The sequence below is a fragment of the Oncorhynchus kisutch genome, linkage group LG9 (genome assembly GCF_002021735.2).
Source record: "Oncorhynchus kisutch isolate 150728-3 linkage group LG9, Okis_V2, whole genome shotgun sequence".
Classification (NCBI taxonomy): Eukaryota; Metazoa; Chordata; class Actinopteri; order Salmoniformes; family Salmonidae; genus Oncorhynchus; species Oncorhynchus kisutch.
Genome location: NC_034182.2, coordinates 15,369,274 through 15,513,452, shown reverse-complemented (window position 1 = coordinate 15,513,452; position 144,179 = coordinate 15,369,274). Strand labels below are relative to the sequence as shown.

The 144,179-nt window shown below is 42.8% G+C and overlaps 2 protein-coding genes across 8 annotated transcripts in view; both read right to left on the bottom strand.

Annotated features, from left to right (window-relative positions):
- Positions 1–30,912: 30,912 nt before the first annotated feature.
- Positions 30,913–134,700, bottom strand: LOC109896819 (copine-8). Of its 4 annotated transcripts, XM_031832018.1 has the most exons (22): positions 134,471–134,700; positions 109,163–109,203; positions 102,776–102,822; positions 102,133–102,236; positions 97,054–97,093; positions 89,003–89,079; positions 59,906–59,969; positions 58,014–58,117; positions 56,286–56,390; positions 54,235–54,276; positions 54,126–54,128; positions 52,064–52,139; positions 48,761–48,814; positions 48,578–48,639; positions 43,976–43,990; positions 38,691–38,737; positions 37,644–37,825; positions 36,708–36,835; positions 34,903–35,005; positions 33,868–33,925; positions 33,641–33,714; positions 30,913–31,695 (listed from the first exon to the last, which is right to left on the bottom strand). In XM_031832018.1, the coding sequence occupies exons 1-22, from the start codon at positions 134,572–134,574 to the stop codon at positions 31,459–31,461; spliced, it is 1,767 nt and encodes a 588-aa protein (XP_031687878.1). In that variant the 5' UTR covers positions 134,575–134,700; the 3' UTR covers positions 30,913–31,458. The 4 variants fall into 4 exon arrangements, with proteins under 4 accessions (XP_031687878.1, XP_031687880.1, XP_031687879.1 ...); XM_031832020.1 differs by lacking the exon at positions 43,976–43,990 and having other exon boundaries at positions 134,471–134,698; XM_031832019.1 differs by lacking the exon at positions 54,126–54,128 and having other exon boundaries at positions 134,471–134,698.
- A 7,009-nt stretch (positions 134,701–141,709) lies between these two features.
- Positions 141,710–144,179, bottom strand: part of LOC109896328 (kinesin-like protein KIF21A) — a 43,022-nt gene continuing 40,552 nt past the window's right edge. For all 4 annotated transcript variants that reach the window (XM_031832014.1, XM_031832015.1, XM_031832016.1 and 1 more), the window contains 3 exons: positions 143,916–144,179; positions 143,435–143,634; positions 141,710–143,187 (listed from right to left, as the gene is read on the bottom strand). The exon at positions 143,916–144,179 is cut by the window's right edge and continues 22 nt beyond it. In XM_031832014.1, the coding sequence (XP_031687874.1) occupies positions 143,130–143,187; positions 143,435–143,634; positions 143,916–144,179 (522 nt within the window). In that variant the 3' untranslated portion in view covers positions 141,710–143,129. The remainder of the gene's footprint in view (positions 143,188–143,434; positions 143,635–143,915) is intronic.

Sequence of the window (144,179 nt, the reverse complement as noted above, 5' to 3'; positions counted from 1 at the left end):
CAGTGTATATAGCAAAACATTAATGCAGGAAGTATCCTATTACTGCAGAAATTTATCGTAAAATGACAATAATTCACCACAAAATTAACAGCAATGTAGTTTCATGTTATGACATGTTGAACCACATTCATTCACATATAAAATATGAAATTCACATGTGAAATGTATTTTTGGAACACTTTACGTGACATTTGACATGTGAAATCATGTGAAAATGTGTTTTTGGAACACTTCCAATGTGACATTTCACATGTAAAATCATGTGAAACCATGTGGTTTTGGAACTCTTCACATGTAGCATTTCATATTTGAAAATATGAAATTTCATGTGTTATTGCTATTCAGCTACATGCTGTTCAGCATACATGCTGATTCCTTTCAGCAAGGTTGTTTCCCCCTCTCTAAGGAGTGATAAATCCCCAAATCCCCAATGTGAATGTTATAGACCGATTTCTCTTCTGAACTCAGACTCAATAAATATTGCTAAAGCCTTAGCCAGGATATTTGATATAGTGTTCCCATATCTAATACAGGAAGATCAGAATGGCTTTGTTCTTACATTGCTACAGAGAGTGTGATCACACAGTCATCCGGAACAGCTGGTGGTCTCATGCATGCTTCAGTGTTGCTTGCCTCGAAGCGAGCATAAAAGCCTGTCTGGTAGGCTCGCGTCACTGGGCAACTTGCGGCTGGGTTTCCCTTTGTAGTCCATAATAGTTTGCAAGCCCTGCCACATCCGACAAGCATCAGAGCCAGTGTAGTAGGATTCAATCTTAGTGCTGTATTGCCGCTTTGCCTGTTTGATGGTTCGTCTGGGGGCATAGTGGGATTTCTTAGTGTCCAGATTAGTGTCCCGCTCCTTGAAAATGGCAGCTATAGCCTTTTGCTCGGTACTGATGTTGCCTGTAATCCATGGCTTCTGGTTAGGATATGTATGCACAGTACTGTGGGAATGACTTTGTCGATGCAATTATTGATGTTGCCGGTGACTGAGGTGGTATACCCCTCAATGCCATTGGATGAATCCCGGAACATATTCCAGTCTGTGCTAGCAAAACAGTCCTGTAGTTTAGCATACACTCCATCTGACCACTTCCGTATTGATTGAGTCACTGGTACTTCCTGCTTTAGTTTTTTCTTGTAGGCAGGAACCAGGAGGATAGAATTATGGTCAGATTTGGCAAATGGAGGGCGAGGGAGTGTTGCACGGAGTGGAACAGGGAAACCTAAGAGCAGACTCAGACGAGGGGACTGGGAAGCTCGGGAAAACAGGCACAACAGGATAACAGGATCTAAATAGTAACAAATGGCTAGACCAGTAGACTGACTGAGCAGAGATTAGGATCTGGCAGTGGAAATGGCAGGTTGCAGCTGGAACAGGTTGCAGCTGGTGGGGATCTGCTCTGACTCCAGCATACCTGTCTCCGCCCACACAATCACACACAGAGAGCACTGGGGGAGTGGTGGCAGGTCAAGGAGACACAGGATGAGCAGTAGAGGGCGTAACAGGGAGAGCTTTGTACGCGTCTCTGTGTGTGGAGTGAAGGTGGTCTAGAGGTTTTTTTCCTCTGGTTGCACATGACATGCTGGTAGAAATGAGGTAAAATGGATTTAAGTTTGCCTGCATTAAAGGCATCGGCCTCTGGATGAGCAGTTTCTTGTTTGCTTATGGCCTTATACAGCTCGTTGAGTGCGGTCTTAGTGCCAGCTTCGGTTTGTGATGGTTAATAGACGGCTAGAAAAAATAGATGAAAACTCTGTGTTTTTGTGTTGTCTACAGCTTATCATGAGGTACTCTATCTCAGACGAGCAATACCTTGAGACTACCTTAATATTATACATTGTGAAATAGATACACACCCCCACCCCTCGTCTTACCGGAAGTAGATGTTCTGTTCTGCCGATGCAATGATCCGTGTTGTCATTAAGCCACGACTCGGTGAAACATAAGATATTATAGTTTTTAATGTCCCATTGGTAGGAGAGTCTCGAACGGAGCTCATCCAGTTTATTCTCCAGTGATTGCATGCTTGCCAGTAGAACGAATCGTAAAGGCGGGTTACCCACTCACCGTCAAATTCTCATAAGGCAACCTGATCTGCGCCCCCTGTATTTCCTCATTTTCTTCATGCGAATGAAAGGGATTTGGTCCTTGTCCGGGAGCAACATTATATCCTTTGCGCTAGACTCAAAGAAAAAATCTTTGTCCAGTTCGAGGTGAGTAATCGCGGTTCTAATTTCCAGAAGCAGTTTTCGGTCATAAGAGACAAGTATCAACATTATGTACAGTACAAAATAAGTTACACACAATGTGAAAAAACACACAAAATAGCACAATTGTTTAGGAACCCGTAAAACGGCAGCCTCCAGTGCCATTTTTCATAATCTCCTCTGTCTATTATTGGTAGAATAAATATCATTATGATTGTAACGAGTACGCTGAGAGTCAGGAAGCAAGTACAGGGAGTGAGTGTTTTAGTAAATAAACAAAACAATAAACACGAAATTACAAACAACGCACTGACATGAAACAGAGTCAATAACACCCGAGGAAAGAACTAAGGGGAGTGACAGCAATAGGGAAGATAATCAAGGAAGTGATGGAGTCCAGGTGAGTGTCATGAGGCGCAGGTGCGGGAGACGATGGTGACAGGTGTGCGGGACAATCAGCAGCCTGATGACCTAGAGGCCTGAGAGGGAGAATACGAGACAAAGATTAATATTCTGGCCAAATTTCTGTATCTATTTCAATAAATTGCTCTGGCTCCACCAAATAATTTTCCCCCACAGATCAAAAAGATACTCTCAAATTGTATCTGGAGTAACAGAAATCCAAGGCGTAGACTTTCTCTACTTTATTTGCCCTATGACAGAGGAGGGTTGCAACTTCCAAATCTACAGTGGTATTACTGGGCTCCACAACTTAGGGCTACAATGTTTTGGTTCTCCAGAAAGCAATACTTACCCTAGGTGCAGGCTGAAATGCTGTCCACAAAAGGCTTAACTTTGGATGGATATTTGTACTCTGCTTCATTTAAGAAACTAAAGAAGGATACTACATCATCTCCAGTGGTGTAAAGACTTACGTAAAAATACTTTAATGTACTACTTAAGTCGTTTTTTGGGGGATATCTGTAACGGTTCTCTTGTGGTGAAGGAGAGTCGGACCAAAATGCAGCGTTGTGATGATTCATGTTATTTTAATAAAGAAAAACTATACATGAATAAACTACCAAAATAATGAACATGTGAAAACCGAAACAGTCCTATCTGGTGCAAACACAGAGACAGGAACAATCACCCACAAACACACAGTGAAACCCAGGCTACCTAAATATGGTTCCCAATCAGAGACAATGACTAACACCTGCCTCTGATTGAGAACCATATCAGGCCAGACATAGAAATAGACAAACAAGACATCCAACATAGAATGCCCACACAGATCACACTGACCAACCAAAACATAGAAACATACAAAGTAAACTATGGTCAGGGTGTGACAGTATCTGTATTTTACTACTTATATTTTTGGCAACTTTTACTTTTACTTCACTACATTCCTAAAGAAAACAATGTATTTTTTTTTCATACATTTCCCTGACACCCAAAAGTACTCGTTACAGTTTGACAGGAAAATGGTCAGAGAGATTAAAGTAGATGTCACGTGTCAAAATTTTGATTGATGACCCTATGTGAACCTATGTGAACTCTATGTGAACCCTATGTAGTGATGACGTGTGCATGTCTTCTGGTCAGGCAAGCCTGGTTAGGTGGGGGCTATGGGGTGAGTAAGGGTCCATTTGACAGGCCGTTAATGATTGATGACCCAAGCCTGATTTATGACCCTATGTAATGATTTATGACCCTATGTCATGTAGAAGGGTGCATGCCCAGGGGGGTTGGTGGGGGTTGAGTAAGTGACCATGTGTCAGGTCAACCTGTTACTGTTTCTCACGGTTTGGGTTGGTTAATGCCCCTTATAAAGTGCCTGAACAATACCGGTTTAAGACTGTACATGATAACCCCCCTGAATATTAAACAAAAATGACACCTATGCCAATTTTAGGGATGTTATGCTCGGCTTGTCATGAACCCAGTGACCAAAGCCTTGAAGAAGTTCTGTGTGAAGCTCCAGAATGTTTTAAAGGATTTTTGGGTACGAGTGAGGGCCACATGTCTTACATATTCCACCCGGAGGATTCTACGGTAAAGATATTCACAGACCGTGGACCCAAACCCCTTTATCCTGCAAAACCTGGGAGTTTTCCCCCGGCTCTGGGGATGAGAGAATGGCTAAACATCAGGCTGGCTCTTTGTAAAATTGAACAGGTCCTGAGTGGTACAAATGTGCCAGGATATGCGTTGGAAGAACAGGTCTGCGGCCGCAGTGATCTCAAGGCTCTAAGAATTGCTTCAATGGACTATAGCCCTGACAACAAAGTGACAATTTTAGCCTGTGACCTTTATGATAAGTCTAATGCTACAAAGTCTGTCAATTCTCCTGTAGCTTCCAGAGCACGCAAACATGTAAACTTTTTTATTCCTGTGTTTAGTTTTAAATGGGTGGATTATCCAATTTTCATAACACTTATGAATAAGCTGGACATTCTCTTCCAAAATGGGGAACAGTTAAAGCGCTGGGCGAGGCTTTCCTTGAGACAGAGTCAAGACCAAAAGGCCCGACGGAGGATCTACCCCTGGAGTGAAAACTTACCAAGTGTTGATGGACCTAGCAAGAGAGCCTTGCCTTTTGAGGGCGAACTCGACACGGACAATGGCGGTTGGTTGCATAAGCTCCCAGGATCTGTAAGAAAGGCATCGTAAAATACCTTAAGAATGTAAGGATATAAAATGTATGTACTAAATATTTTGAATGAAATAAATGGTTTTAAAATCAGAATCTCACCACGTTATGAACTCTCGCGTTTGTTCACTCTTAGCGCAGTCTGTCCCTGAGAAAAAACTTGCGGAAAAAGCCATGTGCGCGCGTATGTGCGTGAGGGAGTTTTCTGTAGTGGCTGTGTGTGTGTGTGTGTGTGTGTGTGTGTGTGTGTGTGTGTGTGTGTGTGTGTTTCAAAAACAGAAAAAGGGGGGGCGGGTTGTTTGTTAAAAAAATACCCTTGCATGCCTGGTGGGTCGTTTGAAACCAAGGTTTACACTAGCCTGCAAAACAGATGCCTACCCCCCAACAATAATATTGTGTCTTACGACTCCTAATCTTAAAGGCCTTTCATAAAACAATTTTTTAGGTGGGCTAAAAAGTCATTCATCCCAGCGATGTCGAGACCAACCCACCCCCATGCATCTAGGTGCTAGCACCCCGGAGATTTTAGAAGATCCAAAAGGATCCTAATGTTTAGACACACCCAATACCATGTGTTTGAAATGTGTCAAATATACCATGGGCGGGGGTATAGCCCGAAAAAAACGACAAACCCCAAATGCTATGTAAAAAATCATTCAGGGGTTTTTCTCTAGGTCGTAGGGTACAAAAGCGCTAGAAACCAGGCGCAATGTTAGCAGCGTTTTAGTTCCGATGCAAACAGCACCTCCAGAAACTCCAAGAATCGTTATCGGACTGAAGCGTTAAAAAAGATAATCGGGGAAAACAGTCTAATGGATCTATCGCAAGGTGAGTTCTTGAAATAAATCTTTATTAGATTTGGTTGTTGTGGGGAATTGTTTGAAAAGCGTGGGATGTTATAGAAATATTAAACAATCATTAGGATCAGTATGCTTACCGTATAACAAGGCAATATTAGCTAAAGTGATTATAGCTTTAATATTGTCGAATGTTTTATAGATTCTGAAGCATTCACGCAGATACTCCGAGGTATAACTGAGCTCGAACCATCCAATGGGGCTCCAGAACAAAGTGCAGACAAACAAACGCCTACCCTGAATTGTAAACGTAAGTAAGCTCCAAGAATTCCATACATAAAAATATTTATACCTTAAAAACAAAAAGTGTGGGCATCTTATATTAAAAGTTATTTTATATGTTTACAGAGGACCTAAAGCCTAGAAGGTTAAACGAGGCCCTATGGAGCCTGAACGGTTTCTGCGAAGCATATGACTACGAGACAATTCTGCCCTACTCCCAGGATGTATTTACACAAAAGCAGCGAACAGAGACTTTAAACGGCAGGTCAACTCCCCTTGGCCAGGACAACGTTGTCCCCCATATTTCTAAACACCAAAGGATAATTAGTGCTCAGATCCACAGTTCCGCTTCACCCGAACAATTCTACTTGGCCGATATTCACGAGACGTCGTTCCAAGGACAAGGTATGAATCAATTATATATTATTATTTATATATATTATTATTTTAATATTTATATATATATTTTTTTATGCCGGAATATGTTAAAACAAGGCCTAATGCTGTTTTTTTTCAGGCTCACCATCTACCGAACCTGCAGATGCTGTAATACAGGTTGAACAAAGACATCAGCCCCGGGTTTCAGAGCTTCTTCAGAACAGCCCTCGTCAAAAAAGCCGAGGTATTTAATTAATGTATTGTTAATATATAGGCTTATATCTGAAATGTATTTGGCATTTTTAACATATTTTAGGGTTAATAACCTATTTTTGTATGTATTATTTTTATTTCAGACTCCTCACCGGCTTATAAAGACAACGCACAAACATCGGAGGATGCCCAGACAAGCATCCCCGAGGAGGCTCCAAAGACACCAGTCAAGAAAACAGCGAAACCTGATGATTTCAAAGATTTAAATGACATTTCTGAGGTAGACGATTTGATGTTCTGTGAAGCTGCCAACCTTCTTGAATCGGCCAATTCTGTGGGGGAAACAGCAGATTCTGAAATAGACCAAGAACGTTTTTTCAAAGCGTTTACCCTGGGTTTAAAATCACGAAAGGCTCTACTCCAGAGGCGCATGTGTATTCTACTCGAGCATCAATACAATCAGGATGTGTCATTCTGGCGTAGCGAGCTACCCCGTATGTTAAAAAACATTAGGGCTAAAACAAGCAAATACCGCCGTTAAAAAACACACATGTAAACACACACACACACACATCCTTAATTAGACAGATGGCGCCCCCTATAGACCAAAGTGAGACAATTGAAACCCTCTTAGCCATGATCCCTACAGAGCTCCAAGATATAGTTAACCATATGAATGATTCGGGGGTAATTGACATAATGACAATAGATGAAAATCTATTATCACAGATTCCCTCCGAACTCATAGACATTATTACACGTATGAATGAGTCAGGGCCTTCCGAGGAAAACATGTTAACACAGATTCCCGAAACCATCATATCTCTAATTACCCAGCTTAACGCGAGCCCTAGGTTTAATTCGGCCCCACAGACACCTCTAAGACAGCCTTTAACAACATTGTCCGAAGAGTCTGAAAGTCAATATGATGTTTTTGAACAGTTGGACAAATGTCTAGCAAATCTGGAGGGGGGCGGTCTTGAGATCAGTGTACAGAACGAGAGCGCTAGGTTTAATTCGGCACCCCAGACACCTATAAATCAGCCTTTAACACCAATGTCCGAAGAGTCTGAAACCCAATACGATGTTTTTGAACAGTTGGACAATTGCCTAGCAAATCTGGAGGGGGGAGGTCTTGATCGAAGTGTACATGTTTTGCGTCGAAATAAATTCAGCAATATTGAGGTTCGCCAGTTTTTCAATTTCGCATGGGGGGGTCAGATTCGGGAATATGCTGTGTTTTACGTAATGCTTATGGACACTTTGAATGAACTGTTAGCTAGGATCAGAGATTATAGCGAACCTAGGGATCTCTTACAGTTGGAAATTTGTGGAGACAGTCTACAGAGCAAGGTATCGCTTATTTTACAGAATGGTGAAGCAGAGCTTGAACAATTTGTTAAACTGCTAGAACGCCTTGTTCAGTCAAATTTAAACGTGCTAGCAGATAGGACCCTCGAACTTGTAGTACAATTAGTACGACAACCACAAGGGGGCGGGGGTCAGAGACGAAAGCTCGAGAGTTTAATGCAGTCCGAAATCATAAGCAATAAAAGGGCCTATCTCATAAACGTTCACAATCCAGGTAATAAGCTATGTTTTGCCATAGGTTTGGCCCACTTACTCAGCCCAGGATGTACTGATCAAGCCGCGTTACAAAAAGCTCGAGAGCTACAAACTGCGGTGGGTCTCGGTATACAGGATGCTGTGGCTTTCTCAGACATAGTCAAATTTGAAAACTTTCTGAACATCAAGATTGTGGTTTTGTACCACAGTAGGGCTAATGACGCTCTCCTCAAGTTCCAAAATATACCCGAACCACATCCTAAGACTATGTACTTTTATGTGCAAAATGAGCATTACTATGCCGTAACTAACATCACAGCCTTTTTAGGCGCTCCATATGTCTGTCCAGCCTGTCATACCGGCTACACACGCAATGGGGGGGCACTCGTGCCGTTACAACTGTTCAGTATGTCTGGATAAACATTGCCCTATGCAGCCGCTAAACTTGACCCCCTGTGCGGATTGTCACCGCACATGTCGTTCGGCCTACTGTTACGAAAAACACAAAACTGAAACATGGCATCCCAAGGCATGTAAATCTGTAAGCAGTTGTGACATTAACAAGAAATGTCCAAAATGTCATTGCAATTACAACCTTAAAATAGATAGCCCTAAACCTCATGTTTGTGGAATTATACACTGCCCAATCTGTAAAGGTCCTTTGAAAAGCAGAGACGCGGAAGCGGTTCAAGAAGTAACACATGAGTGTTACATTCAGCCCTTGGCTGAAGATGAACATACAGAGAAATATGTGTTTTATGATTTTGAGACAAATCAGCAATCAGGGGTTCATTTGCCTATTTTTGTGTCAACCATGACTTTCAAGGGTGAAAAATGGTCGGCCGAGGGACCCAATTGTGCCCGGCTCTTTCTAAAACATTTTAGAAAAGCCCAGTACAGAAACTTCACGTTTATAGCTCACAATGCTAGGGCCTATGACGCCTATCTGCTTCTGAACCCTTTGATACAGCAAGGCGTGGCCCCCAGTGTCATAGCTCAAGGGAGTAAAATATTATGCTTTGTTGACCCCACCTTCAAACAGAGATACATTGACAGCTTAAGCTTCTTACCCATGAGATTGGCTCAAATGCCAGAGGCCTTGGGTTTTGAAAACTCTGTCAAAGGCTATTTCCCTCATTTCTTCACATCTGAGGAGAATCTACATTATATAGGATCTTATCCAGCCCCCGAAATGTACGGGTGTGATCAAATGTCTCCCAAAGAGCGTGAGAGATTCATGACATGGTACGAGACCGTAAGACATGGCACTTTTGATTTCCATAAAGAGATGGAATCATACTGTGACAATGACGTTGTTATACTTCGTGAAGGATGCCTCAGATTCAGAGAAGAGGTAATCAAAGATGCGGGCATTGACCCCTGGAGCTGTACAACTATTGCATCAGCGTGCATGAAAACCTATCGTACACACTATCTAACTCCTGAATCTATAGCTATCCCATCGCCAGACAACTACCGACGCCAATTCAAGGCCTACTCTAGTGGTTCCATTCAATGGTTGGAGTACTTGGCCCAGGATAAAGATATTTTTATCCAACATGCTTTGAATCGGGGGGAGAAGGCTTTTGGGCCTTACCATGTAGATGGATACACACAGATTGACGGGGTTGAGACAGTGTATGAGTACAACGGTTGTTTCTTCCACGGTTGTAAATTATGCTTTGTCCCCCAGACCTTGTGTGTCCTAACCCAAAAGACTTTTGGGGAAATGTACCAAGAGTTTCAAGACAAACTGAATTCTTTAAAGGCTACTTACGGGTTAAAAGTTGTGGTTTTGTGGGAGCACGAATGGACAGCCCTCAAAAAGGCAGATCCTAGTGTTAAGGCCTTCCTTACCCATTATGACCCTCCAGAGCCCCTGGAACCGCGACAGGCCTTGTTTGGAGGCCGGACCAATGCTTTGACATTGCGTTATGTAGCTCAACCCGACGAGACAATAGGCTATGTAGATTTTACATCCCTATATCCTCATGTAATGAGTTCCTCATTCTATCCTATAGGGCATCCTGAAATTATTCACAGCGACTTTGACGAACCCCAAAATTATTTTGGTTTAATCAAAGCGACTGTCTACCCTCCTAGGGGGCTGTTTATACCTGTGTTGCCTTACAAGGGTCCTAAAGGAAAACTTTTCTTTCCCCTTTGTCGCACATGCTGTGAAAACCACAACCAGGAAAACCCCTGTGATCACACAGATCAAGAAAGAGCCCTGACCGGTGTATGGGTCACTGTAGAATTCTCTAAGGCTTTAGAGAAGGGGTATCGTGTGGCCAAAATCTTTGAAGTGTGGAACTTTTCCAGGAAATCAGACACACTTTTTTAAAGAGTACATCAAAACCTTCTTGAGATGCAAGCAGATGGCTTCAGGCTATCCTGCATCGGTCACAGATCAAGAAAGTAAAGACCAGTACATTCAAGACTACCATGACAGAGAAGGCATACTTCTTGACCCTGACAGAATAGAGGTCAACAAAACCAAAAGAAATGTGTCGAAATTGTACTTGAACTCCCTTTGGGGGAAATTAGCGCAGAGATGCAATATGCTAACAACTTCGATCATTAAAGACCCCGAAGAATTTTTGGAATTTGTTTTTTCGGACCAATACGAAATTTCACATTTTTCCTTCTTGAGTCAAGACATTGCCTTGGTGCAATGGAGGCGCCACCAAAAGTGGGTTCTACCCCCGGGTAATGTAAATGTGTTTCTTGCAGCATTTACCACAGCCTATGGCCGCCTTGAACTGTACACCCTCATGGAACAGCTTCAGAGGCGGGTTCTTTACCACGACACAGACTCTGTGGTCTATGTAAGCAAACCGGGGGATTGGACCCCCCCACTTAGCAACTATCTTGGGGGTTTAACGAGTGAACTCGAAGAGGGTGACCATATTACAGAATGGTCCTCATGTGGTCCAAAAAGCTATGCTTTTAGGACTAAAGCCAATCACGTGGTGTTGAAAGCCAAAGGCGTGACTCAAAACTATGAAAATGCACCGCGTGTAAACTTGGAATCAATCACGCGCTTGGTCGAGGGGTTCGTAAAGGACAAGAATAGTGACTTGGAGATTTTGAGGTCCTACAACAAAATAGTGAGGGATAAAAAGGGGTTCCATCTAAGAAACGCACCACTCACTAAAAGATTCAGGGTAGTCTATGACAAGAGACAGCTATTGCCTGACGGTACCACATTGCCCTTTGGCTACTGACTTATGCTACAAGCCCCAGTGTGTCTTAAAGCTTAAGATATTATGACTGCTGTCGAGGGTTTTGACCCCCGTCTACAATTGCCTTTTTCAGCATTAATTGCAGGCCCTTCAAACAGTGGTAAAACTTTTTTTGTAAAAAGTATTTTAGAGAATTCTGAACATGTGTTATCTCAAAAGCCTGACAATATTGTATGGTGTTATTCATGTTACCAACCTCTGTATGATGAATTATTGAAGACAATAAAAATCAAGTTTGTTGAAGGAATACCCGATTCTCTGTCTGATGATGAACTTCTCCCCCCACATGTAAATAATCTGCTGGTTTTGGACGATATGCTATTTGCTGGTAGCGAACACCCTGAAATTGCACGAGCTTTTACCCAATATACTCATCATAGAAACCTGTCCGTGCTTTACTTGGTCCAGAATGTGTTTCACCAAGGTAAAAATAGTCGGACCATTAGCTTGAATGCCAACTACATGGTATTGTTTAAAAATCCTAGAGACAAACTGCAAATTAGCACTCTAGCTCAGCAGATGTACCCTGGACGGAAATCATACTTTATGGAGAGCTATGAGGACGCTACCAAAGAGCCATTTTCTTATTTAATCGTGGATTTAAAAGCAAATACTCCAGAACACCTTAGGCTACGTACAGGGCTGTTTCCGGGGGAGAGGCCTGCTGCATACCTTCCTAAAAAGTAAACGCTATGTCTCTGCGTTTAAAAAGAAACCTCCCCCTCTTGAGAAGGCTAGTAGGTTCTACAGCTAAAGAACGGAAGGCCATCTTGGGTCGCTGTTCTTCAGATCTCATATTAGCCCTATGTGAGATTGCTTTGAATCTTCTCAAAGGACGCATTCCACTCACCCTGAACCAATTGAAAAAATTAAGGAGACAAAAGACAGCGATCAAACTCTTTGCCAATAAAAGGGCCAGTCTTCAAAAGAAAAGACATAGTATACAACAGTCTGGGGGTTTTCTTCTACCTTTACTCAGTATAGCCGTGCCCTTCATCACCAGCCTTATTGCGGCCAGACGTGGGGGTTGAACACGTGGTGTGATGGCCACTAAAATGTACTTGGTGCCTCAACAAGAGTTGGATAGACTTAAAAAACAAATGCAGGGTCCTGAAGATATCAGACAAACAGCGGAAAATGATTTGGATACGGCCATGAAGGATGTTTTGAACCGAAAAGGATTGAACCCCTATGATAAGATTCAAAAATACACAAACCTAATGCAAAGGTATTTGACTCGGGTAAAGCAAGGGGAGAGAGAGACTAACCATTTAACCCTTTCCCTACCGGACCCTTTAACAGATGTCGAACCTAACGATAGCCATGCCCCTGTAAGGCCTGTACCGTCGATCTTACCTAGTGGAGATAATATGTCGGGTGAAGCTCAAATGCCATTTGAAGATAAAGTTATGCATGACCTACTGACACATGTGCCTTTACGTAACAGGAAGAATGTTAAATACATTATGAACAAGATAAAAGACTCAAAGGGGATAGCTGCCTGGAACGACTCTGGAGAGTTTATCCTTCAGGGCTCTGTGGTTAGGGGGTCCCATATGCAGGACTTGCTTAAAAGTACCACGGCTGCCCACAAGGTTGCTGATGACCGAAGGCCTCGTCAACAGATTCAAGCTTTAAAACAAAAGCCTTCAACGAGATACAGCACCCCTAAAGATGCCCCAACGACACCGTCCCCCTATGAAAGCGATGATGCTAACTCATTTACTCCCATGAACGTCTCAGGACCTTTTCCTAAACCCGATCTCTCGGCGTGGTTAGACTTTTCAAAATGACTTTTGAATGACTATGATTAAATTCAATAAAATTTTTATTTGAAAAATAAGCAAGTTAACATTTGTGGCATTCTTGAAACATATGACGTGAGCATACGCCTTGATTACGCGTTCTTAAAGGACACACATTTGAACACTTTTGATATTTTCTAACAAAACAAGATACAAGGTTATCATTACTTCTTAAATCATCCTTATAAAGAGACATAACATCTTCAAAAGAAACTCCCCGGGCTCTTTGGCACAGGTAAAATACACAGTGGTGACCGCATGTAGTGGAAAGGTTATCTTGCACTTGTTTGATGTTGTAGTAGATCTTTGTACCGTTTAGGGTCAAAAAATCTTTAATAGATTTAGGGAAATGTGAAAAACCGGGGGGAAAGCCATAGGAGGTTGAGAGGAGGTTGAGATTTCCAGCCTGAGGTTACCTTGGGACACCACAGACAGATTTCCTGAGGTGTCATCATCAGGTGATAAATTGAAAGCATACAATGTGTAACCCTCTGCAAAATCATTTCTGTCAATAGGTAAAGAGAGATCTTTTAGATGTCGCCCTGTAGCCAGGAATAGATTGTAAAATTCTCGCACAGATATGTTGTTATTAAATTGTGGTTGGAAAGCCTTCGCCGGAACCTGACGTCCGTCCTGACAGAGCGCTACATACTCTGCATTGAAGTGCTGAAAATTAAAGGGTTTTTTATCTAAACTGCCCGTATTAGAGGCGTGATCAACCAGACCTATAACCACATATCTAGGTAAAGGGCCTAGAAATAGGTTTTCTTGACTGCAGATTCTACTGCCCACAGGTATGCTAAAGGTTTTCATGGTAATTCTTTGGAGAGGGTAAAGGGCATTTCCTTTCATCAAAGCATGTGAGTGACCCAGGCGCACGGCCGGAGATACAGATACTTTTTTAATAAAAAGGGTTGCCCCCAACACTTTCAAACTAAAATCCCCGTCTTGGGGAGACATCAGGCAAAAATCATCCTTGGCCCTGGTTAATTTTAATCTTAAATCAACCGAATTTAAGAGTAACCGTTCTTGAAAGAAAATGTCAGAGTGTATAGGGCCTAGCAAATGAAACTCTCGAGATTCGGCGCAGTAGCGAGCTCGTGCCGCTAGTCCTTTGTTTGCACCGGTGGAAGGGTCTGTCGATTCCATAGAGGCTCCTGCAGTATCCTTGCTAAACAGCCCGGCGCTAAATTGGGTTTTGAGAGTGTCTTCGGAGTAGTTTAGTAAACACTCCATGATGGCTCTATAAGGGTATGTAGCGCTGCTTTGACTGATTAGGCGTTCACCCAAAGTCACATCAACTTGGGAGAAAATGGTGGCCAAGGGGTAATTAATGAGACTCACTTTGGCATCGTCTGCAATATTAGACCCATCTCTTTTGGTCACTTTTAGACGTAAATGCACCAAGGTGTTGTTGAGGTCCAGATAGTTGTCACCATGGCCTGGTATGAAAAATTCGATAGGCCCGTTATCGGTAATAGCAGAGAGAGGGGCTATCTCCACATAACTGGATCTATCTATTGAATGCTGCGTTAACGGTGCCGTGAAAAGATCAAGTTCTGTCTTTATAGCTTCAGAGGACATTCGATGTAAAAGAGCCATGTCACTTATTCTTTTAGAAAATACTTCCTAGTATTCTTTTAGCCTGTTTTGGTACAGACCTCCTCACTTTACCCCGTCTTTGACTTACTGAGGTTCTTTTAACAGTTAACCGCCGCTTTTTAGGTGCCGGCCTACGCCTTAAACCAGGGGGTCTCTTTTTTGGCCTTCGAGACAATATCATAAGCCCCGAGCCTTCTTGATGCTCCACCTCTGGTGACGCCCTTCGGGTCATAGCATTGGCTACAACCTCACTTACTATATTTTTAGCCGCTGATTTTAAATGTGGTTTGGCTATGCTGAAGCCTCTCTTCATAAACGGTAAAACCATCCTGAAGAGGTTACGGAATATACCTCCTATCCCCGAACCATACATTGTCGGCGCTCCATGATATCCTGGTAGTCCATTACCCACTTGATCCACATAGTATGAAACATAACGGTTAGGGTCGAGCTGATGGTGCTCCATAACACTTTTATTTGTATTATGTTTATAAATATAATACAGCTATTATATATGTAGAGAGGTTTTGGTGGGTCTAAAGTGGAGTTTTACAATCGTTTTACCATAAGTAAATTCAATGTTTTCGTTCTGATCCGTTTTAAGCTCAACCAGAATGTTTTCAATATAGTTCTTGCTGACATGTACGTAGTGCGGCTTGTCATAATTGACAGTGACGATGTCCCCATCCTTGCCGTCTATATGAACTGTTCGCAGGAGGGGCACACAGCTGTCTCCGACCCTTTGATAGGTTATGATGTCGGTATAGACAAATATGTTGTAAAAGCCTGCATGTATATCCGCAGGGAATGGGAATAATTTATCGTTCACATACGTCCATTTATTGGGACCCATCCCCAACATGTAGGATAAATTACCGCTGGTCTTTATACCTCCGTTAGCAGGCCCTGAGATTTGTATCCTTTTATGGATTGGATTGTAGAATAGGAATATTTCCATCTTGTTCAGGGTTAGGTGTTCATTCAACTCTGAGACGATCCTGTCGACGGTTCTATAGAAACCTTTTTTAAGCTTAATAAGTATCGCAGGTTCCGAGAACCTTTTGCAATAAAAATCACGGTCCTTAGCTTTGATATTATACCAACTATGGGGGTATGTAATCTCGCTGAGACCTACTTCCCAAGCCTCTGATAACTCTATAGGCTTTGGAAAATTGGTTGTATACTTCGAACTCTGATTATTACGATATATCTGTGCCGACGCATTACTGGGGAGAGTCAGGTAGAAGCCGCTGTGTTCCATGATGCCCAACTGTGTACACGCGAATGATGCGCTAGTTATCATGACTAGGGGTTTAAATTAAGCCCCGTTGCCTCCACCACATCCTGCTCCAATACCCAACTGTTGAACTTTTGAGGCCAGTTTTTCCAGCGGACCAGTAACCATTTTTTACCCTTTTCTCTCTTCTGATCTAGAATCTCCTCCACGCGAAAGACTTTGTCTTTACCCAACTGGACCTTCTGTAATTCCTTCTCATAAAAAGATCCCTCTATAAGATCCCCGTCATAATCTTTTAATTTGTAGACCGGCGGAATGCGTGGCAGACATTCGGTAACGGTAAACAACTCCGAGCTAAAGCCTTGTTCGTATTTTTTGCCGAAAACACCCCTCAACTTTGATATACGCACCAAGTCACCCACTAGGAATTTAAAAGTCATTTTTTTCTTACGGCGAAGTGGGAACAAACCATACATATTTTTAAAGACTTGAAAAGAGTTTTCCGAAGAGACCTCCGAGGGCTTCATACGTATAGTCTTATGGTAGCTGTGGTTGTACCCGTTTACTAAATCCTGAACTATGTCTGTATATCGGTTGGTGTTGTGAGCTGTAAAATAGCGCCACATCCGCTCTTTCAAAGTCCTATTAAAGCGTTCCACAACCGAAGCTTTCAAATCAGAGCCTGTAGCAAAATGTACTATATTATACTTATTCATTAGCTTCTGAAATGTTTTATTAAAAAATTCTTTTCCGCCATCCGTCTGCACTTTCTTGGGTGCGCCTCCTGCCTTCAAGATCGATTCAAAGGCCCTGGTCACCTCTGCCCCGCTCTTATTTTTTAACACCCTTACATAGGCTAATTTAGAGAAAATATCTATAACCGTTAGCATGTAGCGATTTCCATCATTTTTATCGGCAAGGGACTGCATGTCACATAGATCCGCCTGAAATTGGGATAATGGATGCGTAGAAAAAACTCTATTTCTTGGAAAATGTTTTCTTACAGGTTTATGTAGAGTGTAGGCATCTTGCTCTGATAACCATTCATTCACTTTAGCATCGCTTAACAGACTACCTGTTTCTTCGACTATAGCTCTCTGTAAACGCTCTTTACCCCCATAAGACCCGGGGTTAGAGGGATTATAATATATGTTTTTCAACAGCTGCTCAGCCATCCTTCTTGCCTCTCTGAGGTACAATAACTGTAATGAGCCACTTTCATATAACGACAACATTTCAGTTTGTGAATTTTTATTTTAAGAATGCAACAATTATTACGTATACAGACAATTCAGGATTTGTTGCAAGATACAAGTCCCCGTTTTCTCAACAATCACAGCATGCAACACCCTGTATATATTGTTTAGATTTACAGGTTTGTTTCGTGAATTTTTAAAACACACACGTCTGATATATAAGTATATAAACAACAAATATGATACACATTCACATTAAAGGGTGGTTCAAACAAATAATGTAAAATCTTAGCCAAAGTTATTTCTAGTTCTTCAGAATCCTCAACAAGCCTTGATACCATATGTGACCATTGTAAACTCTCGCCCGTATGTCGGACATGTTTCATGATTTGCTCCATTTTTAACACACGCTCTACAATAACCCCTGTATTGTGGGTTGTGTAGAACTTTACATTGTTCACTTTATTTTCAATAATCTGATGCATAACATTTGTAAGGTCTCTCAAAAGAAAAAATGTATTTATTCGCTCAAACATCGTAGACACATAGTTACCCATAGCTCTAAATAAACAAAATGTCACTCGGTCTCTTGGGATTTATTGAGCCAGAAAAGCATCACATCAGCCACCACAGCTTCCCTGTATTTGTTGTCGTCCACCAGGGTGTGTCGGATTTCTTTGAGTTTCTCATGGATGAAGATGGCCTCCTTCAGTTCATGTAGGAAGGCTTCGGTTACCCCGTAAACTCTAGGGATAGACGGCGCAATACCCATAGACTCCAGGGCGATGACCAGCGCTGGTATAAAACGGCAGGACCACAGTCTTTTCACCAGCTCCTCAAAATGATTGAAAAAGTAGTATCTAGGAGGGTCGTAGAGGCAAGGATGACGACGCTGGCTGGGATGATTGATCTCACAGCCGATGCATTTTTCTCGTATATATTCGCCAATCACCACGTTTAAAAGTGTAGCTACAGAGGCCTTGATTGTATCCACAAAAATAGTACTGGCCACCCCATCAAACACATCCTCAGGCTGGGTAAATGTCGGGGGTGTCACGGGTCTTGCCAGGGGTGCGTAGAGTGTAGGGCTTCGTGGCATAGAGTCTTTAGTGTCGGGCCCCCATGACGTAGTGGCTTCCTCGTAGATGGTCTGGAGATCCATGGTGTATGCTGAAATGAAGAACTGGCTGCTTTTTTCTTTTTATTGTAGAACAAGGCCATTGGGTATCTGGGGGGCGGGGTTAAAGCATCCGCTTACTTAGTTTTCTTCTGACGCTGTATCTTCTTGAGGCTCTTTTGCATCGTAATCTTTACGATTCGTATATATTATGCACTTCTTTAAATGAACAAGGCTCTGACGCTGTTGGCTCTGTACAAAGAGAGCATCCAACGGTTGCAACATTTTCAATTCCAGTACATCCCAACTCTTAAAAGGAATAAGCAGACGCAGTCGGGTATCCCCAGTCAGGCCACCACCCCTAAGTTTGTGGTTTCGGATTGCCTCGGTGCCGATATAGAACTCCACGCTGCCGCACGGTCGGCCATTCTTTCTTTGTATTTTCACCCTGTGAAATATTTGTCCTGAGGAGTCAGGGGTACCTTCCCAACGGGTCTCGTGGCCCGTGAACACACTATACCCCTTGGTGATAAGGCTCAGTTCAGGACACACAACCTTGCGAAAAACCGACCAGTCTTCAACACCATATTCCAAGCCTACAGTCTGGTCTGTATATTCTTCTCCTTCATCTACCGTATAGAGGGTCACTCTACAGGCCAGGTAATCAAACCGATACCCCCACTGCTGGCCATTAGACATCAACACTTGATCTGTCAGAGCATTTGCTGGCGGTATTTGGGTTCTATACACATTTAAAAAACGTTTTTTTGGCGCATCATATATTGCTGGTTGATACTTTGCCCTTGCTCTATGGGCAACCCGAAGGCCTGTTTCAGTTGTTACCGTCATCACTGCTTTGGTACCGATCCCAAATTCCATGGTTATTCTTAAGATCTTGTGCACTCTTAAACAGGTATTGTTCAGCGGCTTTATAAGGGGCCTTAACCAACCCAAACCGTGAGAAACAGTAACAGGTTGACCTGACACATGGTCACTTACTCAACCCCACCAACCCCCCTGGGCATGCACCCTTCTACATGACATAGGGTCATAAATCATTACATAGGGTCATAAATCAGGCTTGGGTCATCAATCATTAACGGCCTGTCAAATGGACCCTTACTCACCCCATAGCCCCCACCTAACCAGGCTTGCCTGACCAGAAGACATGCACACGTCATCACTACATAGGGTTCACATAGAGTTCACATAGGTTCACATAGGGTCATCAATCAAAATTTTGACACGTGACATCTACTTTAATCTCTCTATGGTCCAATTCACACACATCAAGAGAACATCACTGCTCATCCCTACTGCCTCTGATCTGGCGGACTCACTGAACACAAATGCTTTGTTGGTTGACCTCTGTCTATTTCAAGCTAGACGTTCAATTGCTCTCCATTGGAAGTGTGTCAGTTCCCCCTCACTTGGTCATTGGTTATTTCTGTAATTGTTGATTGTCCTATTTGGAACTAATAAATATATATGTAAACAAAAACAAAACATATATATATATATATATATATATATATATATATATATATATATATATATATATACAGTACAAGTCAAAAGTTTGGACACACCTACTCGTTCAAGGGTTTTTCTTTATTTTTACTCTTTTCTACATTGTAGAATAATAGTGAAGACATCAAAACTGACTCATTTCCACAAGTGTAATTTCACAATATTCACTCCAACCAATATTTTTTTGATGTGTCTTTTAAATGTGGATTGATAGTATATTTATTAAGTCTATTTAAATGAACACCCAGGATCAGATGTTACTGGTGTATTTTCTATGAATTTCTTTTGAGATCATTTCTGCTGTAAATACAATGTTTAATAAGCCTAATTTATTGTAAAACTTTATATTTCCCAATGGAGTCAAAACAGATTGATATACTGTCATCTAACTGACACCCAAACAAGATTTGTGGACAATTCGATTGTGCCATCTGTCGTAGTTATAGCCCTGTGTGTGCGCAAACACGTGTGTTCAAGCACTCTTGCACCTATGCATGTACAGTATGTATGCCATAAATGTACCAGACAGACAGCTCTATCATGACAAGACTAGCACGTTTCCTCATCATAAATAAATTTTAAAAAACATGAATATCCAGTTCTATTGACTTTTGGAACATCCTGGCTTTATGAGATCTGCTAGCCGAAGTCAAACCACTTCCTGCTTCTCCTCTCATTCAGTTAAGGTTTCCATTAATCTCTTCTGCTCTTTTAAAAGAATAAAGGAGAGAGAAAGAGAGAGAGAGAGAGAGAGAGAGTAGAGACATAGGGGAAGAGGCGAAGCAAGAACATTTACTCCACCCAAAATCTGTTCACGTGAGATAAGTGGTGATTTTCTTTGTATGAAGGTCTATGAGAGTGTTTCAAATTATGTGAACCTTATTTGATCGAATTGAAGTTTGATAATGTTTAGGCTGTTACAAATGTACTGATATGCATGTGGCATTCTAGCAACTTTGATTAAAACAACTTATTTGTGCCTGTTGTTCACGCAACTATCTCATTGGCTATAATGGTCCCACCTGATCTCGCCTCCACCCGCCTGCCTCCCATCTTTGAGGACATGTATTTCCATTGTTAGAGCGGTCACTTGACTGTCTTCTCAATATAATAGATCACCTTTGGTAGAGACAGTGACCTGTGAGAAAGGCCTGTAGCTTCTGTCTCATTAGTTGACTGCCACACTGTGACACTGTGCCTCCCTGCCTGACACCCTCTAGTCCAGGTGTAGGCAACTTGATTCAGCCAAAAAGACGGAGTGGAGCTGGTCGTTTTGGGTTTTATTTGGTTAGTGTTTTATTTCACTGCTAAAGGTATCTGAGCACAGACAATAACAGCATACAGAGTGACCCCAACCCTGACCTGAGTTACCCTCTGACTTATGAGGAAGTAGAAAGCCCCTCCCTGCTTGACATGGTGCGTGGTTTCTACCGCTACACTGGTAGGACAAACCTGACCTCTGAATTCAGGAAGTACAAACAACCTTAATCACTGACAGGGGGTGTGGTTTGTTTTGCTACACCAGCAGCTCAACCCTGACTCTGTCCAGACATTGCTCACTCAGACCCAGCCCTTACACACACACAGCAACCGAGGTGATAGTTGTTACTTGACAACTTGGATGTGTTTTAATTTGTGTAATTACTATGAATCTCCCACAGCCAACATCCATTACATTACTTAATCTACTCACTCCTGGCTGTAAATAAGTTTACACCAGAGAAGGTACTATCACATGAAGTGATTTATTGAATACGTAGGTATAGTACTCAACAAATTAGTTGAGTTAGTTGAGTTAAATCACAAACACTGTGAAAAGAAACTTCACATGAAAATGTTCAAGTACAATTCCGTCTTCATGACAGGGAATAGCAGCATCCTGTAAATAATGAACGCAGCTCGCAGGGTATCCTATAATGAGAATATATTTTCTAGCTGTTGACTTCATTAAACATACCGCTTTTCATCATAAGTTAATTAACATGCTGGGATCTGTTGAGTCCTCTAATTAACGAGAAGATACTCCATGCTGACGCTTTACTGTTCAACTACTCAAAAACCATATTACAGATACATGCTGTGTGTGACAATAACATACTCTCTGTTAGCGCTAATTGGCTAAAGCGCTGTGTGTTTGTGTGTATGTCTCTCTCTCTGTGTGTGTGTGTGTGTGTGTATGTCTCTCTGTGTGTGTGTGTGTGTGTTTGGCTGCATTTACACAGGCAGCCCAATTCAGATTTTTTACCATTAATTGGTATTTTGACCAATCAGATCAGCTGGTCAAAAGAACAATTAGTGGAATGTCACATTCTGACCTTAGTTCCTTTGTTATGTCTTTGTTTTAGTTTGGTCAGGGTGTGAGTTGGGGTGGGTAGTCTATGTTCTTTTCTCTATGTTGTGTTTATGTGTTTGGCCTGGTATGGTTCTCAATCAGAGGCAGGTGTCGTTCGTTGTCTCCGATTGAGTATCATACTTCGGTAGCCTTTTCCCACCTGTGTTTTATGGGTGATTATTTTCTGTTTAGTGTTTTTCTTCACCTTAGAGGACTGTTCGTTTTTTTTGTTTATTCACATTGTTATTTTGTATTTCAGTGTTCCATAATCAAATCATGAACACGTACCACGCTGCGCTTTGATCCACACCTTCTTCAACCTACGAAAACCATTACATGGAAAAAATCTGAATTGAGCTGCCTGTGTAAACACTTTGGATTTGAGGTCAAAGGTGAATATTTAGAATGGGCGAAGATCTTCGGGTCAAAAATGTTGCACAATAAAACTACGGAAGCAATCAACAGTGTGTAGATACATGTACAGTGCCTTGCGAAAGTATTCGACCCCCTTGAACTTTGCGACCTTTTGCCACATTTCAGGCTTCAAACATAAAGATATAAAACTGTATTTTTTTGTGAAGAATCAACAACAAGTGGGACACAATCATGAAGTGGAACGACATTTATTGGATATTTCAAACTTTTTTAACAAATCAAAAACTGAAAAATTGGGCGTGCAAAATTATTCAGCCCCCTTAAGTTAATACTTTGTAGCACCACCTTTTGCTGCGATTACAGCTGTAAGTCGCTTGGGGTATGTCTCTATCAGTTTTGCACATCGGGAGACTGAAATGTTTTCCCATTCCTCCTTGCAAAACAGCTCGAGCTCAGTGAGGTTGGATGGAGAGCATTTGTGAACAGCAGTTTTCAGTTCTTTCCACAGATTCTCGATTGGATTCAGGTCTGGACTTTGACTTGGCCATTCTTATTTTTGAAACATTCCATTGTAGATTTTGCTTTATGTTTTGGATCATTGTCTTGTTGGAAGACAAATCTCCGTCCCAGTCTCAGGTCTTTTGCAGACTCCATCAGGTTTTCTTCCAGAATGGTCCTGTATTTGGCTCCATCCATCTTCCCATCAATTTTAACCATCTTCCCTGTCCCTGCTGAAGAAAAGCAGGCCCAAACCATGATGCTGCCACCACCATGTTTGACAGTGGGGATGGTGTGGTCAGGGTGATGAGCTGTGTTGCTTTTACGCCAAACAAAACGTTTTGCATTGTTGCCAAAAAGTTCAATTTTGGTTTCATCTGACCAGAGCACATTCTTCCACATGTTTGGTGTGTCTCCCAGGTGGCTTGTGGCAAACTTTAAACAACACTTTTTATGGATATCTTTAAGAAATGGCTTTCTTCTTGCCACTCTTCCATAAAGGCCAGATTTGTGCAATATACGACTGATTGTTGTCCTATGGACAGAGTCTCCCACCTCAGCTGTAGATCTTTGCAGTTCATCCAGAGTGATCATGGGCCTTTTGGCTGCATCTCTGATCAGTCTTCTCCTTGTATGAGCTGAAAGTTTAGAGGGACGGCCAGGTCTTGGTAGATTTGCAGTGGTCTGATACTCCTTCCATTTCAATATTATCGCTTGCACAGTGCTCCTTGGGATGTTTAAAGCTTGGGAAATCTTTTTGTATCCAAATCCGGCTTTAAACTTCTTCACAACAGTATCTCGGACCTGCCTGGTGTGTTCCTTGTTCTTCATGATGCTCTCTGCGCTTTTAACGGACCTCTGAGACTATCACAGTGCAGGTGCATTTATACGGAGGTCAACATTGGATCATTCAGAGATCCTCACTGAACTTCTGGAGAGAGTTTGCTGCACTGAAAGTAAAGGGGCTGAATAATTTTGCACGCCCAATTTTTCAGTTTTTGATTTGTTAAAAAAGTTTGAAATATCCAATAAATGTTGTTCCACTTCATGATTGTGTCCCACTTGTTGTTGATTCTTCACAAAAAAATACAGTTTTATATCTTTATTTTTGAAGCCTGAAATGTGGCAAAAGGTCGCAAAGTTCAAGGGGGCCCGAATACTTTCGCAAGGCACTGTACCTATCTGTCCATCAACAGTTCACTCTACTCTGCACCTGCATGTTACTGGATGTGCGTACACTACTTCAAACGAGAACATTTAGGACGGACCAAAAACATGTTGGTGGAGACACGCTATGTGTCCATGTGAACAGATTGAAAGATTATAATGAGTGGAAGTTTCAAGGTATAGAGCTAATTAGTAGTGAGTGGCATTGAAAACATAATTAAAAGGTTTTCAACAAGATGGTTCTTTATTTAAGATAACAATTTTGCTCCGACTTGTGAACGCATACGTGTCGCATTTAAGCATCTAGACCAGTGGTCACCAACCGGTCGAGCACGATCGACTGGTCGATCTCCAAGCCATTCCTAGTCGCTCACCAAACATTTCTGTAAAAAAAACAACGATAAAGCCTTGCGTTTCTATTTTTTAACATTAGTTCTGAGCTGTTGGCGGTAGGTGCATTTGAATTAGTAGACCTTCAGCAGCCCGCAGATGAGCTTCCCTGAGACGATTTCTGTAGAAATTCTTCGGTTGTACAAACACACAGTTTCATCAGATGTCCGAGTTGCTGGTCTCAGCCGATGCCACAGGTGAAGAAGCCGGATGTGGAGTTCCTGGGCTGGCGTGGTTACACATGATCTGCGGTTGTGAGGCCAGCTGGACGTACTTCCAAATTCTCTAAAACGACGGCGGCTTATGGTAGAGAAATTAAAATTAAATTATCTGGCAACAGCTCTGGTGGACATTCCTGACAATGCATGCTCCCTCAAAACGTGAGACATCTATGGCAATGTGCTGTGTGACAAAACTGCACATTTTAGAGTGGACTTTTATTGTCCCCAACACAATGTGCACCTGTGTAATGATCATGCTGTTTAATCCGCTTCTTGATATGCCACACCTGTCAGGTGGATGGATTGTCCTGGCAAAGGAGAAATGCTGACTAACAGGGATGTAAACAAATTTGTGCACAACATTTTAGCTCATGAAACATGGGACCAACACTTAAGATGTTATGTTTATAATTTTATTCATGATTACTTGCCACCCAGACAGATGGTTTTCTTAGTTATTTATTTATTTGATCTCTGTGTCCAAACTCTCTGTGATCCTTTGTCCCTGTTCAGGACCTCAGCCTCCCGAATCCTCTGCCAAGGGTAATAATTATTTGCCAGTCGGCCAACAAACCATATTCTCCTTCTGCAATTAGAACGTCACACCAACACACAAAACAGTCATTGGAAGCCAGACTGTTGGAAGCCAGGAGGAGAAGAGAAGGCTGGAGGAGAAGAGAAGGCTGGAGGAGAAGAGAAGCCAGGAGGAGAAGAGAAGCCAGGAGGAGAAGAGAAGGCTGGAGGAGAAGAGAAGCCAGGAGGAGAAGAGGCTGGAGAAGAGAAGGCTGGAGGAGAAGAGAAGGCTGGAGGAGAAGAGAAGGCTGGAGGAGAAGAGAAGCCAGGAGGAGAAGAGAAGGCTGGAGGAGAAGAGAATGCTGGAGGAGAAGAGAAGGCTGGAGGAGAAGAGAAGGCTGGAGGAGAAGAGAAGGCTGGAGGAGAAGGCTGGAGGAGAAGAGAAGGCTGGAGGAGTGATCTATTGAGAAGTATTTTCTGTCAAATGTTGAGAAAGTAATGCATGCAAAGAAAAGCACTTCAGCAGAAAGTTAGTGTTTAGTAAGAATATTTATTTAAAAATCAGTAGTTTAATACAGAAATAGTCATCTATAATATGGAGAACCAGACAATCAGAACTTCAGTCAGGCTTTCATCTGATTTACCACCGATTCCAAAAATACAATATATTTTTTCCCCCCATAAATGAAGTTATGCAAAGAAAATATACACTAGAAAAGCAAATATTGTACACTGACACAAAATAGAGAACAAGTCAATATCTGAAGGCATCGCACAAATTCCAAGAAATCAGTGAACGTTTTTAAGGCAATTTTGTACAGTTATTTTCATAAATTTTCTTTTTCCAAAACACCCAATTATAACAAAAAGAACTGGTGCATCTCATGTAAAACTGTACATGCAAACATAGTGCACGTTATAAGTAGATATGATGAGCATACAATATATTATTTGTATATCTCTAGTAAACAAAGATCACGTGTGTCAACTCACATGGTCTGTTAAACTCTGGCGGCAAGTACACACACACACACACACACACACACACACACACACACACACACACACACACACACACACACACACACACACACACACACACACACACACACACACACACACCAAGCAGATGGCAAGAGTTGTGGCACTTGCAAAGCAGTGAAAGAAAAGAATGATCCTTTCCATAGTAGTGTGAACTGAGAAAGCACTAAGAAATGACAATGTCAGTAGTCCACGATGGTGACCATGGTCTCAGCGGTATGTGTGTCTGTGTGTGAGCGGTGTGCGTGTGCCTGTGTATATGCACGCGCACACGTGTGTATCCACACTGTGTCAGTAGCCTGTGGGTGGTTAATGGGAGCCTATAACGATCTCTAGACTGTGACCCAAAGTCCTAATGATACCTCCTGCTCTGCTCTGCTACAAGCCCAGTGGGAGACTGCAGCACAGACTCAGACAAGCTGGGTTTCAAATAACACACTAGCTGTTCCCCACATAATGCATTTATTTTGACAAGAGCCACGTGGTGCACTATATGGATTTCGCTAGGGTTTCATGTGATACACAGACTCAAGGCTAGGCTACAACTACAGATGCAGAGCGCCAATTATGGAAGGCTTTCAAATTTGTGAGAAAAACACGACAAAAGAAGACATTAGTGAAAGTCGTGAGAAAATAAAAATGCAGTGTGCGTCTACTGTATGTATTTTTTAAAACAAGGCAGAGGTTTCTTATCAAATATATGTTGTGTAAAATGTATGGGTTAAAATGACAGACTGTCATGTTGAATATACCGAGTGAGGTTATTCTCTTTCTAGGCTAGCCAACATCTCTCTGTATAGGTTTGGCACTGTGTTGACTCAGGCATGTAGCACTAATGCCTGTACTCTTCTGACTACATCAGAGGGTTGACCTGTTTGTCTACTTCTGTCCAGGGTCGTTCCACCTCAAAACACACAAGAAAGAGGATATATATTGGCATTTTCACACGTCGTGTTCAAATCAATTACGTTATCAAAGATGATTTGGATATGAAGCACGAAAATGCTAATATAGGTACTATTGACTTGCATTGGATTTGTGCGACAAATGCTAAAAAGTTAGAATTCAAAACAGTGGCCAGGTGAAAAAATCCAAAGAATGGGATGCTGTCGTACTTTGTCCATAGACTGCCTACAGGGTACGGAAACCAATATGTAATTTTGTAATTTGGGTGAACTATTCCTTTAACATGGACATAGAATGATGAAGTGACATGGAACGACCCTCCAATGACATAACCCACTGGGCTGTATCCCCCTCTCCTCACCCCTCTCTCATCCCCCTCTCCTCCTGCCATGCCAAATATTATTGGCTTGGAGTCGATCCTATTTAAGCATTGAAACACAGTCTATTGCACTTTGTGAGGCAGCGTCCACAGAGCTGCAGTGAGGCAGGAGGAGGAATTACACAGAGAGAGAAACAGAGGTGTTGCTATGTGGTTGAAGTGTGGCAAAGGGCATCGGTCTATCAGTAATGATATGGCAACAGACAGACAGGTAACAGACCGACAGCGGCACACACATGAAAATGGCAACAAATGGCAACAACTGCGAAACACATAAATGGTGTTGCAATGTCTGTTAATTTGATAAGGAATATTGATTGATATGCAACCAATCAAGTTATCAATTACAAACTACCTCCATACAAGCACTAGCTAATAGTTATTATGATAATAATTATTAGTATTATTAATAATTAAAAGGCAGATGATATAAACTCTAAGCCCATTAAGACAGCAGATTGAAGACGATACCCTGGCTGTATGAAGTAAGAGAGGGTTGACTGTGTATAATGGTTATGGGCCAGGAGTTTTTCCTCTGTGAGGAAAAACTCCTGGGCCTCAGTGGGTATTTGTTAATTGGTATTATGGGATGAGATTTACAATATTTAGGAAGAACACGTTGTCATGACAACCACCAGACACCATCATCTAGGGCCAACACATTCAGGGCTTAACATTATAACAATTAAATAATATTACATATTTATTGGCACAACTCAAAACAATAAAATTACCTTAACAAGGCAACTTAAAACAATATACTTAAGAATATCAGCTTCCAAGGCAAACAAGCGGTTAAGAGCGTTGGGTCAGTAACCGAAAGGTCGCTGGTTCGAATCTCTGAGCCGACTCGGTGAAAAATCTGTCGACGTGCCCTTGAGCAAGGCACTTAACCCTAATTGCTCCTGTAAGTCGCTCTGGATAAGAGCGTCTGATAAATGACTCAAATGTAAATGTAATAATAACACAAAAGAACAAGAACCAAAGAGAAGGAAAGCATTTGTGTTACTGTTTTTGACCACTGGGCTTCTGCTGTTGTCTCAAACTGGATCTGAGAGCAGGTGTTGTTATTTAAATGGATTGGAAGGGAATATGCTGTTGGTTGAGTCACTGTTGTTCTCGACACAGTGAGAAAACCCGTGGGCACTCGCAGTGTGGCTGGCATGGGCACCCTATCGCCAAGGCAGTTTAAAAAGGAGCAGAATGCGCTTCAACAACAGAGTTAAAAGTTAAAAACATGGAACCCCAAAGCCTGAGAGCAGTGACAGGCAGGGAAGTGTAGGACCACAATGCATGCTCTGACGATACACTCATGCAAACGGACACATAGTATAGTACAGTACAATACAGTGGCTACTTGGACCTGCACTGTTGCAACCTCAACCTGACTCCCGTGGCAAAGACAACACGCTGCGAGATAGAGAGAATATCGATTGATATTCCAAAGTTTCATACTGAAAGAAGTACGAATATTATATAAAAGTGTCCAATGATAAAAATCATTATCATTAACATGTACTGTAAACATTGAGTGAGAGTTGGAAGAATAGAGAGACAGAGTAGAGAGAGATAGAAAGAGACCAGAGATAGAGGGAGAGAGCTAAAAAGAGATCAGAGATAGAGTAGAGAGAGATAGAAAGAGACCAGAGATAGAAGGAGAGAGATAGAAAGAGACCAGAGTAGAGTAGAGAGAGATAGAAAGAGACCAGAGATAGAGGGAGAGAGATAGATAGAAAGAGACCAGAGATAGAGTAGAGAGAGATAGAAAGAGACCAGAGATAGAAGGAGAGAGATAGAAAGAGACCAGAGATAGAGTAGAGAGAGATAGAAAGAGACCAGAGATAGAGGGAGAGAGATAGAAAGAGACCAGAGATAGAGGGAGAGAGATAGAAAGAGACCAGAGATAGAGGGAGAGAGATAGAAAGAGACCAGAGATAGAGGGAGAGAGATAGAAAGAGACCAGAGATAGAGGGAGAGAGATAGAAAGAGACCAGAGATAGAGGGAGAGAGATAGAAAGAGACCAGAGATAGAGGGAGAGAGATAGAAAGAGACCAGAGATAGAGGGAGAGAGATAGAAAGAGACCAGAGATAGAGGGAGAGAGATAGAAAGAGACCAGAGATAGAGGGAGAGAGATAGAAAGAGACCAGAGATAGAGGGAGAGAGATAGAAAGAGACCAGAGATAGAGGGAGAGAGATAGAAAGAGACCAGAGATAGAGGGAGAGAGATAGAAAGAGACCAGAGATAGAGGGAGAGAGATAGAAAGAGACCAGAGATAGAGGGAGAGAGATAGAAAGAGACCAGAGATAGAGGGAGAGAGATAGAAAGAGACCAGAGATAGAGGGAGAGAGATAGAAAGAGACCAGAGATAGAGGGAGAGAGATAGAAAGAGACCAGAGATAGAGGGAGAGAGATAGAAAGAGACCAGAGATAGGAGAGAGATAGAAAGAGACCAGAGATAGAGTAGAGAGAGATAGAAAGAGACCAGAGATAGAGGGAGAGAGATAGAAAGAGACCAGAGATAGAGGGAGAGAGATAGAAAGAGACCAGAGATAGAGTAGAGAGAGATAGAAAGAGACCAGAGATAGAGGGAGAGAGATAGAAAGAGACCAGAGATAGAGGGAGAGAGATAGAAAGAGACCAGAGATAGAGGGAGAGAGATAGAAAGAGACCAGAGATAGAGGGAGAGAGATAGAAAGAGACCAGAGATAGAGGGAGAGAGATAGAAAGAGACCAGAGATAGAGGGAGAGAGATAGAAAGAGACCAGAGATAGAGGGAGAGAGATAGAAAGAGACCAGAGATAGAGGGAGAGAGATAGAAAGAGACCAGAGATAGAGGGAGAGAGATAGAAAGAGACCAGAGATAGAGGGAGAGAGATAGAAAGAGACCAGAGATAGAGGGAGAGAGATAGAAAGAGACCAGAGATAGAGGGAGAGAGATAGAAAGAGACCAGAGATAGGAGAGAGATAGAAAGAGACCAGAGATAGAGTAGAGAGAGATAGAAAGAGACCAGAGATAGAGGGAGAGAGATAGAAAGAGACCAGAGATAGAGGGAGAGAGATAGAAAGAGACCAGAGATAGAGTAGAGAGAGATAGAAAGAGACCAGAGATAGAGGGAGAGAGATAGAAAGAGACCAGAGATAGAGGGAGAGAGATAGAAAGAGACCAGAGATAGAGGGAGAGAGATAGAAAGAGACCAGAGATAGAGGGAGAGAGATAGAAAGAGACCAGAGATAGAGGGAGAGAGATAGAAAGAGACCAGAGATAGAGTAGAGAGAGATAGAAAGAGACCAGAGATAGAGTAGAGAGAGATAGAAAGAGACCAGAGATAGAGTAGAGAGAGATAGAAAGAGACCAGAGATAGAGTAGAGAGAGATAGAAAGAGACCAGAGATAGAGGGAGAGAGAAGGAAATACATTTCCAGTACAACAGTCAAGTGATTCCACATCCAGAGATAATAGAACCTTTTCGCCACTCTGCTCCTGAAAAGGCCAGTCCCCATTCTTCCTTCCACCATTCATCCTTTCCTTAACTCTGCTATTCCATGCCAGGTGAGCTGGGAAGACCAGACTCTGTCTATCTGTGTCCCAGAGAGTGTCTCCATTTGCCGATATACAGAAAGTCCAGACAGAGGAATGCTTGACAATGAAAGTAAACATGCCCTTATTGACTCCATCTGTTCCAAAGTAGAACCGCTCAGTAAAAACATTCTGCCAGTCAGTCAGTCTCCATTAGTGCAATGAGAGAGAGAGTGAGAAAGCCAAGAAGGCCTCTCCTATCACTGAGTGATGCAGAGAGGAGAGAGACAAAGAAATATTTGAAGAGGTGTTGTTTGAGACCATGGGGCATCTCCGCACCCTTCAGATCTGCGTCTGCAGGGGGTGTCCTGGGGGGGTATTTAATGGGTGTCCATCAGGGCTCTGGACAGGGTACCCTGGGGGTGTGTAGGGAGGGGGTGTGGGCAAGGGCTTGATGCCTCTGGTCCTCATGTAGGAGAGGAACTGGTCAGGGATCTCAGCCAGGACATCCTTGGCTAGACGGGCCATACTCAGGATGTGGTTCCCTGTCCGGTCAATGTAGTCTCTGAACGGGACAAACTGGACGACAAGAGAAAGACAAAGACAGGGCTGGAATTAGTGACAGTACAGTTAATATATAGGTTTGTTTAGCTACTAAATGCTGAATCCTAACTGGAAAACCGACAGAGAGAAGAAATGGAGCTGAAGAAATATACTCTAATATATACTGAAAATGTACAAAAATAAAAGTATCGGCAATATATAGTAGGTGTTAGGCCATTATGTGTGAATTCTGCAAAATACTTCCAAAGACCTTTGAAAAACCTATGTTGAGACTTTTTGGACCCACAGTACAAGTAAAACATTAATTTATTCATAACAGTTGGCAAATTCAGAGCGAGGTGAAAGAGGCCTAGCTAATCAGCTATCAAAAAAAGCCTTTAGTTTCCCTCGTCTCTTGTTGCTATGTACAGTGCATTGCTAGCGAACGCTCAGTCGCTTTCATATCTGAACTAATGAGGCTGGGGGCAGAGACAGTTTTATCACAGAAGTGTCTTTCATAGGGGTCCTGCCTGTCTGTGTGTAGAGGCAGCTAACTATCCAGACTGACAGATTGTGAGGGTGTGAGTGGGCTAGAAAGAGCAGAACGGACCTCTTTCTAGCCCACTCACACCCTGTGTGTGTGTGTGTGTGTGTGTGTGTGTGTGTGTGTGTGTGTGTGTGTAGACCTCCTAGCCAGGTCCACAGCAGAGCAGCCTTGATGTTCTCTCTGTGTTAACAAGGCTCACTAATGAGCAGGGGGATCGTAATGATCTAGCCCTCTATCATATCATCCACACAGAGGGAGGGAGGTGAGGGAAGAGGGAAGAGGGAAAGAGGAGGTTGAGAAGGAGGAGGAGGAGGAGGAGGGAGGGAAGTAAAGAGGGAGGAAGAGAGGAGCCCCTTCTGTTGTCCAACAGAGCAGGGGAAGACCTGATAGGAAACGGTGCCTAATAGGCTATTATCATATAATGGTGGCTAACCATTTGGAATAGCATGGAGGCTAGCCACATCAGGGCTCATGTAGCATGGAGGCTAGCCATTTGGCACAATAGCATAGCATGGAGGCTAGCCACATCAGGGCTAATGTAGCCTGGAGGCTAGCCACATCAGGGCTAATGTAGAATGGAGGCAAGCCACATCAGGGCTAATGTAGAATGGAGGCAAGCCACATCAGGGCTGGGGTAATGTCCTGTGGGCAGATTCTGTGTGTAGACAGGACTGAATGGGATGCGTCACAGGTTATTTGGATGTATCAGGATTTGGGCGAAGGCTGTGCTTAAACTTCTTCGCCTCGAGTGCTTCGTGCATGTGCCCACACGGATAGGAAGGGGGGGCCTTTGGCTGATAATTTCCTTTTGCGAGGGTGGAGACTTCGATTATCCCGAAACTCTCAATTTCTAACACGTATGATCACAGAAGTTAATCAAGCAGCTGACCAAATTATGCAAGATTTGACCTCTTGGTTAACAGAGATTAGGAAAACCCTCTGCGGGGTTTCTGTCCATCTGGCCTGATGAAGGAGAGCAGAGCAGGTGGGAAGGATCTGAACTCAGACCAGATGTCTGTCTGTCTAACGACACAGATGTTAACTCTAATGTACAAGCACTACTATCTGTGTAAAGGTCTTTTTTTGTGCTTTTTATGTACGATTCTGTTGATTCCCCCGTTCGGATTTCCTTCCCAATTTGTTTTCTAGTACTTCTAGTTTCTAGATTCTACTACCATTGATCATCATTCTGTGCATATAAACAGTATGTTGTAGCCTCTGTCCGTAGCCCTGACTGTTCTGTGCTATGCTATGCAATCAAGTGTATTTTGATAAAGCCCTTTGTACAATAGCAGTTGTCACAAACTGGGGCCAGATGGATGCAGACAGTTTCTTTGTTTGTGAGGCGTATTCTAATGCTCCCAAAACCCTACCTATTGGACTCCATGCATCTGGCAGCCTAGCAGTGGAACAAACAGAAGGAACACGGCGTACCTGAACAATGTCCCTCTCCGCATATCTTCCTCTCGACGAGATCCTCACTTCATCCCCGTCCAACTCGATCATCGCTGAGGAGAAACATGATACTGTAGTCATCATCTGCTCAGTGGAGTGTGTGTGTGTGTGTGTGTGTGTGTGTGTGTGTGTGTGTGTGTGTGATGCGTGTGCGCATACGCAGGTACGTGCATTTGTGCATCTGTGTGTGTTTGTGTGTTTCTTACCATCAAATTCTGCTGGTCCCACCCCTACGATGATAATCGACATGGGAAGACACGATGCCTGGATAGGACACGAGGAAACAAAGTTGAGTCCCATATTCTCCCCATTATGTCTGTGACATAACGTTGAGTCTGTCACACAGTATAAATATTCATAGGATTCTGTCAGACAGTCTGAGAAATGAGTTTTATGAGTGATGTTGACTGAGAACCTATACAGCCTACAGCCTATACAATAAAGTTGATTCACCCCAAGCTGTGTCTGTGTGTGTAAATATTCATGGCGTGTGTCTGTGAGATGTAGCATCTTCCTGAGGGCTGCGTGGGACAGGAACACCTCTCGGAAGTTGGGGATGAGAAAATAAATAAATAAAAGTCCCTCAACTCACACTCCCCCAACACTTGTGTGTGTGTATGTGTGTCTTTGTGTGTGTGTGTGTGTGTGTTTGTGCCATAACCCCGCCCCTGCTCTCTCCATCTTTATGAGTGATGAGTTAGTTTGACTGAGGTGTTACCCCAGGGCTGTAGAATGATGAGTTAGTTTGACTGAGGTGTTACCCCAGGGCTGTAGAATGATGAGTTAGTTTGACTGAGGTGTTACCCCAAGGCTGTAGAATGATGAGTTAGTTTGACTGAGGTGTTACACCAGGGCTGTAGAATGATGAGTTAGTTTGACTGAGGTGTAACCCCAGGGCTGTAGAATGATGAGTTAGTTTGACTGAGGTGTTACCCCAGGGCTGTAGAATGATGAGCTAGTTTGACTGATGTGTTACCCCAGGGCTGTAGAATGATGAGTTTTTCAGAATGTCTTGTTTACTTGTTTATCTAGGAACTGATCCCAAGTCAGCCTTTACCTCTCCCTATATATATATCTAGTGACTAGGGCCGGGATTCAATCAGATCGTGGAAAATTCAGATCAGATTTGGAAAATTGTCCATTTAAAGGTCATTCCGATTGAGCCGACATATGCAGGGTTTATCGTGAATGTGGTCTTCGCGAAAGTGGGAACATTGCTTAGCAGTTGTTGTTGTTCTTACGTTGACAATGGACTCCTTGGTCTGGGCCATGTCTGAGATGACTCCATCTGTGATGATGAGAAGGACGAAGTACTGAGAGCCATCATTCACCGACGCAGCATACCTACAGACAGGAGAGATAAACACAGAGTACATAGGAGAGCCACACAAGTGTTTATATTATCCATAAAACCCTACATTATACAATTGTCTTTATTTCCTACAGATGTAACCTTTCAAACCCGGCATGAACTGGCTGGGTAGTGATATTATTTCCGGCACCTACTTTACACAACATGGGCCCTTGGCTTCTGACTGCTTCCTGTGCTTCTCAAACACACGTAAGGTGTGAGGAGAGACAGAACATCAGATGCTTGCAGCGTCGGATACAGAGACGAAGACAGAGAAGTCAATTGAACAGTTATTAGACTGCGAGGAGCGTGAGGCAAGGCAGAGAAGGAACGGAGTGGTTATTATTAAAACGTGGGGGCGAGTGGCACACGGCGAAACGAGGAGATGAGACAGAGTAGATGAGAGGAAAGGAGGGAGGGGTAAGGTAGTGTTCTAGGATGGCACTAATGATTGCGGATTCTGAAAGCCACACACAAATTTTGCACTGGGTTGTCACCCCTCAACTGAATATTTCTACCGTGGCTTCTGAGCAACAACAAATAGGCACACACACACACACACACACACACACACACACACACACACACACACACACACACACACACACACACACACACACACACAAATCTGTTAATCTCAAGTCTTCTGACAGCACCTTTACTTCATTAAGCAAAACTCATTAAGGCTTAAGGACTGTGTGTGTGTGTGTGTGTGTGTGTGTGTGTGTGTGTGTGTGTGTGTGTGTGTGTGTGTGTGTGTGTGTGTGTGTGTGTGTGTGTGTGTGTGTGTGTGTGTGTGTGTGTGTGTGTGCCCACACATATATGTGTGTGGGAAGGACTGTGTAGTCATTGTTCACTGTTCACTCACACAAACAACATGTTTACAGGTTAACTAAAGAACAGAACGTGACAAAAGTTTATTTTTTTAAAATACTGTTTTATGTAACAGCTCAGAAGCACCTTTTATGGGACTCAATTAACGTTGAAGTTCTACAGTGGAATGTTGTCACACTGATTATTTGTGAGAATATCTCTGTGAGCTGAGTAGCATAGTCACACTTAAGAATTGTAGAATCTCGGTTAAGTGTCCGTTAGTCTGACCGTGTGGCCGAAACACTGTCACCAACTTATACTCAGCATAATACTCTGTGAGTTATGTACCGAAACATCTACTTGCACTTATAAAAGTTGATACATCTCAGTTAACTCTCTGTTAGTCAGCAGACTTCCTCTCTCGTCCTTTCTGCTCCCAGGGAAACGACTCAATCGCAACACACAGCCTGCGTCGCGAATGGCTTATTGGAACGCAGAGGACAGTGAATCGATACACACGTTCAGGCCATCTTAGTTAGTATTGATCTACTCAGGACTCAGGAATCATGACATATGGCTCTATATAGACATATGGCTCTCTCATGCCTGGGAGATTTAGGTGTGCATTGGTAGGAATGTGATCTGAAATGTAATGAAGGAAGACCTGTAGATGTCACCCTCTGTTTTTATCACCCTGCTATGTGTATCCAGTCAGTTCAGGGAGTGAATCTAAAGACTCCACAATAGAAAACCGTGGGTAATATCATTTTCAAATCACAAATTGAATTTCAATTTGGTTCACAGATTCACTGAAATGAATCGAAAACTGAAGTGACCTTAAAGCTGTTTCAAGTCCAGCTGTGTTCCTCATAGCCTCCTTACCTGGCCACATGGTTGATGACAGGAGAAAAGTTGGTTGGGCCGTAGAGGCAGACAGACTTCAGGCTCTGGTAATATGCCTCCATCACTCCATCTATACCTGCACAGTATGGGTTTTGGGGGTTGCCATTCTGGAAGACACAAAAAGAGAAGGAGGGTAGTTAAACATCTTTCATCAATCCCAGTCAAGCAGGAGAATAACATTTAAAAAAAGAGAAGAATCTAAAAAGAAAAATGTAAGATATTTCTAATTAAATTCTGAAGCAGGGGAATGAAGTAGGAGAACTAGGAAAGAAGAGACGGAGAGGAGGATAAATACACAGCTTTCATCAATACAACTTTAGGCCCAGTCAGAGATATGGAAAATCCCTGCTGTCATTGCTGGAGGCATGTTCCTGTCTGAGTGGTATCCTACTGTTTACAGTACTCTGTAGAGCTGAAGACGGAAAGAGAGAGAGGGGGAGGGAGGGCATGGGAGGGAGGGCTGTCTGTGATCAATGTTTTTCTTTACAGAGAGGACAGTTACTGTTCTCCTTGGCAGTCATAGAGCTCAGTGGTAGTATTTTTTTTTAGGACTTGGCATCCTAAGCCTCTACAATACAGCCACTAAGTAGACATTGAAACTTTGAGCCTGCCTGAAGTGCCAGATAGGTGGAGTTTGCTTAGGGTTTTGTCGCTCTTTCACTTGTCTAATTGCTTACATTTCGATTGGTGCATCTGCAGCTTTTAACCAGGTATAAATAAAACAAGCCCGTAACCACGGCAAACGCATTAAGTACATGTGCTCCATGCAGGGAGCAAACCCACAATTTAACCAACCCGAGCCAGGACTGAACAACTCTGGTGTTGGGGTACCCGTCCAACCTCTCTGAAGCCAAGAGCAGGGATTATCTTATCAGGGTTTAGGGGGTTAGAGGTCAGGGGTTAGAGGTCACTCACCAGGGCGAACTCATGTGAGACCCGTCCGTCGGGGGGCAGCTTGGCTCCGAAGCCCAAAGCAGGGAACATCTTATCACTGTCGTAGTCCTGGATGATCTCCCCTACAGCCTTCAGGGCCATGGCGTAGGCATTCATCTGGTAGGGACTCATGTAGTGGAGGGAGGTGGGCTGGGCTGGGTTGCCTGGGAAACAGGTACAGTAATGGTAAATAATGGGACAGTAATAACAAGGTACAATAATGGAACAACAGAGCCAGATATAGAAAGGAACGGCTGTGTCTCAAATCTAACTCCATTCCCCATTTAGTGCACTGCTAGCCCATGCCGTTTATGGTAGAAAGTGGTGCATTATATGTGGAATACAGTGTTATCTGAATTTTGCCCATACTTTTGCCCAGAAAGGTAGTTGAGTGTTCAACCAAAAGGCTGATATTTTTAGACAGCATAATACACCATTTCACCTTAGACCGTGTTAGATCTCTTTCCCTGCCTTTCCCTCTATATAAGACTCTGGGTAGTGGGTACAGTATGAGTGACATGCATAACTACATGACCAACATGAGCAGGAGAATCATTTCACTTTATAGCACACTGGCTGTAGTGGTTATGAGTATAGTGACATGAACTTTAGATCTTTTAACGGCCCTATTGGACACACATCCATAACATCAGCTCCAGCACATCATATATTGGACCTCGTCAAATAAAAACAAGGAAGCAATAACCCATGAGTCATCAGTGGGGTCTAAGTTTGAATTGAACCATCTGCTGTTATCTAAGAGATATGGTAGTCCCAGTCAACCTCACTATAACGTCTAAGAGATGGGTCATTTCCTTCCAGCCTTGCTATAACAGGTACACATTAAAATATACAAGAGAGGCACATTCATTCCTGTTATCACCACTAAGCTATCATCTCTTTTACAGCATTAGGTTTTAGCCTGCCCTGCAATAATGGAGTAGGGCTATTACAGATCACCCCATATGCATACATTTAAACAGCCCTGGTTGAGCATTACGAGAAGTGTTGAGTGTGTGTGTTGCTCACCGTTTGAAGCGGTGAAATCAATTGCCACTGTGAAATTAATCTGGGTCCTGGAAGGTAAAAGCAAGAGGAGAGTAATTATTAAATTTACCACACGCTAGCATAGACACACACACACACACACACACACACACACACACACACACACACACACACACACACACACACACACACACACACACACACACACACACACACACACACACACACACACACACACACACCATAAACCATTGGCTTAATGAACTTTAGTAAACACAATAATATTCTGATTATCATAGCTCAAGCAAGCAGGCAAGTTGAAAGCACTCCTTGCCCTTGGTGCCTGAAGAAACAAAATCTAATTTAAATAGAGATAACTTTCTAATCCCAAGAAGTCAAGACAAAAAAACAGGTTCAACAGAAGAGCACACACAGTGCTGATATGTGCTGTGCGTGCCGTGCGCTGTAGCTCACACATCCTCTTGCCCTCTCCACCACCTCCTGTATTTGAATAGATCAGGTACTGTAAGGAACCATTGGACTTGTCACCCTGTGACGCAATGTGGAGTGCACTGCACAGCCCGCAGACACATGTTAGTGCAGCAGACCTGAAGAAGCTTGTTTACTCATTGTGAGGGAGGGGGAGAACCAGACCAGGGGTACTGTGCTCTCCTCTCCCCAGCTCTGAGCCACTCTGCCTGCATTGGCTGTGGTTCAGGTCAGGCTAGGAGCCATGAGGCGGGTATGGATGGATAGGGCCCTGGTCGGGCTTTGCGCTACTCTCTAGTACACACAGACACACACAGCCTGGGTCTACTGCTGGGAGAGGAAGGGGTGGGTGGGGAGTGATGCCTGAAGTACGGCACTGTCGCCTCATGTTAGGGCAGATAGAGTCTGGGAGGGGAGGAGGGGAGAGGGAGGATGAGAGGAGGGAGGAATAAGGAAGGAGCAGAGGGATGCTTGCATCATTCCCCCCGAGTTAAATCACAAATGTAGTGTTAAATCATTCATTTACGCTTCGTTTTGCATGCATGCTAAGAATGTGTTTGAGCCCATTTCTTATTATATATATTTTTTTTCAACCCAATTTTGTGATATCCAATTGGTAGTTACAGTCTTGTCCCATCGTTGCAACTCTCGTACGGACTCGGGAGAGGCGAATGTTGAGAGCCATGCGTCCTCTGAAACACGACCCCCACCATGCCGCACTGCTTCTCGACACATTGCTCGCTTAACCCAGAAGCCATTGAGCGCATTTCGTAAATAATATTTGTGTAGGGGTAAAAAGTTACATCTTCTAGTGTAAGTCAATGTGCACATTATACTGGGCGATCCTGCATCAAACATATCATGTTTTAACTTCACTGAATTGTAATGTAACTGTTACATTAATTCAACTATTTTTTCCCTCAGCATAATTCAGTGCCAAGATGTACCACTCAATATTTAAGAGCATTGGTACGCTGCAGAAGTCAGTGGAGAGGAGACAGTTTAATATTCAGAGAAAGGAACAGGGAGTCAAGTATTCAAGGAGAAGAGGAGGTGAGACAGTGGTGTATTGAAGTCATATCTGGTCCAGCTCCTCTGTGCCAAGAGGGAGACAGACAGACTGGCCCACCAGCCTGAATTATGGATCTCTCCTCAAACACACACACACCCACACACTGGGAGTTTCCACCTCGCTCAGAGTGTGAGGACAGCCAGAAACAGGGGAAGGAGATGGATAAAGAGAGAGAGAAAAAAGGAGGAGTAGAGAAATGTATCCTAGTCTGAAATGAAATATTACTCAGTCATTTCCATATAACTCAGAGACTGTACATCAGTGGAGATACAATCTAATTATTCCCATTACAATGCAGAGGACTCTCGCTAAAGGTCAGCTGAAGCTTCTGCACCAATCACCGATGAGTGTGCACAGTGAGGTAAGAGTGAGACATCACCCCATTGGCTCCAGGTGTTGCCCCTGGCGATGCATGTTCCAGGAAAACTAGCCAGCCCGTTCTGACCTTAAAGGGGCAATCAGCAGTTGCGACATCAATTTTTTCACTAATAAATTAATGATATGTACCCATTTGTTCTTAAAGAATATCACTTATAAATAACTCAACTGTTGTACCTTCATCAGTACCCAAAATATAAGCTTGTTTGTAAACCAATGTTGGTAAACAAAGTAAATGCAAACAAACACTGTATAGCCTCAAAACATAGGTAAAACAATAAAGCTGATATCATGGATGGTCAGGCCTTGCATCCATATATATGTCTATGAATTTGAGACAGTTAACATTTCTCCAGACCCATCCCTCAGCTTTTTACCGAAATAGGGCTTTGTTATTGCTTCTACTGCTTTTCGCCGCTTTAACCCAGCTCAAACAGCTCAAACAGATACGGAGAGAGAGAGAATTTGACTTTTAATATGGTCAATTTTTTTAGCTAAGCTTGCCTTGAAACGTTATCTAAAAGCAACATTAAAGTAACGGATAGAAATTCAGCTCTTCTCAAGTGACGGTAAAGCAGGAAATCCCTAAGGAAGTGACTATAAGGACTTCATAGCAAACTATTTCATGTCTGCCTGTGTTATTAGCTGGATCATTATCAGAGAGAGGAGAGGAGAAGCAGAGAGAGGAGAGGAGAGTGGAAGAGAGGAGAGGAGAGTGGAAGAGAGGAGATGGGGAGTGGGAGGAGGTAGGGGGCGGAAAGGGGAAGAGAGGGGGGGGAGATTTTCTCATGCTAAACAAACATCTAACATACTATGACTAACATACTGTCCCTTCCAGCCTTGTCTATGAGTAGTGATTCATAATAAGTAAATAGCACTACTGTAGGAGTGTTATTGTATTAGTGGCATCCATCTTCCCCTGCCAGCGGACATGGGAAACCCTGTAGGAGTAATTCGCACTGGTCCTGTGGCTAATTCAAATCCTCATTTGACCCCACTTGATTGTTTCATGCATAAATTAGGACTCCATCTCCCCAAGCGTAAGTGACGAGGCAGTCTATAGAGAGACTACATGGGCTCACTTGAAAAAAACATGTCAATCCCAATGTCTTCCCTGGTTAAATAAAGGTTAAAAAATAGAAAGAGTGTAGGAGTGTGAGCCATATTGAAGCTATCAGAGTGCAGGGGGATGAGGTGCGCACACACCCCGACTCATGCTTATGTCTCCTATATGATAGTATCACCCAGGGGCGATCAGTGCAGCACCTTTCTCTACAGCGCTCCTTTTATTTGCCTCCGTGCAGGAAGAACCCTGTCACAAAGCCAGCTGATGACCAATTCACAGAAAAATAAAAACATCTGGGAAAGAAAGAAACTTGTCTGGAGAGATGAGGAAAGATGAGCTAATGAAAAGAATGGCAGTGTAAGTAAAGAAGATTAGGGTGAGCAGAGACGCATCCTCCTTTTGTTCCTGGAGTGGAGAGATGGAGAGAGAGAGAGAAAGAGAGAGAGAGGTGGGCTGGGTTAATGAGAAAAGAGGGGAGATATATGATGGGAAATGCCTATTGAACAGCTGGGACTCGGAGAGTGATCCATTCCTAGTGTTATTGTTAAAGCCCTGGGTGCTTCAACTGGACAAGGCTCTGACAATGTATGACAAACCATGGTACTGTGCAGTGGTGAGGACACTGAAAGTTTAGAGAAGAAGGAAAGGAGGATAGAAGGAGGAGAAGAAGAAGACTGATTGTTTACATGCTGCCCACATAAGGTAACACCAGCAACCACTAAGGGTACATTGATGCGCGCTTAATACAACTTGAAAGCCGCACAAGCAGAACAGAAGGTTGGATTAATTCTGTTTCAAATGGACCGTGTTCCTCCCTTTGAATACGATAACTGGTGTTGATACATTAACACTGAATGAGGGTCCCAATCCCACGCACACATGCACACACATAACAGCTGTGTGCTGCCAGATAAGAGATAGGGGATTTACAACACACTACCCATCCATTCTCTATGCTAATTCCAATGCTAATAGTTGTGGTGCTTTCCCATTCACTTCTGAGCTAATGAAAATTAGCAGATTGGAGTGAGTCACTAACAATGGCTGCTCTCACTCAGAACCTGTCAGGATGAGGGCTTCAATACGCTCTTGGCTAATGAAGTGAATCTCCATACAGGTGTCAATCAAAATCTAAATGCTGTGGAGAGGAGAGACAACAAAGAATAGAAGAGAAGAAAATAAAAAGGGATTATATACTGAAAAAATACATAAATGCTACAATTTCAAAGATTTTACTGAGTTACAGTTCATATAAGGAAATCAGTCAATTGAAATAAATTCATTAACAACCTAATCTATAGATTTCACATGACTGGGAATCCAGATATGCATCTGTTGGTGGCAAATGCCTTAAAAAAAGGTGAGGCCATCGGTCAGAAAACCAGTCAGTATCTGGTGTGACCACCATTTGCCTAATGCAGCACGACACATCTCCTTTGCATAGAGTTGAATGTTGTCCCACGCCTCTTCAATGGCTGTGCAAAGTTGCTGGATATTGGCGGGAACTGGAACACGCTGTCATTCACGGCGATCCAGAGCATCCCACACATGCTCAATGGGTGACATATCTGGTGAGTATTCAGGCCATGGAAGAACTGGGACATTTTCAGCTTCCAGAAATTTGAATTTTACCCCCTTTTTTCAATCTTGTCTCATCACTGCAACTGACTAACAGGCTCGGGAGAGGCGAAGGTGGAATCAAACGTTCTCTGAAACATGACCCACCTAACCGCACTCCTTAATAACCCCCAGCTCAACCCGGAAGCCAGCCGCACCAATGTGTCGGAGGAAACACCGTTCAACTGGCGACCGGAGTCAGCCCGCAGACACCCAGATTGCCACAAGGAGTCACTAGAGCGATTATGTTCATTTTCCCGTAGCTTATGCCTGCCCATACCATAACCCCCCCGCCACCATGGGGCACTCTGTTCACAACGTTGACATCAGCAAACGATGAGTATCTTGGCAAAGGAGAAATGCTCACTAACAGGGATTTGGAACATTTCTGGGATCTTTATTTCAGCTCATGAAACATGGGACCAACACTTTACATGTTGCGTTTATATTTTTGTTCAGTGTAGATTATACCTATTAAAGTACCATGCTATTTCTTATCAAACAAGCCAAACAGATGAAGAGACACGAGGGGGTATGAGAAGGCTGTGTGAGAAGAGCTCAGCATGAAGCAGTTATTATGAAACATGAGCACTATAGTCCATTATCATCCATTTAGGCTTCAAACAGCAAAAACATCGCTTTCCACTTCATTTAGTCACACAAACGTCAGGGTACACCACTTACCCTCCTTGGCCCACTCTGTCAAAAACACATACAATGTTGGGAGTTAGGAAAGTGCTTTTTAATCTACAACATTCAGAAGGACCTAGTTTTGTGTATGCATTTTACATAAGCAGAGTAAAAAAGTAAACTCCTGTCTCCTACACACTTGTCTCCAGTTACACTGTTAAACTCCATCACACTCATACACATTAAACCACATCAATATACACAGAGTGTACAAACATTAACAACACCTTCTTAATATTGAGTTGCCCCCCTCCCCCATAGACTACAAGATGTCGGAAGCGTTCCACTGAACTTCCCACAGTTGTGTCAAGATGGCTGGATGTCCTTTGGGAGGTGGACCATTCTTGGTACACACGGGAAACCGTTGAGTGTGAAAACCCCAGCAGCGTTGCAGTTCTTGAAAAAAGAAACGGTGCGCCTGGCACCTACTACCATACCCAGTTGAAAGGCACTTCAATATTTCGTCTTGCCCATTCACCCTCTGAATGCCACACATACATAATCCATGTTTTAATTGTCTCAAGGTTTAAACATCATTCTTGAACCTATTTCCTCCCCTTCATCTACAAGTATAACAAGTGACATCAATAGGGGATCACACCTGGATTCACCTGGTCAGTCTACATCTTGGAAAGAGCAGGTGTTCTTAACGTTTTGTACACTCAGTGTACAGCACATATTACATGCATCCACAGGATCAATATCATATCACTGGGGACAACGGCCATTGTGTTACATACAGTCAGGTGCATAATTACTGGCACCCTTGATAAAGATGAGCAAAAAATACTGTATAAAATAAATTCTATGCAAAAAAAATTATAGGGTTATTAATTTATAGTAATACAATTTCTCTGAGAATAGATTTTGTGATAGCACCAATGCCGTTTATCAAACTCCAGGAGATGCTTTGCAGTGGCGTGTCCAGAACATATATTAGCATACAGCAGTACATTCACTTGAAAGTGCCCTACAGAGTGCGAGTTATACTGTAACATTCGAGGAGTCACTTTTTTTTTTTTTACGGGACCTCCTGTGTTTTTAAAAAATGGGTTTTATAGTAAAGACACGTACAGTTGAAGTCGGAAGTTTACATACACCTTAGCCAAATACAATTAAACTCAGTTTTTCACAATTCCTGACATTTAATCCATGTAAAAATACCCTATTTTAGGTCAGTTAGGATCACCATTTATTTTAAGAATGTGAAATGTCAGAATAATAGTAGAGAGAATTATTTATTTTAGCTTTTATTTCTTTCATCACATTCCCAGTGGGTCAGAAGTTTACATACACTCCTCAATTAGTATTTGGTAGCATTGCCTTTAAATTGTTGAACAAGGGTGAAACGCTTTGGGTAGCCTTCCACAAGCTTCCCACAATAAGTTGGGTGAATTTTGGCCCATTCCTCATGACAGAGCTGGTGTAACAGTCAGGATTATAGTCCTTCTTGCTCACACATGCTTTTTCAGTTCTGCCCACAAATGTTTTTTTTCCAGTTCTGCCCACGGCTTTGTGATGGCCACACCAATACCTTGACTTTGTTGTCCTTAAGCCATTTTGCCACAACTTTGGAAGTATGCTTGGGGTCATTGTCCATTTGGAAGACACATTTGCGACCAAGCTTCAACTTCCTGACTGATGTTTTGAGATGTTGCTTCAATATATCCACACAATCTTCCATCCTCATGATGCTATCCATTTTGTGAAGTGCACCATTCCCTCCCGCAGCAAAGCACCCCCACAACATGATGCTGCCACCACCGTGCTTCACGGTTGGGATGGTGTTCTTCGGCTTGCAAGCCTCCTCTTTTTCCTCCAAACATCACGATGGTCATTATGGCCAAACAGTTCTATATTCGCTTCATCAGACAAGAGGACATTTCTCCAAAAAGTACGATCTTTGTTGCCATGCGCAGTTACAAACCGTAGTCTGGCTTTTTTATGGCGGTTTTGGAGAAGTGGCTTCTTCCTTGCTGAGTGGCCCTTCAGGTTACGTCGATATAGGACTCGTTTTACTGTGGATATAGATACTTTTGTACCTGTTTCCTCCAGCATCTTCACAAGGTCCTTTGCTGTTGTTCTGGGATTGAGTTGCACTTTGCCCACCAAGGTACGTTCATCTCTAGTAGACAGAACGCGCCTCCTTCCTGAGCGGTACGACGGCTGCATGGTCCCATGGTGTTTATACTTGCGTACTATTGTTTGTACAGATGAACGTGGTACCTTCATTCTTTGGAAATTGCTCCCAAGGATGAACCAGACTTGTGGAGGTCTACCCTTTTCCCCCCTGATTTTCCAATGATGTCAAGCAAAGAGGCACTGAGATTGAAGGTAGGCCTTGAAATACATCCACAGGTACAACTCCAATTGACTCAAGTGATGTCAATTAGCCTATCAGAAGCTTCTAAAACCATGACATAATTTTCTGGAATTTTCCAAGCTGTTTAAAGGCACAGTCAACTTAGTGTATGTAAACTTCTGAACCACTGGAATTGTGATACAGTGAATTATAAGTGAAATAATCTGTCTGTAAACAATTGTTGGGAAAATGACTTGTGTCATGCACTAAGTAGATGTCCTAACCAACATGCAAAAAGTACAGTTGTGAATCCTTAAAGAGATGGGTGGGGCTAAGGCTTAAGAAGATGTGAATTATGCTAAATGGGTGTAGACAAAGGGTCATTTCCTCAAAATTGGCGTTTATCAACTTTCAAATCACTCCATTGTAGTGCATGGTATATCATTTTCTAGCTCTGAGTCTCTACTTTTATTGAATGTAAAAAAACACAATTAAAAATTTTGCTACATAAGACCAAATCAGTCACTTAACACTGAACAAAAATATAAACACAACATGTAAAGTGCTCATGTTTCATGAGCTGAAATCTCTACCATAAGCCACCTCCAACGTTGTTTTAGAGAATTTGGCAGTACGTCCAACCGGCTTCACACCCCAGTGGGTGTGTGTGTGTGTGGGCCTGGCTGTCAAGTGGGTGGATCTATACCCTCCCAGGCCCAGTCATGTGAAATCCATAGATTAGGGCTTAATGAATTTACTTCAATTGGTTGGTTTCCTTATATGAACTGTAACTCAGAAAAATCTTTGAAATTGTTTCATGTTGCATTTATATTTTTGTTCAGTATATCCATCTATTATCCACATATTCTTTGGTATTCTGCCGATACCTTATTGATTGGTAGAGGAAGTAAATGTAGATCTCACATGGAACGGTCAGTGACCTCAGCCTCTGGCTTGTCCTGTATTACCCATATATGATGGGAGGAGAGACATCCACCTCTATAAACATGTAGATACATCAGCTGTCTCATTGACTGGGGCTGTGAAGACGTTCACTGTTATTTATAGGCCCGGGACAATTTACCAGTATTGCAATACTTTTTCCATGGCAACATTTTTTACATGAAGCAGACCAAACTCTTTGGTCCTTTAAAAACCTCATGTGTGCCAAATATTGTGTGCTATAGGTTGGAAAATAAATACATGTGACTCAGATGACAACATAATGATGTTTGTTTCCAACATTAGGGCCGTTTTTCCTAAAGAAGTCAAATTTGCTTCATATTTTGCTTCCTTGCCACCACACTAACAAGTATCGCGACACTGGTATTGTCCAGGCCCTAGTTATTTATATATTCATTAACATGTATTTTAAAATTGATGTTGACTAGGAACACATTCACAACAGTAACCTGAGGGTATATTCACATACAGCACATGACTACACTTCCTGAACTACACAGGAGGGTCAGTGTCAGTGATGATTACCCCTCAGCTCACCCTCAGGCGACAGCTCAAAACAGGACCAACTTCCTACATGTCAGACTGTATAGGACTGACTACATGCCGAGAGGAAAAGGCTCCATATCAATGAGATGTTGTGCTTGATTGAAAAAAGCTCCCCACTCCTCCTCTGACTGCCATTGACAATGTAAATGCTCATCGAAATACCGAGAGAGCTCTGACAGTATAAGGGTCAATGCACCACATGTTAGTCTGCTACCCTACCTATCCTTGTTAAACAATACTACACATGATCCATGACCTTTAGATGAGAAGTGTTGTCAAGAACAGGCCATAAGAGGACTGGAGTGCTGCTTTCAAAATGGCCATTCTGTGTCTCTCATTTCATCACAGACCTCGCTCACGTTCTCTCCCTCTCTTTCTGTCTCTCTGATTTTCTGACTCTCTCCATCTCGGTCTCTCTAAACCTTTCCCTCTCTTCCTTGTTTAACCGTTCGACCCATGCTCTGGAGTGCAAGCCTGACTAGCCTTCCCTGTGAGTCTTATGAAAGTCAGAAAGTGTGTGTGGGCGAGCGTTCTGCTACGCACCACTGCACACACTCAGCCACCATCACCCATTCAGCCATGGACTAGAGGGCCGGAATCAACACACATACAGTTCACTCTCCTCACGTCCCCCTCCACCGGACTTCACATCTGCATACCTGTCAATCTCTCCCTTTTCTTTCTTTTTCTTTTCTATATGAATAAACGAGGGAATGCAGGAGTGAGAGGTTCTTTCACTCCATCTCTGCATTCACACTGTAGAGAGAGAATGCAGTGTCACTCACCCTCCTTTGATGTAGTCGAGGAAGGTGACTTCTATATCCACCAGGAATGAGAGCAGAGTTACCTGGAGACAATATGGATACAAGGATGGAACAGGCTTTACAATAAAGACAATGACTAAACCAAGCTCAAATCAACATAAACAAGATAAAAAGAACGGATGGACAGTGGCCGTTGTGGCTTACCGTTCCAGAGTTTAGGTATTTTTTCTTTTTTCCTTTCTTCTTCGGATTCATAACCTGTGGAGAGAACAGCAGCCTCATTCAAACATGGAGACACAGACACTGTAGCAGTTGCTTTCCCTTGTGTTGTGTTCAGTAACTGCTCTGGCAAGAGTAGATGTCACATCAAGTCAACAGATAGACAGAGAAGACCAGGGAGACGGGAGCTGCTCACAAGCGGCGTATTTCACAAGTAAAAGAGAAGATGGTGATCATCGGGCACGGTAGACAACCATAAGCAGTGTTTGTGTTTGTTTGTGTGAAGGGGCAATGTGTACAACAGAGATCGGGCCCCATGCAAGGGTAGCATTCCAGAGAGACATCAGAGGCTGTAACGTTCTTTGTTTCACGGAAACATGGCTCACTCGAGACACGCTATCGGAGTCGGTACAGCCACCTGTTTTCTTCACGGATCGCCCATACAGAAACAAGCATCTCTCTGGCAAGAAAAAAGGCGGGGGTGTATTCCTTGTGATTAACGAGACGTGGTGTGATCATAACAACATACAGGAACTCGAGTCCTTTTGTTCACCTGACTTAGAATACCTCACAATCAAATGCCGACCGCATTATCTACCAAGAGAATTCTCTTCGTTCATAATCACAGTCGTTTATATTCGCCCCCAAGCAGACACATCGACGGCCCTGAAAGAACTTCATTTGACTATGTAAACTGGAAACCACATATCCTGAGGCTGCATTTATTGTAGCTGGGGATTTTAAACAGGCTAATCTGAAAACAAGGCACCCCAAATTATATCAGCATATCGATTGTGCTACCAGGCCTGGCAAAACCCTAGACCATTGTTATTCTAATTTCCTCAACGCATATAAGGCCCTCCCCCCCACTCCCTTTGGAAAAGCTGACCACGACTCCATTTTGTTGCTCCCAACCTATAGACAGAAACAAAAAAAATGAAGCTCCCGCGCTCAGGTCTGTTCAACGCTGGTCCGATCAATCGGATTCCATGCTCCAAGATTGCTTTGATCACGTGGACGGGGATATGTTCCGCATTGTGTGAGTTTATTAGCAAGTGCATCGGTGATGTTGTACACACAGCGTCTATTAAAACATTCCCCAACCAGAAACCGTTGATTGACGGCAGTATTCACGCAAAACTGAAAGCGCGAACCACTGCTTTTAATCAAGGCAGTGGCTCAGACACAAGAGGTATGTGGCAGGGTCTACAGTCAATCACGGACTACAAAAGAAAAACCAGCCCCGTCGCGGACCACGATGTCTTGCTCCCAGACAGACTAAACAACTTTTTTTCTCGCTTTGAGGACAATACAGTGTCACTGACACGGCCCGATACCAAAACCTGCAGGCTCTCCTTCACTGTAGCCAACGTAAGTAAAACATTTAACAGTCTGATGGCCTTGAGATAGAAGCTGTTTTTCAGTCTCTCGGTCCCAGCTTTGATGCACCTGTACTGACCTCGCCTTCTGGATGATAGCGGGGTGAACAGGCAGTGGCTTGGGTGGTTGTTGTCCTTGATGATCTTTATGGCCTTCCTGTGACATCGGGTGGTGTAGGTGTCCTGGAGGGCAGGTAGTTTGCCCCCGGTGATGCGTTGTGCAGACCTCACTACCCTCTCCAGAGGCCTTACGGTTGTGGGCGGAGCAGTTGCCGTACCAGGCGGTGATACAGCCCGACAGGATGTTTGTGAGTGCTTTTGGTGACAAGCCACATTTCTTCAGCCTGCTGAGGTTGAAGAGGCGCTGCTGCGCCTTCTTCACCACGCTGTCTGTGTGGGTGGACCAATTCAGTTTGTCCGTGATGTGTACGCCAAGGAACTTAAAACATACTACCTTCTCCACTACTGTCCCATCGATGTGGATAGGGGGGTGCTCCCTCTGCTGTTTCCTGAAGTCCACAATCATCTCCTTTGTTTTGTTGACGTTGAGTGTGAGGTTATTTTCCTGACACCACACTCCGAGGGCCCTCACCTCCTCCCTGTAGGCCGTCTCTTCATTGTTGGTAATCAAGCCTACCACTGTAGTCTCGTCCGCAAACTTGATAATTGAGTTGGAGGCATGCATGGCCACGCAGTCGTGGGTTAACAGGGAGTACAGGAGAGGGCTCAGAACGCACCCTTGTGGGGCCCCAGTGTTGAGGATCAGCGGGGTGGAGTTGTTGTTACCTACCCTCACCACCTGGGGGCGGCCCGTCGGGAAGTCAAGTACCCAGTTGCACAGGGCGGGGACTCAACTCTAGCCACTTTAATAATGGAAAAATGTATGTAATCAATTTATCACTAGCCACTTTATATAATGCTTACATACCCTACATTACTCATCTCATATGTATATACTGTACACTATACCATCTACTGCATCTTGCCATCTTGATGTAATTAAATGTATCACTAGCCACTTTTAACAATGCCACTTTATATAATGTTTTCATACCCTACATTACTCATCTCATATCTATATATTGCACTCTATACCGCCAATGCCATTCGGGTATCACTCATTCATATATTTTTATGTACATATTCGTACACTTGTGTATATAAGGTAGTTGTTGTGAAATTGTTCGGTTAGATTACTTGTTAGATATTACTGCATGGTCGGAACTAGAAGCACAAGCATTTCGCTACACTCGCATTAACATCTGCTAATAATTTGTATGTGACAAATACATTTGATTTGATGCTGGGCATTGGGTGCTTACTGTTAACAAATGGACGGATGGTTAAGGGAAGGCACACACACACACACACACACACACACACACACACACAGTAGTGATGTAGAACCTCCTCTCCTAAATAGTTCAATTTACTGTGGAGGAAAAAAACGAACCAGAGAATATGGGTGGAAGCCAAGAGCTGTGACTTGGGAAATGATGATAGATTGTCATGTCCCAGTGCCAGAATCTTGGATGACAGCACACAATCACGGTGTGGCTGTGTGTCTTCTTTCTCTCACTAGACAAACACCAGCTGCTTAAAATAAGGGTCCCCCTGTGTGCTTCCCACTCAGAATATTGTTTTTAATGAACAACTGTTCAGTTCTATCTTAAGAGACGGAGTGTGGAGGCTGGCCATCCATCAAAACTCCCTCACTTTACATCAAACTCCGTGAACGAAAATTCAGGAGAAATGCCATGAAGAATCGCTCCAGAGGAGATTTACTAAATGTACTTCTGTGTGGGTGAGTGACATTAAAAGTATACAGATACATAATATTGCATTCCACCAAGTACACATACATACGTAAACATGACACATGCACACATGTAAACACACACACACTTACCTCATACACATTGAACTGGGACTGGCCTCTGGATAGCTCTCTGTAGCTGGTAGTGAACTCTCCTATGAAGTCATGGCTAAGGACACAACGCACAAAACAATCATTAGTAAAATCATAGGATTTCAAATACACAACCCACAAAGCACCACTGTTAGTGGCAGAAGCCTGATCGACGTGCCTAAGTGTATTGCAAAGTATTATAATAGTCTAGTGGACGGAATGAGATCAGTTGAGATAAGATATTATTCATGAAATGTTAAAGCAAGAAAGAGTGAGATAGATAGACATTTAATCATTATTTGAGAGTGATTAAGTAGAGATTTCACTTGTGTTTTTCATGCAGCCACTTGAGGGTGGGAAAAAGTAGTTGTCCCCTTTCTGATTCTTTCTATTTTCGATACTGAATGTTATCAAGATCTTCAACGAAAACCTTATATTAGATAAAGGGAACCTGAGTTTACAATAAACAAAGCTACGCAACACTCAATTCCCCTGTGTGAAAGAGTAAATGCCCCTTTACACTCAATAACTGATTGTGCCACCTTTAGATGCAGTGATTGCAACCAAATACTTCCTGTAGTTGGTGATCAGTTTCTCACATTGCTGTGGAGAAATTTTGGCCCACTCTTGCATGTAGAACAAATTTAACTCCGCGACATATGTGAACTGCTCATTTCAAGTCCTGTCACAACATCTCAATTGGGATTAGGCCTGGACTTTGACTAGGCCATTCCAAAACTTCAAAATGGGTTGTTTTTTTAGCCATTTTCATGTAGACTTGATTGTGTGTTTTGAATCATTGTCATGCTGCATGTCCCAGCTGCGCTTCAGCTCACAGACAGATGGACCGACATTCTCCTGTAGAATTCTCTGATACAGAGCAGTATACATGGTTCCTTCTATTAAGGCAAGTCGTCCAGGTCCTGAGGCAGCAAAGCATCCCCAAACCATCACACTACCACCACCACGCTAGACTGTTGGTAAGAGGTTCTTACAGTGAAATGCAGCGTTTGGTTTTCGCCAGGCATAACGGGATCCGTGTCGTCCAAAAAGTTGACTCAAGTTTGCCAAAAAGCACCTGGAGGATCAGCAAGACTCTTGTAAGAATGTTCTATGGACAAATGATTCAAAAGTAACTTTTCTGGATGACAAAATCCTCCACGACGACTGATCAACAAGCAGCTGAAAGGTGACACAACCAGTTATTAAGTGTGTTGGATTCTGGGGTAAACGCTGAACATTGTTATACTCAGAAGAATAGGAACATTAGTTACAAAAGAGACATGAGGGGTGCCATAATGAAGCTTGGAAGGGGCGGAGTGCAGGGAACACGATCGCATGTGGCAGTACTGATACGGAGGGGACCCCATTGAAGGATCATATCACTTAGCTCCCTGCTCAGCAATAATGATGCAATGTTTAGAGATAAGGAGGAGACGTGGTTAAGCTTCTTCAGTGTCCGTGATTGATTTACTCAAACGTAGAATCTAACAGGTGCAAGGGGGCAATTACTTTTTCACACAAGGGACATTGGCTGCTGTACAACTTTGTCTATAAAATAAATGAAATAAGTATGTAATTGTTGTGTTATTTGTTCGCACAGGTTCCCTGTCGTCTAATATTCGATTTTGGTTGAAGATCCTGTAACATTCCGTGTCAAATATATGCAAAAGTAGAGAAAATCAAAAAAATGGGTCAAATCCTTTTCCATGGCACTGTATGTTCAATGCACTTCCTTAAAATAAAATGAATTCGGAAACAGTGTAACCCCTCTACCTGCAAGCAAAGAGAGGTCTGGTAACACCCGACATAACGCTGACGGGTATAAAGAGGCAACGAGACAGAGGGAGTGAGAGCATACCGTAACGCAACACCCCAGTGCAATAACCTTGTCCCCTAAACCCATAATATGAAATGATGACACTCAAATCAAGCTGGTGTTTCTTCTACTGCTGCCCCGCCCTTGGCCCCGCCTCTATATTTAAATGGGCCAATTCCCCCACTTCAACAACAACATGTCAATGTGTGTTGAATGAAGCAGCATCCCCTCCAGCTTCCTTACCTTCTAGAAATATAGATTAGGATTAGTTCAAATATCCTAATTTAGATAACACAGTGGATTACATCATGCCAATGAAGGTGCTCTTCAATTAAGACTCAAATTAAATTACCTTCCATCTCTTTCCCAGTCGTAGCATTCTATCTTGATCGTTCTAGTAGGGTGAAAAAAATATATATATATTAGAAACAGATTTATTTAGTTTAACAGGACAATTCTCAGCAGAATCTATGATCATGGCATTGTACATTCCCACCAAACAAGTTTTAAGTTCAAATGCATACTATTCTGAAGGAGGATCGTTTATAGTAATCTATATCATGTCTATATTAGTTTCCAAAATACCGAACGTTAGAGAGAGAAAAGCAGTGCTCTTCTACCATCATCCAATCCTCTCAAACTGAAGAATCGTTTTCCCCTGACAAGTGGCCATTTTCCTTCACCAGAGCCAAGAGATGAGTAGTTCACTGTGGCTATGCGTATTTCCACCCAGCACCAATTTCACCTGTCTCAATTTCACCTCTCTTTTCAGATGAGGAAAAAAAGAAAATAACGAACAGATGCTTAGATGAAAAGGTAATCATTAGTTATAGATTACCACCGGGTGAGAGGTCACAGGTTATTAATGAGTTTCCAGAAGGGGTTCGTAAGAGGGTATGAGGCACAATCCGGCATTGTCAGAGCACAAAGACACACACAAAGACACACACAAAGACACACACACACACAGCTCAGCCTCCTATCAAATGGAGTGAAGGATGAGCCCATCACCATCCATCTAAGCTGACTAGATACAAGGCTTAGAAGATAAAGCCATCCAGCCCGACAGTAATCTACCAGAACGCCTCCCCTGGGTCCTGAGGGAGGGAGTCCTGCACTGCGACCCAAATGGCACCCATTTGGGACACACATCTACTGTAGAGGAGGACAGCACGGGGGATGACCTCTCATACAAACAGCAGTGGACTTTATTAACTACCTCATTGGAAAACAATTACTGTATTGAAGCGCAACCTAAAGATGCTCTGAGGACACGACAGGAGCGATGAGTTGGCAGGAAAGACAATGGGTTTGCTGCTCCTTCTGTAGTCCCCGGGGTGGCGGGAGAAAGTGTGTATGTGTGCGTGCGTGAGAGTGTGTGTCTCTAACAAGGGCCCATCAGCGGTGGTACTATCAGCAGGGGGACACACAGCTCTCCATTGTTAGCGTTCTCTCGTGGCTCTCGTCCTGCCTCTCCCTTATCTCTCATCCCAGACCCCCAGAGACTCGCACTCTCGCTGTGTGTGTGTGTGCGTAAATCAATGTATATGTATGTGTGTGTGTGTGTGTGTAAGCGTTCATTCGTGTGCTTCCTTGGCTCCCCACACACTGATAACAATGAGCTCTCTCTAACTAACCTCCTAACAACTCAGACAGAGCCAGGGCCCAGCTCTGTTCCAATCAATGCAGCCTGACTAGCTCAGACCATTCATCTGGGGCTTTGTGCCTTATCACTGGCAAACAAGCCCGCTGACAACTGGAGATGAATACAAACACAATCCCTGAGATGGGATTACGGAGTGACACACACACACACATTGTCCTTTACATTACACACACACACATTGTCCTTTACATTACACACACACACACTGGGGGAGTTCAAACTTGGGGGTGAAAAACTATTGCAGTGCTTCTTACACCCTGGATTTAAGGGCCATTACATTTGAGTGAGGGCATGACACCTGTCTGTCAGTCAGGCATGTGAATAGACTACTCCACTGAGGGAGAAAGATGATTGCAGAGAGGAAGGCTATTCATAAGCAGACCAAGCATTCCTTTCTCCTTTGGAGTTCATTATAATAGCTTCCATATGCATTTAATAGGTTCACAACCAATTTAGCAACCAAGGAATTCTATGCATGCATGGTGATTCTTGGAAAATGGAGTCCATCTAAAAAATATTTTATCCTATTGCAGATTAGATCCTGTCAACCAAATAATTTTTACAAAACACACCAATTGTAAAAAAAATGAAAAAAAAAGTTTAAAAAAAATGAAAAAGAAGATTATCAACATGGCCCTCACACACTTCAGCAAAACAGTTAATGCCAGTTTAATCTTGCTGGCCACACTACACACACACGCACACAGACACACGTAGACACACACACACACACTGACCTGTCATAGTCTCCATTGCAGAGTGCTCTGACAGGTATCTTGAAGGCCTGCCACACTGGGTTTAGTGTGTTCTTCACCACCTCTGTCTTATGGCAGATTGTGAACCTGGAGAAACACAGCGACAAGACAAGCCATACACTTATCAATGGGTCAATCAATCACTGGATAATATTCCTTTCACTGTTCCTCTTTATCCCCACATCTTCCTCTCTTCCTCAGAGTATCTGTGCAAATTCAGAATTAGCGAGACAAACTATCTTCCTGTGATCTTCTCAAGATTTTTCTCAAGTTTAAACGTCTCTCTTTGACTCTCAGCTCCCTCAGATCTTTCTTCCCCCCCAAGAAGATAAATTGCACTCATTTAGTGATACATATCTCTAAGACATTGATTCCTTTTTTCCATACTTTGGCAAAATATCGAGCGATAAAAAAACATTTCAAATGTCATCATGATGACCGGCACAAAAAAATATATGTTTCAGTTCTAAGAGCAATTAGCATCAACTGAGTAATTATCAGTATAATCATCATTCACTGCAAAAGTAAATAGTTTTAAAGTGAATATAGTGCCGTGTGGAATATGAGTTCAGAGAGCTTGAGCTTCACCTTCCATTAACTGAGAGAGAGAGAGAGAAAGAGAAAGAGAGAGAGAGAGAGAGAGAGAGAGAGAGAGAGAGAGAGAGAGAGAGAGAGAGAGATCAGGGGGGCAATAGGGAGCTTTCCCTCCAACCACTGCTCCCTCTAGGTCATCTCCTCTCTGCTCTGCCGGCTGCAACATAGGTGTGTGTGTGATAAAGCCTCAGCCTCCAGTATTTATGCTGCAGTAGTTTACGTGTCAGGTGGGCTAGGGTCAGTCTGTTATATCTGGAGTATTTCTCCTGTCTTATCCGGTGTCCTGTGTGAATTTAAGTATGCTCTCTCTAATTCTCTCTTTTTCTCTCTCTCGGAGGACCTGAGCCCTAGGATCATGCCTCAGGACTACCTGGCCTGATGATTCCTTTGCTGTCCCCAGTCCCCCTGCCCGTGCTGCTGCTCCAGTTTCAACTGTTCTGCCTGCAGCTATGGAACCCTGACCTGTTCATCAGACGTGCTACCTGTCCCAGACCTGCTGTTTTCAACTCTCGAGAGACAGCAGGAGGGGTAGAGATACTCTGAATGATTGGCTATGAAAAGCCAACTGACATTTACTCCTGACCTGTTGCACCCTCGACAACCACTGTGATTATTATTATTTGACTCTGCTGGTCATCTATGAACGTTTGAACATCTTGGCCATGTTCTGTTATAATCTCCACCCGGCACAGCCAGAAGAGGACCGGCCACCCCTCATAGCCTGGTTCCTCTCTAGATTTCTTCCTATGTTCTGGCCTTTCTAAGGAGTTTTTCCTAGCCACTGTGCTTCTACACCTGCATTGCTTGCCTTTTGGGGTTTTAGGCTGGGTTTCTGTACAGCACTTTATGACATCAGATGATGTAAGAAGGGCTTTATAAATACATTTGATTGATTGATTGAGTAGACCTGCTTATCTGACCTGTGTTGATGAGAGAGAAGACCCAGTAGGATGTAACGCACACACACACACACACACACACACACACACAAACAAAGAGATGTAAGGTTGTTTACCTAAAGGAATTCAATGGAATCTAATTTCCATCAGATTGCGGGACTGATGGATGGAATTGAATGGGGGAGATCTGAAGAAGGGGTAGGTAAAGTATACTCACGTGCCGTCTTCATTGCTGCGATAGAAGACGAGGAATGGGTCTGACTTGCCGAAGAAATCTTTCTTGTCCAGTTTATTCCCACAGAACTGCATCATCACTGACTCCTACAATAACAGAGAGAGACGTTGAGACTGATGAAACTGACAGCACAGCTCACAGCTCAGTATTCACAGCAGATACTGGTGAGAGACTTAGATAGTAGATGCAGACATTAATGCTGATCAGTCAACAGTAACATTACAGGACACAGCTCAGGGCAACTCTACTCTACTCTACTCAAGGTGAGAGTAATATCCTACTGTAGTAAATCCATAACAATATCATTTAATGTATATGCCATGGCAAAGTGTTTATTGATTGATGTTGTCCTTATGATGGCATGATGTACAGTGCCTTGCAAAAGTATTCACCCTCCTTGGCATTTTTCCTATTTTGTTGCATTACAACCTGTAATTTAACTTGATTTTTATTTGGAATTAATGTAATGGACACACACAAAATAGTTTAAATTGGTGAAGTGAAATGGAAAAAGTAACTTGCTTCAAAAATAATGCATATGTATTCACCCCCTTTGCTATGAAGCCCCTATACAAGATCTAGTGCAACCAATTACCTTCAGAAGTCACATAATTAGTAAATAAAGTCCACCTGCGTGCAATCTAAGTGTCACATGATCTGTCACATGATCTCAGTATATATACACCTGTATTGAAAGGCCCCAGAGTCTGCAACACCACTAAGCAAGGGGCACCACCAAGCAAGTGGCACGGAGCTCTCCAAATAGGTCAGGGCCAAAGTTGTTGAGAAGTACAGATCAGGGTTGGGTTATAAAAAAATATCTGAAACTTTGAACATCCCACAGAGCACCATTAAATCCATTATTAAAAATGGAAAGAATATTTCACCACAACAAACCTGCCAAGAGAGGGCCGCCCACCAAAAATCCCAGAACAGGCAAGTTGGGCATTAATCAGAGATGCAATAAAGAGACCAAAGATAACCCTGAAGGAGCTGCAAACCTCTACAGTGGAGATTGGAGTATCTGTCCATAGCACCACTTTAAGCCGTACACTCCATGGAGCTGGGCTTTAAGGAAGAGTAGCCAGAAAAAAAGCCACTGCTTAAAGAACAAAAATCAGCAAACAAAAAGGTATGTGGGAGATTCCCCAAAAATATGGAAGAAGGTACTCTGGACAGATGAGACTAAAATGTAACTTTTTGGCCATTAAGGAAAATGATATTTCTGGCACAAACCCAACACCTCGGATCACCACGAGAATACCATCCCAATTCTGACCAGTTTCCAAGTCCCTGCCGATGAAAAACATCCACCACCATGCTTCACTGTGGGGATGTTTTTCATCGGCAGGGACTGGGAAACTGGTCAGAATTGAAGGAATGATGGATTGCACTAAATACAGGGAAATTCTTGAGGAGAAACCTGTTTCAGTCTTCCAGAGATGTGAGACTGGGACGGAGGTTCACCTTCCAGCAGGACAATGACCCTAAGCATACTGCTCAAGCAACATTCGAATGGTTTAAGGGGAAACATTTAAATGTCTTGGAATGGCCTAGTCGAAGCCCAGACCTCAATCCAACTGAGAATATGTGGTATGACTTAAACATTGCTGTACACCATCGGACCGATCCAAATTGAAGGAGCTAGAGCAGTTTTGCCTTGAAGAATGGGCAAACATCCCAGTGTCTAGATGTGCCAAGCTTATAGAGACATACCCCAAGAGACTTGCAGCTGTAATTGCTACAAAAGGTGGCTCTAAAAAGTATTGACTAAGGAGGGGGGGTGAATAGTTATGCACACTCAAGTTCTGTTTTTGTTGTCTAATTTCTTAAAAACTCCCTTTCCCTCCATATCCCCTGCCATCACTACTCACCCTGCAGTTTCCCATCTCTTCTGCCTTAACAATGATGTTTCCACACTTCTTTCCGGGAATGCCCCTGTTGAAGACAAAACAGAGACGCCATTCATTGATAAACTAATGGACTATATGGTCAGTATGGTCTAACGGAAACGCATAACGGTGAGGTCTGTGCAGGTTTCTGTCATAACAAGCCTCACCCATCATGCCATGGAAAACGTGAGCACTTGAGGGAGTATTCCCAAAACACCTCTAAAGCCAGAGAATACAAGTTGAGCTTTGAGAGAGAGAAAGAGCGGGGGAGAAAGAGGGTGTGTGTGTGTGTTTGTGTGTGTGCACCTTCCCCTACGCCTTTCCTGACCCGGCACTGTTTATCCAGGATTCCATCCAACACACTACACCCAACACACCCAACTTACACAGGCCCCTTTCACAACGCATCCACCATCCCTCCAAGCAGTGGTGTCCAAGTCACGTCAGAGGACAAAATAAGCTTTCAAATGGAACCCATAAGGCATGGTAAGAAACCACAGTGATATTAGTTGTCTGAACTTCTGAGAAATAGAGTCATCTTCAAAATACTGATGACTAGTGCCGTCATAGCACTAGCCAGACCCACCTTGCAGAAATGTACTCAGGCAGTCATTTAGGCAGCCTGAAATTGGGGTCTAGGACCCCAGCCTAAGAGTAATATAAGTCCCCTTTACTTAGACAGCAAGACAGCTGATAGACCTATCTAAAGGACATGGATCCGGATGTTTTTTTTTGTATCAGTGCTTTACATTGGGAAGAACATCTATCTATTTTTATCCCCAAAACCAATAGCCTACCTCTTCTGAAGGATGGGAGTAAAATTGCAAAAGAAGAAAATGAAAAGGTTTCTCTCTCTCTGACAATTTCCCCTTAGGTCATTTGTACTGTCCAGTGTTCCCTTCCCTTCCCTCCACCATGAAATCGACCCATTCTCCTCATTGTAATTATGTAAGAAAAAAAGACACTTTAGGACTATGTTCCATTTTGCCCGTGTACCAAATCGACTGTTGATTAATCCCTAAACCCTCTGTCTTTTACGATGGGGGAAATTACTCCAATTGGAGTAGACCAGGGCCTGTATTCACAAAGAGTCTCAGAGTAGGAGTGCTGATCTAGGGTCCGGCCCCCCCTGATTAATCGCATGGTCTGTTAGGAGATGAGTCCATGTCTGAGCATTCGCAAACGGTGTTTGCAAAATCAATGCCACATGTAATAACTAGGGCTATCACTTTGTGTAGCCAGTATCGATGCTAATGATAACTGTCTTGTGGGAAATAGAAATGCTTTCCCCAAAACCTTCTCAACCATGTAAATGTTAACTGAAAAGTAGGCCTACATGGCAGAATTATGTCATGCTTTGTATCAATCGGGTGGGCATTTGTATTGCAAACTCTGCTACAGAAACATCGCTAGCAAAACACGTTCCTCTCTAGCTAAGTGCGCAACACAAAAAGCTAAACGTGTTAGATTTATTTGGGATGCCAAAAATGGTCTTTTGATAAAAAAAAATTAATTGACATGGACTCAGAACATCCCATTTGGTTGTTTCTCTGTAAAAAGAGTAATTGTGAGATGAAAAACTGAACTTCACACTTGTGAGTATTTTCACACTGATCCTAGATCAGCACCCCTAGGACTACTCTGATACGCTTTATGAATGCAGGCCCAGCCACTGTTACAGAGAAGCTTGATTTTGAATGTTCGGTTTAGTTCTAATCTTCGAATGCCAAAATAAATTTGATTTAAAACTGTAGCAGTTGATTCCACAAGCATAGAGTGAAAAGCCACGTAAGGAAATCCTGCTGTAGACGAGTTAATAACAGGATTACACACAAATAGGATTCAGACAGGGTTTCACAAGTATTCCACAAGTCCTCTCATCCAGTAATAGACACCTATGGATTTTGATTGTCACTTACAAATTCCAGTCAGTCACTCTCTCTTGCTCTGTCTCTCTTTCCCAGTGTGTGTGTGTGCTTTTGTATGCATATGTGTAGTGCCTCAAAGTAGCTCGCTCTAAAAGTGTGTGTGCCGCTGAACACAGCAGAAGAGGGGTGCACTGTAACCCTCAGGCACAGCCACTCACTCTAAATAGGATAGAGCAATTTCAGACCAAATCTGCCTCCCAAATGATAGCCTATTCCCTTTAGGGTACACTACTTTTCACCAGGGCCCATATAGGTCTGGTCAAAAGTAGTGCACAATTTAGGGAATAGGGTGGCATTTGGGACACACCTAAGCTGATTGCTGCCTAACCAGATCAGCACAATTCAGATCTGCTGCCATATTACAACCCCCATGAACAACACTGAATGTCAGCTTAACTGCTTATGCTTACAATAGGAGTGTTTGAATGAAAAAACCCAGAAAGAAACCCTTTATTCTTTTCCGTCTCCCTGTCTTTCTTGCCTTGGTGCCAACATACGCATGCGCACGCAAGCAAGCAGACCAGAGCTGCACCAGAAGACACTGCTGTCTTTGTGCGGGTGACTGTGAATGGGTACTGAACAAAGCTCCGCCCCATCCCATCACAGCCAATTCAGTGGGTCTGTCAGACAATAAATCAAACAAGTAAACAAGAACAGGGCCATCTGAGGACTCACACACATAGAGCTCCTCCTGGGTTGGTTGGCGAGGCCTACACTACCAACAGGTCTTTGTGGGTGGCAGGGATAGGGCCAATTATATTTAATAATGGGGGTATGAATGGCGGGGGGCATAGGTCTAGCGCAGGTAAAGCAAGAATGCAGTCCACAGAAGACCGGTTTCATGAAATGGGGTTTCAGCCAACTCAACTATGAAGAGTGTACACACATATTAGTGTCGTAGCTCTTAATGTGGGACTTATCCAGCCTATTGTGCATACTGACATTCATATTGCAATGTACATCCTTACTTTTGGATCTGGGTCCATGAAAAAGAGTATCACCCTACTCAGTGACACCCAAAGAACACAACTGTGAAGAGTTGTCAGTATCGTAGACTCTTATTGCAGGACTTTGGTGAGCTAATGTGACTGTCAGTCAACCTACTGTGCGTATTGACATTCATATTGCAATATACAGCCTTACCTATGGATCTTGGGTCATCAGCCTACTCAGTGATACCCACAGAACACAACTGAGACATGTCAAAATGCTGATTTATTGAATTCTCCATGTGGTCTATATTAAAGGACACTTTATTTAATATAACATGCTTTGAATATTCAATAGTTAAAGAGTCAACAGGTAAAGTCCCACAATAAGAGCAACAACTCTAGTAGTTGTGTAAACTCTTCACAGTTGTGTTCTGTGGGTGTCACCGAGTAGGTTGACACACCATTTCATGGACCCAAGACCAATGGTTTTTTCCATCCCTGAGCAAATTTCACATCTGCTAAGAGCAAACTTTAGTTGTGAAAATTCTGCGAAACTTCCGGGCGCGCGTTTACTGAGGCTCTACCTGCTTTAAGTTAGTTTAAACAGTGGTCAAGTGGAATACTGTGGCTATACCAAAGTGGCCTACCAAAGTGGCCTACCATAAAATAAACTATGGAGAAAATGCATCCCATAACATTTGAACATAGAAATAGCTGTTCTATCGTTCAGCCTACAGTAAGATCTATAACTGGGCTAATAGCTCACTAACTAGCAAAGGATATGAACAAATGTACACAATAAGCTACATGTCGCTCTCGCTTCGATCTCAAAACAAGCGCATCTGGTGACTGACCGTTCATGCTGTAAAAACAGTACAGATCAACATGAACGGCCCAGGTCCATATATGGCAATGGTCTATTTGCATATAGGCCTACTGCAGCTCTGCCTACAACAAAATCTCTTGCATAGTTAGTTTTGTTTCGGGATGTTGCAGTGAAAGGGGCTAATATTGAGTTGATTCGTTCACAATTTTCAAAATAAAAGGGAAATGTTGATAGTGTTCACTAATGGGGAAAAGTTCAATCTCATGCTTCTCTGCGCGTGCTGATATTTCTTCTGTATGGCAGTCCTGGGGGAGCTGCGCGCCTGCTTGCAACTTAGAGGGAACATTGCCCAAGACCCATAGCTAAAGCTGTACCTTGCAATATGAATGTCAATATGCTCAAAAGGCTGGATAGTGAGGGGATTTCCCATAGTTAAAGTCCCACAATAAGAGAAACAGAGCTAATATTTGTCAATATATTACATCAACAGTGCGATTTCAACAGATGTTTTCTCTTTTTTTGTGTGTAACTGTCTTTTGTTTAATTTATATAACATTCCAACCTTGTTCAGCGTTTTGTAGTCCAAATATTTCATTATTCCACTATTTGTATCCGTTTCATCAGTTTTAAATGGAGACCTCTATTTTGAAGGTGAACAGCGAATTCCACTATTGTGGGTAATACTTATTGTGGCTAGCTTCACACAGGTCACAAAAGGCACTCATTTCATGGAATGACCCAAGAAATAGAAATCTTCTGTGAGGAAGACTAAAACGGGTATTTATTACACCCTAGACGACAGGACAGTCTGGAGGTCAATAACATTAACGGAAAATGTGAAAATGAATCATCATAAATGCCTCAAGAAGTAAATGCTCTCTCGGTCACTTTCACTCATACACATCTATCTTATTTTCTCATCTCTCTACCCTCCATCTTCTGTTCTCTTTCACCTCCCCTTCTCTCGCTCTTTCTCCTTTATCTTGCTTTCTCTTTAACCTCCATTTCTTCTTGGTCTGCGTGTATTCAGAAGCAACACTTCCAATCAAGACGCATGGATTTGCAATCAGCGTTAGGCGAAAGAGAGAGCAGAGTAGAGGGAGAGCGCTAGGTAGGTAATTATAATTCAATCTTAGCAACCTGTGGCGTTACTAGGGGGGGGGGTGCGGGGTTTATTAGCGCACAATGCGCTTGTAATTATATTCCTCCTTCCCCCCCTGGAGAGACAAGAGGCCTTGAGGAAATAACAACTATCAGACAACATAGGGGAATCTATGTACAGTGTGTAATCTTCTCTTTTCCCACCCAGTAGAGATACGCAGGTGAGGTCTTAGAAAGGCTGACTTTTTAACTCAGCCAGGTAGCGATATTCAATATTACAAAGATGCTGTCATATTAACATACTTTAGCTACTTTCCTTGATTCAGCTCAACACAATTAGGGTCTTATTCTCTGAAGAACAGACCGGGCGCCAGGATAAAGTGACTAAGGGGGCAGTTGAAATCGGCGAGGGGAATCATGTTGAATTCTGCTTATATCACGCTACGCCACAATACACATGAAGATCAAATGCAGAGACTCAGAGTTCGAGATCATTGGGTGCTTTTAAAAGTAACAGGTTGGCGCGAAATCTGAGGTTACCTCCGCCGCGTAAAAATAGGGGCCTTCTAGCAGAAGTGGGGACAAAGATTTAGCAGGAGGCAGACAGGTAGAGGTGCAAAAGAGTTTTAGATCTATTTACACAGCGCTTGTGTTTCAAAGATGACGGTAATATTTACAAATGTACAGTACCAGTCAAAGGTTTGGACACACCTGCTCATTCAATGGTTTATCTTAATTTTTACAATTTTTTTACATTGTAGAATAATAATGAAGATATCAAAACTATGAAATAACACATGTAATCATGTAGTAATCAAAAAAGTGTTAAACAAATTCAAAATGTTTTATATATTTAAGATTCTTCAAAGTAGCCACCCTTTGTCTTGATGACATCTTTGCGCATGCTTGGCATTCTCTCAACCAACTTCATGAGGAATGCTTTTCCAACCATCTTGAAGGAGTTCCCACATATGCTCAGCAGTTGTTGGCTGCTTTTCCTTCACTCTGCAGTCCAATTCATCCACAACCTATTGGGTTGAAGTCGGGTGATTGTGGAGGCCAGGTCATCTGATGCAGCACTCCATCACTCTCCTTCTTGGTCAAATAGCCCTTACACACCCTGGAGGTGTGTTTTGGGTCATTATCCTGTTGAAAAATAAATGATAGTCCCACTAAGTGCAAACCAGATGGGATGGCATATCGCTGCAGAATTCTGTGGTAGCCATGCTGGTTAAGTGTGCCTTGAATTCTAAATAAATCACGGACAGTGTCACCAGCAAAGCACCCCCACACCATCACACCTCCTCCTTCATTCTACACGGTGGGAACCACACATACGGAGATCATCCGTTCACCTACTCTGCGTCTCACAAAGACACGGCGGTTGGAACCAAAATTTGGAGTCATCAGACCAAAGGACAGATTTCCACCGGTCTAATATCCATTGCTTGTGATGTTTCTTGGCCAAAGCAAGTCTCTTCTTCTTATTGGTGTCCTTTAGTAGTGTTTCTTTGCAGCAATTTGACCATGAAGGCCTGATTCATGCAGTCTCCTCTGAACAGTCGATGTTGAGATGTGTCTGTTACTTGAACTTTTTGAAGCATTTTTTTGGGCTGCAATTTCTGAGGCTGGTAATGAATTGACCCTGTGCAGTAGAGGTAACTCTGGGTCCTTCTTTCCTGTGGTGGTGCTCATGAGAGCCAATTTTATCATAGTGCTTGATGGTTTTTGCGACTGTACTTGAAGAAACTTTAAAAGTTCTTGAAATATTCCCGATTTACTGACCTTCATGTCTTAAAGTAATGATGGACTGTCATTTCTCTTTGCTTATTTGAGCTGCTCTTACCATAATATTGACTTGGTCTTTTACCAAATAGGGCTATCTTCTGTATAACACCCTACCATATCACAAGACAACTGATAGTCTCATGGCATTAAGAAGGAAATAAATTCAACAAATTAACTTGAACAAAATACACATGTTAATTGAAATGCATTCCAGGTGACTACCTCATGAAACTGGTTGAGAGAATGCCAACAATATGCAAAGCTGTCATCAAGGCAGAGGGTGGCAACTTTGAAGAGTCTAAAATAGTCTAAAATATAAAATATATTTTGATTTGTTTAACACTTATTTGGTTAGTACATGATTCCATATTTGTTATTTCATAGTTTTGATGTCTTCACTATACTTCTACAATGTAGAAAATAGTGAAAATAAAGAAAAACCCTTGAATGAGTATGTGTGTCCAAACTTTTAACTGGTACTGTATGTGTGAAATTTGTTTTGATGTAAAGTGGACCATTATCAAGCACCTGTATCGAAACTGGGGCAGCGGGAAAAAATACATATCATCTATGCACTTAAACAGCGAATGGAGGACACTTTTCCAGTGGTAAATTTTCATGCCAGCCAGGTAGGCTACACTCCTGTTGTAAATATAAGCAATGTGCTTAATATTAGGAAAGTTCAGAAATACATATAGTAGGCCTAGTCTGTCGAAAGCTGATGGGATCCTCATCTTTTTTAGTAGAGGCCATCACTCTGTTTTCTCGTGCAATTGCATAGCCTACTGAAATGTTGCGCAACATGAGTTCATGGGCTCTCATGAAGTGTTTGATTAGATTTTCGATTACATTAGCATTGATGTCAGAGTGATTGGAGGGACAATAGAGTGCTGAGTACCAGGCAGTTAGCAAGTTCGGTAGGCTACTAATGACAGCATCAGAGCTAGAAGAAGCCTAATTACCGTGACTAAATGGTCATGTGGAATTTGACTGCCTTCATGACTCGTTACCGCCAGTGTGGCGGTAATACGGTCCACGCGACAGCCCTAGTCATAGTTAACTGCCACAGTGGTTTTCCATAGCCCCCCTACGCACACAGCGGCACGCTCTGTCCATTTTGCACTAACCTGTCCCTTGTACTTTTTTGCAATTTTTGATATAAGTACATCAAATTAAAAGGTTGGGGGCACAAATTTAAACTGAGGGGGCTAAGCCTCCTTTCGCCCCCAGGTAGAGCTCGGGATGCTCAATTCAAATACTCAGGCCGACATTCTTTTCTGTCCTCACTACTACTACTACAACCTCAAACATCTTTACAAGCACCGTTCCAGCAACGTAGGTAGATTAGTAACCAGGCCAGCAGAGTACAGCTTGGCTTGGCTCAGCAGTTTGAAAAGGATATTGCTGCACTCTCTCTCTCTCTCTCCTTCTCACAACAGCAGTCTATATTAAAGTCGTATAACTGTTCTCTAGTCTCCTACAGCCTCTTGTCCTGTATTAAATGAATATCACCTTTCCAGAGGAAAGGGATTCATGTTCAGATAAAGACTTTCCATCATGCCCTTTGTGGCTTATTGAATATTCAAGAGGCCATAAAAATGAAAGACGCCATGACAAATCTGAAAGTCATTACGGTGGCCCAGGAAAACGTTATTGATAATATTATGGAAATGGAATGCAAATTGCTACAGCGGAATGTACTTAACTCAAGAGCTGTTTTCAATTGAACAACAACAAAAAAGACAAGGGGGAGGGGGGCGGTTTGTTAAGTGAGGGATAATTGAGTAAAAATAGCTTAGGTATCCACATTTATCCTTTAAATAACTTCAATATACTGTTCGAGTAGTAGATTATTGAGTTGCCCGAGTTTACTCAGACCAGGGTGTGTACTTATCCAAGTCTTACTGTGTTTACCCATTTATCCCTTCTTCATTTCAAACCTTTATTGAACTGGGAGAACTAGGCTCCTTGTGACATCATAGGATGAGAACCGCCAGCCTCACCTCTGAAGTGCAGAGCAGACGTAGAGAAAATCATGACATCACAGTTGTGTTTCCCTCTTTTCCCCTTGACTCATTCAGCTGTATGTTGGGGCCTTTACTGCCTTGCTGCTCACTTTGAATCATTCATGAGATAGCACACACAACTATTCAATCAAATAATAGGACACACTACAGTTGGCATGGCACGCTATAGATGTCAACACACTCCTCAATCTGCTGACAGCCATTGTCTTAAAATAAACTGAGAGTCACTGATGAGTCAAACCCCCCCCCCCCCCCCCCCCCCTCCCACACCAGACATACGCCCATTGGAGTGCTGATTGAACTTTATAATTAGAGGTAATTAACATTCAGTAGGGAAAATAAAGGTCCCCCGTCACGGTCAGGTGCAGGTGTATGTCTGACGACAGACAGGGTGAAAGGCACTAGAGCATCTCTCTCTCTCCCAATATCGCTCCCTCTGTTTCATTCTCACTCTGCCTTGCTCTCTCTTTCCCTATCCCCCCTCCAACTCTCTTGCTGGTTCACTCACTCTCTCTGCTCACCCTCTACTCACCTCAGCATGAGAACCAAGTGAACAATCAATTACTGTAGCTGAATATAACATGCTGGCGGCGATAATTAATGAATATAGGCAATGGCATACATTAGCTTAGAAAATGGAATATATTAGCTCAGAAACAGGTCTACCAATCTATCAGTGACTGGTAGTATTACATCAAAGTAAACATTCAATATCTGTACATGTCCCTAAATAGCTTTGTGCTGTATCATCTAATGCATGCATTCAGCATATTCTTTTCAGAAGTATGATAATTACCTATCAATCAACCATCCATTGTGACTGAATCAGAAGTGTGCGTGTCAGTGCTGAGTGTAAGTTGACTATGCAAACAATTTGGAATTTCCAACTCATTGTTTCTAATAAAAACAAGAAGTGATGCAGTCAGTCTTTCCTCAACTCTTAGCCAAGAAAAGCAAAAACAAAAACGTGACAATCGTTTCTAGGCCAGTTGCAGCTTAACTAGGTCTTTCTTTGCAGCACTTGACTATATGACAGGACAATAATCAAGATAAGATCAAACTAGAGCCTGCAGGACTTGCTTTGTGGAGTGTGGTGTCAAAAAAACAGAGCATCTCTTTATCACAAACATACCTCTCCCAATCTTTACAACAATTGAAACAATATGTTTACAATCTAATGTAACACCAAGTAATTCAGTCTCCTCAACTTCCTCAACAGCCACACCATTCACTACCAGATTCAGCTGAGGTCTAGAACTTAGGGAATGATCTGTACCAAATACAATATTCATAGTTTTAGAGATGTGGGATCAGTTCGGGATCAGGTTATTACTGGCCACTAGGACTGTCCCCAACAAAAAAAAACATCTTGGTTGACCAAGAGTCATCCTGTTCTTGTTTGAATTTATTTTTCCATAGACAGACACCATATGTGTTTGAATAAAATCTACTACATATGCACTGAGCTTGTCTGATGCTTTGATTAAGCACACTGTTCGATTAAATAACTAAGAGACAAATGACTCAAGAAAAAGCCTGATGATAAAAATGATTTTTTTTTAAATGACAGCGAGTGCCTGTGTGACTGGCTTGCAATGTCTCGCTCTCCTCCCTACTGCCATGAAAAGGCACCACTTACCAAAAGGCAAGTGTTTATTGAGCTGTCCGTGCAGAAGCTGTAACATCATGTCAGCCATTAAGTTTCTTACTAGTTTCTGACTGAAAAGTTCTGTTACCGAAAAACATTCCCTATTACCTCAACTAGGGTTGCAAAGCGACGGAGACTTTCCGGTAATTTTCCATGGGAAGATAAGCCTTGAAATATTGGAAATGTTTATTAAATTCGTCAAAACAGCTAGCTTATAACAGTGAACATTTTTGGGGGGATACACGTAAAGCAATTCTAGGTCTTGTGGCATATTTTGGTTAAACTATCCCCAATTCAATGGAATTGAAATCCTCTACATGCACAGTGCATTCTTCCATCACATGTACAGCTGATTCTCAAGATCTTGCACACTAATGAGATGCTATTAAGCCCACACTACTACACTGTCTGAGCCAAGGACTACATGCTTTCTGGTAAGTTTTGATTACAATACCGGGTGGGATGAATATATTTTATAAGACATACATTTATTTTTTTGTTTACTGTTAAATAGTAGCCTACAGCAAAGTGTGTTTAAATCATTTCTAACTTGTTAACAATTTCTGCTAGTTCGTTTTTGCTACCATGTGGGTTTTAGCTTGCTTGAGCCTGCTAACTTCACCTGTTCCATACATGTATCATTTTAAAACATTTATCTTACAAAGGAGTTGTTTAATCGAACTGCTATTGCTACTGCTATTAACTATTTATCTGTAAAATCTTTACAGGAAAATGACACGGCACTATCTGATGTGTGGAGACATTTCACTACAGCTAATGTAGAAGGAAAAGCTGTGTACGTTTGCAAATACTGTGCCAAATCATATGTGAAGAATGCAACAAAGATGCAGAATCATCTGGCCAAGTGCATAAAGTTCCCTCAGCGCTCACAACAAGCAACCTCTGACAAAAGTCCCTCTACTTCTATTCGAGGTGAAAATGATGAATCAGACACCTTATCAATAACAACAGCTCATGGTCCTCCTGGAATCAGAAGTTTTTTTGACTCAATGGAGGAACGTAGTCAGAGAAATGCTGATGAATGTCTTGCTCGAGCTGTGTTTGCAACTAGTTCACCTCTGATGCTCACAGGCAATGTGTATTGGAAGAGATTTCTGAATGTTCTTTGCCCAGAATTACACCCCTCCAACCAGACATGCTTTCTCTACTCATTTGCTGGATGCAGAGTTCAAGTGAGGGTCAAGCAAATCATAGAGAAAGCAGACTGTATTGCAACCATCTCCGATGGGTGGTCGAATGTTCATGGGCAAGGAATAATTAACTACATCATCTCCACCCCTCAACCAGTATTCTACAAGAGCACAGACACAAGGGACAACAGACACAACATTGCAGATGAGCTGAAGGCAGTCATCAATGACCTTGGACCACAGAGGGCATTTGCACTGGTGACGGACAATGCTGCGAACATGAAGGCTGCTTGGTCTAAAGTGGAGGAGCCCTACCCTCACAACACACCCATTGTCTGTGCTGCTCATGCATTGAATCTGCTCCTCAATGACATCATGGCATTGAAAACAATGGATACACGCTATACACAATGGATGCCTGCGGCTATGGAATCCTGACCTGTTCACCGGACGTGCTACCTGTCCCAGACATGCTGTTTTCAACTCTCTAGAGACAGCAGGAGTGGTAGAGACACTCTTAATGATCGGCTATGAAAAGCCAACTGACATTTACTCCTGAGGTGCTGACTTGCTGCACCCTCGACAACTACTGTGATTATTATTACTTGACCATGCTGGTCATTTATGAACACTTGAACATCTTGGCCATGTTCTGTTATAATCTCCACCCGGCACAGCCAGAAGGGGACAGGCCACCCCTCATAACATGGTTCCTCTCTAGGTTTCTTCCTAGGTTTTGGCCTTTCTAGGGAGTTTTTCCTAGCCACTGTGCTTCTACATCTGCATTGCTTGCTGTTTGGGGTTTTAGGCTGGGTTTCTGTACAGCACTTTGAGATATCAGCTGATGTACGAAGGGCTATATAAATACATTTGGTTCGATTGGATTTACAAGAGAGACAAGAAAATGGTTAAATATGCAAAGGGTCATCAAGTTATAGCAGCAATCTACCTCACCAAGCAAAGTGGGAAGAATAAGAGCACCACATTGAAGCTGCCCAGCAACACCCATTTGGGGTGGTGTTGTCATCATGTTTGACAGTCTCCTGGAGGGGAAGGAATCTTTCCAAGAAATGGCCATATCACAGCCTGCCGATATCAAGAGGATCCTCCTGGATGATGTATTTTGGGAGAGAGTGGTAAGCAGCCTGAAACCTAAAGCAGTAGCCATTGCACGGATTGAGGGAGACAATGCCATCCTGTCTGTGTTCAGACTCTGCTCGCAGAAATCTGTATTGTCCTGCCCACTTCACTGTTGCTCCAAGCAGAGGAAACTGCAGTTCTGAAATATATAAAAAAGTGTGACGACTTCTGCCTGAAGCCCATACACACCGCAGCATACATGTTGGACCCCAAGTATGCTGGCAAGAGCATCCTGTCTGGTGCAGAGGTCAACAAAGCCTATGGTGTCATCACTACTGTGTCTCGCCACCTTGGCCTGGATGAGGGCAAGGTTTTTGGCTGTCTGACGAAGTACAGTTCCAAGCAAGGGCTTTGGGATGGAGATGCAATATGGCAGTCGTGCCAACATATCTCAACAGCCACCTGGTGGAAGGGACTTTGTGGATCTGAGGCTTTCCCCTTTGCCTTCATCATCCTCCAAATCCCACCAACATCAGCCGCCTCAGAGCGCAACTGGTCCTTGTTTGGGAACACACACACCAAAGCATGCAACAGGCTGACCAATACAAGGGTTGAATAATTGGTGGCCATCAGGGCAATTTTCAGGCATTTTGAGCCTGACAACGAGCCATCCTCAACAAGGTTGGAAAGTGACAGTGAAGATGAGGCCTCAGAGTCTGATGTTCAAGAGGTGGACATTGAGGGGGTCCAGGGAGAAGACATGGAAGCCTGAGAGGAAGACAACCAAGGCCTTAGTTTCTAGACTATAATTTTACAGATATATGTTGAAAATGTTTTTGGGAGATGTGATGGATCATTGGGGATCATTCAATATTCACTTTCTTTTGTTGTTCAGTGAAATTGTCCCATGTGAAGAGTCAACTCATTTAAGTAAAGTTCAATTCGTAACTAAATTTTTTTTTTTTACATTTCTATTGGAAGGATTTAATCATTTGCAATTATGTCTACTTATGATAAGGTAAAAGGTTTATATTTCTGTCTCCATATGATATGGTAAATATATCCAACGCAAAAAAACATCTACATTTAAATGGTATTAATATTAATTTGCATATATTTTCGTTCAATCCCATATATTCCCGTTAATTCCCACGGAAAGTTTCCACCTCTGAATATTCCCCAAAATGTGCAACCCTACCCTCAACCCTTGCTCTCTTTACATGAAACATGTAAGCATCGCATGCATGTGACCAATAGGGACTGACCTATAGCATATCATAATCACATCAATAAATTGGTTATAACAAACTCTGAACACATTAATCTCAACAGCAAAATGGATGCGGAGGACATGAAAAAGAAATTGAAACAAATGTTTAATGGTTGCTCAGGAGGGAAAGGGGAAGTCAAATCTGTGGAAGACATTTGACTTAGTTCTGAAACCTACTGGAGATCAACAAAAAGCAGAATATATGAGCAAGCGTTGCATGAGTATTATGTGTACCAAACAGTTGCTGTTAGATTACAATATAATTTTTTCTGATAATTTGTTGTTGTGTAAACACTAAATAAATAAGTGTAGCAGAGAGTCTGTTCTAATAAATACAAATAAAAAGATACAGCATTTATTACAGCAGACTAAAAACAGGTGCATGCATTTGTGAATTGGGTTTATTTATTGTTTAGGCTAATTATTCAAAGCTCCCTCTGTTATTTAAAAAAAAAAAGCGTGATTGCATTTCAAAGCATGAATGTCTGGTATGCTGGGTGACACTGAATAAATTAAAAGTAATACCAGTCTTTTCCCCAAAAAATGTATTGTCAAGCCTTTATTACAGCATAGCAAAGATTAAAAACAGCCAAATCTGTTAAATTGCTTTATCCAACATTTTGCCAATGCATGAGGCTTGGTGCTCACTGAATCAGTGGGCTATTAAACAAACACTTCAACAGGCAACAGAAGCAAGATCTGTCTTATACAGTAAATATGGATGATTTATAAAGCCAGGCCCATTTAACAGTTTGGCTATTGATTATAGACCTAATTAAATTGGAGTTTCCTCTATCCTCAATATTCTTAGACAATTAGGCTGAGGCAAGGGCTGTTTCCTCGTCTCTTCTGCTGCTGCCTCCACAACATTGTTCTCAATCCCAATATGCTGGTTAACTTTGCTATTATGCACATAGCAAAATATGGAAAGGCACCAATTCTATGGTGCACTGAAGATTATGTTTCAGAACCGCAGACAGCGATTGTATCCAACGCAGGAGAAAGCGCATTTGTCTTTAAATAATATTAGATTTATTAGTGTTGCACAATTATTTTTTACATAAAATAACCATATAGAATTTCAGTATTACATCTTAAGAGTGATTGACTGTGCCATCCCCATGGATCGGCAATGGATTTGTCCACTGAGACAGGCGCGACTCAGAGAAGTGTCTTGTGCACCATAAACAAATATAAATAATTGTGACTGCTCGACTAAAGAAATCTCGTTCTACCAACAGCCTACGGGCCAAACAATCAACCAGTAGACGAATTGGGGTCAGCCCTACTGACCGCCCATTCTAAAACTGACAGAAACGCCAAGTTTAGGGTTGCATTGATTTCACTAACTGGGGTTGCTGACATGTATAGGGTTGAATCATCAGCATACACGGACATATAGGCTTTGTTTAATGTCAGTGGCAGGCCATTGGTAAAAACAGAAAAGAGTATGGTTATGGTCAATAAAGAATTTGTTTACAGAGAAATAGCATTGTACTTTTCCCAACAGTTTGCTAAGAGTTGGCAGCAAGCTGATAGGTTGACTATAAAAACCAGCAAAGGATGCTTTACTATTCTTGGCCGCTTTAACATTCTTGACTTTGGTTTCCTTCCAGGCCTGAGGACAAACACCTCTAGGCTCAGATTAAAGATATGATAGATAGGAGTGGCTATAGAGTCAGTTACCATCTTTACTAGATTTACATCCTCGTTGTCAACGCCAAAAAAATACACCTCTCTCTCACTAACTTTATAAAATGTGAAATGACTCGGTTTTTTTTCTGTATGAATACGATGGCTCATTGTTCATAGTTGGCATTTCCTGCCTAAGTTTGCCCACTTGGACAGTGATGTAATTATTAAAATAATTGGCAACAAGCCATCGGATTCGTTTTATGATATGAGGTGAATTTGTCTTTCTGCACATAATTTCATTTAAAGCACTCCAAAGTTTTTCACATCTTTCTTTATATCATTGATATTAGCTTCATAATATAGTTTATTCTTATTGTTGTTGAGTTTAGTAACATCATTTCTCAATTTGCATAAGTCAACCATTCAGCAGCCAGACTTATTAGCCACCCATTGTGCCCCATCTCTTTCAACCATACAGTTTTTCCATTCGTCATAAATCCATGGAGCCTTAACAGTTCTGACAGTTTAACAGGTGGATGATTATCAATAATTGGAAGAAGCAATTTCAGAAATTCAGTGCAGCATCTGGATGCTGCTTATTAATCACCAACAAATATCTTTAACATCATCCACATAAAATCTTTTGTATGATCTCCTATACACTACTTTAGGCCCAGCTTTTGGAACCTTAGCCAATGGTGTATCAGTGATCACTGCATCCAATGGGTACAAATACAGCTTTAGAACAAAGTTTTAAAGTATTAAAAATGTGATCAATACATGTGGATGATCTTGTTCCTGTGGTGTTTGTTAACACCCTGGTATGTTGGTTAATAACATGAACCATATTACAGGCACTGGTTGCAGTTAGAAGATTCCTCTTTAGCGGAATTCAGCTTGATGAAAACCAGTCAATATTCAGGTCCCCAAGAAAGTAGACCTCTCTGTTTACATCACATACACTATCAAGCTTTTAATACACATTATTTAGATACTGACTGTTCACAGTTGGTGGCCTAGAGCAACACCTTAAAATAATAGTTTGAATTAAAAAGGTTTTAGGCATTATCCCTTGTCAGTAATGACTTGAGTATGAGGAGAGAGAAAAGAGGACTGAGAGGGAGTACTAACATCGTTTTGCACTTTGGAAAGGTATGCGAAAGGGCCAATAAAACACAGTACAAGTTTACTGGAATGACTATCACCATGGTGACTGTTTTCTAGGAGGTGGCAGGGGAGTGTGTGTGTGTGTGTGTGTGTGTGCCAGCTTACGTGCACCCTCTCCTCCCCCACCTGTAAAATTTAATTAATGCTATGTTGTAATAATTCATTATAGCATTATTATTGTATTACTGATAATAACACATGTGAAAACCAATTAAAAATATATATATAAACAGCTTACAGGCATGCATGTGTATGAGTTCATACTTGTGCATGTGAGCGTGCATTTGTATGTGTGTGCATACTTGTGCATGTGAGCGTGCATGCTAGTGCATGCATGTGTGTGTGTGTGGTTTGAAATGAGGCCAAGAGTAGCACTCTGATGTGAGCAGGTCGTGCTATGAAGGGTGTGGAGCACCCACAGGGGGTTGCCAGATTGGCCTTTGTTTCTAATTTGAATTCTAGCTCATCACAGCACTCTTCAACTGGCAAATCCTATTATAAAGACATATACATTTGAAGATGTCTACCACTGCTCAGTCAGATACTTAGATACTTGTATGCTTGTATGCTCAGTCAGATTATATTTAACGCAGGACACGCTAGATAATATATAGTAATATCATCAACCATGTGTAGTTAACTAGTGATAATGAATGATTGTTTTTATAAGATACGTGTAATGCTAGCTAGCAACTTACTTTGGCTTACTGCATTCTCGTAACAGGCAGTCTCCTTGTGGAGTGCAACGAGAGAGTGGCAGGTCGTTATTGCATTGGACTAGTTAACTGTAAGGTTGCAAGATTGGATCCCCCGAGCTGACAAGGTGAAAATCTGTCGTTCTGCCCCTGAACGAGGCAGTTAATCCACCCTAGGCCGCCATTAAAAATAAGAATGTGTTCTTGCCTAGTTAAATAAAAAGGTATACTTTTTAAAATGTATTTTTAATTTTTTCGAAATCGGTGCGCAAAAATACCGATTTCCGATTGTTATGAGAACTTGAAATCAGCCCCAATTAAAATCGGCCATTCCGATTAATCGGTCGACCTCTAACCGGCACCCCTCTGTATATACTGTTATTTTTTACTGCTCCTCTTTAATTACTTGTTACTTTTATCTCTTATTCTTATCCATATTTTTTTTAACTGCACTGTCGGTTAGGGGCTCGTAAGTAAGCATTTCACTGTAAGGTTGCATTCGTTGTATTCGGCGCATGTGACTAATAAAATGTGATATTTTTGAAATGAAGGTTTCCTGGTGACAATGTGAGCATCTCGAGTGACAACTGGTAACAATTATAATGGGCTCAATTTTGCGAGTAAAAAAAAACCGTTGGTAGGATTATAAACTATGGGTGTTGCTACAGGTCACCAAGGTAAGAGGGGGTGTCAAATTGATATATTTCAAATATTGGGAGGGTCATGACCCAGTGTTGCATTTGAGACCACCTAAAGCGAGACCGATTCAAGACCAAGACCGGAGCAAATCGAGTCCGAGTCAAGACTGGGAGGGGGACAAGGGGTCTGACCAGAAAAATGCCAGTCCAATTCAAGACCATGATTGTAATTTTGTCAAATCACCACCATAATAAGAGTTCAAAATGTCCAGTATTTCTGTGTTCATATTTCAAGACAACATGTGGATTTTTTAGACAATTCAGAGTAGTGAAAAAAAATCCATGCTGAGGGAAAATAGAGCCACTCTACAAATTATTACTAACCCAAACACAGTGGGGAACAATGAGTCTTCTACACCTTCAGAGAAGGGCTAAGGATTTATAAAATAAGAACTCTAATAATATAATTCTAATATTATTATTTTCAATGATGTTCTGATTTAATCTCTTCAGCTTTTGTTGGAAATGAAAGGGTAAATGCTGAAGTGAAAAAAAGATCCAAATCAGGATTTTTCTTTTCTGGTCTCTGGGGAGATAAATCTAACTAGCTAAGTCAGCTATCGGCTAGACCATCACAAGCTGGATAAAAGCATCTGCCATTCAATTGTATTTGGGAGTGACAGTGGAATAAACCAATTACATTCTGAGTTAGTGGGTAGGACCATTTTTACAAAAACGTATGGAAACTTCTGCATTGAAGGCCAACAGGTCACTACGCAATTGCGATCAGTAGTTTTCCCACAGTCTAGCTAGCTAGCTTTTGTTGTGGCTAGTTTGCAGAGGCAGCAGCAGGTGTTATCAAAGAGGATGTTGTTGCTAATTTGTTAGCTCCTCCCTCTTCAAGAATAACTTTTAACATGAAGTTAAGTTTCAAGTGATCATTATCTGGTGAGTGGAACTGTGTTTTTATTCAAGCGCGCTTGCTGTTGTTAGCCATTTCTTTGAAATTAACTTTGGGTGAAACATTGCTGCATTTAGCAACATGAAATCTTATTAAAATATTTAAATTTATAACCTCAGGAAGAACATGACACTTTTTGAAACATTTAACGTTTTCATAAATTCTTAGAATGTTTAGGAATTATGACATTTGTTAAAATTTCATAGCAATATGGTGTGGGAAAGCGACCATGCATTTGGAGAATTAATAGACACTGCAGTAAATAAAAACATATGCCTTGTCCAGGACCGGAGTCGACACAGACTGGCGCTCTATAGCCAATCAGAGCTACAGTTGGCCTTTATACAAACAAGCCATTTGCCACATGGGCCTGCCATCATTTACTTTGAACTGGACTGTGTGTTTACAGGCAGTTGCAACAGCACGACTTTGAATAATAAGAACGCATTCGCCAAAAGACACTAAATACACCTGAATGGATTTCAGCAAATATGTAAACACCAGGGGAGTCCTCTTACATTTGGGAATTTGACAGTCCTATTTATCAAACAACATGAAAAGGTAGTCTCTCTCTCCCTCAGTTATGCACATTAAACAACAAGATCAACAACTAATGCTAGCCAGAGCAAGATGAGCGAAAATATAGTGAAGGAACATTAGATGAACCTTCTCCAACTTATTCAGCTATTTGGCTGTCAACTTTGCCCGGATAAACAATGGAGAATTGTAGCCTCCTCATCCTTCTGTAGCTTGCCTGCCAATGCATGTTTGTCCCCACCAAGCACCCAATCTAACTGGCTAAAGTTGGCTAGCTTTCTGGCTAGCTACTTCCAGACACAAATGAGAGAACACCTCACTCTGACCATTTTACTTGCCATAGCAGAGCTGGTAAGGCTGTTGACATGTTAAGGAGAGCGTTCTTACTAATTATTACTTTTTTTGTCCGTTTACTACCACTGGTCATATTCATCGGGTGTTGTGTGTTTGTAAATTCATCAGCTGTTCTGCACTCTGGCACACTCAGACGAGAGTGTCCTGAAATCGGAGTAGATAGCCATAGTGAATTTGCGAACACAAGAGGCATGCTAACTGGATAACAGTTGTTCAAGTTCTTGCTAGATAACCAAATGACACATGCATCTCTAGCTGTGTATAGCAACTGAGAAACAATAGGAGGGTATAAAGTCAATCACTCTCCCACTCCTTCAATTACATGACATGGCAACCTCCTAGCAGCTAGCTGATTTGAGCTTGCTACATAAATAGATGCACTAGCCTATTAGCCATGTTATGAATGACGCGACTATTGTCTTTGCTAGTTTGATTGTATTGACATTCCCAGCCTTTGTTACATTCGTCAGTTTTTGTCCAAAATATTGAGTCATTGAAACTGAAACGGTGCAACTGAAACATCTCGAATGGAGATGCACTCTCATATTGTTTTACTGATATTATGACATCTCTTTGTTTCATATCTGCAAAGTAGTTTAAACGCTGTCAGTTCTTTAAACTTTAGGTCACCAGTTACTTTGTGTGCTAAACGTAAAATGTTAGTTTTTTTGCAATGGGAAGTAATAGTTGTACATTTAGATTGGGAAATGCTTAATGGTTGGCTTATTATGTCTGCGTTTATAGACTGCTTAACCTTAAAATAACATGCTGACCAGACCGGACACATCGCGTGTGCGAGCGTCGCAAAATAAATGTAGAAATCCATGTTACTAAATTATTGTACCCACACTGCTCGTGTGTGCCAACGAGCGTCTGCGACGCCAAGGGCTAAAATAGAAGTAATTCCTATTTCTGAAGCAGATCGCGTTGAAAGTCCTGCCTCTCCCATCTCATTGGTTTATAGAAGCAGTTACCCACGTACCATCTCCTCATTGTTTATACCTACGTGGGTTATTGAAAGACAAACTTTGTTGCCGGTTGTCTGGTAATACAATGAAAGTTTAGATGCGATCACCATATAAGTTCAAAGATGAAAAAGCCTGGAAGGAGGAGAGATGACTAGAAACGATTCGGTTGGCCGTTTTATGTGTGGATTAATTGTCGGAGTAGAGGACCTTGTGCAGTTCAGGTAAAATAACAACTCAATGTTTATATCCCAGGACAAATTAGCTAGCAACAGCAAGCTAGCTAAATAGGACAAATTAACGTTAGCTAGCAAGTGCAAGCTAACTAGCTAAATTGCCACACATGTTTAATGCTTTTTGACCTGTCCCCAAACTAATGTCATTGGTTCAAAGTTTGTTTTGATATTTTAACCTGCGTGTTGTGATCGCATTTGGTGTAGGGGGACAAAATAAATGAATGCCCGATAGCGCGCGCAGCCGGTTTGGGTTCCGTGTAATGCTGTGTGTGACTGTTGTCTTTCCATCGGCCCTACTCAGTGGTGTAATGGTGCCAGGAGAAGTGGGTATTTACTAAAATGTTCCAAAAAGTTCAGAGAACAGCCCGCTCAGTGAAGGAAAGGCACCCTGTATGAAAAATTCCATGTTCTCTGATGGTAAAAAAAAAAAGAATGTTTTCAATACATTTTTCCAACTTTCACTCTCAAAATCACACTTTTGTTTTTATAGAAAAAAAGGGACAAATTTGATGCTTCAGGTCCACAACAATGCTTAAACCACATTAATCTGATTGGGTGGGCCTGTCACCCAGGCCCATTTGAGCGTGACAATTGCGCATCACAAATAGCCAAGTAACCAACACAAAACTTTTTCAATACCTGGTTTGCTTGTTCCCTTAGTTAGCATTTACTAGCATTTACTAGTAGATATCATAAGTTTAACTTTTTTCCTACCCCACCGGCTACCGATGTCATTCTTCTGTGAGCTGCTCCAAGCCAAAACCAGTTGAGAGCTGCACACTTGCTGCCTGCAGATTATATTCTGTTGAAACTAGGCTGTGTGTGCAGCGAGCATGTGAATACATTTCACGTGCTCTGCGATTGTGTAGGCTACTTTGTGCATGATTTCTCTATTGTACTACATCATTGATAAGTCATATACCTCCTCTACTATACACATTGCCCACTGAAAATAAAAGTGGGTATATGGCTTATACAGTACCTGCGTATACCCTCCACTACACCACTGGCCCTTTGTGTTTTACAAAAAAGTGCACTCTCCTACATGAGTGGGCTGGTTTTACAGTTGCTGTCCTTTCAGAATCAAGAACCTGTCACACACTGAAAGCCTATAGGTTCGCCACTGCGCAAACATGTCTATAATAGATATAAAGACTGTTAAGATATTAATGTTTCAAGAAAGGAGTGTATGTATTTGGCCTGGCGAAGTGGTTTTATACGCTGACTGAATGGAAGCTGATAATTATGATGCTCCGTTGGTCTCGTGAAGAAATTACAAGTCCTCACTGTCATGAGACCAGTCTGGAGTACTACAATACTGTACCCCCCCCCCTGCAAGTTACATGCCTGGCGCGCGCACACCCACACACACAATTACGCATTTCTTTAGTTTCTCTTTCAAAACGTTACATGCACTTTCAAAGAATCTACAACAAACCCAGTCAGAGGCAGCCTGCATGTCTCACAGACTGACCAGGAGCAACAACCTATACTCCTGATTTAGCCAATGTTTAGGAAACAAAATGTGAAGGCCAAAATTGTTGGGGGAAAGCCCTCATCATGTTTATGCAATCTAATAACCACCATACTTCCAGAACCAGCTTTATATTTTATTTCAGTTGAGAAAATCTACAAAAGGAATTGGCCCACCTTAGTCTTTATTGATTAAGATGCATGTGACATTGTATCAACAGTGGACTAATGAAACCAATACCAGAAGATAGTTTGAGTAGATTTTTCCTTTAATAACTACAGTCAAACAAACAGGCTGAGGATTGTGACACAAGGTTTGTGAGGAAGAGAGAGGTGAGAAAGGCATAAAAGAGCAGACTTCTAGTATTGAGCATCAGTGTTAGCATTATCGTGCGTCTGTGTGTGAGAAAACATCTCATTAGAGAGCATGAGCTCACACCTGCTATTAACAGGAAGACCAACAATGAGGGAGTGGTGCTGAAATGCATACACATACACACCTCCACCCTCAATGCATGTTCCCAACAGCCTTTTTACTTCAGTGCTTTGAGACTTGTGTCATACATTTGAATTAGTGAGTGATTTCGCTCCTACAGTAAAACTCCAGGTGATTTTTGTTCCCCAGATACACAGAAACCTGACATAGCAACAGACTGTTCAAACCCAGTAACCTAGAGTAAGTGGGTTTGTAGGCTGTCATTTCATAACTGGCTATTATGCATCAGCTGTGAGGAGTGTGGTCACATACCGTGCCTTCAGAAAATATTCAATAGCCCTTAACTAATTCCATAGTGTGTTGTGTTACAGGTTGAACTCAAAATATATCTTTTTTTAAATCACCCATCTACACAGAATACCCAAATAATGACAAAGTTAAAAACATGTTTTAGGAAACTTTTGCAAATGTGTTGAAAATGAAATACAGAAATATCTAATTTACATAAGTATTCACAGCCCTGAGTAAATACTTTGTAGAATCACATCTAAGCAATGATTAGAGCTGTGAGTCATTCTTGGTAAGTTTCTAAAGGCTTTCCACACCTGGATTGTGCAACATTTGCCCATGACTGTTTTCAAAATTCATCAAGCTCTGTCAAATTGGTTGCTGATCATTGCTAGACAACTATTTTCATGTCTTGCCATAGATTTTCAAGCAGCGTTATGTCAAAACTAATTTGGTCACTCAGGAACAAATACTGTCTTCTTGGTAAGCAACTCCAGTGTAGATTTGGCCTTGTGTGTTACGCTATTGTCCTGCTGAAAGCTGAATTCATCTGGTAGAAAGCAGAACCAGGTTTCCCTCTAGGATGTTGCCTGTGCTTAACGATTACAAGCATACCCATAACATGATGCAGCCACCACTATGCTTGAAAATATGGAGAGTGGTACTCAGAAATGTGTTTTATTGGATTACAAACATAAGACTTAAGTGAATTCCTTTGCCACATTTTTTGCAGTATTACTTTAGTGCCTTGTTGCAAACAGGATGCATGTTTGGGAATATTTTTATTCTGTACGGTCTTCCTTCTTTTCACTCTGTCAATTAGGTTAGCATTGTGGAGTAACTACAATGTTGTTGATCCATCCTTAGTTTTGTTCTATCACAGCCATTAAACTCTGTTTTAAAGTCACCATTGGTGAAATCCCTGAGAGGTTTCCTTCCTCTCCTGCAACTGAGTTAGAAAAGACACCTGCGTCTTTGTAGTGACGGGGTGTATTGATACACCATCCAAAGTGTAATAAATAACTTCACCATTCTCAAAGGGATATTGAATGTCTGCTTTATTTTTACCCATCTACCAATAGGTGCCCTTCTTTGTGAGGCATCGGAAAACCTCCCTGGACTTTGTGGTGTAATCTGTGTTTGAAATTCACTGCTTGACTGAGGGACCTTAAATATACGTGTATGTGTGGGATACAGAGATGAGGTAGTCATTCAGAAATCATGCTACACACTATTACTGCACACAGAGTGAGTCCAAGCAACTTATTATGTGACTTGTTAAGCACATTTTTACTCCTCTACTTATTTAGGGTAGCATAACAAAGGGTTTGAACATTTACTTACACAAGACATTTCAGTTTTTCAGTTTTTATTAATTTGTAAACATCTAACTTGTAAACATTCCACTTTGACATTATGGGGTATTGTGTGTAGGCCAGTGACACAAAATCTAAATTTAATCAATTTTAAATTCAGGCTGTAACACAACAACATGTGGAAATTGTCAAAGGGTGTGAATACTTTCTGAACTGCACTGTATCACTGTATATATGGGAGAGCACTGTATCACTGTATATATGGGAGAGCACTGTATCACTGTATATATGGGAGAGCACTGTATCACTGTATATATATGGGAGAGCACTGTATCACTGTATATATGGGAGAGCACTGTATCACTGTATATATGGGAGAGCACTGTATATATGGGAGAGCACTGTATCACTGTATATATGGGAGAGCACTGTATCACTGTATATATGGGAGAGCACTGTATATATGGGAGAGCACTGTATCACTGTATATATGGGAGAGCACTGTATCACTGTATATATGGGAGAGCACTGTATCACTGTATATATGGGAGAGCACTGTATCACTGTATATATGGGAGAGCACTGTATCACTGTATATATGGGAGAAAGTGTGTTTATTGGTATTTTTTGTCTTCCAGTCTTGACAATGAACTGGGTCATGTGTCTTAAGTGTCAAAGACTGATATGTTGACAATAAACATGAACAAGTAATTGTGTGTGTCGATGTAAATATTTCAGAGTAAATGACAGGTGAGTGACCGCCATGAGAAGTAGATCATGGGTCAGGGTTAAAGTTACGATGGAAAATGGTGAACCAAAGTTATAATTGCCTGTGTTGGTGTAAATTCTATAATGATCAGGTGAGTGATGGCGCCGGAGGGGAGGGCTGCTGTTTTATTGGCTCTTAACCAACTGTGCTATTTTGTTTGTTTTTTCACATTGTTTGTAACTTATTTTGCACATAATGTTGCTGCTACCGTCTCTTATGACCGAAAAGAGCTTCTGGACACCAGAACAGCGATTACTAACCTTGAATTGGACGAATAGTTGTCCCTTAATGAGTCGGACGGGAAGGATATACTCCAAACACCCAAACAGGCCCTCATGCCCGTCATTCACTGGAGAAAGAAACTAAGATTTCGCAGAAAGAGATAGGGGTGCCTTGTGAGGATCAGGCGACGAGTGTCTAATCTGCCTTTGCCATTAGTACTGTTAGCTATCGTTCAATCGCTGAAAAATAAATGGGACGAACTGAAAGCATGTTTATCCTACCAACGGGACATTAAAAACTGTAATATCTTATATTTAATGAGTCATGGCTGAACGACGACATGAATAACATACAGCTGGTGGGTTACACACTGTATCGGCAGGATACAACAGCAGCCTCTGGTAAGACACGGGGCAGGGGCCAATACATATTTGTAAACAACAGCTGGTGCACGTTATCTAAGGAAGTCTCAAGGTTTTGCTCGCCTGAGGTAGAGTATCTCATGATAAGCTGTAGACCACACTATCTACCTAGAGAGTTTTCATCTGTATTTTTCGTAGCTGTCTACATACCACCACAGACCGATGCTGACACTAAAACCGCACTCAATGAGCTGTATACTGCCATAAGCAAACAGGAAAACGCTCATCCAGATGCAGGTCAATTTAAATCAGTTTTACCTCATTTCTATCAGCATGTTAAATGTGCAACCAGAGGGAAATAAACTCTAGACCACCTTTACTCCACACACAGAGACACATACAAAGCTCTCCCACATCCTCCATTTGGCAAATCTGACCATAATTCTATCCTCTTGATTCCTGCTAACAAGCGAAAATTAAAGCAGGAAGCATCAGTGACTCAGTCTATAAAAAAGTGTTCAGATGGAGCAGATGCTAAACTACAGGACTGTTTTGCTAGTACAGACTGGAATATATTCCGGGGTTCTTCCGATGGCATTGAGGAGTACAGCACATCAGTCACCGACTTCATCAATAAGTGCATTGATTACATCGTCCCCACAGTGACTGTGTACATAACCCAACCAGAAGCCATGGATTACAGGCAACTTCCGCACTGAGCTAAAGGGTAGAGCTGCCGCTTTCAAGGAGTGGGACTCTAACCCGGAATCTTATATGAAATTCCGCTATGCCCTCCGATGAACCATCAAACAGGTAAAGTGTCAATACACGACTAAGATCGAATCGTACTACACCGGCTCCGACGCTCGTCGGATGTGGCAGGGGTTGCAAACTATTACAGACTACAAAAGAGAAGCACAGCCGAGAGCTGCCCAGTGACATAAGCCTACCAGACAAGCTAAATAACTTCTACGCTCGCTTCGAGGCAAGTAATACTGAAACATGCATGAGAGCGTCAACTGTTCCATATGACTGTGTGATCACGCTCTCCGCAGCCGATGTGAGTAAGACCTTTAAACAGGTCAAAATTCACAAGGCCAGATGGATTACCAGGACGTGTATTCTGAGCATGCGCCGACCAACTGGCAAGTGTTTTCATGGACATTTTCAACCTCTCCCTGTCGGAGTCTGTAATACCAACATATTTCAAGCAGGTCACCATAGTCCCTGTGCCCAAGAACACTAAGGTAACCTGCCTAAATGACTCCTGACCCGTAGCACTCACGTCTGTAGTCATGAAATGCTTTGAAAGGCTGGTCATGGCTCACATCAACACCATTATTCCAGACACCCTAGACCCACTTCAATTTGCATACCACACCAACAGATCCACAGTTGATGCAATCTATATTGCACTCCACACTTCCCTTTCACACCTGGACAAAAGGAACACCTATGTGAGAATGTTATTCATTGACTACAGCTCACCATTCAACACCACAGTGCCCTCAAAGCTCATCACTAAGCTAAGGACCCTGGGACTAAACACCTCCCTCTGCAACTGGATCCTGGACTTCCTGACTGGCTGCCTCCAGGTGGTACGGGTAGGTAACAACACATCCGCCACGCTGATCCTCGACACTGGGGCCGCTCAGGGGTGCATGCTCAGTCTCCTCCTGTACTCCGTGTTCACTCATGACTGCACGGCCAGGCACGACACCAACACCATCATTAAGTTTGCTGATGACACAATAGTGGTAGGCCTGATCACCGACAACGATGAGACAGCATATAGGGAGGAGGTCAGAGACCTGACCGTGTGGTGCAAGGACAACAACCTCTCACGCAATGCGATCAAGACAAATTAGATGATTGTGGACTACATGAAAAGGAGGACCGAGCACACCCCCATTCTTATCTACGGGGCTGTAGTAGAGCAGGTTGACAGCTTCAAATTCCTTGGTGTCCACATCAACAACAAACTAACATGGTCCAAGCACACCAAGACAGTCGTGAAGAGGGCACGACTAAACCTGTTCCCCCTCAGGAGACTGAAAAGATTTGGCATGGGTCCTCAGATCCTCAAAGGGATTTACAGCTGCACCATCAAGAGCATCCTGACGGGTTGCATCACTGCCTGGTATGGCAACTGCTCGGCCTCCGACCGCAAGGCACTACAGAGGGTAGTGCGTACGGCCCAGTACATCACTGGGGCCAAGCTTCCTGCCATCCAGGACCTCTATACCAAGTGGTGTCAGAGGAAGACTCCAGCCACCCTAGTCATAGACTCTCTGCTCACGCATGGCATGCGGTAGCAGAGCTCCAAGTTTAGGTCCAAGAGGCTTCTAAACAGCTTCTACCCCCAAGCCATAAGACTCCTGAACATCGACTCAAATGGCTACCCAGACTATTTGCATTGCCCCCCCAACCACCCTCTTCTACACTGCTGCTACTCTCTTATTATCTATGCATAGTCACTTTAATAACTCTACCTACATGTACATATTACCTCAATTACCTCGACACCGGTGCCCCGTACACTAACTCTGTACCGGTACCCCCTGTATTTAGCCCCTCTATTTCTATTTACTGCTGCTCTTTAATCATGTTATTCTTATCTCTTACTTTTTAGGGGGGGTGGGTATTTTCTTAAAAGTGCATTGTTGGTTAAGTGCTTGTATGTAAGCATTTCACTGTAAGGTATTTGGCGCATGTGACATATAAAATGTGATTTGTTTTATGGAGTGAATGCCATAAGAACTGGGTCAGGGTTAGCCTGCATATAGAATCTTTATAGAATGTTTTTTTATTTTGTTGCCAATTATTCCATTTAGCAGACTTTTTTTTATCCAAAGCGACTTACAGTCATGCATGTATACATTTAACATTTTACCTTTATTTAACTAGGCAAGTGAGTTAAGAACAAATTCTTATTTTCAATGACGGCCTAGGAACAGTGGGTTAACTGCCTGTTCAGGGGCAGAATGACAGATTTGTACCTTGTCAGCTCGGGGATATGAACTTGCAACCTTTCGGTTACTAGTCCAACGCTCTAACCACTAGGCTACCCATACGGGTGGTCCCGGGAATTAAACCCACTATCCTGGTGACATGCTCTACCAATTGAGCTACAAAGGACCATACTGTCTATGGGTTTGAGATGTGAGTGTAGTGATGTTGTATAGCATGGAGTTTTGAGGTTAGAGTGAAACCGTATAATAGGGGTCAGAGGTTAGAGGTAATTGGTTTAAAATGGAGGAACAGAGGTACTCACGCCATAGGTTTCTCCATACGGCTGCCCAGCGATCCCACCACCTCTCCCAACGTACAGAACGCCTGGCCAAGGAAGTCCTACAGAAACAGAGATATGAGTTTATATATATATATATATATATATATATATATATATATATATATATAGGCACATTCTGGTGAAGTGGAAGATATATAGCAGACACACACACGCATGCATGGGTACACATCCACACACAGCAGACTCCCATTCCATACTGCGCATAGAATACTCTTTATGAAACATGACATTGACATTAATACAATGAATCACATGTTGGGGGATGGGGGAGGGAGAACCCTTGTGATTCTATTAGCCAGTGTCTGGAAAAACACCAACACTTCATAATGGAATCTCACTGTGGTCTTCTCTGACCACAATGTCTAGTATAAACAGTGTGTGCTGTATAATCCCTATAGGCTTTTAGCCCAGTTATTTCTAGCATGTTCCAGCATCCAGAACTGGAGAAATACTATTTGAAATACATTAAGTATTTGCTCTAGCCTGCCTGGGTTACCAAATGGTCAGTTTATCAGTTTTAGGATTATTGTATTGGTTCCATTGCGCCAAGAAAACTGAACCAAGCCTAGATAAAGTATTTGAAAAGACTTCAAATAGTATTTGAACCCAGGTGATTTCCTCCCAGCTCCACTACCACACCTGCTCAACTTGCTTGCTTGCCTGCCTGCCTGCCTATCTGCCTCTCACATGTTAACACAGTAAAGGTTTATCTCCAGTGGAATTCCCCACTGGCCACGGCTGGCTAAGCAGCCTCTAAAACTGCCAAGTGTGTCATTCCCAGCCTGAGATGATTGATTTCATCCCCTGTTTATATGCCTGATCGAGGAAGGGAGAAAAGGAGAGAGACAGAGTGAGAGCAAGAGCAAGAGCGAGAGAGATTGGGGGCGGAGGGAAGGAGAGAGAGAGGGATAGGGATAGAGAATGTATCCAGCGTGAATGTCTGTGAAATTGGGAGAGACAGTTCCAGAATGGAGGACCAGTGAAAAAAGCCTTGTGACTAAGAGTGTGTGTGTGTGCACAGCATGTGTGTGCTAGGGTCCCTGGTTGCGTACCTTTAAAAAATGTAACTGCAACGTTAATGCAATGTATTTTACACAACACGACATGCAGTGGACCAGGGGATATGGGCTTTATTATAGTGTTACTATTGTACCAACTCCAACAGGTAGAGGAGCATCTCTTGTACTCCCCACATTGAATTGTGCACGTCATCCACCAAACATTGTGGAAAAACGACAGTTATTTTCCATGACTGCACACTATTGATGGCAAAGGCGATTGGCCCACATCAGTGACCACTCCCCCTTTTATCCTTTCACCATGGAAACTTTTACACGCTGCTCACTATGTGCACATTGTTAGAATACTAGTCTAAAACATTACCCAACAGATTATCAGCCACATTAGTCAGGTAATGGTAAATAAAGCTATGCATGACACATGCCATGTGACAAGCCAACATGTGAAGGCTGTCCAAATAACAGAAAAGGTATCCCTTAAGGTCAAACATATAATAACTCGTTCTCATGTTCTCATTGTTTGTGCTTATCTAATGACCTTCATCCTTAGGCGGTTGTTTGCCAAACAAAGTCTAAACAGAACATTTCCCTGCAATGTGGGCAGACTGGTTTTTCCAAATTGCCAAAGCAAACACAGGAGAGAGCAAAGTGTGAAATGTGACTAAGATAAGATAGGACAGGGATAGAAATGCTAAATGAATCTAGTCAATCCTAGGGATAAAAGGAACATGAGCATTTTGCTAATAGTAGGCTGAGTTTATGGTGATCATTAGGTAAGATAATGCCAGGATAATGTAGTATAATGCTTTCAGTCCAGTGAATTCAATGTAATTAATGTCACACTTGAGACCATATTTAGCAATATGAGGTGGTTTAGAAAGGCAGCATCACAAATCCTGATTGGTATGGATGGTGTTCTGAAGAGTCATTCCAAAAAACGCTCTAATTAACCTCTGGATATGCCCCCTCTACTGCCAACTCAGCACACCTGAACTCACTCTAACAATCACCATTTCTCTCCTTTCCTCAGCTATAAATGCAGTTTGTTACCATTTCCATGTGTCCTTTTGTTGTGCGTCCTTGAGTTTAAATAAGTACCTTTTAATGTGTTATTGGAGATTATATAATGCTAACTTTGCCAACTTCCTAGCCTGTATATACTATATATCTAATTATCAATCTACACTATATATACAAAAGTACACTCCATGACAAAAAGTATGTGGACACCTGGTCATCGAACATCTCCTTTCCAATATCATGGGCATTAATATGGTGTTGGTCTCCCCTTTGCTGTTAAAACCCCCTTCTTTCTTCTGGGAAGGCTTTCCACTAGAAGTTGGAACAGTGCTGCGGGGACTTGCTCCCATTCAGCCACAAGAGCATTAGTGAGGTCGGGCAATGGTGTTGGGTGATTAGGCTTGGCTCGCAGTCTGCGTTCCAATTCATCCCATGAAACAGGAAACGGCCTCCCCCAAACTGTTGCCACAAAGTTGGGAGCACAGAATCTAATTGTATGTTGTAGTGTTAAGATTTCCCTTCACTGGAACTAAGGGCCCTAGCCCGAACCATGAAAAACAGCCCCAGACCTCAATTTCTCATCCACCAAACTTTACAGTTGGCACTATGCATTGAGACAGGTAGCATTCTCTAGACATCCGCCAAAATCAGATTTGTCCGTCGGACTGACAGATAGTGAAGCGTGATTCACCACCCCAGCCGACGCTTGGCATTGCACACGGTGATCTTAGGCTTGTGCGTGGCTGCTCGGCCATGGAAACCCATTTCATTAAGCTCCCGACTAACAGTTATTGTATTGATATTGCTTTCAGAGGCCGTTTGGAACTTGGTAGTGAGTGTTGCAACCGAGGACAGACGCTTCAGCATTCAGAGGTTGATGGACATTGCATGGCTGTGTGGTCAGATGATGCAGATGCTAAGCTACAGGAATGTTTTGCTTGCACAGACTGGAATATGGTCCGGGATTCATCCAATGGCATTGAGGAGTACAGCACATCAGCCACCGACTTCATCAATAAGGGCATCGATGACGTTGTCACCACAGTGACCATACGTACATACCCCAACCAGAAACCATGGATTACAGGTTTCCGCTGCGGCTTTCAATTAGCGGGACTCTAACCCGGAAGCTTATAAGAAATCCCGCTATGCCCTCCGACGTACTATCAAACAGACAAAGCATCAATTCAAGACTAAGATCGATCCTACTACCCCGGCTCTGACGCTCGTCGGATGTGGCAGGGCTTGCAAACTATTATGGACTACAAAGAGAAACCCAGGTAGGGTTACAAAGAGGGTTACAAAGGACTACAAAGAGAAACCCAGGTAGAGAAACCCAGGTAGGATCAAGTAGGCCTGATCACCAACAATGACAAGACAGTGGGGTGCAAGGACAACAACCTGTCCCTCAACGTGATCAAGACAAAGGAGTTAATCGTGGACTAAAGGAAAAGGAGGGCCGAGTACGCCCCCATTCACATCGACAGGACTGTAATGGAGCAAGTTGAGAGCTTCAAGTTCCTTGGTGTCCACATCACCAACAAACTATCATGGTCCAAACACACCAAGACAGTGAGGGAGAGGGCACGACAACGCCTATTCCCCCTCAGGAGACAGAAAAGATTTGGCATGGGTCCTCAGATCCTCAAAATGTTATTCAGCTGCACCATTGAGAGAATACGGACTGGTTGCATCACCGCCTGGTATGGCAACTGCTCGGCATCCAATCGCAAGACGCTACAGAGGGTAGTGCGTACTGCCCAACACATCACTGGGGCCAAGCTTCCTGCCATCCAGGACCTCAATACCAGGCGGTGTAAGAGGAAGGCCCTAAAAATTGTCAAAAGCTCCAGCCACCCTAGTCATAAACTGTTCCCTCTGCTACAACACGGCAAGCGGTACAGGAACGCCAAGTCGACATCCAAAAGGCTCCTTAACAGTTTCTACCCCCAAGCCATAAGCCATGAACAGTTAATAAAATGACTACCCGGACAATTTGCATTGACCACCCCCTTTTTTTTTACGCTGCTGCTACTTACTGTTTATTATCTATGCATATTCACTTTACCCTTACCGACATGTATATATTACCTCTACAACTAACCTGTACCCCCACACATTTCCTGGTACCGGTACCCACTGTATGTAGCCTCGTTATTTTTATTTTCTTGTGTAACTTTTTTTCACTTTAGTTTAAGTCGTAAAAATATTTTCTGAACGGCATTGTTCATTAAGAGCTTGTAAGTAAGCATTTCATAGTAGGCCTGTTCAACGTTCTCCCCAAAAAAATTCGGCACTGAGCAAATTTCAGGTCGGCTGAGCGCAACTTCAACGTTGTGAAAATTCTGTGCAACGTCCAACTTGCATTTACTGTGAACACTGAAGCTGTACCCGCTTTAAGTTACAGTGGCCAAGTAGGCTGCTGTGGCTATTTGATCATAATGTAGGTCTACCCGAGTGGCCTGCCATCAAAAACAATGGAGAAAATGCATCCCATAACATTTTAACATGGAAATAGCTGTTCTGTCATTCAGGCTACAGTAGCAGACAATGTGTAGTGTTCAATGTAGGCCTACATTCTTTGGGGGAAAAAACATGCAGGGCTTGACAACCTGCTTATCCACTTGTCCTTCAGACAAGGAGGTGACTGAAAATGTTGTTGTTTGATGCAAGAAACCCCTTTACAAAATAAAACGTTATTTACAGAGAATCAAACAAATTATGCTACCATCTGCCTATTGGCTACTTAGATATTCAAGCCTGTCTCAAAATACAACACTGCCCCTTTAAGACCAAAAAAATCTCTTCACCTGACTTGATTTTCAAAGATGTCTAGAAATGTATACATGTTGTGCTCTTGTAGGAAGCAATCACTCCCCTATTGCTGACTACAAATGATCTATAACTGTGCTAATAACTAACTAGCAAAGGATCTGAAACATTTTTTGCACACGTGGCTACATGCAGCTCTCGCTTTGATCTCAGAACAAGCGCATTTACTCACAACCACTCATGCTGTAAACACAGCCCAGTTCAAAGTAAATGACACAGATCCATATATGGCAACGGCCTATTTGCATATTGGCCTACTGCAGCTCCGACATGAGTAATGCATTGACATGAGTAATGCATGTCAATGCAGTAGAATCTTACGCCGATGCGTTCCGCCTACCACAACTGCTCTTCTATAGTTCGTTTGGTTTCTGTATATTGCATTGAATGTGGCTAATAGTGTTAATTCGATCACAAATGCCACAGTAAAGGGAAAAGGGGGGTACCTAGTCATTGTTCAACAATGTATTCTACTGAAAAGTGTCTTCCACATGTAACCCAACCCCTCTGAATCAGAGAGGTGCAGGGGTCGACATCCGGAAACGTTGATAGCGTTAACAGGGAAAATTGGTCACCAACCTTTACTGAGTCAAGATCACTTTGAGTCAAAATCCAAGCAGAGATCTACTGCTCAGATTCTTTTTTACATGAAAAACTTAAGCCTTTTAAAAACAATACTGTGCAGTAAGCTATAGGCCCAATACATTATTACTGCAAATTGGCTTTGCTTGAATTGCCCTACCAAGGCATTGTTGTTTGGGCCATGATTTGATTTGAGGTAGGCTTTATGATCACACCAGTAATAGATTGTTGTTGTATTACTTGTGAAGCACAGCTGAGTGAGCATACATTTAAATAATCTGCTTTTTAAATCATTTTGGGGGGACTGCATCTGATGGTCTGAGCAGCAGACTGAGGGTCTGTCTCTTAACATCCCTCCACTCTCCCTTTCCTCCACCAAAATGGAACACCGTCTTCCTGTTGATGGCAAAACTCAAGTCGTCCCTGCATTATTTATGCCTCATGCACAAATTCATGTTGTTACTCCTATGAAAATAGAAAGTGAAATATTCCCTGATATTAAAAAAGACCCAAGCCTATAGATACTTCCTACTCATTCATTACTGCTGCAGCGCTGTGTGGCAATAGGAAGAATGTGCATTTTATGGCTTATAAAAGTGTTGACTACAAAGTGTTGACAGTGCTGAGTAAGAATGTAAACAAAGACAGCATCTATGGCGATTGACTAGGAATGCCTTGGAGATCAGGTCGATCGTAATCGACGGGTTGGTGACCACTGCTCTAGAAAGTTGGGTGAAGTTCAATCTCGTGTTTCTCACTGTGGGCTGATATTTCTGCAAGACCGTCCTGGGGGAGCTGCACGGCAGTTTCAGGGATATTGCGCGCAGCTTAGAGGGAACATAGCACCTGTTGTATTAAACGCATTTGAGAAATACAATTTTGTTTGATTTTGGAATGAGACGTTCGACGAACAGGTGTCCACTTACTTTTGGTGATGTAATGTGTGTTGAAATTTTCCGCATTGCCTGACCTTCATGACTTAAAGTAATGATGGACTGTCGTTTCTCTTTGCTTATTTGAGCTGTTCTTGCCGTAATATGGACTTGATTTTTTACCAAATAGAGATATTTTCTGTATACCAACCCTACCTTGTTACAACACAACTGATAGGCTCAAACACATTAATGAACGAAATTCCACAAATGAACTTTTAACAAGGCACACATGTTAATTGATAATGCTTTCCAGGTGACACCTCATGAAGCTGGTTGAGAGAATGCCAAGAGTGTGCGAAGCTGTCATCAAGGCAAAGGGTGGCTACTTTGAAGAATCTCTAAATATATTTTGATTTGTTTAACACTTATTTGGTTACAACATGATACCATGTGCTATTTCATAGTTGATGTCTTCGCTATTATTCTAAATAGTAAAAATAAATAAAAACCCTTGAATAAGTAGGTGTGTCCAAACTTTTGACTGGTACTGTATCACACACACACACACCATTTGGAAAGTATTCAGACCCGTTGACTTTTTACACAGTCACGTTACAGCCTTATTTTAAAATGGATTAAATAGATTTTTTCCCTCACATAAATCGAAACACAATACCCCATAATGACTAAGCAAAAACAGTTAAAAAATTTTTTGCAATTGTATTTTAAAACAAAAAACGGAAATATCAAATTTACATAAGTAAACAGACCCTTTACTCAATACTTGTTGAAGCACCTTTGGCAGTGATTACAGCCTTGAGTCTTCTTGTGTATGACACTACAAGCTTGGCACACCTGTTTTTGGGAAGTTTCTCCCATTCTTCTCTGCAGATCCTCTCAAGCTCTATCAGGTTGGATGGTGAGCGTCAGGTGTGTTAGAGTTGGGCTGGTACGAAAGCCTGCACACATGCGGCCCTTGCTCTAGGACTATTTCCATTCAACTTATTTTAATTCAGTGACTGAACAGGTGTCCAAGGCGAAAGTACAGAACTCAAACTCCTTTGGGGGGAGCTAGCAGACAGAGATACATTTGTGGAATAGAGTGGTGCGCAGAAGAGAGAAAGGGACCACATGAATGAGCAATTCCCAGAGCGTGTGACAGGCACAGATGGGGTCCTTGTGGTAAGACTGCAGTGGGTAATATGCATCTCTTATTCTAGATTTTATAAGAACAGATAAGATCAAAATAGATCCCATCGGAACGTGTGTGTGTGTGCCCGCCTGTGTCTGTCTATCGAAATGTAAATAAAATCATCAAATTTTAAAGAAGAATCAAGGTTTATTGTGTGTCAACAAAGAGAGACTGATGGCATTGTTACATGAAATTACTGTAATCTGTGTGTTTTTATTCACAGCGATGACAATAGACAGGCGAGGGGCAGGGAGGGTAGAGAACACACAGCGCATCACATGGAACTGAGAGAAGGCGAGAGCGAGTGTATGAGTGCACAGTTATGCTAAAACACACTGGCTACCCAGGGAAGGTAACCCCACTATGAAATACTAAACCCAGTAATTAAAGAACAGAGAGTAACTACTGTAGTAAGGGGGTGCTAAAGACAATAGGATGAACCCCCAAAGCGCTCTCGCACACACACACACACACACGGAAAGAGAGACTTACATGTTTTGACAGGTTGGAGCTCTTTGAGTCGACATCGTACCTGGAGAAGAGAACAGAAACACACACTGTTAGAGGGCCATGGAGATGACAGCAGTACAGCTGGGAGCAACAGGTGATTTAGAGAAGGGGACACACAGACCGCTCAGTAAATGTATAAAGCAATGAAGTCACGCACAGTATAATTAAGTCTTCTTGTGCTTTTCAATCCTTTTAGTATCCTGACATGTCATACTGGAGGACTCCCTGGGTGTTTAAGTGTTTGTGGGCTTGTGTTTGTATCCTTGTAACAATGCGGGTGTCTGTGTGAGCCAGTTCGGAAAGGGGGGTTCTTGTCCAACAGGGCTGCAATCAGCTGCAGATTCAGGAACCAATTTAAAGTCATTTCACAGTCCAGGTCATTTTACACAGCTACTAAAAATAGACGTCTATTTTTGAGGTAATATTTGAAAGCAATTTTATGGAGACTGAGCCTCACATAGCTGAAAGAAAAGCAGTGGTACAAAGACCCACTACTGTAGCCCCTGTGGTTTTTCTGACAGTGAGAACCATTACATTTAATCGAAACAAACTACCAAGGAGAAAGGACCACTACTTGTCAGGCCCTGGTTAAAGCTACAGTCTGCAGTGTTTCCCTGATATGCTAAATTGTGGCCACCACCCCATCAGAAAAATCTACATGCCATCTTTATTTATTTGAAAAACATTTTGGGGGGATGGTAAAAAAATAAATCTGTGTACACTTAAACAACTAAAACCATATATAAATGATGTAGAATAGAAAATGGATTTTTTTTTTTGAAGATCACCTTTGAGAACCAACAATCACGAAAATAAAATTTGACTCCGGGAGAATCAAAAATTCCTTAAAAGGTCATGGCATGGAGCCCCCATTGATTTTGTTAGTCATTTAGATAGCATAAGACCAAAATGGTCCCGTCACTTGTATACAGCTGAGACTATTGAACCATTGACCATTGAATAGCTTTCCAAACCACAAACTGGAGCTTTAACAAAAAGGATGAGCAACACTGCTATACAACATCAGCCATAGAACATAGATTCCATTTAAATCACAGATTGGAACATCACCTCCCCACTATCACAATAGGCCAGAAATAGACATAACTCTGTTGACAGAAAACATTATGTGTGCCCGAGGGGAAATTGTCTATTCAATCAGGCCAGTGTTTTCATCCACTATCATCTCTGTCAATGTTGTCTCAACAGGATGGCCTTACTCAATTACACACATCAAACAACTAGTAGGCTCTGATTCTGTTGATGGGAGATGAGAGGGAATATCTCTCTCTGTGTGATACTCGTGGGTCTCTGGGCTCTAGTCCTGTGCCAGCTTCCCCTAACACACACACACACACACACACAGTCTAGCAAGCAGGACAGATTATGTGGCATACTGCCACTGTCAGTGAGATGGGATGGTGTATTTGTCATTCTGAGTGTATTGTCAGAATGAGCTCTGGGATGTTTGTTATGTAACTCACAAAGCACTGGAGGCACAGCAGCTCTAATGTTCTATTCCATTGAAACAGATCACTTACATCCATGAAAAAATCATTTCCTGAGACACACAGCACAAAGGCATGTGTCTTTGTATTTATTCAGCCGCCAAATAAAATGCCCCACAACACCTAAAACACACACTACCACGTGTGTGCGTGCACATATTTTTGTCTCGGTCTGTCCATGTTGTACAGTATGCGTAGAGCTGTTGCGGTGACCGTATTACCGCCACTCCGGCAATCATGAGTCATGACCATAGTAGAATTCTACGTGACCGTTGAGTCAGGGTAATCTCCTCTTATGCACTCTGGACATGTGTTAGTAGCACCCAACTCTATAATGATCATCAGGTCCTAATGGTCGGGTACTCAGGACACTATTGTCCCTCTAACCACTCTGACATCAATGCAAATGCAACACTTCTCAACAAAAACAGTATCGTGCTAAATTTGAAGAAGTTCAACAACAGGTTCGAACGGAGTGAAAAACATGATCGTTGTGGACAGTGTTTTCTAAGGTGATGATTCATTCAAAACAACCATATGGATATTAGAGCTTATGCATCTGCATAGGCCTATACTGTATAAGTCCAAACCTGAAAAAAAACGGACTTAAGATGATGATGCCGTTATAAAATAGATAGCCTACTGCATATTACACACAGCAAAAAAAAAAAACTGATTTAAGACATCTTTGGTACAAAATTGTTCTAGCCTAAACTAAAAAAAAATCTGAGTTAACCTACAATTTTTAATGGCCTAGTAATATAGAGCATTTTTGATATTTTTATCATTAATAGGCGTTTCCATCTCCTCTCCCTCTCAAATCAAATCATCAATAGCCTATAGTCGCATCATTCAGCCCCTATATTGTTTCATTTCTAATGCATTCTATGGTTGCCAAATAACTAAGTCTAGCGTATAGGACCTGCTTCAAATCCTCACTTTTACGGTCAACATAGCCACTTCATATGCACACTCTCACTCCGGAATGGGAAAAATGTCCTTTCTATTTCATTCAGCTATGTTCATATTTTTTTTACTATAAAATCATATAATATAAAATAATGGTTCAGGATTTAAGCCTATCTTGCCTACTAAATTAACAAGCCCACAGCATGCCGCATAGCCAGATAACATACAGTAGGCCAAATCATATTCTGTTCTTCTGAAATACATTTTCTTCATATCATCATGTTTCTTAAGACGGACCTTCCTAAAACAATGGATTTATTGTGATGGTGTATATTCAATTGATTTATTATACTTTTTTTTAATTTTTAAATGTAGATGTTCCAAAGGCGAGCATCAGCAGCTTGTATGCGTGCACATGCTTGTGGTGTGTGTGTGTTTTGTCTGTGTGTGTGTTAAGCCTCAGCTCGGACATTAACACAGCCTAGCAGGGCTCCATCACTCTCTTGTCCACCTCTCTCAAAAACCCATTCGACTAGAGTTCCACTCGCTTGCCTGGGAAAATTCTATTTCAGACCAGGATAGACAAGAATGAAAAGCTGCCCTACCTAACCTTTAAACACAGTCAAGACACCAACCGAGCCATAACATGAATGACAGAATATTATTACATGTCTACTCTGACACAAACCAGAAAGAACTCCAAGGAAGGTGGAGAAGGCAACAGGGGAAAAGAGAGGAAGGAAGAGCGAGTGATCAGTGGGGGGAGAAAGAGAAAGGGAGAGGAAAAAGAGGGAGCAAGAGGAGGGAGAAGGGAGAGGAAAAAGAGGGAGCGAGAAGGGAGAGGGAAAAGAGGGAGCGAGAGGAAAAAGAGGGAGCGAGAGGAGGGAGAAGGGAGAGGAAAAAGAGGGAGCGAGAGGAGGAAAAAGAGGGAGCGAGGGAGAAGGGAGAGGAAAAAGAGGGAGCGAGAGGAGGGAGAAGGGAGAGGAAAAAGAGGGAGCGAGAAGAGGGAGAAGGGAGAGGAAAAAGAGGGAGCGAGAAGAGGGAAAAGGGAGAGGAAAAAGAGGGAGCAAGAAGGGAGAGGAAAAGCAGGTATAAAGAGAGAAAAAAAGAGCGTGAGCTATCTGAGCAGAGCACAGCCACCAGTGGAGGATGTAGTATGGCCTGATGTTCACACACACACACACACACATCTTAAGCCTGAGGGGAGACACACACAGGTCGTGAACACACGCCTCTCCCTTAACACACACACACACTTCTTCTCTCACTCACACACAATTCATCCCAAAGGTGTTCGAAAGGGGTTGAGGTCAGGGCTCAATGCAGGCCAGTTCCTCCACACCAATCTCAAGAAACCATTTCTGTACGGACCTCGCTTTGTGCACGGGGGTATTGCCATGCTGAAACAGGAAAGGGCCTTCCACAAACTGTTGCCATAAAGTTGGAAGCACAGAATCGTCTACAATGTCATTGTATGCTGTAGTGTTAAGATTTCCCTTCACTGGAACTAAGGGGCCTAGGCTGAACCATGAAACACAGCCCCAGACCATTATTCCTCCTTAAAACTTTAAAGTTAGCACTAAGCAATTAACTTCATTCATTACTCCAGAGAACGCATTCCCACTGCTCCAGAGTCCAATGGCGCCAAGCTTTACAACACTCCAGCCAATGTTTGGCATTGCGCATGGTGTGCCATTGAAACCCATTTCATGAAGCTCCCGACAAACACTTGTGCTGAGTGTTGCAACCGAGGACAGGCGATTTTTACACGCTACGTGCGTAAGCACTCAGCGGTCCCGTTCTGTGAGCTTATGTGGCCTACCACTTCACGGCTGCGCCATTGTTGCACCTAGACATTTACACTTCACAATAACAGCACTTACAGTTGACCGGGGCAGCTCTAGCAGGGTAGAAATTTCACAAACTGACTTGTTGGAAAGGTGGCATCCTATGACGGTGCAACGTTGAAAGTCGCTGAGCTCTTCAATAAGGCCATTCTATTGCCAATGTTTGTCTATGGAGATTGCATAGCGGTGTGCTTGATTTTATACACCTGTCACAACGGGTGTGGCTGAAATAACCGAATCCACTAATGTGAAGGGGTGTCCACATACTTCTGTATATATCGTTTATTACGGTCCCAGTCAGGTAATTTCACATGGAGTAAATAATGCTATTGGAGTAAATAGAGATTTGTGTATCATTCAATTAGTTGTGTGTATTCAGTTAGTTTTTGTTCTGTTAGCTGTGTGTCTCTCAGTAAAGTAATGTGTCTTTTATTGGATTAATTCACAGGCCCTAGTTGGTCTTTCAGGCGCTGACACACACACAGCACTTAATTTTCTCTCTTGTATCGGCGAGAGAGTGCCCACGCGACCTCCTGACCCCTCGCAAGTCAGAGAGAAATTTAAATACCTACTCTGACAGGATGACGAGGAGGAACACCGATATGCACACACAAACACAAGGCTGCACTCACACACACACACACAAGCGTGCACACACACTTTGACAGGACATTAGGCAGGGACACCAATCCGTACTGACAATGCACACTCTAGATACACTCCTTTATACACTATACACACACAACTACACAAAGGTAGTAAAAAAAACAAAGAGGCACATACAAATGTTTACTTACAGGTCAAATCTCAGATTCTGTCGTTCCTCAAAGAAATAATCCAAGATGAATTTACGAACAAACTCCGGGTTGAGAGTGTTTTCAATCACCTCTGTCCTTCCAAACTTTAGAGAGCGAGAGAGAGGATGAAAAAGTTGAGGGTCAAAGGGCATGCAAGATACTTCCTTCGGTTGAATGTGGGTATTTGACAGACTACATTCGTGACATACAATTTCTAATGGAGAGAGAAACGAATTGACCGCTCCAAAAAATATCATGGCGCATCTCAATTTCAAATGAATAAATGAAATATTGAGAATTCATTACTTGAGAGTGACATTACCGATGTCAGAGGCTGCCTCCCAAATGACACACTGTTTTCAATATAGTGCAAAACCTTTGACCAGGGACCATATGTAGGAAATAGGGTGCCATTTGGGACAGACAGAGTAATACCTAACACAGCTATCTATAAGTGTTATATGGGTCTGATATTTCAGTAATTATTAATCACAGGGGAAAATATGCAGAGATGGGGTTGAGGATTCATTTCATAATTTACTTGTATAAACATTGTGGTTTGAGTGCCAAAGATCATGTTGAATATCAGGCCTTTTCAATTCAGTATCTGGTGTACTGTGTAGGCTAACTGAAGGGGACTTACCTCTCTCCACTCCTTATTGCCGATGCCTTGTGTGTACAGAACGCATACTAGATGAAGAGGGAGAAACACAGAAGAACAAGGTTAAACAGGGGACCCTGCATGACCTGTTGAGTGTGAGGAAAATGCATTACAGGGTTACAAACATTATAGGAGGAATATTTTAACAACATCATAATGCTCTAGTGGGGAAAAAACTGAGCTCATTCATGGTGCACTTATTTCAGTAGGGCTTTGAGAATGCACAGCATAATAAACTCCTGTTAAGGTAGTGGTGCACGCGTGCACACACAAACACACACACCTGCATTATTTAATCACTTACTCGGCAGCCCCGAGGAGAGCTGAAGCCAATTTTCCTCTGCTCATATGCTTGTTACAGAGGGAAGAGAGGAATGTAGCAAACATAAGAGCAGACGTTGTCCCGCCATCACTGACATCTCTCACACTCCCTCTCCCCCCGTCTCTCACTCTCCCCTCTCTCTCTCTACCTCACTCCCACTATCTCTGGATCTCGCTCTCTCTCCTTCTCCCTTCCTTTTCAAAGGCACGCCCAAAGAGAGATATGACCCCCAAGTCTCACCTGAGACCTGGGAAGAAAAGGCCAAAGTTGTCCTTCTTGCCCCCCCTATCCCTCCCCTGGCTCCTCTCGCTGCCCACTGAAGCATCTTAATCCCGGTAGACTTGAGCAGCAGCACTCAGAATGATTAAGACGGCCACTCAGCACAAGTGCCTCCCTACATGAATGTACATGGCCCTGGACCTGGCTCATCATCATAAGCCTATCATCATTAGTCACAAAGCCTCCTTCTCCCTAATCTTTGCCGCAGATCCCATACATGAATATGAATAAATCTGCCTCGAGAATATGACCCGTGACATATGAGCGGAGTCACTTTGATTGACTCACGAGGCGTGAGAAGGAAGGAAGACGCCCTGTTTCTATTTTGGGCTGGAGTTGTGGAGGAGGGGAGAGGAGAGGGGGGCGAGACTCGGGGGCGAGACTCAGAGACAGAATCTCGAGATGCTGAATATTGAGATCAAGAATGTCAAGACAGGCAGAAAAAGGAGACAAGCGGACAAAATGCCTGAAAGAAAAGAAAAACAGAAAGATGAAGAGCATATGTGATGCTTTCTAACCAGAGAGAAAGAAAGAAAGAAAGAAAGAGAGAAAGAGAAGAGATCAAATGAGAAAGATGGAGATAGAGAGAGAAGGCAATAGTGCCACAACAATACACACATTACTGATTAACACACAGCCCAGAGTGATTCATCAGTAAAACATAATAACACCTACCTACCTACCTACCTAACAGTGGAGGCTGCTGAGGGGAGGACGGCTCATAATAATGGCTGGAATGGAGTCAATGGAGTGGTATCAACATGGAAACCACATCTTTAATACCATTCCACTGACTCCATTACAGCCTTTATTATGAGCCCTCCTCCCCTCAGCAGCCCCACTGACACATACATACAACATTTGGCACCAACTCTCTTGCATTGGCTCTATGCACACTCACTTGACTCTCCCCACACACTCACACATACTACACTGACACTCCAACACACGGATACTACACTGACACTCCAACACACAGATACTACACTGACACTCCAACACACAGATACTACACTGACACTCCAACACACAGATACTACACTGACACTCCAACACACAGATACTACACTGACACTCCAACACACAGATACTACACTGACACTCCAACACACAGATACTACACTGACACTCCAACACACAGATACTACACTGACACTCCAACACACAGATACTACACTGACACTCCAACAAACACATACTACACTGACACTCCAACACACACAAGCTACTGCTACTCTGTTTATTACATATCCTGATTTTACTCCTGCCTACATGTATATACTGTATTACCTCAACTACCTGTTACCCATGCACTTTGACTTGGTACTGGTACTCCTTGTTATTGTTACTATTGTGTTACCATTTCCTTTTTACAGTATTTAGCAAATATTTTCCTTACTTTTTAACTCTATTGTTGGGAACAACTCGTAAGTAAGCATTTCACTGTAAAGTCTACACCTGTTGTATTCAACCAATACCATTTGATTTGACATGCATAACATCACACTGATATGAATAACATTCAAGAAGCATGGTTTTCCCAAAGCCTATTACATTTTCCCGTGTTTCACGTGACCCTCCAGATAAGCATTAAGAAAACACTGGGTTGACCTTTAGCCGAACTGCTGCTTTTATGCGTTTAGTTTTGCTTTTTCTGCCATTGCTCTGTCTGTATGCTATGTGTTGCTTGTTCTACAGTATGTTTCTCTGTCTGCGTGCTCCGTGTTGCTTGTTACACAGTATTTTTCTCTGTCTGCATGCTACGTGTTGCTTGTTCTACAGTATTTTCTGTCTGCATGCTACGTGTTGCCTTTTCTACAGTATGTTTCTCTGCCTGCATGCTCCGTGTTGCTTGTTCTACAGTATTTTTCTCTGTCTGCATGCTCCGTGTTGCTTGTTCTACAGTATGTTCCACTGTATGCATGCTCCGTGTAGCTTGTTCTACAGTATGTTTCTCTGTCTGCATGCTACGTGTTGCTTGTTCTACAGTATGTTTCTCTGTCTGCATGCTCCGTGTTGCTTGTTCTACAGTATGTTTCTCTGTCTGCATGCTCCGTGTTGCTTGTTCTACATTATGTTTCTCTGTCTGCATGCTCCGTGTTGCTTGTTAAACTAAATGTTTCTCTGTCTGCATGCTACGTGTTGCTTGTTCTACAGTATGTTTCTCTGTCTGCGTGCTCCATGTTGCTTGTTCCACAGTATGTTCCTCTGTCTGCATGCTACGTGTTGCTTGTTCTACAGTATGTTTCTCTGTCTGTGTGCTACGTGTTGCTTGTTCTACAGTATGTTTCTCTGTCTGCATGCTACGTGTTGCTTGTTCTACAGTATGTTTCTCTGCCTGCGTGCTCTGTGTTGCTTGTTCTACAGTATGTTTCTGTCTGCATGCTATGTGTTGCTTGTTCTACAGTATGTTTCTCTGTCTGCGTGCTACGTGTTCCTTGTTCGACAGTATGTTTCTCTGTCTGCATGCTACGTGTTGTTTGTTCTACAGTATGTTTCTCTTCCTGCGTGCTCCGTGTTCCTTGTTCGACAGTATGTTTCTCTGTCTGCGTGCTACGTGTTGCTTGTTCTACAGTATGTTTCTTTGTATGCATGCTACGTGTTGCTTGTTCTACAGTATGTTTCTCTGTCTGCGTGCTCCATGTTGCTTGTTCCACAGTATTTTTCTCTGTCTGCATGCTACGTGTTGTTTGTTCTACAGTATGTTTCTCTTCCTGCGTGCTCCGTGTTGCCTGTTCGCCAGTATGTTTCTGTCTGCATGCTCCGTGTTGCTTGTTCTACAGTATGTTTCTCTGTCTGCATGCTACGTGTTGCTTGTTCTACAGTATGTTTCTCTGTCTGCGTGCTCCATGTTGCTTGTTCCACAGTATGTTTGTCTGCATGCTACGTGTTGCTTGTTCTACAGTATGTTTCTCTGCCTGCGTGCTCCGTGTTGCTTGTTCTACAGTATGTTTCTCTGTCTGCGTGCTCCGTGTTGCTTGTTGCACAGTATGTTTCTCTGTCTGCGTGCTACGTGTTGCTTGTTATACAGTATGTTTCTCTGTCTGCGTGCTACGTGTTGCTTGTTCCACAGTATGTTTCTCTGTCTGCATGCTACGTGTTGCTTGTTCTACAGTATGTTTCTCTGTCTGCGCACTCCGTGTTGCTTGTCCTACAGTATGTTCCTTTATCTGCATGCTCCGTGTTACTTGTTCTACAGTATGCCTCTGTCTGCATGCTCCGTGTTGCTTGTTCTACAGTATGTTTCTCTGTCTGCATGCTACGTGTTGCTTGTTATACAGTATGTTTCTCTGTCTGCGCGCTCCGTGTTGCTTGTTCCACAGTATGTTTCTCTGTCTGCGCGCTCCGTGTTGCTTGTTCCACAGTATGTTTCTCTGTCTGCGCGCTCCGTGTTGCTTGTTCTACAGTATGTTCCTTTGTCTGCATGCTCCGTGTTGCTTGTTCTACAGTATGTTCCTCTGTCTGCATGCTACGTGTTGCTTGTTCTACAGTATGTTTCTCTGTCTGCATGCTACGTGTTGCTTGTTCCACAGTATGTTTCTCTGTCTGCATGCTACGTGTTGCTCGCCCTATGTTGCTCCGCATGTGCTCACTGCTCATTGTTTGTCTGTATTGTAATTGTTTTAAATAACCTGCCCAGGGACTTACCGTTGAAAATGAGCCGACACTTTTACTGATTGATTAATGTGCACTGTCCCTGTACTTGATTTTTCACACTCAACAGTTTCCCAGTTTCCCATGTGTATCAAGAATGGTCCACCACCCAAAGGACATTCAACCAACTTGGAGTCAACATGGGCCAGCATTTCTGTGGAACGCTTTCGACACATTGTAGAGTCCATGCCCCAACGAATTGAGGCGGTGTTGAGGGCAAAGGGGGTGCAACTCAATATTAGGAAGGTGTTCTTAATGTTTTGTGCACTCAGTGTATGTAGGCCTGTTTGTAGCCTATAGGCCTACTGTGTTAATTGTTTAATGCAGTCACCCACAGTTTTCATTTGAAGCACCTTTTTATCCTAGGCTTGTGTAACAATTGGAAAGACATTGGCAACTTTGTATTTGATTTTGTTCTGAAGTTATCAGTGGTCAAAGAGAGACAGATCAACATCTTGATTCTATGTTTAGCGGAGATCTTCGGCATCCAAAGCATCCAACGGCTCACTTAGCTGTTCTACGAGTGGTCTGAAGCGGTCAGTAAATAACAAGCCTTTTACAGTTTTGGGAAACAGCTTTGCGATTTAACCCTTTACATGAGTGAGAATTGGCCTAAATGGATCGGGCTACATTTAAAGGTTTCTTAAAGAAGAAATATGAAAAGCATATACATAAGCATGGTAGTAATTGAAAATGAACAGTTTGGAGAACCCAACAGTTCACCTGACACAAGACTGAATCCAAATATTCCACTGTACATTTTATGTGAATTTTACATTTTTTTGTACTTTTCGCCACATTTGTTGATAACGAAATCTGAAAATACTCTGGATACATTCAGTCAGATTACAAGAATATTCCTGAAAAATGTGGGGTAGATGCAACATAAGACAAAGTAATGACAAAGGTTTGAGTGAGAGGGACTAATTGGTGTTTCCAAGAGGCCACACACCTCTCCAAAGTTCCTAAGTCATTTCCATGCTCCTTTATGACTCAAACAAGATTCTTCAACTATAAAGAGGCTTTTTACACTTGTATTTTTTTTGTTTGGAACACAACCCTGCATCACCGCCATCACCCAATTACTGTTGTTGTTGCTCCCAAGTGGCACAGCGGTCTAAGGCACTGCATCTCACTGCAAGAGGCGTCACTGCAGTCCCTGGTTCAAATCCAGGCTGTGATTGGGACTCTGTGATTGGGACTCTGTGATTGGGACTCTGTGATTGGGACTCTGTGATTGGGACTCTGTGATTGGGACTCTGTGATTGGGACTCTGTGATTGGGACTCTGTGATTGGGACTCTGTGATTGGGACTCTGTGATTGGGACTCTGTGATTGGGACTCTGTGATTGGGACTCTGTGATTGGGACTCTGTGATTGGGACTCCCATAGCGTGGCACAATTGGCCCAGTGTCGTCTGGGTTTGGCCGGGGTAGGCCATCATTGTAAATAATAATTTGTTCTTAACTGACTTTTTAAAATAAAAGTAACACATTACACAATCCAAAAACTGCCCATTTTAAATCACAATCGGGGTCAGGTGGGCATCATTTGAAAGCTTGTTCATTTTACTGTACAGCCACATTGTTCCAATTTAGGGGCTTATCAGTGCCCAAATCTACCATTTTCAACCCGTATATGGGTACGAGTGTAATGGGCTACCAATGCTAATATGAAGGTTGTAATGACGCTTTTGGGAAAATGGGCCCAGACAGAGAGAGGAGGTTGGATACGGAGTGTGAGGATGGGTTAAGACAGGTTAGGTCTTAGATTAGGGCATAGAGAGGTGTTAAATGATTGAACAGCAGGGCTGGGGTCAATTCCGTTTCAATTCCAGTCGATTCAGGAAGTACACTGAAATTCAAATTTTCTTCATAGCTTTTCAAGGAGGAAGAATTTGAATTGTTGTTGGAATTCGGTAAACTTTCTGAATGGACCCCAATCCTGCTGAAAGGATAGAATGCTTGTTGGAGATATTTTGGCTCATCAGGAGAGCCGAAGCTTCAGGAAGCCCCCAGGCACACTCACCATTTATACAGAAACATTGTTATGGAACAGATATTACCGTGTCATTGTGAAACAAACAAATAAACAGAAAACCATAGTGATCTTACTTGGGTCTGATTTGGAGAAGGTATCCATGTCCAGCAGATTTCTGTGAAGAGGAAACAAACAGGAGGGAGCGAGGTGTGAATAAGTAAAACTGACACCATGTTGCTTCGTTAAGCACAACGAGACGCTGATTGGCTCATTAAGGCTCTCGTTAGTTAAGGCAGGGAACACCGTTGGGGATAGATACAGGATACAAGCGTGACAGACAGGATTGAGTCTCAAATGGCAACCTATTCCCTTAATATTACACTACTATTCACCAGAGCCCAATGGGCTCTGGTCAATAGGGTGCCATTTGGGAAGAGAGATGAGCGTCATGCTCTGATTGGCTAGCAGATGAGGCCTGTAAACGAGGGATTGCTGTAGTAGCCGTTACAGAGCGGAACGGGTCTCGTCTTCTCAGGCTAATTACCAGACAGAGAAAGATTAAGGTAAGGGAGAGAGGCGGCCATGAAATGCACACTGACAGTGCTGTTTAAAAGCCCCATCCGTTATGATCAGTAACACCTCCTATATCATGATACTCAGGAGGGGGTTTATAATGAAGGCATCATCAGTGATCAAGAACACCTCCTATATCATGATACTCAGGAGGGGGTTTATAATGAAGGCATCATCAGTGATCAGTAACACCTCCTATATCATGATACTCATGAGGGGGTTTATAATGAAGGCATCATCAGTGATCAAAAACACCTCCTGTTCACCTCCCTTGGGATGGGGCCGCCTTTCAACCCCCTAGTCCCAACCCCTAGAGATTCAGTCAATTAAACTATTAATTTACAGTAAACAGACAAAACTATCCCTAAGCCCCTACCCATGAACACCTTCAAACCCCACTGGAATCAATGACTCGTTTACAAACAAAATAGCATTTCAAGGCGGGTGGGGGTTAAGGTTAACTCCACAACCAGAGACAGATCTTACACCAGTCTTACACCAGTCATAAAGCATTTATACTTCACTCTGGGAGTTGGAGAATATTTATCAAATAGGGCTGGGAAGATTGACTAATTTAAAGCAGGGGATTTGGGTAATACAGTTACCTCCAATATAATTGAGCTGTTCTTCAGTGAATTTGCTGGAGTGATTCCGACACATATCCATTCATCCTATAAGATCAGGATTCGATGAAGGAATGGGGGGGATGGATGGAGTGAGGGAACGTGTCACGCCCCGACATGAGAGAGCCTTTTATTCTCCAATTTGGTTAGGTCGGGGTGTGACTAGGGTGGGTACTCTAGTTTTTCTATTTCTATGTTGGCTTGGTATGGTTCCCAATCAGAGGCAGCTGTCTATTGTTGTCTCTGATTGGGGATCATATTTAGGCAGCCTTTTCCCACTGGGTTTTTGTGGGATCTTGTTTTTTGTGTTGATGCCTGTGAGCTCTACAGAACGTCACGTATCGTTTATTCTTTATTGTTTTGTTGTTCGGTTCTCCTTAAAATAAAAGATGTCGAACCGATTCCACGGTGCGCTTTGGTCTGAGTATGATTACAACGACGATCGTGACAGAACGTGAGATGAGATACAGTAAGTGACTTCTCTGCCATGGCTTGGAAACGTTAAAGGTTCTGCAGGGAGAGATAACTACCCTTCTCTCCTCCTGACCTGCTGGTTCATGTCCCATTGAACTATCCCTGACACTTACTGAGCTGTGTAAAGGTGATGAAATGTGAGGAAATTCTGACATGTTCCACTTTATCCCGTTAAAGCCCAGGGTTCAGCAGAGGCTTTGGTCTGCTGTAGGACAGGAGGGAACACTGATTTGTCTGTGTCCATGCCTTCCTGTTTCCTGTTACCCATGTTGCTCACTGACTCACTCACTTTGTCAGTGAGTGTATGTGTGGATGCATTCCTGTGTGTGTGTGTGTGTGTGTGTGTGTGTGTGTGTGTGTGTGTGTGTGTAAGTAAATGTCTAAAAGCTGCAGAGGCTATAATAGGGTCTGCATGGTCGTGACGGCATTTTAAACCAGGCTTCCTTCATCATAGCAGGAGATAAATATTTTAGCCAGACTGTGTTGGCTGGTTACATCACTGAAACGGTCCCTTTGGTCCTTGCTGTGTGTGTAATGGGCCCCTGGATTCCCCCTGTGTGTGTGTGTGTGTGTCAGTATCAGGGCAATATCGGTCATTACATTTTTTCAGCCGGTGATTGTCAAGCAAATATGTTCTTATTGGGCCTTCCTGTGTAGACCAGCTCAACTAGCCAAACAACTGTGGGCTCCAGCCTCCACCAATCTTAACTCTAAACAAATGGCTCCCAAATCTGACCTAGCAACAAGTGATAACTGACCCAAATCTGCTATGGCACAATTGCATCAACATGGTTTTGACCAGTTTTGTGTGGATACTAATATTTGTGACATGATCACAAAAAGTATGCCATCTTTGTATCCTCATTTCAAAAAGTACTGTGTCCTCATTTATAATATTCACAACCAGGGGACAGTGATCCCCTTCAACAACCCCCAAGTGAAGGTCTCCCTGGCAGCCAACACCTTCACCCATCACTGGCCACACCGAGACCAAGCAGCTGACAGAGATGCTCCCCAGCATCCAGCCTAGCCTCCGGGGACTGGCCAAGGCTCTGCCAAAAAACTGCTGAGAACTGACTCCAGATCTGATCAAATAAGTTTCTTTGTGTCTCTGTCACCTCATCTCCTCGCCCCAGGAGGGTAAGGAGGACAGAAGGCCAATGCCCCTGAGATTCACCCAGTGTGAGGGCCATCAGTCACAGTGCATAACAAACCTGACATCTGAGAACAAGTGGGTGAGGAGAGAGATCTGACACCAGGCCAGACAAATCTCTCTTTAGAAAAGAAAATGGGAAAGAGACCAAAGCACCAACAAAACCATAAGAGCAGGTGTCTATCTGGCTTGCTGGCTGTCCCCAGTAGGTGAGGAAGAAATAGAGAGGGAAAGAGAGACAGACAGGGATAGATGAGTGTGAGAAGAGAGGTTTAATTATTCTAAAAGCCTTTCAGAGCTCTTTTCAACAGAGAGAGAAGTACTCTTTGGCAATAAGTACATTGTTAGGTCATGCCAATAAAGCAAATTGAATTGAACTGTATTGATAGTGAAAGACAGAGATGGGGAGAGAGAGAAAGGCACTGTCTGTCACGTGTAAGTCACGCCCCCCTCCCAGTCACCAAGCCCCAGCGAGTTTCGACTCGACCATCTATCCTCTTCACTCGGCCCGAGTGATGGAATGTCTCAGCTACAACGGTAACCATAGCAACCGTCCGACATTAGTTTTTTGGGGGTAGGAGTATTTATCCCACTCAGACAGCCGCTCCCGATTAGACGATATAAGTTTGACATCAGCCCTTTGCTTCTTAAAAACAGGAGAAGATACAAGAGCTGTTTCACAGAGTAAATAGCAAGATGGCACTGACAGATATGGCAGCTCTTTATTGCAGTATTTTTTTTTTTTTGTGTTACCCCCCCAGGGCAATTGAACTGATTCCAAATGCTGATCCGAACACCGCCGGCGGAGAAGAGGTATTCGGAGTGGACGTCTAGTCTGACTCAGGAGGCGCGCACACCATCCACCGCTTCCGAGTATATTACTCACTAATGTTCAGTCTCTGGATAATAAAGTAGATGAGCTCAGGGCGAGAATCTCCTTCCAGAGAGACATACTCTGTTTCACAGAAACATGGCTCTCTCGAGATATACTGTCTTTGTCCATACAGCCAGCTGGGTTCTCAATATATCGTACAGATAGGAATAAAGAAGTCTCCGGGAAGAAGAAAGGCGGGGGTGTATGTTTCATGATTAACCACTCATGGTGGGATTGTGATAACATAAAGAAACTCAAGTCATTTTGTTCACCTGACCTAGAATAGCTCACAATCAAAGGCCGACCGTATTACCTCCCAAGAGAATTCTCTTCGGTTATAGTCACAGCCGTGTATATTCCCCTTCAAGCCAATACCACAACGGCCCTTGAAGAACTTCCCTGGATTTTAGGCAAACTGGAAACCACATATCTTGAGGCAGTATTTATTGTAGCTGGGGATTTTAACAAAGCAAATTTGAGGAAAACGCTACCGAAGTTTTATCAACACATAGTACTCGTGCTGCTAAAAATATTCGACCACTGCTACTCCAACTTCCGGGATGCCTACATGGCCCTCCCCTGCCCTCCCTTCGGCAAATCTGATCACGACTCCATTTTGCTCATCCCTCCCTATAGGCAGAAACTCTAACAGGAAGTACCCGTGCATAGGACTATTCAATGCTGGTATGACCAATCGGAATCCACGCTTCAAGATTGTTTTGATCACGTGAACTGGGATATGTTCCAGGTAGCCTCAGAGAATAACATAACATACAAATACCAGGATACGGTGACTGAGTTTATCAGGAAGTGTATAGGGGATGTTGTACCCACTGTGACTAAAACCTATCCTACCAGAAACCGTGGATAGATGGCAGCATTTGCGCAAGACTGAAAGCGTGAAACATGGCAAGGTGACTGGGAACATGGCCAAATACAAACAGTGTAGTTATTCCCTTCGTAAGGCAATCAAACAGGAAAAACGTCAGTAGAGGGTAGGGATGCACGATATATCGGCGAACATATCGGAATCGGCCGATATTAGCTAAAAATGCCAACAATGGTATTGCCCGACGTCTAATTTAACGCCGATGTTAAAGCTACGGTGTATACCAATATAACGTAGGTACATGATGTAATGACGTCACGTAAAATGTTGCGCTACACGTGCAACACAGCATTCATAACCTAGCCCACACAATGTCTGCTGTGTGGATTGTGCAGTCAACAAGTCGAGTAGTCATTTGAATGAGTAACAACATTTCAGCGAGACAACTCAAAGGCAAAAATCCATTAAAGCCAAGATAATGGAATTCATTGCCCTTGACAATCAACCATTCTCTGTCGTGGGTGATGTTGGCGTTCACCGACTGGTCAAGCACCGGTCGAGTGTGCTATTTTCTGATGTTGCCTTACCGGAGTTACACAGTAATAGCGTCACTGTTATTAGCTTCATGACATACATACTGTGGAACACCGTTTGGGTCTTCGCGTTGGTAATAAAGCATCATTTGTTTGGCCGCAACTTCTGGGATAGCTTTAGCATGGTACCTAGCTATCACCAATACAATTGTTCGCCTATTGAAATTGAACTTCAGTTGATGAAAAGAAATAGCTAGCCAGCTACTTAACCCAGTCCCGGACTAGGGACTGTAGTTACGCCTCCTGCACTGAGATGCAGTGCCATACACACATGGACGCAGCAGTCTGTGTTAACTATTTAACTCTACTAGAATGCTTAAAATGCTGCAAAAAAAATGTAGGCAAGGAAAATAATGGAAATAATGGATATCGGTATCGGCCAAAAATGTAATATCGGTACATCGCTACTATAGAGACAAAGTGGAATAGCAATTCAACGGCTCAGACACAAGACATATGTGGCCAACGTGTGTAAGACATTTAAGCGTGTTAACCCTCACAAGGCTACCGGCACTGACAGCATCCCTAGCAGCGTCCTCAGAGCATCCGCAAACCAGCTGGCTGGAGTGCTTACGGACATAGTCAATCTCTCCCTATCCCAGTCTGCTGCCCCCACTTGCTACAAGATGTCCACAATTGTTTCTGTACCCAAGAAAGCAAAGCTAACTGAACTAAATTACTATCGCCCCGTAGCACTCACTTTTGTCATCATGAAGTGCTTTGAGAGGATAGTTAAGGAATATATCTACCGTACCTGACACTACAGGCCCACTACAACTGTCTTACCGCCCCAATAGATCCACAGACGATGCAATCACCATCTCACTGCACACTGCCCAATCCCATCTGGACAAGAGGAATACCTATGTAAGAACACTGTTCATTGACTACAGCTCAGCATTCAACACCATAGTACTCTCCAAGCTCATCATTAAGTTTGGGGCCCTGAGACTGAATCCTGGCCTGTGCAACTGGGTCCTGAACGGGCTACCCCCAGATGGTGAAGGTAGGAAACAACATCTCTACTTCACTGATCTTCAACACAGGGGCCCCACAAGGGTGCATGCACATCCCCCTCCTGTACTCCCTGTTCACCCATGACTGCATGGCCATACACGCCACTCCAACTCAATCATCAAGTATGCAGACGACACAACAGAACTAGGCCTGATTACGAACAATGACAAGACAGCCTACAGAGAGGAGGTTCGGCCCTGGGACCGTGGTGCCAGGAAAATAACCTCACACTCAATGTCGCCAAAACAAAGGAGCTGATCGTGAACTTCAGGAAACAGCAGAGGGAGCATGTCCCTATCCACCTAGACGGGACAGCAGTGGAGCAGGTGGAATGCTTCAAGTTCCTAGGCGTACATATCACTGACGATCTGAAATGGTCCACCAACACAGACAGTGTGGTGAAGAAGGCGCACCTGAAACCAACAAACTTTTACAGATGCACAATTGAGAGCATCCTGTCGGGCTGTATCACCACCTGGTACAGCAACTGCACTGCCCGCAACAGCAGGGCTCTCTAGAGGGTGGTACAGTTTGCCCAACGCATCATCGGGGGCAAACTACCTGCCCTCCAGGACACCTACAACACCCGATGTCACAGGAAGGCCAAAAAGATCATCAAGGACAACAACCACCCAAGCCCCTGCCTGTTCACCCCACTATCATCCAGAAGGCGAGGTCAGTACAGGTGCATCAAAGCTGGGACCGAGAGACTGAAAAACAGCTTCTATCTCAAGGTCATCAGATTGCTAAATAGCCATCTTAGAGACTGCTGCCCCATATACATAGACTTGAAATTACTGGCCACTTTAATAATGGAACACTAGTCACTTTAATAATGTTTACATATTTTTGCTTTACTCATCTCATATGTATATACAGTATTCTATTCTAATGTATTTTAGTCTATGCCATTCTGACATTGCTCATCCTGTTATTTTACTTTTAGGTTCTGCGTATTGCTGTGAATTGTTAGATATTACTGCACTATTGGAGCTGGAAACACAGGCATTTCACTACACCCACAATAACATCTGCTAAACAACATGAAAAGTAAAAATTGATTTGATAGTATCCCCCTTCTCTCTTCTCATTGCCTCTCTCCTCTCCCTTTCGATATCTCTGATGAGATGTGTTCGTACAGACATTTAATTTAATGAACATTTCAAGCATGTCTCTATGATCGGCTCACAAATGAGAGATCGCCACTGTTTGGTTATGACAGCATTACCATGACAACCCGCTGAACATGTGGCAGACCCCCAGGACCCTGACCTACATTACCCATCATCCTCTACTGTGCTACTCAAGAAATAGATTTTACCTGAATGGAATGAAGTCACACACACAGTACAGTTACAGCCCCACCCCATGTAGAGTAAAAAAAGGCACTTCAGAATTAGAAGGAAAAAAACTGCAACACCAGGCACTGGTCTGTGAAACTGTGACTTAACCAGGGATATTACTGTCCTGCTGGTCATGGGTAACACTCTCACTGCACGGAGAGAAAACAATAAAAGGAGAGGGGAGAGGAAAGGAGGTAAGATTGTAAATGTGAGCAAACACTTTCTCTCCTTTCCTTTCCTCTCTTCTCACATTCTCTCCTCTCCTGTCTTCTCCTCTTCTGTCCTCTCTCCTTGGTGTGGGCGAGGGGTTTTTCCCAGAACAAAGTCAGATCTCACAGAGGGCCTTTCCTCCCTCTCTTTCCCTTCCCTCTCACCTCTTGCTCCCTCCCCTCTCTCTTCGCTTTCTCTCCCCAGTGTGGCCTAGATAATGGATCCACAGAGAATACACCATCACACTGAACTAGATACAGTCACCACCATGGAAGAAAACGGCTCTGCCAAACATACACAGTGTGCCGATTCTAACTCAAAGTGTGGTGTAGAATATTACATCTGCGCTTCCATACAGCCACAGTACCAAAGAACAAAAAACACTCTCAAGCTGTGAGATTCCTTCTGCCTGTTGTAGTAGTGAACATAGTGCTAGGATTCTAATCTTAGCAACATAACATTGCCTACCTACCTCCACATTGAAGGAGATCCTGATACAGAAACACATTAGGGGAATATATGCAGTGTACCTTCTTCATTTATATGTGATTTTATCTAAAGAAATAGGAATACTACAGAATAACAGACTAGACACAAACAGTACCAGTCAAAAGTTTGGACACATCTACTCATTAAAAGTTGTTTTCTTTATTTTTACTATTTTCTACATTGTAGAATAATAGTGAAGATACCAAGACTATGAAATAACACACATGGAATCTTGTAGTAACCAAATAAGTGTTAAATCAAAATATATTTTAGATTCTTCAAAGTAGCCACCCTTTGCCTTGACGACAGCTTTGCACACTCTTGGTATTCTCTCAACCAGCTTCATGACAAATGCTTTTCCAACAGTCTTGAAGGAGTTCCCACATATGCTGAGTATTTATTGGCAGCTTTTCCTTCACTCTGTGGTCCAACTCATCCCAAACCATCTCAATTGGGTTGAGGTCAGGGGATTGTGGAGGCCAGATCTGATGCAGCACTCCATCACTCTTGGTCAAATAGCCCTTACACAGCCTGGATGTGTGTTGGGTCATTGTCCTGTTGAAAAACAAATGATAGCGCAAACCAGATAGGAAGGAGTATCACTGCAGAATGCTGTGGTAGCCATGCTGGTTAATTGTGCCTTGAATTCTAAATAAATGACTGACAGTGTTGCTCGAGCAAAGCACCCCCACACCTCCTCCATGCTTCACGTTGGGAACCACACATGTGGAGGCAATCCGTTCGCCTACTCTGCATCTCACAAAGGCACAGCAGTTAGAATCCAAAATTCTCAAATTTGGACTACAGACCAAAGGACAGATTTCCTCCTGCTGTCCACTGCTAGTGTTTTTTGGCCCCAAGCAAGTCTCTTTCTCTTATCTGCGTCCTTCAGTAGTGGTTTATTTCCAACAATTCGACCATGAAGGCCTGATTCATGCAGTCTCCTCTGAACAGTTGATGTTGAGATGGGTCTGTTACTTGAACTCTGTGAAGCATTTACTTGGGCTGCAATCTGAGGTGCAGTTAACTCTAATGAACTTATCCTCTGCAGCAGAGGTAACTCTGGGTCTTCCTTTCCTGTGGCGGTCCTCATGAGAGCCAGTTTCATCATAGCGCTTGATGGTTTTTGCAACTGCACTTGACGAAACGTTCAAAGTTCTTAATTTTCCGCAATGACTGATCTTCATGTCTTAAAGTAATGATGGACTGTCATTTCTCTTTGCTTATTTGAGCTGTTCTTGCCATAATATGGACTTGGTCTTTTACTAGATAGCCCTATCTTCTGTATACCAGCCCTACCTTGTCACAACACAACTGATTGGCTCAAACGCATTAAATAAAGAAATTCCATAAATCAACTTTTAACAAGGCACACCTGTTCATTTAAACGCATTCCAGGTGACTACCTTATGAAGCTGATTGAGAGAATGCCAAGAGTGTGCAAAGCTGCTATCAAGGCAAACAGTGGCCATCTAGAATAATCTCAAATACAAAATATTGTTTAGCAATGTTTTGGTTACTACATGATGTCATGTGCTATTTCATAGTTTTTATGTCTTCACTATTATTCTTATTCACTATGTAAAAAATATTTTTTAAATTCTCTGATCCACCTCTACGCAGACAGACAACACCATTCTGTATACCTCTGGCACTTCTTTGGACACTGTGTTAACAACCCTCCAGATGAGCTTCAATGCCATACAACTCTCCTTCCGTGGCCTCCAACTGCTCTTAAATGAAAGTAAAACTAAATGCATGCTCTTCAACCGATCGCTGCCCGCACCTGCCCGCCCGTCCAGCATCACTACTCTGGACTAGAGGTCGACCGATTATGATTTTTCAATGCCGATCCCGATAATTGGAGGACCAATAAGGCCGATACCGATTAATCGGCAGATTTAAAAAATACAAATAAATATATTTTTTTATGTATTTGTAATAATGACAATTACAACAATACTGAATTAACACTTATTTTAACTTAATATAATACATCCATAAAATCAATTTAGCCTCAAGTAGATAATGACACATGTTCAATTTGGTTTAAATAATGCAAAAACAAAGTGTTGGAGAAGAACGTAAAAGTGCAATATGTGCTATGTAAGAAAGCTAACGTTTCAGTTCTTTGCTCAGAACATGAGAACATATGAAAGCTGGTGGTTCTTTTTAACATGAGTCTTCAATATTCCCAGGTAAGAAGTTTTAGATTGTAGTTATTATAAGACTATTTCCCTCTATACCATTTGTATTTCATTAACCTTTGACTATTGGATGTTCTTATAGGCACTTTAGTATTGCCAGTGTAACAGTATAGCTTCCGTCCCTCTCCTCGCTCCTCCCTGGGCTCAAACCAGCAACACAACGACAACAGCCACCAGATCGAAGCCGCATTACCCATGCAGAGCAAGGGAAACAACTACCCCAATCCTCAGAGCGAGTGAAGTTTGAAACGCTATTAGCGAGCGCTAACTAGCCAGCCATTTCACTTCGGACACACCAGCCTCATCTCGGTAATTGATAGGTTTGAAGTCATAAACAGTGCAATGCTTGATGCACAACGAAGAGCTGCTGGCAAAACGCACAAAAGTGCTGTTTGAATGAATGTTTACGCGCCTGCTTCTGGCTACTACAGCTCAGTTAGATACTTGTATGCTCAGTCAGATTATATGCAACACAGGACACACTAGATAATATCAACCATGTGTAGTTAACTAGTGATTATGATTGATTGTTTTTTATTGGATAAGTTTAACGCTAGCTAGCAACTTACCTTGGCTTACTGCATTTGCGTAACAGGCAGTCTCCTTGTGGAGTGCAACGAGAGAGAGGCAGGTCGTTATTGCGTTGGACTAGTTAACTGTAAGGTAGCAAGATTGGATCCCCCGAGCTGACAAGGTGGAAATCTGTCTTTCTGCCCCTGAATGAGGCAGTTAACCCACCGTTCCTAGGCCGTCATTGAAAATAAGAATGTGTTCTTAACTGACTTGCCTAGTTAAATAAAGATTAAATAAAGGTGTAAAAAAAAAATATATATATATATATATATATTTTTTTTTTTAATCGGCAAATCGGCGCTAAAAAAATACAGATTTCCGATTGTCATAACTTGAAATTGGCCCCAAATAATCGCCCATTCCGATTAATCGGTCAACCTTTACTCTGGACGGTTCTGACTTAGGTATTTGTAGTTGTCCACATATTCTAGGTGTCTGCTTAGACTGTAAACTCTCCTTCCAGACTCCCATTAAGCATCTCCAATACAAAATGACATTAGAATCGGCTTCCTATTTCAAAACAAAGCATCCTTCACTCATGCTGCCAAACGACGATGTCATTTACAAAATAGCCTCCAACACTCTACTCAACATATTGAATGCAGTCGATCACAGTGCCATCCGTTTTGTCACCAGAGCCCCATATACTACCCACCACTACGACCTGTACGCTCTCGTTGGCTGGCCCTCGCTTCATAATCGTCACCAAACCCACTGGCTCCAGGTCATCTACAAGTCTCTGCTAGGTATAGCCCCGTCTTATCTCAGCTCACTGGTCATCATAGCAGCACCCACCCGTAGCACGCGCTCCAGAAGGTAAATCTCACTGGTCACCCCAAAAAAGCCAATTCTTCCTTTGGCCACCTTTCCTTCCAGTTCTCTGCTGCCAATGTCTGGAATGAACTGCAAAAATCACTGAAGCTGGATATCTCTCTCACTAGCTTTAAGCACCAGCTGTCAGAGCAGCTCACAGATCACTACACCTGTACATAGCCCATCTGTAAATAGCTCATCCAACTACCTCATCCCCACACTGTATTTAGTTATTTATCTTGCTCCTTTGCACAGTATCTCTACTTACACATTCATCTTCTACACATCCACAATTCCCGTGTTTAATTGCTACATTGTAATTACTTCACCACCATGGTCTATTTATTGCCTTACCTCCCTTATCCTACCTCATTTGCACACACTGTATATAGACTTTTTCTACTGTATTATTGACTGTTTGTTTATTCCATGTGTAACTGTGTTGTTGTATGTGTCTTAACTGCTTTTCCTTATCTTGGCCAGGTCACAGTTCTTAAATGAGAACTTGTTCTCAACTAACCTACCTGGTTAATTAAAGGTGAAATAAAAAATAAAAATGGTTTTCTATATCCATGGTGGCTTGTACTGTATGAAAGGACATGGATATGAGTGTGGCAACATTGGCAACAGAGCAGGATTATGCTTGGCAACATCTGGAGAGAACAGGAGCAACAGAGCATGCTAATATGAGGAGGCTTTTCAACAGGTCACTGAGCCCAGCTCCACAGGTAGAAGCTAGCTATGTCTGTCTGTCTTTCTGTCTCCCCTCGCTCTACATTTTCCCTATATCTTTCTCCCTATCCCTCCCTCTTTCTTTCTCACACACATTATCATTTCTCACCATGTATACCTCTTACACACACACACACACACACACACACACACACACACACACACACACACACACACACACACACACACACACACACACACACACACACACACACACACACACACACACAGAGAGAGAGAGAAAGAGAGCATCAGCAGCGCTGTGGCTTGTATATTCTCAGTGCCTCTCTCAGAGAGACCTGCCCTAATTTTTACTGACAAGCTGGGCTGGGTGAGCAAAGAGACTAGGCAGTGTGTACGCATGCGAATCACCTTCACACACACACACACACAATTAATATTTCAACCTGTGCTTGCCATGTTTTACATTATTAGGCAAATCCACTCTTATGTCAACATGCAAACTCAGTGGTGGTCATGAGTGACATGCCACAGAAGTATAGCCCTTCTTCTGAGACACAACTAGGCATTACCATTTACTATAAACACTGGCAGATGTAGTTAATATGCTTATCTCTCTCTCTTTCTTTTCACTCTGTTTCCCTGCACCCCCCCCCCCCCCTCCCCTCTCAATCTCAGGTCTTACCACCATCTATCAATGTATCCCATCTTAGCTAGGCACAATAACACATTTACTGAATTGTCATTGTTTTATTCATGGATTCTGTTGAAAACCCATTTTGATTGATTGAAGGTGATATCTTGTCTGTCTGTCTGTTTCTCTCGCTAAGATTCTCTCTGACCTTTCCTCCAACTCTCTCTCCACTCTCTTCCCCTCCTCCACCTCGCTCCCTCTCTTACACTCCCGCTTCCCTTGCTCCACTGTGCCAGTCCTCCAGCAGAGAGGAGAGCCCAGTAGAGGAAAGGCTGTTAAGGCTGGCAGCATGGCAGGGCAGCAGGCCAACGGGAGCCAGGGGATCCCTAAGCAGTGCAGAGAAGAGCAGAGCGTTTGTCTGCCTCCCCAGGGTAGAGATGAGAGAGGGGACACCCAGAGGAATATTAACTACAAGAGAGATGTGACCAGGGTGGGGATTACTATATTAGGCCCATGAGAGTACCCCACTCACTGGAATGTGCCGAGTCTGTCTGTGTGTGTGTTAGTCATACCCTCTGTTTATCTCTCTCAAACCATCTCTTCTCTCCCTCCTTCTTTCTATATGACTCAAGAGGAGGACATGACGGGTCCATTAAATCTTATTACGACGTGTTCGTAAATCATTACTGTAGCGTTTCTATCTGATGGCATCTGGTTGACATCTTTGTCATTTAAGTATATGGAAATTAGAGTACATGAACAAACACACACACACAAATGACTGATACACACATGCAAGACTACATATTTCTTAGCACGGAGAGAAAGAGACCGAGAGAGACAGAGAGAGAGAGAGAGAGAGGAACAGATGTGGACATGGATACTTGCTTCTCCAGCAGTCTGTCAGCCTCGATATCACCATGGTGACAGTGACTGACAGAGTCAGGTTGTGAGGCCCAGACCCCTAACTGCCTGTTTATAATATTCCAACAGTGAAAAGGCTGAGAAGAGAGAATCATGACCACCTGTGGCTGTCACTCAAACCTTCACCTGTCATTCAAAAAACTTTAGCCTGTGATTTATACAGTTAAGTTCAAATCTGGTGCAAAGGACCCATGTGATGTGCAGAGCTGTGTTCCAGCCAAGTGCTAACATACCTTCAACTAATCATACTATATTTAAACATATGTAAAGTAACCAAGCAGGATAACATTAAATATTTAAATCTTAGAATTACATAGTAAAAACTAAATGTAATATCATGAATCCATACAAAAACCCATTCACAGCAAAAATGTGATTGCTTGCAAAATACAAATAAAACGAAAAGTGCTTATGGTAGTGAAAGGAACTGGAGTTAAGTTGAGGGTCTTCCAAAAAGAAAGATCAGGGCCAAAAAAAAGCAATATGTCACTGGGTGATTGAAGTGAGTTCAGTGTAGGCTGACTAGGCGCTTGGCGGTGTGAAGAGAGGAGCTCTTTAGAGCAAGTGCTGTTGACTTGTAATTATGGTTATTGATGTATTCAGGAATCTATTATATGAGCCTTGTTCAAAATAGTGCACTTTATAGGGAATAGGGTGACATTTGGGACGCAGAAATGTCTGGCATACCATATGCCACATGCCTTAAATGTTAACCATTAAGGTTCTGGTCATTGAAGAGAACATCCACCAGTATCTCCCACCATGTAGCGTTCCAAAGGTCACATGACCATGGACGACTTTATTGGCAAGATGGGAGGTGTATTTAAATCAGTACAATGTATCAATATAAACTACAAATACTTGTATACAGTGCATTTGAAAAGGATTCAGACCCCTTGACTTCTTCCACATTTTGTTACATTACAGCCTCAAATGTATTAAATAAATACAAATCCTCATCAACCTACACTCAATACCCCATAATGACGAAATAGAATCTGTTTGATTGTTTTACAAATGTATTAAAGATTTTTTTTAAATTAAAAAACACCTTATTGACATACAGGAACAGTCAAAAGTTTGGACACACCTACTCATTCCAGGGTTTTCCTTAATTTTTTACAAATGTTCTACATTGTAGAATAATACTGAAGACACCAAAACTAACACTTTTTTGGTTACTACATGATTCCATAAGTTATTTTGTCACGTAACTGATTGGAGACAGGTGCAGGAATTCGTAATAGGGGAGTTGAATACTCCACCCAAAATATACAAAATGCCATGAAAAGGCAAGGGGACGAAGCCCAAAACAAACACATATACAAAAACACAGGGATGTAACCCAAACAAAAAAGTGAGTTAAAACCTTTAATAAATACACGGGACGAAACCCGCAATACACTACACAGGGCAAGAAACATAATAACAAATGCACAACAATACACGGGACGGGACGAGACCCGTAATAACAAGTGTACAATACACGCAGCACGAAAGCCATGCGTGTATTGTACACATGGTAACAAAATCCAACAAAACAATGGCGAACAGAGGGCACATACAGTTGAAGTCGGAAGTTTACATACACTTAGGTTTGAGTCAATAAAACTTGTTTTTCAACAACTTCACAAATTTCTTGTTAACAAACTATAGTTTTGGCAAGTCGGTTAGGACATCTACTTTGTGCATGACACAAATACTTTTTTCCAACAATTGTTTACAGACAGATTATTTCACTCACAATTCCAGTGGGTCACACTTAGTGTGATTTGTGGCCTACCTAATTTGTGGCCTACCTACCACTGAACAAAGTGGACAGGCTAGCATGCTGTTCAAACAGTTGGAGACGAACAGAAGGTTGTGTTCATAACAATTCAACTGTTTTGCCTTGTTCGATGAATTCAGAGCTTGTGAAATTATACCTAGATCCAAATTGGCTGAACTTGAAATATAAATATTAGCTAGCTACTCACTAGCACGTTGGCTTGTGCTTGAGAGATTGGTCTCATAAACAGTGTTAATTTTCTACAATGCCTACTGCATTGTTAGTGAATGTGCATTATGCATGGTTCAGGTTAAATTTGTCACAAAAAGAGCATTTTTAAAAACTGGGACATTTTCAGCTTCCAGGAATTATGTACTGATCCTTGAGAAAGGGTGTCATGCTGAAACATGAGGTGATGGCGGCACACGACAATGGGCCTCAGGATCTCGTCAAGCTATCTCATTCAAATTGCCATCGATAAAATGCAATTGTGTTCGTTGGCCGAAGCTTATGCCTACCCATACCATAACCCCACCACAGGGCACTCTGTTCACAATGTTGACATCAGCAAACCACTCACCCACACAGCGCCATACTCGCCATCTTCCCGGTACAGTTGAAACCGGGATACATCCATAAAGAGTCCACTTCTCCAGCATGCCAGTTGCCATCGAAGGTGAGCATTTGCCCACTGAAGTCGGTTACGACGCCAAACTGCAGTCAGGTCAAGACCCTGGTGAGTACAATGAGCTTCCGGAGACGGTTTCTGACCGTTTGTGTAGAAATTCTTTGGTTGTGCAAACCCACAGTTTCATCAGCTGTCCGGTTGCTGGATATTGGTTGGTCTCAGATGATCCCACAATTGAAGAAGCCAGATGTGGAGGTCCTGGGCTGGTGTGGTTACACATGGTCTGCGGGTTGTGAGGCTGGTCAGACGTACTGCCAAATTCTATAAAACAATGCTGGAGGGGGCTTATGGTAGAGAAATTAACATTAAATTCTCTGGCAACAGCTAAGGTGGACATTCCTGCAGTCAGCATGCCAATTGCACGCTCCCTCAAAACTTGAGACATCTGTGGCATTGTGCTGTGTGACAAAAATGCATATTTTAAAGTGGCCTTTTATTGTCGCCAGCACAAGGTGCACTTGTGTTATGATCATGCTGTTTAATCAGCTTCTTGTTATGCCACACATGTTAGGTGGATGGTTTATGTTGGCAAAGTAGAAATGCTCACTAACAGGGATGTAAACAAATTTGTGCGTAACATTTGAGAGAAATAAGCTTTTTGTGTCACACCCTGATCTGTTTCACCTGTCCTCGCCCTTCTCTTAGGATGGATGGGCATCTACGGGAACGCAGGAGTGAGAGGTGGTCTGGTCTTGGGCACACTCATTCATCTGTTGCTACTCGTTCATCTCCGAACGAATCCGGGAGTCCCCGAAGGCAGTATTTCCGAGAAGACCCGAAGCCACCCGAGCTCCCTCAAGAATCATCGGCGACGGGTGAGTCACATACACCGGAACCTATGCAACTGGGCAGAGCTAGATGAGAGTTTTACGGACGCTACCCTAGTTTCTGAATTAGGTATCCCCACTCAACTCCTCTCTGTTCCCATGGACGCTAGAGCACTGGACGGCCGCTCCATTGGTAGAGTTACCCACAGCAATGTTCTTGTTACTCTGCTGGTTTCAGGAAATCACAGTGAGGCTATACAGCTTCTCATCATTGAGTCCCTCCATGTTCCTGTTGTTTTGGGATTTTCTTGGCTCCAAAAACACAACCCCGTTATTAACTGGACCACGAGTTCAATCCTGGGTTGGAGTCCGTTCTGCCATTCTCATTGCCTCAAAGCAGCGCAGCCGTCCCCGAGACGGCCTTCTCAGAGCTTAAGTCAAGCCTTGGATTTCTCTTCCGTCCCCGCAGAGTACCATGACCTCTTCAGCAAGATACGGGCTACTTCTCTTCCCCCGCATCGTCCCTACAATTGTGCTATTGACCTTCTCCCAGGTACCACACCGCCTCGTGGTCGGCTATATTCCCTATCCTAGAGACCAAGGCCATGGAGGAGTATATTGAGGATTCTCTGGCTGCTGGAGGTATCCGTCCTTCTGCATCACCTGCCGGCGCATAGTTTTTCTTTGTGGAAAAGAAGGACAAGACCCTGCGTCCATGCATTAACTACCGGGGCCTTAATGACATAACGATCAAGAATTGTTACCCCCTACCATTCCTCTCCTCGGCTTTCGAACCTCTCCAGGGCGCTACCAACTTCTCCAAGCTGGACTTTTGGTATGCCTACCACCTGGTTTGGATACGCGAAGGGGATGAGTGGAAGACAGCCTTCAACACTGCCAGTGGACATTATGAGTGCCTGGTCATGCCGTTTGGTCACACCAGCGTGGTCTTCCAGGGCCTGGTAAACGACGTGCTCCGGGATATGTTAAATCGTTTCGTGTTTGTCTACCTCGACAACATCCTGTTTTTTCCTTTCTGGGATATGTAGTCGCTGAAGGATATGTCCAGATGGACCCGGAAAAGGTGAAAGCAGTAGTGGATTGGACCCGTCCCGTCAGTTTGTGGTTGAGGTTGATGTTTCTGACATTGGAGTGGGGGCTGTCCTGTTCCAGAGATCCATCCAGGACCAAAAGCTCCATCCCTGTGCCTTCCTGTCCCCATCATCTCAACTCTGCAGAAAGAAACTACGACGTGGGTAATCGAGAACTCCTGGTGGTCAAGATGGCACTGGAGGAGTGGAGACACTGGCTGGAGGGAGCAGAACATCCATTTTTGGTTTGGACCAAAGAATTTGGAATATCTCCGCACAGCCAAGCGCCTTAACTCCAGGCAGGCCTGGTGGGCTCTGTTATTCACCAGGTTCAACTTCACCATTTCCTATCGCCCAGGGTCCAAGAATGTTAAACCTGATGCCCTCTCTCGCCTGTACAGTCCCGTTGCCACATCATCTGACTCCGAGACCATCCTCCCTACCTCATACCTTGTGGCTGCTGTGGGCTGGCATATTGAGACCTTGGTCCACAAGACATAACGTTCCCAGCCTGCCCCTGGAGGGGGTCCAGCTAACCGGTTGTTCGTCCCTAATTCAGTCCGGTCCCGGGTCCTGGAATGAGCTCATTCCTCAGGGCTTACATGTCATGGCCTTCCTTCGACAACATTTCTGGAGGCCCACAATGGTTCTTGATGCCTCTCTGCCTTCGTCGCCGCATGCACCATTTGTGCTCAGAATAAGACTCTGAGGCAAGCCCCTTCTGGCCTCCTTCAGCCACTACCTGTCCCTCATCGTCCCTGGTCCCATATCTCCCTGGACTTTGTCACTGGGCTCCCTCCGTCTGATGGTAACAAGCGTTTTTTTCAAAGCCGCCCATTTCATCCCTCTCTCCAAACTACCCTCTGCCAAAGAGATGGCCCAGCTCATGGTGCAACACGTCTTCAGGATCCACGGACTCCCGGTAGACATGGTCTCCGACCGGGGTTCTCAGTTCTCGTCTCAGTTCTGGAAACCGTTTTGCACCCTTATTGGGTCGGCAGCCAGCCTGTCCTCCGGATTCCAACCCCAATCCAACGGCTAGTCAGAGCGAGCGAACCAAGATCTTTTGCCTGTCCACGACCATTCTCTTGCCTGCCCCTTGGATACTAATCGCCATCTGCCTCCCGTGTCTGCATCTGGGTCTCACCCTGTACCTCTATATTTTGTGCTTATGAAACATGGAAACAACACTTTACCTGTTGTGTGTATATTTAAGTTCAGTATAATTTCTGATTGATTTTTTGTTGTTTATTTCACTTGGTTTGGTGAAGTAAACATTTGTTTCTCATGTCAATAAAGCCCCTTTTATTTTAACTGAATTGAGAGAGAAAGAGGAAAAACAAATCCAATGTGAGTCACAAACTTTACCTTCTGTGGTTCAACAATGAGCATGGAAGCAAAGAAACACGCTAAATCACACAGATTACTAGTGATGGGTGAAAAATAAATCAATACAGTTACACATCGCAATATTATTTTTATTGTAAAAAATTGTTACTGTAGGTTTTTAAATAGTGAGCCAGGCTAACTTTGTTTTCACCACTTTTATTTCCCTGACGAATCAAAACTCATTTTCTCATGCATTTACTTGTCACTCTGCAGCAGACACATAGTGAGCAATATGTTCGGAACATCAAATCGCAATAAAAATCACAGTTTCGAATTGAAATACATATATAATCGTAATACATGTTCTATCGGCACCGAAGTATCGTGATAAAATTGTATTGTGAAGTCCCTGGCAATTCCCAGCAATGCAGATTAAACACACTACATGCAAATTGCACACAATTCTGTGGACCTTTTTTCCAGCCATGTAGAAAATCACCTCAGAGCTCAGGGTAGTTGGAGCAGTCAATAGTAATTTCCTCTGTGTGTGGATCTTTACGAGGTGTGCTAGACTCCCCAAGCAGACCCAAACCCTATTACATGGCAGGTCCCACCCACACCCACACACACACACACTGGCCATTACCCAGGCTCAGAGACCATGTCTTCCAATTTCATTTCAGCTCCATATGTTTTCAGCCAAATTGCAAATCCCACTGATTGCTTTGCTCCTGTAAGGTCTTCCAAAATCCATTCAGCTCCCACAGTTCCAGCCAAATGTCCATTGATCATGGATCAGCAGTCTTTTGCCTGTCTTTCACTCTCTTTTCAACCACCTCTCCTATGTGAGATACAATGGCGGTATCTTCCGGTCTTTCTCCGAGTCGTATTGAACCAGGCCACAGCATGGCCAGTCTCAGCTCAATCCATCCAGACACTTTTGTCACTTCTCCAATACAAGCCATTAGCTGATCTTTATGGATCCAAAAGGGAAATACAATCCCTTCCTAGAGTCAAAGAGGGAACCAAAGCACCAAAAATAACCTTCAAGACAAGCAAGGAACTAGTTGAGTGTTGTTGGGTTTCTATCATAAAAAAGACAGGTCTGGATCTATACTTCCAGCTCGGAAGTAGTATAGAACTAGTTCCTTTTCTGAAAGTATGTTGCAGATAAGAGTGAATCGTCTTTATTATCACTTGTTGGTGATAACTGTTGGTTTGGAGCCAATCAAATGTGTGTCGTGCACATGTTTTATGCCTGTGCGCATACACGGCTATTGGATATTGGAATGTTCCGCCTGCCTTCGCCTGGTATGGACAAATCATTCATGTGATCCAGGTTCTAGTCTCTGACAGAGAAAGGGGAAGTTTACATTCACACGACCCAGATTAATTCCATTTTTCTTATTTGATCTCTTATCTGTTATTTCTAGCCAGGGCTGCGTGTCAATATTCGACAACAGCTTCCTCTTGTTGCCTCCCTTTCCTTTATCCATGGTGATCTGTGAGTCCTGGACAGGTCTAAAGTGAGTAACCTAGCTCACACACTTTGTATCCTGGGGGCGGCAGGTTAGAGAGTTGGGCCAGTAACCGAAAGGTTGCTGGATCGAATCCCCGAGCTGGCGAGGTAAAAATGAGTCGTTCTGCCGCTGGAACAAGGCAGTTAACCCACTGATGGTTTTACCACAAAAAAACAATTGTTTAGGTTTAGCGAATGTTCCCAGTCTGGTATCGGCACGTGCGCTCTAGCACACAGCTCGCAGATACAGTGTGGGTATTACCTACACGATGAGATTATTATGGACAAAAGCTCGATATCATTTTTATTTGTCAAACAGCAGCCAAGCATCGATGATCATGTCATCAGAATAAGACCCTCGATACTTATTGAAAGGAGCATCAAGCTCATCACCTTGCACTTTCACCACCCTGTGAAGTTCATCATTATTTCATCTGAAGCCTAATCAATTGCATGCTTTCCCTTGATAGCGTGATAGTTGTTATCAGACATGTACTTCACTCACACAAAAAGGTTGGATGGAAACCTGGTTAATGTCAAGCCATTTTGAGGATGCTGGAATTATATTTTGGACGACCGTGCATATGCCTAAAGGAGACTATTGAAGTAGCTTAAATCAGATTAAAACATTGACTGGTTGTTTTTATGCCACATATAAAAAAGGGCACATATTTTCAAAGATAAATGACAAATATTTAAACGTTTCCTGAATAAATGGGCCTGCCGGGAGCATATGTGGCATCATTACTATAAGACAACATGGGCGAATGATGAACCGCAACAGTCTGCGAATCACCAGTCTGTGCACAACACCCCCCCCCTGTTCCCGTCCCCTGGCTAATGAATAGCTGACATCATCCAGGCTCAAAACTGGCCATCGTCAATAACCCTATGACTGTCACCTGAAAGATGTCCAAGGCGACCCACACTTAGAGCCATGTTTCCACTCTCAGTCTTACTTTCCATTTACCCTTTCAAATTAAAGGCCACCATTCAGTTCCATAAACTAAGCAGACAGACAGGGTACAGGAGGGCTGCCAAGCCATTACACAGAGACAGAGAGAGACAGAGAGAGAGAGAATTTTGTTCTAACAGCCAGAGGAGAAATATTTTAACTGTTTGAAGTAACCCAACTGAAATCCAGACATTGGTTAAAATATTAATTTGTTCAGAAGGTGAAAGTGGGCTGAGGGAAGGTTTGCTTAGTTTTTCTATCCAACGTCTAGCAATGAAGCCCTTTATCTACTTTCCCAGAGTCAGATGAACTTCTGGATACCATTTTTATCTCTCTGTGTGCAGTTAGAAGGAAGTTGCCAACTGGAGTTAGCGGAATTGCTAACTAGCATTAGCGCAATGGCGTTACCACAATGATCCCATTGAGATGCATTTTTTTAAAGGGAGCACTGGCCCAGCAAGCTTTCACTGACTGTCTGGATTCGATTTGTAGGTTTATAATTAAACATGTTTATTTACATTTTGGTGTTTGGAGAACACACCAGGGGGTTTCTTATCCCTGAAGTTGTGCTGTGTTTCAACCCAAAACAAACTTACTCCCTCAAACAACAGTATTTTAGGGAGTAGGGGAGGGTAAGCATTGAGAAACAGTCAGGCATGGTCAACCTGAAATAAACTGAAGAAAAAACTACCACAAAACTTTTGGATTGATAATAGTGGCCGTCATTAAGTCAGCCAATTTGTGACAGTTGTGTTGGTAAGAGGAGAGGCAGTCTCACAGAGAACGAGATGGAGAGGGAGATCTGACATCTAAGGACACTGTCAGAGTCAGTTACACACTGACAGGGAGAGAAAACCCAGGAGAGAGGGGGAAAGAGAGGAGGAAGGGGAGAGAGGAAAGCGACAGGGAGAGGGGACAGACACATTGACGGTTATCCAGGAAAAAGAGAGGGAAAGAGAGGAACGAGCGAGAGACGAGTGACAAGCGAGAGAGCGAGAGGTGAGAGAAAAGGGGAGAAAGGGAGTGAGAAAAGGGGAGAAAGGGTACACAGCTGGGCCCAAACATGTACCCCTGGTCCCTATGGAGCTCCTGGTGCCCCCCTGCCCTCCTCTTCAATCAGAGAGGTAATGAGGCCTCCAGCTCTGACATCTGTGCTCCTATCACTGATTAGACACATCCCTGAACAAGCACTGAGAAAACCAGACACCACAGATTACCATAAGCACAGCCAGACACCACACATGATTGATGTTCCCCTAAACAACAGGGAACCACACACTAAACTACAGTACCGCAGAGACAACCAGCCAGATACCACAAATCAGATTTATGTACCAGGTGCGGAAATAGCAGGATAATGCAATATCCGAACAATTCATGCATTCACACTCACAGAGAGGTAGAACCAATCACTGGATTGAGAATACAGTGCTCGTACAATAAAATACTTCCTGAAACAGTTAGGCCCGCTTTATTACAGCAAGCCAAGGATCAATTTACCCAGGAGGATCCGAGGGGTACTGAGAAATCCAGCAGAGAAGAACACCTCATAAATATCCACCAACTTATTCATATTAACTGAACTCTGGCCCACACAGAACTTTACAGTGTCATGACGACAGTAAATAGGCATAGCCCAACCTAACCAGAGCAAAGCCATCCACCTACAGTAGCCTATCGCACCCACATGTAAACATGACATCAGATGACTGCAGGCAGGAAGAGATATAGTTATCTGTACTAACAGTCTGGGCCTTCATTGGAGCTCTGGGCAGAGAGAAGAAAGTAAGTCAGAATAAGAGATAGAGAGAAAGAGAGGGACTCTTATCCCTTTGTCAGACACACAGTGCGTGCATAGTGCGTGCATGTGTATACTTGTGTGTGTGTGTGTGTGTGTGTGTGTGTGTGTGTGTGTGTGTGTGTGTGTGGTGTTGTGATAGAGAGAGAGCACGAGAGATTAGAGCGTTTCAGGCACGGACACACACACACCTGGCCGCGTTACCATGGTACCTCACCTCCTCTCTGGGTTGTGTGAAGGCATTCCCTACAGACCCCCTCTATGCCCAGCAGGCACTAGAGCGTGACTCAGTACCAGAATTGACCTAGCATCCCTTATGTATATAGTGCCACAACCCTCCATCTCTTCTTCAGAGGCTGACACATAAGGGGTAATATGTGACTTGTTCCCTGGAGGTGATAGAAATAACACATTTTAATGGATTGATTCCCCTAGACAAGTAGACTACTGGTTCCGCATGGTATGGTCAGATATTGTGTAACTAGTTATTGTTTATTGTGTGTGGTTATTGCGAAATGTATTTCCCTTTTATTCAATTGAGTCCATTGTGAGAGATCAAACGGGAATTTCCTTGGTAAGTAAGGCCACCACTTTGTTTCACTATGACGTGTTACTGAGCGCTTACAATGTCTCACTGTGTGTGTCGTCTTTCCTTCACTATCAGTTGATTAAATAATGAGTGACAGTCCAGTGACAACACTACGATTCCCATTCCGGTGAGGCCAGCATTCCCTCAGTTGATCTATTCTTAAGGGACCCCTTAAATACTACATAAGGTTTGGCAGGGACGGGGGGAGCCGTTACGCAACGGGAAGCCACGGCTCCAGAGAGTCAGGGTGGGTATAAATGGGCTAGTGATACACCCTCAACCCGCACATACACTAGTCTGACTGTCGCTGCACGTAGGCTATGCTACATCAAATCACTAGCCTACTCCTGGCATATAGCTTACATTTTGTAAAAGGTCAATGTAAATCTATTTATGTTCCTCTGATCAGATCGTGAGTGACAGCCCACAACAAGCCACGGGTCAGAATAAAACAAGTGTCAAATTATTCGGTGAGAACAGCTTTCTAACATACGGCACTTTACCAAGATAGGGAATGTTGGTATTGTTGATGATGCTTATTATTAACGCCTGTTGATATCCATTGCCAGTCCTCTAACAGGCAGAATCCCAGGTTACTGCCTATTAAATACCTGATAGACTACAGTACGAAAGTGAATCGTAAACTTACCACCCAAAACTAAAACAAAGTAACAACTTCAACACCTCACTCTTATCTAGATACAATGTAGCCTAAAAATAATCAGAAACAGTGCCGTTGGCTGAACAACATTGACTTTTCAAAATGTCACTTACAAGCAGAACTTGTTTGACAGTTGGCCAATTGGAATGGCAGATAAAACCCGGAATACTTGCCCAAACCATTTCCTTCTACTGTGACAACAGTCATAACAACACCGGACAAAAAAAATGGGTTACACTGAAGCCATTATCTTACCTGCAAGACACTGTGATTTCAACTTTGGTGGCGGGGATGGAAGCATTGAGCGGGTCGAAATCTCCTATCGACGCCATGTTGACGAAGCTATTACAGTTGTTCATGGTGAAAAATATTTTTGTCCAACCCCTTTCAGCAGCAACAATCGAACAAACTACACCTCCTTTAGCGAAACAAGAATGAATGCATGTGGACTGAACGAAGAGGAATGCTCCGAAGCAGGCTACTAGCGGTGGGTTGATGTCACTTCAACAGTCAGCGTCACCTACTTGCGCTGCGAGCGGAATGTGCGCCTTAGACAAAATAATTCCACAGATGCCCATCTGATAAATAGTCTACAATCATAACAGGCATTCCTAAGATACCTACAGTAAGGACACTAGTCATCAAATAGGAGTTAGGCTACACTGCCCCTGTCATGACTTATAATAGATAGGGCGAGTGTGTGTGTTTGTGTGTGTGTCTGTGTGTAATAGGTCTTAAAGTGTTCCAAATTATATTTTATTATTTGTTTTCCCATCATAATTTTCCCGACACCAGGAAAAGTAATTACAAAGAAAGTATGTGTTTACTATGTTTGGATAGAAGACATTTGATCCCAGGGGTGGCTCATCATTTTCATTACCCAGTATTTTTCAGGCCTGACCTCCACCTCTAAATATAGCTCAAAAACAGACCCTCTGTTAGCTGGTGAGAGAAACCATTACCACACCTTTAGGCAAGCAGCCAGCACTCATCAAAGAGTTACTGTAAGTGATGCCCAAATAGATCCTTTGAAATATGTACATTCACATGCACACACACACACACATGCACACACACACACACACACACACACACACACACACACACACACACACAGTCATGACGCGGAATGCACACATGCATGGACGCACACACATGAAACCACACACACACACACACACACACACACACACACACACACACACACACACACACACACACACAGAGAGAGAGAGCAAGAGAGAACGAGAGAATGAGAGAGACAGAGACACACACAGTTTACACTACTGTATAAACATATGCATAAAACATGAAACAGCATCCATTTCCACTCATAGGTGTGAGGAATCCGGGTGAAAGTAACACGGTAGCCTATTTAACACATGACCACACAGGTCAGGAGAAAGACGATTCCACGTGGAAGTCCATGCCCGTGTCTAATGTTTTATACAGTAGGCCTATTTCACTCTATTTAGTGACGTGTATGTACGGCAACAGTCTTGAGCTCTCAGACCAGGAGTAATTGACCCCACTTGTATTGAGTGCCCTCCTACACACCCCGACAGAGCAGCTTGAATATAATAAAACAGCCTATAATGTCAGCTGCCCACTCAGCTGTAACAGGTCAAAGTGTTAATGATAGTGAGTCTACTGCAAGGTATATGGGCAATCCTACTTTAAAATGTGTGCAAAAACTAAAAAATACTGATTTCACAGTTGAACAAACCATACAACTTTATGAACAATGACTACTTTGAACAATTTCCACTGAAAAATGTATAAAAACGAATTGAGTGGAAGAACTGTGCAGATGCAAACTTTTGGTAACGGAATGATGGTAAACTCTCCCTCAAGGTTTTATGTGACCACGTTTTCCAAAAGTTATAACATGGCTCCTTGAGTTAGAAAAAAATCTCTTTTGGTTATTGAAGTGTAAGTGAAGAGTATTTACACCCGTTAGCAGAATCATGGTAACATAATTACATCATGGGTCCCTGAGCTGTACTACACAGAAATGCATAATTATGGATTTGATTGTCATTCTCCCTATGTCTCCCCAAGTTTGGACATCACAGCACAGTAGAGGTCAATTGTAGTGCAATACAGCACAGCAGAGCAGAGTAGGGTAGAGTAGAGTTCAGTACAGTGCAGTAGAGTAAAGTAGAGTACAGTACATTACAGTTCAGTACAGTATAGTTCAGTGCAGTACTACTGTACTTTACTGTACTGTACTATACTCTACTTTTCTTTACGGTACTGTCTCGTATTGTATTGGACTGTACTCTACTTGCTCGACTGACTGTACTGTACTGAACTGTATTGTACTGTACTGTACTCTACTTATTGTAATGTATACTGTAGTATACTGTGCAATCCAAACTTGTGAAACACCAAACTTGTGAAACACACGTCTACGATAGGTTCAGATTTGGTCCAGTCATGTCCGTCTGTGGACATTAACATCAAGGCTAGGGTGGACTGATCAAATTTCAACTACTTTTTAACGTCCATGGACGTCCGGTGTTGGTCGGCGCTCAGCAGGTGAGGATGCTAGTTAATGGAAATGGAAAGAGGGAAAGAGAGAGGGGTCATGGGTAGGTGTCAGTAAGAGCTAGGAGGGGTGACATTAACTGGAGAGTGAGAGACAGAGGCACAGAGGGAGAGAGAGAGGGAGAGAGGTGAGGGAGAGAGGGGTAGTCCAGACTGTATTAACACTCTTGCTTTGATCACGATGTGACAAGAAAGAGAAAGAAAACAGTTATGAGCTGAACATAACAGAATGATAACCGAATTACGAGTTTTAATCACTTGATAATTCATAAACAAAATTAATATCAGTGAAATCACTTTAATGAATTGGTAAGTCTACCACTGCTTGTTACATCTGCAAACATTAATTATCCTCCCTCCTCATGAGGGAGAGAAATTAGAAAATATCTCAAAGATGCGTATACAAGGCACAAGGCAATATTCCTTGAACTTGCAGAAGGTAAACAATTTCTCCAAAACATTGATATTAGTTGGCAGGAGTCTCTATGTCAACAGTATTGTGTTTTGACGTATTTCTGATATCATTTAACTTCTGGTGAATGTTTTGTAAGACCCCCTTTCCACCTGTTTATCCAGAAATCAAAGCTTTAATTATGCCACATTTTTAAGATAGAAAATGGTTGAAAAATGTATCTATGCCTTAACTTCCCAAAAACATAGACTCTTTCATTTGACACCCAATTTGATATGCTCCCATGAACGTCACATGTTGGTGCTCATGGGTCTTTTAATTGGAAATGCCCTTATGTAATTAATAAAATACACCTCATCATAACCCCATGATCTGTGTACTGAGGTCCAGAACATCATTTCTTCCCCTATTCCTCTCGTCCCTCTCTCCATCCTCTCACCACCCTCTCTATCCTCCCCCAGCAGATGCCAGGAAACTCACTCTGGCTGGGTCCAAAATGGCACATTATTCCCTGTATGTGAGGTAAGCATTGTTGTGTTTGGCATCAACCCTCTCACTGTTTCTCAGTCGAATCAATCTATCTTGCTCCCTCTCTTGGTAAACCTTTTATTCCAAAAGCCAAATTACACAACCTGTGACTTAACGGGGAAATAAAGGTTATTGCAGAAACATCTACCTGTGTATCTACAGGCACTGAAGGGAGTGATGATTCAAGCAATGATTCGCAGGGTTAATATGATCACACACACACACACACACACACTCACTCACACACAGGCACGCAAGCACGCATGCACACGCACAAACAGCAAGAGAGATTGGATGAATGTAGCCAGTCACATAATCCCCATTACAAATTCCAAAGACTAAAAATACTATCAGTCTCTGGCTACAATGGCTGCATCCCAAATGGCACCCCATTCCCTATACTGTGTAATACACTGCTTTTGGCCAGAGTATGGACCCTGGTGAAATGTAGTGCACTATACAGGGAATAGGGTTCCATGTGGGACACAACCTATTTACCATACACCTCAGCTCTTTTCCCTCAGGTATAAAGGATACCAAACCAGGTTCAGAAAAGCACAGAAGATCCCTGTCAAACCCATATAGATTGAGCTTAAAATAACCCCGGACGGGAACTCTTATCCCATGTAGCCGCTATTGAGGTCAGTCTGTACATTCATTTATTATGAAACTATAAGAGTACCGTCTGGGTCCTGGTGTTAACTTGGGATAAAGTATGTTATAAATCCGAGAAACATAGAACAGACCAAGAAACCCTATCAGAATATGCTGCAGTAGGAATGATGGTTATTTTAAAACTGATGTTCAGCGTTTTAAAATGGACATAATAATTGATGGAGAAACAATGCAGTGATTAGACCAATAAACTATGTCAAATTGTGTTGACAGGGCAGTAAGAATCATGGTTATTTTAGGAACACTGAATTAACTCTATATGGCTGGACCACAAACTCTTCACCAAACTCGTCATCAAGCTCGAGACCCTGGGTCTCGACCCTGCCCTGTGCAACTGGGTACTGGACTTCGTGACGGGCCGCCCCCAGGTGGTGAGGGTAGGTAACAACATCTCCACCCCGCTGATCCTCAACACTGGGGCACCACAAGAGTGCGTTCTGAGCCCTCTCCTGTACTCCCTGTTCACCCACGACTGCGTGGCCATGCATGCCTCCAACTCAATCATCAAGTTTGCAGACGACACTACAGTGGTAGGCTTGATTACCAACAACGACGAGACGGCCTACAGGGAGGAGGTGAGGGCCCACGGAGTGTGGTGTCAGGAAAATAACCTCACACTCAACGTCAACAAAACAAAGGAGATGATCGTGGACTTCAAGAAACAGCAGAGGGAGCACCCCCCTATCCACATTGACGGGACAGTAGTGGAGAAGATAGAAAGTTTTAAGTTCCTCGGCGTACACATCACGGACAAACTGAATTGGTCCACCCACACAGACAGCGTGGTGAAGAAGGCGCAGCAGTGCCTCTTCAACCTCAGGTGGCTGAAGAAATTCAGCTTGTCACCAAAAGCACTCACAAAAGTTTACAGATGCACAATCGAGAGCATCCTGTCCGGATGTATCACCGCCTGGTACGGCAACTGCTCCGCCCACAACCGTAAGGCTCTCCAGAGGGTAGTGAGGTCTACACAACACATCACCGGGGGCAAACTACCTGCCCTCCAGGACACCTACACCACCCAATGTCACAGGAACGCCATAAAGATCATCAAGGACAACAACTACCTGAGCCACTGTCTGTTCACCCCGCTATCATCCAGAAGGCGAGGTCAGTACAAGTGCATCAAAGCTGGGACCGAGAGATTGAAAAACAGCTTCTATCTCAAAGCCATCAGACTGTTAAACAGCCACCACTAACATTTAGTGGCTGCTGCCATACATGTAAAACATGTATCACTAGCCACTTTAAACAATGCCACTTAATATAATGTTTACATACCCTACATTACTCATCTCATATGTATATACTGCACTCTATACCATCTACTGCATCTTGCCTATGCCGTTCTGTACCATCGCTCATTCATATATATTTATGTGTAAGGTAGCTGTTGTGAAATTGTTAGGTTAGATTACTCGTTGGTTATTACTGCATTGTCGGAACTAGAAGCACAAGCATTTCGCTACACTCGCATTAACATCTGCTAACCATGTGTATGTGACAAATAAAATTTGATTTGAGACTCATTTATTTTCTGGATGACCTGAAGAATCGACTTGTGCCAGCAGAGCGGTAAAAAACTCCCATACCTTCGTTGTTGTGTGGGATAATGTGGCATTCCACCACTCTGCTGCAGTCAGACTGGTTTGCTGCACATCCCAGGATGTCAGAACTATTCCTGTCTCCATACTCCCCCTTCCTAAACCCCAGAGGACTTTTTCTCTGCGTGGAGGTGGAAGGTTTATGACCCCGCCTCCACATGACCAGATGTCCTTACTGGATGCCATGAATGTGGGGTGTGGAGACACTTCTCCTGACGACTGCCAGGGTTGGATTAAACATTCCAGAAGATACTGTCCAAGATGCACCGCCAGAGAAGACATAAGGTGTGATGTTGACGAGAACGTGTGGCCAAATGCAGGAGAGAGGGAGAACTAGAACCCACACAGTACTGTACAGTATGAGTGATTATACTATACATGTTGTTGATGTTTTTGTTGGTAAATATCATTGCAGCCCTGGAGTTTCAGGAATTTGTTTAAACTTTTTATTTTTCACAAGTAAATTACTAGATGCAAAGATAGAAAAAAATCAAGTCTGTTGAAGCAAATTGCGGCATTTCTGATTAATTCTTGTTACGTATACTTTAGTACAGTCAATAAAGTGAAAAGGTGTTATTCTTATTATATAATGAAATACTGATTTATGTGAAAAATCATTCAAACTTCAAAGAGAAGTTAATCATTTATGTAACGCTCCCTGTTGTTAGTGTTTTTTTAGTTCAGTGTGTTATGAATGACAATGTATGCTTTCTGAGAGAGAATTGTTGCCAGTGTTCTGGTCGAACAAGCTTATTTTGAGACATGTATGAAGTGTTCTGGTGGTTTGAGTCAGTTTTGGAGGTGAGATTAAGTGATTGGCCAAGACGCATGTTGGTAATGTTGACTGTGAAGAGTTTTGAAAAAGTGGCTTCAGTATTGACCGATGCTTGTTAGCAATTGAAAAATATATATAAATATACAGTAGCTTGTGGTTTTTGGAACAGTGTTAAAAAATGGAAATCCAAAGTCCATGGTACAGAAGTAATGCAGTGCTTATGGTGCAAGAGACTGTTCTGTTCTTATTGTACACATGAAACTCTGATGCACCAATTGTTGTACTTTAAATACTGATTCATTCCCATCACTTCTCTTCTTCAGGGGATGTATGGAAAGGAACATGATGATTCCAAAAAAACAAGAATTTCATCGTAGTTCCTCCTCAATAAATGTATACACTGTTGTGCCTATGTAACCAGCGACCCATGATGACCCCACATATGTTGGGTCATGGGTCACATGCATAGGTAGGCACACAGGTGACCATGCAGGAAATGGGAATTCACAGGTATATAGAGAGCATACTGTATAGTTCTTACCAAGGTTTACACCTTGGATCTATGATATGCCTTTATGGAATTCTTGCATTGCTTTTAACAAATGAGAAAACAGACCCAACCAAAGATCTACGTTTAGAAAGCAGGTTGATTTGCATGCGTTTATGAACATTTGCAAATCCACCTGTGCTATCAGGAATTTACTACAAAAGTAAGGGCACCTTGTCAAGGAGATTGGTTCATGGACATCGGATAGAATTGTTTTCCTGCAACGGCCGCAAACTGAATATCTAACGAAGAACAGGAGGAAGGAAAACAAATCTCCCGCTCCAAAGCTTTCTCTGTTTTGAAACCGTGTCATGTTCCCTAATGTGATACTGTATTATACTGCCACCAATTGGTGGCATTATGGCAACACACATCTCCACGTTGAAAGATATACCAGTTCGTGTTGTTTTTGACAGATGACATTTATTTCCACACTGCATATGAAATTAGAATCACTAAAAAGTCGGACTTATGTCCAGGAGGAAGAAAAACGGATTCTTATTTACATAAAGATGTGGTCATAAAACCTATGTCATCCCAATCTAGGGATCCTGGGCTAGTCCACACAGATTAGGTTGTGATACTGTACTACTCTATCTACAGTAAACGATTGACAGGCACTGATAATAACACACACCTCTATGTTTTGTTCCATTCTGTTCAGCCCGTTCCTGAATCAGATTGGGGGAATGGAATACGTGGGCACAGGAAAGCTCACTCAGAAATGTTTTATTCCTAAGTATTACTGCACTGTTGGAGCTAGAAACACAAGCATTTTGCTGCGCCTGCGATAACATCTGCAAATCTGTGCACGCGACCAATAAACTTTTGAGTTGATTTAAGATGGGGCATACGCCTGTGCACAGGTAACCTCACTTTACCTGGGCTCTGAAATGATTGACGCAGGCCATTGGATACAAACATGAAATGGAAGCTCAGAACTTTGGAGGTTTCAAAGTCACCATGAAAACACACGTAAATACAAACACTTTGACAGAAAATGACAGATCAAACCACTTTTTGTAGTTTGAGGTTTGAATGTACTTGCACGATACAAAGAGAGTAAGACCACTATAGAGGTACTGTACACAGGCAAGTACAACGTTGGCTAAAGATACTCTCATCACAGCCCGTTGACTAACACAGAGAAGGTTTGTACTTTGGTCACACACAATCTGCAGGTAATGACATTAAAAGCAACACTTGAATTTGGTTGAGATGAAAATCCACAAGCACATTTTGTAGTATGATGACGACACACCCTCATTGAGCTTTGTTTCTGTGGCAGAGATCAGCTACACTGTCCCACACCACTTGTTCACTGTGCTATTCCTACTGAGATATCCCTATTCCCCACTAAGGCTATATGAGTGTCCCATAGGGTTTGGCAGTAACAGCTGAAGTAAGACCAACCTCCATAGGGCCTTTATTTAGAAGACATCCCCCCCGCCTGCGTGATTCCACGCACTGTAGTGGATGATTCCTCTACGATATGTATAGAGAGGACACAGCATGAGACAGAACCATGGGCATTACACTGGAGTTTCACTGTCCTTCAGGTGAATACCATGACTGTTGTGCTACTCTCCTCCAACCTCGTCGAGTGAACGTCTTGTGTTGGTGAACTCAAGGGGTCATATGTGTGTCAGGGCTGGTCATCTGCCCTGTGACCATCTTTGGAGGTCCTTCATCCACGGATCATTGTGCAGAGCAGCAAGCAAATAGATCGAGTAGTAGATCCAGCAGGCAGCAATAGATCCAGAGTAATCTAGTAGGTCCCCAGAGTTGTGTCCGGTCACAGTCCAGAGGTCTCCTTCTCAGTGTCAATGGATGCCTTCCTCCAAAGAACCCTTTGCTTGCCAAATCTTCACTGTCCGGTCACTGTCACACAAGAAAGAACATGGCATCGCTGGATCAACATGTGTATCAGAGGTTTGATTATCTCTCTTTTAGGTTAAACTATGACTTTGTTATTATAGTAACAGTGGGTTGATTTACTCAGAGGGTTAGGTTCAGGGTATGAGCGGGATCATGGTCAAAGTTAGGAGATATATTCTCTGAAGGTAGGGGTTATGGTCAGACTCCTATGGCATTCGAGGGTCATGTTAGGGTTAGGCGATAAACTCACTCTGAGGCAGTGAATAGTTGGCTGCTGTTGGTAGCCAATCCGTTAACAGGGCTGTCGTGTCCCCTCAGGTCTCCTAGCGGTGCCAGGGTATCAGCGTGCCACAGCTTCAGCAGACCTCCCCTGTCTGCACTCAGCATTACCGGGCACCCTGGCACAACACCCAGCGCACTTACCCAGTCAGAGTGGGCGCTCGCCGCCTGCTGTGGAGGAAGCAAGTACGCACTAGGTCAAAACAGGGCTACAAACTGTTGAAAAATAACTCCTTGGGATAATACATTTTGTTTACTACCACTACTGGTCTTACAATGATGATAATGTTGCAGCTAGCAAAAACAATTCAACAGAACAAGATTTGATGCTTACAAAGCAACATGCAATGTGAAAATCACAGCTTTCAGCTCATTGTATGTTTTTGAGAGCCTCGTCTCTCTTTCAGGTACTAGCAGTACTGTATATACAGCTAGTGTCCAGTATGTCTCACCTGTACTAGTCGTTTCCGGGACAGGTCCCACTTCTTGATGCAGTAGTCTCTGGAGCTGCTGTAGAGGCTGTTCCCCTGAACAGCCAGAGAGACGATACACTCCTGGTGTGGTGGCTCAAAGTTGTGACAGGACACAATGCTGCCCTGGACACCCTCCGTCACCTCAAACATCTTCAGGGTGTGGTCCTTGGACCCCGTTAGGACCACGTCTTGACCGTTGCCCTGGTCAACGGTCAGACACAAGACCGGACCCAGGTGACCCGT

Bases quoted from the DNA above. Each gene is read 5' to 3' on its own strand.
- LOC109896819 (XM_031832018.1), bottom strand. From the start codon at position 134,574: ATGAACAACTGTAATAGCTTCGTCAACATGGCGTCGATAGGAGATTTC. The intron at 59,970-89,002 runs GTGAGTACCTCT...TGTCTTCAACAG, and splicing joins CGTATGGAGAAACCTATGGC to GGGCATTCCCGGAAAGAAGT. The intron at 35,006-36,707 runs GTAAGGAGGCTA...TCCTGTCTGTAG, and splicing joins GTCATCAACCATGTGGCCAG to GTATGCTGCGTCGGTGAATG.